Source organism: Lactuca serriola, chromosome 7, assembly GCF_051521515.1.
Source record: "Lactuca serriola cultivar US96UC23 chromosome 7, Lser_US96UC23_V15, whole genome shotgun sequence".
NCBI classification, from domain to species: domain Eukaryota; kingdom Viridiplantae; phylum Streptophyta; class Magnoliopsida; order Asterales; family Asteraceae; genus Lactuca; species Lactuca serriola.
The window spans coordinates 65,939,978-66,084,156 of record NC_136414.1 but is presented as its reverse complement, the minus strand read 5'-3'; the positions used below and the strand labels follow the sequence as shown (position 1 = coordinate 66,084,156).

Below are 144,179 nucleotides of genomic sequence, written 5' to 3'. Positions count from 1 at the left end.
CGGTTCCAACTCTAGGAACCCTCCGGTTCCAACTCTGTAAACATGCACAGCATAAATCACATAGAAATAATGCAGTACAACACATAACATACATAGCATACAAATACTCTATCACATAACTCTGATTACCTACTCAAGGTAAAGTATAGTGAGAAGACTCACCTGGCAAGCAGAAAGCAGATATCCCCACACTTAAATCTCGAACTCGCCACCGCCTAACACGTAAGGCAAATACTCTCATGAATATAACTCTCGAGACTAGAATCATTCCTCTCATGGCACCCTCTTAAGGGTAAAAGACTATTTTACCCCTCTCTTGGCCCAAAGGCCACATCGCTGACCAAACCCTAAAAGTCAACGGTCAACCCTTGGTCAAAATCAAAGTCCTCAGTCAAAGTCAACCCCTGACTGACCCTACTCGCCGAGTCAACCCTATGACTCGTCGAGTTCCCATAATCAGAACTTCACTCAATCCGCGACCTAACTCGCCGAGTCACCCCGAGACTCGCCGAGTCCAACAACTCTGAGTCCATTCGCACACAACTCACCGAGTCATCCCTTGACTCACCGATTCTCGACTCAACCAGGGAATATCGGGACCCTTCGACAAGACTCGCCGAGTCCAAGAACAGACTCGCCGAGTCTAAGGCTATCATCAACCTACTCGCCGAGTTGTTCATACAACTCGCCGAGTTCCAGGCCATCTTCATCCAACTCGCCGAGTTGTTCTTCCAACTCGCCGAGTCCCAGCTCATCTTCAAGCAACTCGTCGAGTACACCCATGTGACTCGCCGAGTACCACCGGTCTGAATCCATTCAGAAGCTTTCCAGGCCATGCAATTGCTCCAAAACATAGATCTAGCCTCCTACCACTCATCCATCACGTAAAGTGGCAAACTTTACGTGAATCCAAAGAAATCTAGGCCATTTGCACATTGGGCTAGGGTTTGGGACATGTAAGCTTCACTAAACACTCCAACACAGGGACTTTCATGCTCTCTGATTCTTCTCCCTTCCAGATCTGAGGTAGCAACCTCAGATCTAACCTCTAGACTTCCCATTACATCCATAGACAAGTTCCCACAAACCCCAAAATGAAGAAACAACATAACAACAGCCCAAGAACGAGATATTACCTCCAAGAGATGCCCCAACTGCAATGTAATTCGAATCCAAGCAAAGCCCCTTGCTCCAAGCCTTCAATCTCCCAAAATTCCTTCAACAATTACTTCTCCAAGATCCAATCCACTCAACAATGGTGCTTCTCCGCGATTTAGGGTTTTCTGGGGCTCAAGGGGTGATAAAGAGGCTGGGAGGAAAACATAATGTTCTTTATATAGGCCTCAACCTTGAGAATTAGGGTTTTCTCCAATCAGCGCCTACTCGCCGAGTCCTCCTCACCGACTCGCCGAGTCAGCTACATAACACGCGACCCAGTCGCGACTCTACTCGCCGAGTCCATCCATAGACTCGTCGAGTCACTTTTTCACAACTTACTCTTTTAGCCCTTCAACTCTACTCTTGATATTTCGGGATGTTACAATTCTCCCCCACTTAAATTAGGCTTCGTCCTCGAAGCCTACAACAACTCAACTCCAGAAATACTCCCACAACGTGCCATCTGGCCTTAATCGGACCAGGTCTCACAAGGCATACCGATCGAAACTCGAACACACTTTCCCTTTCCTTACGGTGTCCTGACCACCGTCTCGAACCGGGCACCGGCTGTACCCTCTGATAACCACACTCAACGATCCGAGAATTACCCATGAAGCATCACTGCCCCAAATCTCAACAATCACTCGACCCATAAGGGTTAGAAGCCATGAACCATCGGATCCCCGATCCGAATCCCACTCTATCCAATCCGTGACGACGGAAAGACCCATTCTCAATCTTAGAGCAACTCTCACGAGTTCCCTTCTTGCAACCGCATACGCATGCTGAACTAGATCTAGCACCCTCGGGTTAGGAAAACCCGTCACACTGACGACATCCCCAACATCCCTAGGAGGGACCACCACTACGCACACAACCCTTGATCAGAATTAACCTGGGAGTCCCAGATTCCATCCCTGCATCCATCCTGAGACTCTTGGCTCTACACCCGCGGAATCCCTTCCGCGTCCTCAGTAGACATCCCATCATGATGTCATTCCATACCACTGTCACAGACACAGTGTTCGACCACCATACTCCAAATCATCCATTCTCACTACTACTTTCACTTCCGCGAATCAACACTTTCCCCAGCAAATGAGGGTCTGACACATCCTCCCATACAACAGCTCAAAGGGTGGCATACCAATGCACTAATGATGGCTGTTGATATAGGATAACTCAACCAAAGATAAATACGTGTCGCAACTCCCTCCGAAATCTAATACACATGCCCGAAGCATGTCTTTGAGCGTCTGAATCGTTCGCTCTCTCTGAAGTGTCCTCAGACATCATCATGATAAGCTCTAGCTCATTTCTCATATCCCTCTTCGAGACTGAGCACCAGGTCAGCTTTTGACTTCACAGCTGAGCCTCCAAAGGTCACCCATATCATGATCCAAATATCCCACTAACTTCCTCCCTGTGACCACTATCCTGGCCTAGTGACACACAAGTCACGAAATTCTCTTTTCCTCATGCGAGAAAAATACAATCCAACCGAGGATTGTCTCAACTCTGATCTCTGGTTTCTGCTGTGCATATCCCTTGCGCATCTCACCACATTTCCTGACAGAGACGGAGACCCCAGTCTCGCCTCCGGTTCAACATCCAGGCTCCAAAAACTCAATACTAGGGCTACTCAAGCCCAAAACTCTTCCACATCATACACTGATCGGAGAACATTCCATCATCACACTCTCTTGCCATCTAGTGAGTACTACGGCTCCCCGCAGTATCACAACACCCTCTGACTAGTGAGTACTACGGCTTCCTGCAGTATCACAACACCCTCTGACTAGTGAGTACTACGGCTCCCCGCAGTATCACAACACCCTCTGACTAGTGAGTACTACGGCTCCCCGCAGTATCACAACACCCTCTGACCCCACTAGCTCGTGCTCCGCAGACTATCATAGGCGGCTACCCATACTCGACTTGAATATGCATCACAGACTCTGGAGGCAATCGACATAACAAATGCCCACCCTTGCGAAGATCCACTCTCTCAATAATCTCCCTGGATGCCCATACTCGAAGGGCTCCCACTAGATCCATAGATACCTGATATACCACAAGTCGTCTCAACTCAAGATTCACGAGTAACTCCGAAATAAGGTTATCATACCCGGATACCACGGAATACCCCAACAGAACATCACAAGATCCTGCCAAAAGCATCATATAGACACAATAATACATTTCCTCTGAACCCCATAAATAGATCTACATTTTTCCCACATTGCAACTTTGGTGCATCCAATTTCTCAATTGGAATACGAGAAAACGCTAACGCTACGAAGTACGCTGATAATTCTCCGAAACCCTTTTTCCCGCCGCTCAAAATCCAAACAAGGATACACATACCGACCCGGGAGTTGGCTGCCCAATCATTCTCTATCTACTTGCCCCAACACTGACCAATACCAGATTCCTGACCAATAAACACCTGTCGTGGAGACATTCATCCTTCTCAAACAAGTACTTCCCGCATTAACTCACTCTGACCCCTTTCCTCGATCACCGACATCTCTGGTCTCATGATTTCTTACCGCAGATCTCTATACTCCACTTATAACTGCTCTTGAAGAATCTCTACTTTCTTACATACGGCACCCGGTTCTCCCCCACTTAGGGTTTGAACCATCACCAAATAGCACACAACCAACCCATAACTATTTTCACCTGCAAAATCGCACATGCCCCCGGAAAGTGCTACACAACACCCGATAATCCCCCTTAAGGAAATCAATCGACCTCATATACTCTGAACCTCTGATGAACTCCTCAAGAACTTCTCGTCACGACTACCTCTAGTCGTTCCAAATCTCGTACCAATCTAGTACCAAACAACTCAACTACTCAATAACATCCCTGGCTCATAGACTGAACCACAAAATCATCGTACCCCTCACCTCAACTCATCAACCAACGCTCCAACACCGGGATCATCCCAAGAACAGGGACCCACTCCCATATTCAACACCCAACATAGATAGAAAACTCTCTGCACTGGTAAACTCGACTGAACTCCCCACTGATACCACTACAATACATCCTACTATACTCAAATAGGTGTAGTGTGTTCCTCGACTATCTCAGTCCCAACTGACTATCTGCTCATGATAAATCACTGCCTCGCGGCACACATGCTACCTGATACTCTGGTGAGAAATCATCATCAATGACGACCTGCAGGGTTTACCCCCAAACCCAAAACCACAACATCATGCTTCTCATATTTTGCACACGAACATAATCAATACCTCCCAGATCATAGAAGGTGACATCTCCTTTATCGACTGATCGCTCAACTCAGATCGAAATTCTCCCTTCTCACTGACTCTTTACTAAAATACTCTGAGGGGCTCTCGATCTCCCTCTCAAGGGACGCCTCTTCGAACTTAATCATGACCGGATAACCGGAGAACCACAAGCATCATTCACTACGAACCATGGTACTCATTCCATGACATCTCTTCTCAATATGCCCCGGTGTATGGTACCCTAACCATAACATCACTCCCCAATCCGCTCCGATGTATGATACCCGGACCATAACATCACTCCTCAATCCGCTCCGATGTATGGTACTCGAACCATAACATCACTCCTTAATTCGCTCCGATGTATGGTACTCGAACCATCATTCCCTAATCCGCTCTGATGTATGGTACCCGGACCATAACATCACTCCTCAATCCGCTCCGATGTATAGTACTCGAACCATAACATCACTCCCCAATCCGCTCTGATGTATGGTACCCGGACCATAACATCACTCCTTAATCTGCTCCTTAGAACCTTCAGAATACTCCCTGAATCAAGTATGGGTCCTCTGCTTTCAGTAGTATGGGCCCATACTACCTGCCACATCTACCCATACTTTCCACACGGACCATCCCAGAGCTCCTAAGTAGCTGCTCGACCTGCTCTTTCACCAATCCCATCGCGCGTGCTCGCTCCCCAACGAAATTCTCTACTCTACCAGCGCACTCATCTGGCTAGGGTTACTCCCTAGGCTCTTTCGTTGTCCTCCCACTTCTTTGCTATCAGCTGCTGAAGAGCTCCTAATGATGCCAGCCATCTACCTCCTGAATATCGTCATATTCACTTGGTAGCTGACTCCCATCATCGAGAGTTCCACGAAGCACAAAGCAAGCAGCATTCGAGCATCGAAGAATACATAGGACTCCCTCTCTATGATAACTCCACTTTCTCGGCTCATCCTCGGAAGTACCACCGAACTCTGTAACTCTTCCCCTCATGGGTTCTAACTGGATACTCTCACTCATCACATACTCAAAAGCATGACACATATAACAACGAGTCCTAGGCTAAGGCATCACAAATCAGGCCACTCTAGTCCTAAGATATGAAATACCTAGCCTGTCTCTAGCATGCAATAATATCTCATAAAGTGCATCATAAATATCTCATAACACAAAAGTAAGGGTATTTTGGGAAATCACTGTTCGGGCTCTGGCTGATTGTACACACTGCTCTTTCTTGCTTTCTCTTTGAACTCTTATTCACTTTTAGAAAATTATTTCTTTAAAAAAAAACTTTTCTTACTTCCTCAGTTTGAGTCCAGATTTACCCGAAGGCGCATCCGAATCCCTCAAACCAAGGCTCTGATACCAACTTGTAACACCGTAAATTTCAAAACAATTTTTCATTTAAAATAATCATTTTATTCTTAGAAACACTTGTTTAAAATCTCAATCATAATCGAATTACAAAACATAACTCCATTTTCACTTGCATAGAAAACCAGGATCCTCCAAAACATGACTCTTTCTCTGGTGTGTACAATCAAGCCGGTGCCGTCCCGTGATACTGAAAGAAACCTGAAAAACATCACACAAAACACTGTAAGCACGAAGCTTAGTGAGTTCCCCAAAATACCACACACATAACACATATTAGCCACTCGAGGCTATAACTCTATGGGTCCGTGCACCCAAACTCTGTGAACCCTCAGGTTCTAACTCTGTGAACCTTCCGGTTCTAACTCTAGGAACCCTTCGGTTCCAACTCTAGGAACCCTCCGGTTCCAACTCTGTAAACATGCACAGCATAAATCACATAGAAATAATGCAGTACAACACATAACATACATAGCATACAAATACTCTATCACATAACTCTGATTACCTACTCAAGGTAAAGTATAGTGAGAAGACTCACCTGGCAAGCAGAAAGCAGATATCCCCACACTTAAATCTCGAACTCGCCACCGCCTAACACGTAAGGCAAATACTCTCATGAATATAACTCTCGAGACTAGAATCATTCCTCTCATGGCACCCTCTTAAGGGTAAAAGACTATTTTACCCCTCTCTTGGCCCAAAGGCCACATCGCTGACCAAACCCTAAAAGTCAACGGTCAACCCTTGGTCAAAATCAAAGTCCTCAGTCAAAGTCAACCCCTGACTGACCCTACTCGCCGAGTCAACCCTATGACTCGTCGAGTTCCCATAATCAGAACTTCACTCAATCCGCGACCTAACTCGCCGAGTCACCCCGAGACTCGCTGAGTCCAACAACTCTGAGTCCATTCGCACACAACTCACCGAGTCATCCCTTGACTCACCGATTCTCGACTCAACCAGGGAATATCAGGACCCTTCGACAAGACTCGCCGAGTCCAAGAACAGACTCGCCGAGTCTAAGGCTATCATCAACCTACTCGCCGAGTTGTTCATACAACTCGCCGAGTTCCAGGCCATCTTCATCCAACTCGCCGAGTTGTTCTTCCAACTCGCCGAGTCCCAGCTCATCTTCAAGCAACTCGTCGAGTACACCCATGTGACTCGCCGAGTACCACCGGTCTGAATCCATTCAGAAGCTTTCCAGGCCATGCAATTGCTCCAAAACATAGATCTAGCCTCCTACCACTCATCCATCACGTAAAGTGGCAAACTTTACGTGAATCCAAAGAAATCTAGGCCATTTGCACATTGGGCTAGGGTTTGGGACATGTAAGCTTCACTAAACACTCCAACACAGGGACTTTCATGCTCTCTGATTCTTCTCCCTTCCAGATCTGAGGTAGCAACCTCAGATCTAACCTCTAGACTTCCCATTACATCCATAGACAAGTTCCCACAAACCCCAAAATGAAGAAACAACATAACAACAGCCCAAGAACGAGATATTACCTCCAAGAGATGCCCCAACTGCAATGTAATTCGAATCCAAGCAAAGCCCCTTGCTCCAAGCCTTCAATCTCCCAAAATTCCTTCAACAATTACTTCTCCAAGCTCCAATCCACTCAACAATGGTGCTTCTCCGCGATTTAGGGTTTTCTGGGGCTCAAGGGGTGATAAAGAGGCTGGGAGGAAAACATAATGTTCTTTATATAGGGCTCAACCTCGAGAATTAGGGTTTTCTCCAATCAGCGCCTACTCGCCGAGTCCTCCTCACCGACTCGCCGAGTCAGCTACATAACACGCGACCCAGTCGCGACTCTACTCGCCGAGTCCATCCATAGACTCGTCGAGTCACTTTTTCACAACTTACTCTTTTAGCCCTTTAACTCTACTCTTGATATTTCGGGATGTTACATGCTCTTGACAATTCCTCCCCACTCATTCTTAAACTCTTTGGACTTATTCTTGCTCCTTCTTGGGTTTTAGGGCACATGATCCTTGAGACTGAAGGCTAAATATTTAGCTTCCTCATAGGTATTGGGCTGATGTGAATACACCTCAATTATGATATGGGGAGCTAAGCCTTGGAGATATGCATTGATTTTTTGGATCTTCGAGTTGACCAACTCAGGGCATATGGTGACTAGGTACTCAAAGTATACCATATAGAAAGCCAAGCCTATCTCTTTGGTGCTCGGATGATTGAATTCATGTTCGGCTCGTGCCACGTCTCTACCAGAATGGAATTCCTTTATCATCTATTTCTTTAACAATTCCTAGGGATGTGTATAGGCTTTGTCTACTCCCAAAGCCTTAACATGAATACTCCACTAGAGGAGAGCTCTTCCCATGAACACACATGTTGTGAACTTAACTCTATGTTTACTAGCACACTTGCTATTTATCTCTTTTGTCCAGTGGGTCAAACTATCTACTCCCCTGTCTCCATAGAATGATCTTGACTTATTATTAAGAAACTCTTGGCAGGTTCTTGTCATTTGACTACCTTCCTTACTACTTCCCTCTTCCTTATTAGCTCTGAGATTCCCTAGTGCATCAGATACTTGATGTTGAACCATGGTCTGAATGATGGACGGGTCAATCAAGGTTAGTATTGTAGGGTTGTTGTCCTGAAATGACAGCAAGAAGGTTACTTGTTGTTCCTAATAGGGTTTACACTACTTTTTCTATTTATAGGGTACTATAGTTGCTTTCCTAGCAACCTATCTCTTTATTGGTTGTTTAAATAGAGAGTATACTTGTATCTTTTCTTTTATTGTCATTTTCCTTTCACGACATGCTATTTTTGCTTTCATAGCAACTTTTATTATGAATAAAGTTCCCGTATTATTGTTGCTTTCCTAGCAACTCTTATTATGGGAATCTCTTATTATTTCAAGGAAATCCTTCTTCCTTGCTCTTAATCTTCTAATTAGATTAAATTTCTAAGGGCTTTTAATATCTAGGGGATCAAAAGAATTTTTTTGGGGGATGAAAAGTGTCAAATTTGAAAATTTTGGACCTACGTGAAGGGCACTCGATGTGCAAAGCGCGCATCTGCATCAGATCTACATTAAAGTCGAATTTTGGCTTCATTTAACAATTTTCCAACATTCCCTTGGCCCTTGATTTGTCTCAACTGGGTCCCATACGCACGACACATACTTCGTGCGCCTGCCTTCAACCTTTGATTTCTTCATCTCCTCTGATCTCTCTACTTCCGGGTAACCTCTATGCCTAATCCTAGGTTAAATTTTGGACTAAATTTCGTGTTTTTTGAGGTTTTTATCAATTGATGAATTTGGGTTAGTTTTTGTTAAATAGATGAGCAATTAAGCATCTTATACTACCGATTTTACTTCTTATGTACTCAAGTTTGGATTTAATTCATCCATTGATCCTTATTTTGAATTTTTGGAATTCGAATTTTTTTAGATAAATCCATAAATTGGTGATGTTTTAGACGAAATGGGTTACCTATTTGAGTTCTAGAAGCCTAGTCAAACATCCCTATTTAGTTTCTTAGTTGAAAATTGGATGAAACAACAGGTTGCCATGCCTGCTGTTCTTCATGTTCTTTGAGCACGCCGCGCGGATGAATGTGTGCAGTGTGCACTCGCACGTAGCGTGCACCTTGCATGTCTGGTCCATTTCAACACTTTATGCATCACTTAATTAATCTAGCTTATTCCTAACTTTATTTTGTCTATTTTCCACAGATAAGGCAAGACGAGGTTGACAAGCTGCGGGTCAGTTACATCATAACTGGCATTCACATCCTTTCCTTCAATTCCCCGATGATATTTGTGACATCCCCATTTTCACGGATAGAAAAGACCGACTTTGTTTATGCTTTATAAAATCAAAGCACCTCTTTAATAAAAATGTTGCATAATTTGTTCCCAGTAAAACATGATAAATGCGTTATCAAAGAATTTCCGAAGAAAAATATTTTTATTCGTTTTAAAACATTTGGGATGCCATCGTCAATATAGAAACATAAGCATAAACAGAACTTACATTCATTATCACTAGTGATTTATATCTCCTTAATCTCTCAGTGTAATGTGACTTCATATCAACACCTGTGATATAAATAAACTGAGTGGGTCAGGTTGGGAAACTGGTGAGTACATAGGGTTTTCAACCCACAATAATATAATTATTATGTTTAAACATCAAACAATCAACCCAATTAACCATCCACATTATCTTCTTTACTCTTAAGGATCTACCCTAAGAATCAGCTATTCCTCGTTCATTTATCCCTAAGGATCATCCTAAGGAATTGGCACGAAGTCCATCGTTGCCACGGTTTACACAACAGACACTAAGTCTGCATAGTCGCCAGGGTTTAGGCACCAAGTCTGCATGGTCACCAGGGTTCAGGCATCAAGTCTGCATGATCGCCAAGGTTTAGGCACTAAGTTTGCATAGTCACTAGGGTTTAGGCAACAAGTCTGCATGATCGCTAAGGTTTATAGTACACCGGGTGAACACATCGTTCACAACACCTATAGGGTGCGAGCCTGCTAGTGTTCCACTGGACTGTCTAGAATAGTCTGTGGTTGTCATTCATACTCTGCTAGATGATGGGGCCATCATTTGGGAACAAGGCTTCTCACATCGTCCACCTCTCACCCTTATCTCATGGTCTATATTACCTCTCGGCTCATCATCCAACTCATATTTCATCTACCCATGTTTTACCCAACATATTATGTAGATATAAATACATATACAATTTAAATCATATAAAACTTGTATAAAATCGTTCATCCAACATAGATAGCAATTATACAGATAATATGCACACATAACATGTAGTTTATATAAAATACTTCATATCTATGTGTAAGATGAAAGGGACTATGCACTCACCTGAAAGGTGGTGACTCGACACTCGAACAACACTTCGTTATCTCAAAACAATTTTCCCTCGACAAAAACCTAGTATCAATATCACTAGGGTTTAGTCTGACATTAACCGCGACTAATTAATAGTCTAACTATTATTACTATTATATAAGCGTTAAATAATACTTATATAACCCATAATAATAGCCCAAGTACTTATTATAAGTTCCTAATAATGTTAAATCTATATTAAAAAATAGCATAGGCGTAGCTCACTTATAGCGGGTTTTATGGAAGGCTGGGCTTCGCTTGGAGCAGTGTTTCCGAACCGAAAGACCCTTTTTCTCGGGACTCCGAGAGCCTCGGGGTGCTATGGGGTTTACCTAGGCTTTGGGGAGGGGAGGGGGGTGGGGGGGGGGGTTGGAATGGGTTAGAGAGAGAAAGTATTTAGAGAGAGAAGTGGAAATGTGTGAAAAATACGGACAATCTCGCACCTATTTATAGGCTGGAGCTGCTGGGAAACGCGGTGCGCTCCTCGGACCTGCGTTGGGCGCTCCTCGGATGCATGGCCTTCAGTCAAGCTACGCGGCGCATTCGTCGGATAAGATCGGAAGTTGGCGGGCTTCGGATGGTGAGACGTGGCTCTCTCGGGTTCGCACAAAAAAGCTGTACGCGAGGCGTACATTTTTCCGATGCGGTGCGTACTTCAGACGCTGGGCGTCCCTTCTCTACGCAAGGTGTAGGCTCGCACACAGCTATGAGGTTTTCCACTCCAATTTCTAAAAATCGTAACTATCGCATACGAGCTCCGTTTTTGATATTCTTTATATCCACGTGTAGGCGGGAACGTACTCTACAACTTTCGTTTAGACTTCGTCGGCTAATTTTGACTCTATATTAAAAGTTATATTTTTAACAGGTTAGGACACGATTGGTCCGTTAAAAATTCATAACTTCTTCATTCGACGTCCGTTTTTTTTTCTGTCTTTTTATCGTTACGCTAATATTAACGAGATCTTCGATTCTCATTTAGGTTGTGTCGGCTAAAAACCACTCGATCTAATATTTGATCTTCGGGCTGTACACTGCTAAGCCGGAATCATAACTTCCTCATACGAAGTCAGATTTGGGTGTTCTTTTTATGGACGCTCTCGGTTTAACGAATTATACGACTTTCGTTTAGATCGCTAAGGCCAAAACTCGCTCTATCATAAATTCACTATTTACGCTTCTCGGTATCGTGCCGGTTCCGTCGCGAAACTTTGACGGGTCATAACTTCTTCGTTATAATTCGAATTTCAGCGTTCTTTATATGCACGGAATCCTTTTAACATATATTACAACTTGGTTAAGATTAATCCTTCTAAATAATCTTCCATCAAAAATTCATTTTTGATGCTTATTGTCTCTAAATTGACTAGCCCGGATCTACGGGCGTTATAATTATCTCCCCCTTAGGATGATTACGTCCTGGAATCATCAACGAAAAAGGGCTTGTATAAGGACTCCATACGTTATCTCTTCATCCTAGGTAATAATCGTAACTTCTTTGTTCCTTCGAATGAGTATCTAACTCTTAGACTTGTTGACTGCAGGTGGTGCTCGATCTTGCACTTGCTCCCTATCTCATGTTAGACTCCAAATTATGACCTTCAAGTCACAATCTTGATCCTCACTGGATACAAACTTAAGATAAGTTCTTTTATTACTACAATGGACCGATGTGTCATATTCTAATGACCTATCATCGTGTGATGCAATGTTTAGACTCAGGTCTCTTAGAGTCACATTCTAGAATGGAATATACCTTCCTTCATGTTCTAATGTGATATAATCACCTTTTAGCATGTAGTATTTCTAGCTACAAGTTTCTTACTTTAACAACGATCACAACTGATTTGATTATCTTTCACTTCAATCTTTTGGCTTAAGTCAGATGCTACATCAAACTTGGTTCTCTGGACCACGTAACATACTCAGTGTAGTCGGACTCAATTTGATATGTCCATTAGGATCAGAATAATAATCATCTTTTTAATCATTACCGAAATAATGGTAACGACATACTCGAATAAAACGAAATCAGTTACTAGCTTCTTGGTAACCTTGTGATTTTCCCTGGTCCAAGTGCGAGTCCTGTGCTTCCGGTAGTATAAGCCTTTACTACCATTCACACCTACTCATACTCGTCCCAAGTATTGTCTTGCAGTTTCCCAAGTCACCGTGCACGAATTTCACATAATCATTTAACACAACGGATAACATAACGAAGCTTTATATTATTTCTTGAAACGATTACATAGGTGTTCAAGTTCACCCTAAACTATGCCTCTAATAGGTTACATCATACGAACTACTCTCTTGGCTACTTTGTAACTCGATCTTCCGTTAGGAATTCCTCATCCTCGATTCCTCGCATATTTTTCTGCTTCATCGAGGATCATGTGAAATGCCCTTGGCCTTGGTGGTGTATCTGGCATTGTTGCCTCGTTTTTCTTCGGGAAGTCTTTATAAACATGCCCTTCTTTGTTACATATGTAGCACAACCTCTTGTTGGATGTACACTTGCTGGCATAATGCCCTGTCTTTCCACATTTGTAGCAAGTCACTTCCTCGCTACATTTCCCGAAGTGTTTCTTTTTACACTTATCGCACCACTTAGCTTCACCCCCTCCTCCTCCTTCAGACTTTGAGAATTTTCTGTCTTTGTTGGACTTTGTAGATCCCTCATGCTTCCTTTTCTCGCCAACTTCAACTTTCTCCATACTCTTTTCTCTTATCTGGGTCTCCACATTCTTAGCAGCCCAGATGGCGACTTTCAGAGTGGTTGCTTGTTTGACCATTGGACCAAAGTTTGCTGGTAATCCATGGGCAAACTTGTTGACCTTGGAGAGCTCAGTTGGAACTAGGTAAGGAACAAGCTTCATCTTCTCCATAAAACTTGCAGCATACTCAGTGACACTCGTATTTCCCTTCTTCAGATTCTGGAACTCATTGTTGATATCCAGGAGATCCTGCTCAGAGCAGTACCGTAGTTTTAGTTGCACAAGGAAATCTTCTCAACACATCTTTCTTGCTTCTCCCTTGGGCATCGTATTGGCCAGTAGCTTCCACCAGCTCAACACCCTAAACTTTAACATAGGAATCGCGAGAGCGGTCTTCTGTTTGTTGCTACACTGCAACTCTTAAACATTGTCTCCATCTCGGAGATCCAGTCCATAACTTCCATCGGTGATGGGCTTTCAGAAAGACTTGGGGGTTTGGATGCCATGAAATCTATGTACTTGCATCCACATCCGTCATTTCCTCCATCCTGATTGTTTCGTCTAACTATTGGTGGGTTGGCTAGACCAACCATCCCACTGTAGTTCCCTCCTTCTGACTGCCCATCATTGAGCTCGGGCTGTTCAATAGGCACCGTAAGTTGCTCTCGATTTTGTTGAAGTAAATGTCTTGTTTCCTCCATTTGACGATCCAACATCATTTGGATGATCGCTTGTAATCCGACCATGGTGATTGGCTCTGGAGCGACTACCATAACGGGTATTTGCTCAATCACTGGAGGTTAATTCGTGTTCCCATTTGCATTACCGGCTCCACTGCGGGTTCTTGTCATTTTGATCTTTACACCGAATAGGGTGAATTTAGATTTTTACTTAGGATAGACGTTTAAATCATCCTTATCCCTCCGAAACGTTTACATGTTAGTTCTAATATCGTAGTCGTACGTTTAGAATCGTAAACACGTAAGGTTTTCAGATCCTTTCAGAAATAGACCATAGATCCGAACAAATAGCAGCATATCAGACACAAACAAAACATTTTGTAGATAAAAGCATTTTAGGCACAATTCCTAAAATAAGCTAGTGCTCACACTTCACAATCATCGCTTAGCATTCTAAGTTTAAGTCTAGAAGTCCTACACATTCCTAGTTCTCTTAAACTAATGCTCTGATACCAACTGTGACATCCCCATTTTCACGGCCAGAAAAGACTTACTTTGTTTATGTTTTATAAAAATCAGAGTACCTCTTTTAATAAAAATGTTGTGGAATTTGTTCCCAGTAAAACATAATAAATGCGTTATCAAAGAATTTCTGAAGAAAAATATTTTTATTCATTTTAAAACATTTGGGATGTCATCGTCAATATAGAAACATAAGCATAAATAGAACTTACATTCATTATCACTAGTGATTTATATCTCCTTAATCTCTCAGTGTAATGTGACTTCATATCAACACTTGTGATATAAATAAACTGAGTGGGTCAGGTTGGGAAACCTGGTGAGTACATAGGGTTTTCAACCCACAATAATATAATTATTATGTTTAAACATCAAACAATCAACCCAATTACCCATCCACATTATCTTCTTTACTCTTAAGGATCTACCCTAAGAATCAACTATTCCTCGTTCATTTATTCCTAAGGATCATCCTATGGAATTGACACGAAGTCCATCGTTGCCACGGTTTACACAATAAACACGAAGTCTGCATAGTCGCCAGGGTTTAGGCACCAAGTCTGCATGTTCACCAGGGTTCAGGCATCAAGTCTGCATGATCGCCAAGGTTTAGGCACTAAGTCTGCATAGTCACCAGGGTTTAGGCATCAAGTCTGCATGATCGCCAAGGTTTAGAGTACATCGGGTGAACACATCGTTCACAACACCTACAGGGTGCGAGCCTGCTAGTGTTCCACTGGACTGTCTAGAATAGTCTGTGGTTGTCATCCATACTCTGCTAGATGACGGGGCCATCATTTGGGAACAAGGCTTCTCACATCGTCCACCTCTCACCTTTACCTCATGGTCTATATCACCTCTCGGCTCATCATCCAACTCATATTTCATCTACCCATGTTTTACCCAACATATTATGTAGATATAAATACATATACAGTTTAAATCATATTAAACTTGTATAAAATCGTTCATCCAGCATAGATAGCAATTATACAGATAATATGCACACATAACACGTAGTTTATATAAAATACTTCATATCTATGTGTAAGATGAAAGGGACTATGCACTCACCTGAAAGGTGGTGACTCGGTACTCGAACAACACTTTGTTATCTCAAAACAATTTTCCTTCGACAAAAACCTAGTATCAATATCACTAGGGTTTAGTCTGACATTAACCGCGACTAATTAATAGTCTAACTATTATTACTATTATATAAGCGTTAAACAATACTTATATAACCCATAATAATAGCCCAAATACTTATTATAAGTTCCTAATAACGTTACTATAATTAAATAAAAACTTTATTAAAAAATAGCGTAGGCGTAGCTTACTTACAGCGGGTTTTATGGAAAGTCGGGCTTCGCTTGGAGCAGCGTTTTTGAACCGAAAGACCCTTTTTCTCGGGACTCTGGGAGCCTTAGGGGTTCCTTCGGGTGCTAGGGGGTTTACCTAGGCTTTTTTTTTTGGGGGGGGGGGGGGCTGGAATGGGTTAGAGAGAGAAAGTATTTAGAGAGAGAAGTGGAAATGTGTGAAAAATCCGGACAATCTCGCACCTATTTATAGGCTGGAGCTGCTGGGAAACGCGGTGCGCTCCTCGGACCTGCGTTGGGTGCTCCTCGGACGCATGGCGTTCAGTCAAGCTACGCGGCGCATTTGTCGAATAAGATCAGCAGTTGGCGGGCTTCGGATGGTAAGACGTAGCTCTCTCGGGTTCGCACAAAACAGTTGTATGCGAGGCGTACATTTTTCCGACGCGGTGCGTACTTCGGACGCTGGGCGTCCCTTCTCTACGCAAGGCGTAGGCTCACACACAGCTATGAGGTTTTCCACTCCAATTTCTAAAAATCGTAACTCTCGCATACGAGCTTCGTTTTTGACATTCTTTATATCCACGTGTAGACGGGAACGTACTCTACAACTTTCGTTTAGACTCCGTCGGCTAATTTTGACTCTATTTAAAAAGTGATATTTTTAACAGGCCGGGACACGATTGGTCCGTTAAAAATTCATAACTTCTTCATCTGACGTCCGTTTTTGTCTGTCTTTTTATCGTTACGCTAATATTAACGAGATCTTCGATTCTCGTTTAGGTTGTGTCGGCTAAAAACCGCTCGATCTAATATTTGAACTTCGAGCTGTACACTGCTAAGCCGAAACTTCGAAAAATCATAAGTTTCTCATACGAAGTCAGATTTGGGCGTTCTTTTTATGGACGCTCTCGGTTTAACATATTATACGACATTTGTTTAGGTCACTAAGGCTAAAACTCGCTCTATCGTAAATTCACTATCTACGCTTCCCGGTATCGTGCCGGTTCCGTCGCGAAACTTCGACGGGTCATAACTTCTTCGTTATAATTCGGATTTCGGCGTTCTTTATATTTACGGAATCCTTGTAACATATACTAAAACTTGGTTAAGATTAATCCTTCTAAATAATCTTCCATCAAAAACTCATTTTTGATGCTTATTGTCTCTAAATTGACTAGCCCAGATCTACGGGCGTTACAATATTCCTGATCGGAGCTCTTTTGTTTCTCATCTGATCGCTCTTCTGTCCAAAGTTCAGTTTTCCTCAGGCTCTTTTCTGTAGGGATGCGGGCGAGTCCGGGTTGATAGCTCGCCTGGACCCATTCCTTACCCGTGTATTGCGGGATGATAGCGGCCTTGAGCTTTTTTCTGCCACGGATGGCAGCGAGTTGTTGGGTTCAGGAGGTGATTTACAAGGTGCTTTTTTTGGGAGTTCTTTTCGACACTTCGCTTCGACAAGGGGTCGACGAGTTGGATGGATAGATCAGTATTTTCTTTTCGCCTAAAATATGTATCCCGCTCCTACAGCCTGATCGAGCTGGGGAGGTGTGTAGGGATTTATACAGCTAAGGAGACTTTGAGTCCTAGTTTTTATGCCTATCTTGAAAGTTGTATCACTAATCCACCATATGTGTATGAGTATATGCAAGTCTCGGGTCACGCTAGAGGGACCTATGTTTCTAGGACGACTAAGTAGAGTGCCTTATGATATGCTATCTATCGATTGATCCACCGGTTGGTTGCTTCTACTATTTGTCACCGTGAGGAGCATGACAAGGTTCCTTCTGGTGACCTCTTTTATATGTGGTGCCTCACTCAAACTGAGGTGTGTCTTTATCTTCCCTTTGCCCTAGCTCTCTATTTGTCTAGTATAGCTCTAGGTTCTAAACCTTCGAGCAGGATCTGTGGGGGTCACTGGGTTACTAGGTTGGCCTTATCTTACGAGGTTGAAACTAGTTGGATGGTTCTTATTCTTATCCGGGAGATGGGTACTACCGCTCTTAGGAAGATGCATGCGTTGACTCAGGTTGGGCGGCAGTGGAGGATTCCAGATGACAATATGATGGAGCCGATCCAGCAGGTAGAGTCAGAGGACATCCCTTAACATGTATTCGTGAGGCGTCAAAGACATAGGTATGTGGAGCCGGACTAGCCGAAGACGACATTACGTGACGTGATGCATTGTCTACTTGCTACGCGGAAGGAGTGTCACTGGATCATGGCTTCGATTGCTGGGGTGATGTGGCATCTGGGGATGGACCATCCACCTGTCCCTCAGGCGGGTCCTTCTGTTCCACCCCCTGCGCAGCCAGGTCATGACGGTGCTGGTCCTTCAAGCACACACCATGGGGATTCCGATGATGATGGTAGCGACTAGGGCACGGAGGATGAGGAGGGTAAGTATGAGAGAAACGATGAGTAGGTTAAGGGTTTTGGGTTGATACATTGTATTTTGAGACTTATCTTTGTTTATTTTGTGGGTTGTATTTGATACACTTTATGTATGCTTTGGATTTGTGTTTTTATATATGGTTTCTATTTTATTGTTTATCCATCCCTAACTCAGTCGATGTATTGGTTAAGTCAAGACTAAACATAGTTGATGAGGCTACGTTTAGGAGTAACTCAACCTTTACATACCCAACCAACTTAGATAATTTATATATGATTTTTGATTTGTATTTCTTATTTGTGATAGGCAACTATTATTGTTTTATACTTTCTTATTTGTGATAGGCAACTATTATTTAGTATTTGAATATGATATTGGCAAGATATATACATACATACACAACACGTAACATGCAGGAATAAAGAGTACAAATAGTAATCACTACGAAACCCGTATTGCAAGTGGTTTGTCTCATGTGTAAAGAATATGTTCAATCATTAAAAATCGAACATGCATACATACACAATACGTATGAGTAAAGTTGTTTCCATACTCATCTTGACACGTCACAACAAATTCACATAAGCAAAATTGTGATACAATAGTAAGATCATTAATAGATCATATTCCCATCCTCACGCAATAGATAACCATATCGTATATGAGATAAAGACACATAGTTTTTCAAAATGACATTAATATGTTAGATTTGGACATAACAATGAAAGACTGAATATTAATAGATCATGCATTGTAAATTGATTAGACTGTGTTACGATACGAGTTATTCAAAGCAGAGTAGGTCATTGACTTTGTTACAACATCATGCGACTAAGGAATCATAATCGTGAAAGGCAAAAAAGTAATGCCACAATCTATTAAATATTCAAAACAGAATTAGATGCTATACAAGTTACATGGACTTATTTATGTTATAAAATCTGATTAAATTAATCGCAGCTGAAAACATTTTCTTAGAACCTAACAAGCTTAGAACCACTAATTTTTTAAATCATTCTCTTGAAAATTTAATTAGGATGGACGAAGTTGACATTAGGGCGGACGGACGGTCTAATGGCGGTACCACCAGCTACATGGCTCCGGCATTGCTTGGTACCGCCAAAAGTGAGATGTCACTAGCTAGGTAAGCCGTTAGAAGTGTGTCTCTTTCTACTTTCTCTATGTTGTTATCGTTTGTAAAACGTCCACCTTCCAAAAAGTATATTCTTTTAATCATTTTTCCGAGCTATATATAAATACAACATTCAACCACTTCAAAAAGCATATATTTTCTTCTATTTCACTATAATTTCAACCTCACCTTCTCTAATTCCAAACCATTTTCATTTGAAATGGATTTAAATCCTAGCCAATACCAATGATTCAAACAATTGTCCAAATAGGAAGAAGTCATGTTAGCGAAAGCTTACATTGAAACTTTGGATGATAATGACCAGAGAAATTGATACATCCTCGGCCGGTGGCGGAAACGTCGGACGGTGAGACGGTATCATGGATCAGAGTCATTTGCATACATAGAACCATACAACATAGCATAATGTATAAATTTATTAATGAAAATAGAGATTATAACATCCTTAATCACGGAGTACAAAAAAAATCTGAAATACTGAATATGCCTTAACAGTTAGACAACTATGAAAAGATGACAAAGTGATAAATAAAGTGTTATCCCATGATTGTTTTGAGGGGATGACTTTCAACCTTTTAATTTACTGAGAATACATGCGTTTTGAAAATAAGTCAAAATAATGTTTGTGAGTTTACATGCTTGTAAAGTTTTAACTAAAATATACTTTATAATCAAAAATATGTTTACTGAATGTATATGTTTATACTAAAGTATGTTTACTGAAAATGTACTTTTGTACCAAAAATATGTTTACTGATCGTGTACTTTTATAAAATAATATTTTTATTGAGAGTATATTTTTATACCAAAAGTATGTTTACTGAAAGTATAATTTTATACTAAAGTATGTTTACTGAAAGTATACTTATACCAAAATTATGTTTAATGAAAGTATACATTTTTACCAAAATAGGTTTACAAAAAGTGTACTTTTATACCAAATATATGTTTACTGAAACTATACTTTTATATCAAAAGTATGTTTATACAATATATAGCTGCTTTTCCATCTTATATAAAAATGTACATTTTATAACCAAAAAGTATGTATATCGTATACAAGTGTTTACATGACTTATAAAAAATATACTTTTTATAATCAAAAAGTATGTGTATATCGTATATAAGTGCTTACCTAACTTATATAAAAACATATTTTTTATAACCAAAAAGTTTGTGTATATCGTATATAAGTGCTTACTTGAATTATATAAAAATATACTTTTATAGTCAAAAAGTATGTGTATATCGTATATAAGTGTTTACGTGACTTATATAAAAAAGTACTTTTTATACCCAAAAAGTATGTGTATATCGTACTACTTACATGAATTGTATAAAAATGTACTTGTAAACCCTACATGTATGTGTTTTGGCTACATATAAGTATTATTTCAACTTATATGAATGCTTTTAAAATGTACTCAGTGTTACATGAGTCCTTATAACCAAGCTATATGACACATTCCTACCTCTGCTTGGTGTTATTGGTGCACCGTAACAAGTTCTCCCGACTCTTTATCGACGTCGTAACAAGTGGACAATTATCATCCGATGTGACTCATCCATCAATGTTGTAGCTAGCAACCACCAGTGGGGGTGTCAAATCATATAGATCTATACATAACGTTACTCGCTCGCTTCAGATTAGCGGTTATATGTAACATCCATAAAATTTAAGCCAATTTAAAACTTTTTCAACCAATCAAAAACTATCGATTATTACAAAATTGTTTTCAAAATAGTTTCATATTAGAGTATCCCATAAACCATAAGTTCCAAAAACACAAGGATGCATACGGTTACGCCTTCGCCTTGTTAAAACATCTAGAGCACCTGAAACAATAAACTGAAACCGTAAGCACGGATCTTAGTGAGTTCCCCTAAAATACTAACACACACAAAATAACATATATCACAAACAACATACTATGGGTCCAATCAACCATCGGGTTGGAATACCCCAGGCCCCTCAACCATCGGGTTGGAATGCCAACATATTATGGGTCCAATCATCCTCAGGATGGTATACCCGTAACCTCTCAACCATCAGGTTGGAATGCCACCATACTATGAGTCCAATCATCCTCAGGATGGAATACTCTCGGCCCACAACCATCGGGTTGGAATTCCCCGGTCTATTGGCTTACTCACAAAGCAGTAAAGCCTCAACCACCAATCACATATGCTCATATAACATATAATCAGATAACAGTCTACAACCAGTCAACAGATCCAACAAATCACTAAGCATAGTAACATCCTATTTACCAGGATACCGATCTAACAGATCATAACATCATAATAACATCCTATCTACTAGGATACCGATCTAACAGATCATAACAACGTAATAACATCCTATCTAGTAGGATACCGATCTAACAGATCATACAGTACTCGAGCATATAACATATCAGGATAACAATCCAAAGGGCCAACCTTGGTGCCTTAGACCCTTGAGTATAGTGAGGAAAACTCACCTCACACTGCTGAAGTCCTGCGGACGAAAACCCTAGCTGCTGGATGACAGATTCCCGAACTATCAACATCAAAACAACACCCAATTAATAATTAGGTCCCAAGCCCAAGTCCCAACTCACACTCCAAAGGCCCAAAAGTCAACCAATGAACTAAAGCCCAATATATGGCCCAATTTTCTAAATTGGACCCAAACCTCTACATGGTCTTAACTTAAGACCCAACCATTTATTCTAGTCCAAACACTTGGCATTCTGATAGTCTACTATCTCATAATCATCAAGGCCCAATTATGGCCCATCTATGGCCCAATTTTCCAAATTAGGCCCAAACCTTTCCAATGGGCCTTATCCTTAAGCCCAATCCAAATGTTCTAGTCCATATACTTGTTAATAGTTTTCCCATTAAGAGTCCAGACATCTAGGCCCAACAGAAAGGCCGAACTCAAAACCCAACACAATTAGGGTTTTCATATGAAATGACGATTAGGGTTAATTAGAAACACTTAACTCATTAAGGACTTAATCCATTAAGTCCATCAATCTACTAGGTAAATCATATGGTATGATCGATTGTAGTTCATAATTCAATTCCAATGGCCCAAAAAGCGGGGCTTGATAAGCCCAAACCAACAAATCCAAAATTAGGGTTTTCTAAACCCTAATTAGGGTTTCGAACCCAATCGCGTGCCTATTAGTCAAATGGTTAGGTTTTTAGGTCAATTAGGGCTTCATTAGGTCAATTAGGGTTAAATAAGTCGGGCAACATCCACTACCACCTTGCGTAGTGGTGGTCAACGACGGCTCATGGAAGAGGCTACCACCTTGTAGTGGTGGTTATGATATTAGCCTAAATATGTCCAAGCATCTAAACTAACAATCCAAACACACAATGCACACTGCCACCCAACACAACGGCTGGTGGCGGCAGCCACCACCCTACGGTGGTGGTTATGAATTTCATTGATTATTCTAGTCATTAATTACAATTATACAACACAATATCCCAAAATAAACACACACAATAAGATACACATGCACCCTCAGCCACCCTTGTGGCGGCAGGCGGTGGTAGAGAGTAGCAGCCACCACCTCACGAAGTTGGTGGTGGCTTTTCTCATGAAATCCGGCCAAGATAACCACACCCACGATACACACTAACAACAAAACACACACACACACGCATGCCTAGAACAGTAACACCACCACCCACCTAGTGGCATATGAAGACGACAGTGGGCTGAGCCTGCAAACGGCAGCGGCTGACGGCGCTGCAACTGTGGATGGTAGAGAAGATACGTGACCCAACACGAGCAACAACAACCTCCACGACTGAATCAACGACGGCGACGATCTTAGTCTTCGTCGGCAGTACCCGCGACCGCAAAAACTATGAGTCGGAAAGGAAACGAAGGCAATCGGCCCAAGACCACAGCGAACAACAAAAAAACTAACCGCCGGTGTTAGCGGCGGCTTCGTCTTCAAGGATTGGGCACATCGGCGACAACAACACACATAACTTCGTTTGCTGGTGGTCCTCGTTGTCGTTGGCAGCAAGAGCTTCAACGGTGTTTTGCGACTTCGACCGTAGCGGGTAGCGGCGCCGGAGATCATAGGAAGGAGGGTGGCGGCTGGTGTAGGATATTAGGGTTAGGGTTAGGGACACGAGGTGTCGAGTTTATAAGTCCCGATCAATTAAAACTTTGATGCATACTGACACTTTTAGACCCCCCTTCTCTTTTTTTCTTTCAAATTAAATCCAAATGTTACTAAATGGCCCCTCCTCTACAAAACCTTTTCAACTTAGTTCCAGAATTTACTCTTTAGCCCCTGCTTCCACAAATCCTTTCATATTAAATCCAAATGATACCAAACACCCCCTGACTTCTAAATATCTTTACAAAATAAATCCCAGAATTACACTTTAACTCCCCCCCCCCCCCCCCCCCCCCCCCCCGAAGATTCAAATCTTGTCATTTGGCTCCCTGAAACCAACACCCCGCTAATTATTATTTGATTTTTGCTATAATAATATAAAATAACAATAAAAATGACATCTCAGGGTTCCGAGTTTATTATTTAATTACTCTATTTTAAACGGGATGTTACATTATAGGTCAAATGTCTTTGTTAAAACTTTACGTTTAGTTGATGAATGGGTCATCATGTAATCCCCTAAGTTTAAATAGATCTAAAAGTGTGAGTGTGTGCCTTAAATTGGACTATCAAAGTTACTAGGCAAAGAGTTTGACCAAATACGGTTACAAAGTTTCTAACAAAATTTCGGCAATATAACAACTACAAAATGAGTAAAACAAGGTTTTAACCGATGTAAAACAAACATACCGGATGTATACTAAGTTAAAATAGATGTCAATATTAGTTAAAATAAACATTTGTTTATAAAATGGATAAATAATAATTTATAATTATATAAATAATAAAGAAAGATTTTACTTTTATATAAATAATGAATAATAGTTATAATGCAAGTATTCTTCCCCGAAAACATTTAAAAAGTTTGAAAAATAGGGGGTTGTGAAACTCATTTTCGTAGCATGCTTTAACATTTTGGTTTTCGTTGGATTATCATATCTCATCGAAAAACAAATTGGTCGATGTTCCGTCAACGAAAGGTTGAAAAATAACTCAAGAAGGGTTGGATGTAGATCAAAATTTTCTGAAAATAATTGCTGGAAAAGTCACCGTAAAACTTTTTCGGTCCCTGGAATCAGTTCCGACGATGGCCAATGTTAGTTTTGGTTGCTATGGGAGCTGGTTTTTGCAGAGTAAGGGTGGTTGTAACTATGGGGTGGTCGTCAGAGGCAGATATGTAGGCTGGAGGTGCACCGGTGGCTGAGCGACGATGGGCGACAGTCTGCGGTGGTGCTCGACTGGAAGGTTCGTTTACGGTAAATCTAGTAATGTGTTGTTTCGTTCTTATCCATAGCGGTGTCGGGTTTTTTCGGGTAATATGAGTTAGCTCCAAAATCAAATACTAGATTGATTGGTGTTTATGGGAAAATTGTTCAAGATCAAAAACTCACATTTTAAAATTGTAACATCCTACATATCAAGGCAAAACAATTCATTTTAAAACCATTCCAAAATCCATAAGTTTCACAGAAACATAGTTTCCAAAAGCATAATCATGAATCAGGGTATCCAAAATCATAAATCACATAAAATCCATGATGATGTGCACGATTAAGTCTTCGCTTTTCTCATGTCCTCTAAAGTACCTGAAACCATAAAAATCAAATTGTATGCCAAAGCTTAGTGAGTTCCCCAAAATACTCGACACCACCAAATAGATAACGTCGTGCATACATGAGCCTTCAGCATAATTGGACCACATCACAGAGCCTACAACCTATCTGGACTGCTTACCGTGCCTTCGGCCAGACAGGACCGCCTCAGAGGGCAAACAGCCTATCCGGACCACCCTGGGTATCTTGGTCTTCATCACAAAGCAGGACTGCCTTAACCCAACCACAATATGTTGACATATGCAATAATAATAATCAATAACCAACAATCATAGGTAATCATACCAATCTACCAGTCAATCATATAACAAGCATAACACCATCCTATACACCATGATACATAACATAGTGGGCCAACATTAGTGCCTTCGACCCAAAAGTACAATGAGGAAACTCACATCACAATTTGAAAAATAGTTGAACTGATCACTACTCCAAATAATGACTCTATAGGTCATCTATACAATAAAGAGGGACCCAATTTCATTCTACTATTCAAATTACCCGAAATGACCTAAAGTCAAACTTGGTCAAAGTCAAAGGTCATCGGTCAAAGTCAAAAGTTAACCTCCAGCTGGTCACCATGTTGTGGCCGTCTTTGGCCATGATGTGGCTGCTAAACGACGAAGCAAACGGGTTCCTACGCAGTCGCCAACACCTTGGAAATTTAAGTCCACGCCATGGGGACTAGTCTGGACATCTTAATCCCTTAAGCCATTTTCCTATAACTTCAAGAGCTCCAAAGCTTAGATTTGGTCATTTTTATAGTCTTGAAGAATAACATTTCCATCTTTATCCATTAAGACACCTCAATAAGTTAAGATCCCAATCCCTAATTCCTTAAAGGTGACTAAGCACAAAAAGTCACCCATTAAGCACCCAATCTCTAAAGTTGCTCACACAAAGTTTCCAGAATGGTTTCCTACACCTAATAAGCCATAAAAATCATAGCTTTATGGACATGCATGTCCCTTCCATTTTAGGTCAAAAACATGGTGAAAAGGAACTCAAGCTTGAGCATGGGACCGAAACTCCATAGATTCTTAGATCTGGAACTTACGACACTACAATGTCCACTTAGATCTATAATGTTGACTAATTTATGAGATCCAACCTTTAAAATTCTCATACTATGAAGATTTAGGGACAAAAGAGCTAGATCAAGAGATAAATAACATAAAGATTAGATCTTGGGAACTTAAAAGAAGCATGCTCAAGGTAGATGGGAAGATTTGTGTGCTGAGACCAAGCTCTAAGATGCATTCTTCTTCTTCAAAATACCACCAAAACACATAAAAGCTCAAAGATTAGCAATGGAGGTTAGGGTTTCCTCTTGGAAGCTAAAGGAGAGTGAATGGGGCCGAGGGTGGGAAACCCTAGCCATCACATTCCCTTAAATTAGGGCTTAAACCCCGGATTAGGGTTTGTAATTAAACAATAGCCATGCCGTTGTGGTGCTAACTTAGAATCCACGAAAAGTCTTTCCTTGGCCATGTCGTGGGACTCCATCACCACGCCATGGCCACCAGAGTTCCAATCACCCAAATTATTAAATTTCTTAAAATGAACATACCTGAAACTTGGTGTTATAATTCTCCCCCAATAGAATCAGAATTCGTCCTCAAAGTCCTGAGCTGCTAATAACTTTGGGTAGTTCTCCCACATCTCTGCCTCGGGTTCCTAAGTCCACTCGAAGCCCTTCTTATACTGCCATTGATCCTTGACTAAATGTACCACTTTTTTGTACAAGGTCTTCGTATTCCCATCCAAAATTGCCACTGATCTATCAACATAGTTCAGGCGCTCATCAACCTGAATATCTTCCAAAGGAACCACTACTGCATCGTCCACCAAGAACTTTTGCAACTGAGATATGTGGAAAGTGTTGTGAATTTGGCTAAGCTCATCATGTAAGTTTATCTGGTAAACCACCTTGCCTACCCTGGTCACTACCCGAAAACTGTCCAATAAATCGGGGAGCAAACTTCCCACTCTTCCTGAAGCGTATAACACCCTTCCAGGGATATACCTTTAGTAGTACCATATCACTGACCTGGAATTCCAACTCCGATCGATGTCTGTCAGCATAACTCTTTTGTTGACTCTGAACAATCTGTAACCTTTGTCTGATCTTTTGAATAAGCTATGTCGTTTTCAGACCACCTTGGTACACCCCATGACTCTATGACCGACTTATCCCCAACAAACCGATGTGCGACACCTCCTCCCATAGAGGAGCTTAAATGACACCACACCAATACTCGAATGACAGCTGTTTTTATACAAAAACTCAGCCAGGGGAACATAGGAGACCCAACTCCCACCAAAATCTATGACACAAGCTCTCATCATATCCTCGAGTGCTTGGATGGTCAGCTTACTCTGGCCGCCAGTCTACGGATGATAGGTGGTGATGAAGTGCAATCTCGTACCTAGTTCCACGTGGAACCTATGCTAAAATCATGAGGTGAATCGAACATATTGATCAGATACAATGTGGATTGGAACACCATGTCGAGTGACGATCTCACACACATATAGATCAGCCAATTTCTCGGCTGAGGAACTCTCCTGAATAGCTAGAAAGTGGAACCTCTTGGTCTGACGATCCACAATAGCCCATATCACATCAAATTGTTTAGCCGTGCTGGGTAACTTGGTGATAAAATCTATGGTGATTTGTTACCATTTCCACATGGGAACCTCCAAAGGCTGTAACTTGCCATACAACGTCTAGTGCTCGACCTTGTCCATCCAATAGGTCAAACACCTCTATCTACCTCTTCATGCACGACCACCAATAAATAAGTCTAAAATCCTGATACATTTTCGTGGCTCCAAGGTGTATCATAAACCTGGACTTACATGCCTTCTTTAACACGTTCTGCCTGACCCTACCAAAATCTGGAACCCAAACCCAACCATACTAGGTCAACAATCGTGATGATCAATGCTAAACCTATTGATCTAATCTCTGATTCTTTCATACTTCTATTTCTCCTTCTTGATTCCCTCAACTCGAGCCTCCATGATCAAATCTAAAAGTGGCAATCAATAGAAATCCTCATGCATAATCTTCCAATAGAAGTACTATCCGTCTTGCAACTAAAAGCATCAACGACCATATTTTCTTTCTCGGGACGATAAAGAATCTCACAATCATAATCCTTGACTACGTCAACCCATCTACGTAGTCTCATATTCAGATTCGGTTGATCCATGAGATATCTTAGACTCTTGTGATCCATGTAGATGGTTCACCAAATCTTGAGGGAAAACACCACGACCCCCTAACTGCAAATCATGCGTCGGATACCGAACCTCATGTAGCTTCAGCTGTCTAGAAGCATATGTCATAACCTTCCCTCGATGTATGTGTACTTCCCCCAAATTGGTGATAGAAGCATCACAATATACAAAAAACCTCCGTGCCTTCCGGAAGGGTCAACACCAGGGCCTCACATAATCTCTATCTCAGCGTCTTGAACGCAGCCTGCTGCTCATCCACCTAACAGAAATCCACGCCCTTCCTCGTCAAATGAGTGAAATGTAGAACAACCTTGGAGAAATCCCAAATTAACCTCCGATAATAACTTGCCAATCCCAGAACACTCCTGATCTCTAATGGTGACTTCGGGACCTCCCACTACATAACTGCATCTATCTTGGCCGGGTCGACCAGAATCCCGTCCTGGCTAATGAACTGTCCCATGAACCGGATCTCCCGTAACCAAAACTCACACTTCGAGAAATTGACATAAAGCCTCTACCTCCTCAAAACTCATAGTAGTTATTGAAGGTGATCTTTATGTTTCTCCATGGTCTTAGAATAAACTAGGATATCATCAATAAAAACAATGACTGAACGATCGAACATCGGCTTGCATACTGGATTCATCAAATCCATAAATGTTGTCGATGCGTTAATTAGCCCAAACGGCATCATCATGAACCGGTAATGACCAAAACAAGTTCAGAACATTCTCTTCTCCATGTTCTCCTCTCTGACTCTTATCCGATGATACCCTAACCTCAGATCCATCTTGGAGAACCAAGATGCACCCGACAACTGATCGAAGAGATCATCAACCCATGGAAGTGGGTAATGATTTTTCACCAGAAACTTGTTCAGCTCCCGAAAATTAATGCACATTCGGCGAACCATCCTTCTTCTTCACGAAAAAATGGTGCTCCCCATGTCGAACTGCTCATTCAGATAAATTGCTTGCCTAACAGCTCCTAGAGCTGAGAGGACACTCCCGCATCTCATGCAGTGCTAAGCAATATGTTGCCTTAGCAATTGGGGCCGCTCCAAGAACCAAATCAATCCTAAACTCAACCTGCCTTGTAGGAGGTACACTGAGTAATTCCTCTAGGAATAGATCTTGAAACTCACTGACTACATGCACATCAGAAACTGAAACACTCCCTTCATCCCAAGTGTCAACCACGTAAGCGAGATAACCTTAACATCCATGTTGAATATATTGTCGAGCCCTGAAAACTGACAAACTAGCCGGACCAACCCTAGTACCCTCGCCATAAATAGTTAGTTCTCCCCCGCTTAAGGTTCGAACTACTACACATTGTTCCTCATAATCAATCATGGAACCAAATCTGCTCAACCAGTCCATCCCTACTATCACACACATCCTGCATAGGAACAATAATTAAGTCGATCAGGTAAGATACCATTAATATCTCTAAAATAATCCTGAAAAACGCTTGATGCAGAAACCCCTTGTTCATTAGCGATGGAAACTCGCAACGGACACTCCAATTCTTTGGGATTCATATCAAAACTCCCACTGAAGGACCGAGACACAAAATACGGACTCGCACCCGAGTCAAAAAGCATAAGAGCAGGAAAGGAATTCATTAAGAAGGTAACTAACAGAAATACAATCATAAGCATACAATAAAATAACTTGAAAAAATAATAAATGAAAGCATACCATTAATGAAGTCAGGTGCCGCCCTGGCCTCCTCTGCTGTGAGCTAGAACGAATTACCCCTGGCCTTCAGGGCCTCAACTCTCCCTTATCGTCTATCTGTAATACTCAAAGTAGTCGGGGCTGGTGCGTGAACGGGCCTAGCAGCAAGCAAAGGATATTGGACCTTCACATGGCCCACCAGATGACAATGATAACAAATCTTGGTACCCACAAGTGGAGGCTGATAACGACAATCCCTCGTAAAATGCCCTTCCTTTATACGTTGATCGGCTTACACCCTCATGTGTCTTGCCACAAGTGTAACCTCTTTGATCTCCAGACCGTGAATCAGCTGGCTTGCACTGCTTTGCTGCTGGTTGTGGCTGAACCGGAGCTTGCCTATGCTCCCTCATCTGGATCTCGATCACAATCTACCGCCTTCGTGCGGCATCCTGAATACCAGAGAGGGTACGGTATCACTGGGTAGGAATAAACTCCCAAATCCCAATCTTCAGCATGCTCAAGTATCACAAAATCTAGCCCTTCTCCAAAGCAAAATACTCAAGATAGAAAAGAGCTGTCTCAGTGAACATCTAGGTGATTTCTGTCACCGACTCTGTTGTCTGCCTCAACGACGGACAATCTTGAGCTAACCTGTCCCTTTACACCCGTGAAACATACTCAGTGCAAACCATCTTCGAGGACTACTCCCAAGTAATAGCATTCATATGCTCAAGAGTACAACAACTGGTCACCAGCTTCCACCAGTCCTTCGTGCCTAGACAAAGAAGGTTCAGGGCACACTTGAACTTCCATTCCTCCGGATAGGAACAAGCTAAGAAACAACCCTCCATGTCATAAATCCACCTCATAGACACAATCAGATCCTTGATCCCGTCGAACTCCGGGGGCTTCATATTGCTGAAGTCTCGATACCGAAACGACCCTCTCCCCTGAACCCCCGCAGTAACAACATTTGTAGTAGCTACAGAAGCAACAGCCTCGGTCACGATGACGTATCGCTTATAAAAAACTCAATAATCATGGTCTTAATAGACCCAAAAACCTCCGGGATGTCCTTCCTAACAGCCATGGTCACTTGAGTGGTGATCATATCACGGATCTCCTCATCTGTCAATCCTGGCCTCACCGGGCCGCCAGCTCCTGATCTAGAACCTACAGTGATCGCCATAATGAAAACAACTGGAACACATCAGAAAAGCCACAATTCACACTATTACAATTATTATAGAAGAACTAAACGCTTGGGGTTCGTGACTTCGTCGCTAAGCGTACGAGTCTTGTGCTTCCAGTAGTACGGGACCATACTACCCTCAATACCTACCCATATTTATCTTAAGGGGTCATCACGGACCACCCTGCCACACGGCCGAACATCTAGGATACACATATATCGTAGACATACTCTCTCAAGATTGGCTAATTTGACCTTACACTGGCCTTCTATAATCTATACTCACTCATGAAACTTCCACTAACCCTGCAACCGCTCGTGTGTGCTAATCATACATAACACTGGATTTGATAGACAGTCGAATACATCATTCTACCCTAAACCTACAACCATACAAGGAATAGGAAATAGGCTAAATGAAACATTCTCATGCTATAAAATCTTAGTTTTGTACAACTATGATGCATATAATAAGCAATGAAAATAATAATTTCAGTTCCATATAGCATAACAAGATATCATCCTAGGATGTCTGTCATCATACATTAGGCAATTGTATCATGCAATTCTTGAAGTTCCCTAGCCTACAAACTAGCATGAAGTTCTATTATAATCATCATAAGAACATAACAGTGTGGGTATCTTGGGAAATACTTTCTTGATCCAGTTGATCGTACACATCACATCCTTCCTTGGTTACTTTTGAAAATAATTTGAAAACTATTATAAATCCTTAGTTTGATTCTGGAATCACATGAATGTTCATCCAATTCTCTCAAACTAGGGATCTGATACCAACTTGTAACATCCCACAAATCAAGGGAAAATTTTCATTATTAAAACCATTCCAAAATCCATAAGTTTCACAAAAACATAGTTTCTGAAAACACAATCATGAATCAGAGTATCCCAAATAATAAATCACATAAAATACAGAGTGATGTGCACGATCAAGCCTTCACCTTGCCCCTGTCCTCTGAAGTACATGAAACCATAAAATTAAACTATTAGTTAAATCTTAGTGAGTTCCCCCGAAATACCCCACACCGTCAAACAAATAACAACATGCATGCAAGAGACTTCAGCATGACTGGACCGCCTCGCAGGGCCTACATCCTATATGGACCGCTCTTCGGGCCTTCGGCCTGATTGGACCACCCCGCAGGGCCTACAGCCTATCTGGAAAACCCTGGGTATCTAAGCGTTCAACACAAAGCACAGACACCTCAACCCAACCACAATATGTCGACATATGCATTAATAATCAATAACCAACAAGAACACGTAATCATACCAATCTACTAGTCTAACATATAACCAAAATAACATCATCGTATATACCAGGATACATAATCTAGTGGGTCGACATTAATGTATTCGACCCAAAAGTATAGTGAGGAAACTCACCTCATAGTCTAAAATAGTTAAACTGATCAATGCTTCAGATGCTGACTCAATAGGTCACCTATACAATAAACAGGGACCCAATCTCAATCTATTATTTACATTACTCCAAATGACCTAAAGTCAAACCTATTCAAAGTCAACAATCCTCGGTCAAAGTCAAAAGTCAACCTCTAACTAGTCGCCATGTCGTGGCCATCTTTGGCCATGTCGTAATTCCTTAAAGTCAACCTCCAAACCCTAATTCCTTAAAGGTGACTAAATACAAAAAGTCACTCATGAAGCATCCAATCTCTAGAGTTGCTCATCCGAAGTTTCTAGAGTGGTTTCCTATACCTAATAACCCATAAAAATCATAGCTTTATGGATATGCATGTCCAATGCATGTCCCTTCCATTTTAGGTCAAAAATATGGCAAAAAGGAAGACAAGCTTGAGCATGGAACCAAAACTCCAAAGATCCTATGATCTAGAAATTATGACACTACAATGACCACATGGATCCATAAATTTGCCAAAATTTGAGACCCAACCTTCCAAATTCTCATACTATGAATATTTAAGGACAAAAGAGCTGGATCTAGTGATAAATAGCAAATAGATTAGATATTGTGGAATTAATAGAGTCTAGAAATGTGATTAAGGTAGATGGGAAGATTTACTTACTGAGACAAAGCTCAAAGATACATTCTTATTCTTCTTCAGAATACCACTAAAACACATAAAACCTTAAAGATTTGCAATGGAGGCTAAGGTTTCCTCTTAAAAGCTGAAGGAGAGTGAATGAGGCTGAGGGCGGGCAAACCTAGCCATCATATTCCATTAAATAGGGTCTCAGACCCTAGATTAAGGTTTTTCATTAAACAACGGCCATGCCATGGTGAATATATGCCACATTCTGGCGCTAACTTAGAGTCCACAGAAAGTGTTGCCTTGGCCACGTCGTGGAACTCCACCACCACGTCGTGGCTATCAGAGATCCAATCATCTAAATTATTAAACTACTTAAAATGAACATAACCGAAACTTAGTGTTACAAAAATACACTACACAACGTTTGATGTGACGTTTCAGGTCGTGAGTTGTTGTTTGACTGTTCATTTTATTTAAATGGTCGTAACTTTTGCATACGGACTTTGTTTTCGTCATTATTTTTATCCACGAAATAGTATTCTCATGATCTATATAACTAGTGTGTTATTTGTAAATAATAATATTTAATATATAAATCTTATTTCAATGCAACAATCCATTACTTATATATAATGAATAGCATTTGTTTGTTAACGATCTATATCCATTGAACACTTAAGTGGAATTCTACATGCAATTTGGAGTATACAAAATTTCAATTGCATCAAGATGAGTTGAATATATGACAATATGTCGATTACATTGAGTGGTCATGGTGGTTTGGATGAAGAACATTAACCTAATTTTCCTCGTTGTCACATTCTCCCCCGCTAAAGAAATTTTCTCCTGAAATTTAGCTTGTAGTCGAGGTCTCGATGCATATTTAGGGTATTTACGTATCAATTGATCCACATTACTAAGTAAATTTTGGTCACCGTATAGAGTTCCATCATACCTTTACTATGGGAATGCGGCATTGTTTTAGTTATTTGATCTTTCGATCCATGATTTTCACTGGTTCCTCGCGAAGGGGAGTTTGATGTTGACTTGGGTCTCATTGATAGGAACAGAAAGAGTCTCATCAGACAAACACTTATGGACGTTAGACACATGGAAGACATTATGTACATTTTTGAGAACTTGAGGCAACTTGAGTTTATATGCAATAGGACCAATTCTTGCAAGAATTTTGAGAGGTCCTATGTATCGAGGATGTTTCTTGATTCGCTTTCCAAACCGAATTATACCCTTCCAATGAGATACTTTCAACATTACTTGGTCTCCAACTTGGAATTATAGAGGCTTAAGTGTCATGTCAGCATAACTCTTTTGATAATCATGTGTAGCCTTTTAGTCGATTCTTGATTTGCACAATATTTTATGTAGTCTCATGGATTATTTTTGGACCAGTAAGCAGCACATCTCTTGCTTGCTTCTTGGCTAGCTGAGTATCTTCGACTTTAGCTGTCACACCCCTAAACCGGAATGACGGAAATGTTCGGGGGTGGAGGACGTCATGTCAAGTATCACAAGATATGTATATGGTAAGCAAGTAATGAACAACCATTTCATTTAGAAAGAAAGTGTTTATAATGTATGTGTTCACAAAACATAGAAGTCATAAACAAATAACAAAACAAGACTTGAAGCTATAATGCTCCATCTTCTGAAGTCCCAGCACGAGCACCTGTCTAATTCTCCTGAGAATACAAGTTATTTGAAAGAGTTGATCAGCAATTAAGTTGGTGAGTTCATAAGATTTTAGTGATATGAGTAAGCTGTAAAGTGTGGTTGAAAATGTATATGTAAAGTGATGTGAGCTGTAAGTTCTGTTTTGAAAAGTTTTGCCTGTTCCTCTAGAAATCCTATATTTCCTACTTTAATGGAAGTTAAGTAAAATGACACTACAAGCCTTTCTATGCGTACTAAGTGGGTACAAGTTATATATACTTGGAGTAAATAAACAATCGATTGTGCGCATCTGCCTTCAACTCACAACCCAACGGGGAACAGTAAGTAAGGCGGATAGCACACATTCCATTGGTTGTTAGATCGTTGTCATATATAACCTTGGTGTATTCACTTGTTACTCATGGAGTTATTTGTAATGGTTCCTTTATATCTAATGGATAGTTCTTTTAAGAAAACCTATATTTCTTACAGTAAAATATTGACTACGGTGATTACTTTTATAATAGTTTTGTTTATACTGCTATATATAACCTGATATCGGGTAGATAGTTAATTGGGGGAATCTGCTCTAAGCCCACATCCAACGAGAACAGGACGTCGGGGGAAATCACACATTTAGCTATCTGTCGGATATTAGTTTTATATATAAACATGGTGTATAAACTAAGGTGTTATAGATTCGTGTAGATAATAGATTGGGTGACCTCGGTGTAAGCCCACATCCAACGGGAACAGGACATACAGCGAAGAGCACACATCCTATTAGCTGTCGGAATCTACTTAGCATATATGTATCCTATAGTGTATACATTAAGGAATCATAACGTTATCATTATGGTCCTAACTTTTAAAAGTAGCCTTCTACCAAGACTCGACTGTTTTGAAAGTAGTCTTCTACCAAGACTCGACTGGTTTGAAAGTAGTCTTCTACCAAGACTCGACTGTACAACTATTATTAATTAAATCTAATTTACCTTATCGATTATGTGAATAAGACACATGGTAAAGGTATTAATAATATTGTAACTGGAATTTTATATCCTTCTGTAATTGTCGTGATGATAGTGTAAGTACTATAGTATTTGTAATAAGTGACTACTTTTAGTACTATTGTGCCTTATTTGATGGTTAAGGCATAATGTGATGGCTAGATCCTATGCTAGACGCTCCCTTGTCAAGAGATTCTAGGAACTACACGCGACCCCTGCATGAGTGCAAGCCGCGAACATCCACTTACTATGACCATGTATACCTAATATAACTATCACAATGCGTTGTGATTCATTGGTATAGTTAGATCCTGAAAACGTTCCATGCTATAGCAACTTATTATGTTCTGTTCTGTTATCTTGTATTGCTATCGTATTTATGTAAATGTATTCTATGTAAGCGTATTGTACTTGTATAGACTTGTGAACTGAACTGACTCTTTGTGTGCTTCATTGTATTAGAAGTAATGAATGGCATTCTCCTAAACTATTCCTATAATAGTTTACTAATGTTCTAACTAACTGTTACTGAAAAGACTCATTTATCTACCAAGTTATGCTTATACTTTAAAAACGGAGTTTTGTACAACTATAAAGTAACACAACCTTTAAATGAGTTTTGAAATGTATTGACAACTTATAAATGACATAAGTAACATTTTGAAAGATGTTTATAACAAACATTTACATAATTATCATTGTGTTCAACTTGTATCCCCCCCACCCCCCTTAAAGCAGTTAAAATAGTTTAAAAGATTCATTACGGGGTATGAACTCACCTGATGTGGGTGATTCAAACGGGTATGCGCGTACGGATGAGAAGTTCCACGAATGAAGTCCCGAGACACAATAAGTCCTAAATGATATATAAGGACACATATTAACATGAATATAGTGTTTATAAACAACTATATGAAAGATAACACCTTCCGGGACTAGGAAACACCTTGGCTAGATGTTGGAATCACATGTGATTCAACAAAGGGAAGTGAAATGGCACTAATTTGTGTTTACGGTTTTTTGACCAACTCCACTTGAGTTTACGGTTGTTCACCCATGAGTTTACGGCCGTAAACTCATGGTACTTTAACCATTTTGTGATTTGAAGTCGTAGAAGTCCTTTTGAAGCACTAACTTCAAGTCTTAGCCTTAGGAAGTGATTAGGGCAACATATCACCCCTTTAAAGGGTTTACGGTTTTTGGACCATATGTCCTTGGGTTTACGGTAGTAAACCCATATGTTTTATGGTCAAATGAAGTTTTCAAGTCCTAAACACTTCTAGGTAAAGGTCTAGGCTAGTTTCTAAGCTTAAGGAATGAGTTTGGGGCATCAAAACATGCCTAAGAGGTGTTTACGGTTTTAGGAGCTCCCCAAACAGTAAAAAAATATATATGGGACATTTTTGTGGTTTTCATGTGCTAAACACATCAAAGGAAGGTTCTATGTTTGCTTCTAAGGTTTGGCAAGAGTTTAGGGGCACTTTTGCACACTTTAAGCACCCTTTTTAGGGTTTACGATCCAAGGGGATCCTTGGACTGTAAACACCTTATCCTTGTGATATTTGGGTGTTTTCTTGATGTTCTTAAGGTTTAAACATGTTAAGGGTTGTTTCTATGCTTGTTTCCAAGGTCTAAAGGGATAAAGGGCACATTTAAGCCCCACTTTTAGTGTTCACGATCCAAGAAAATCCTGGGCCGTGAACACCTTGTTCTTGGGGTATTTTGATGATTTCTTGATGTTTAACACTTGACCTAATCATAAAAGGGCTAGAAACACTTACTAGTTGAAGATCTTGAAGAAAAACGGGATGATACTTGAGAGAGAAATGGCTTTATTCTTTGGAATTGTGAAAAAGTGATTAAAATTTCTAAGTCTCACTTATATAGTCTTTTGGGTTTACGGTCCTAATACCATTTTGGACCATAAACTCAAAACTCTTGAAGTTTTGGGCATGTTTTGCTAGGTAATAAACCCTAGGGTATCCTCTCTCCTGATATCTCTTGATGTACTAAATTTAAAACACTCAAACAACTTCCAACAAGTTTGAAAGTTAGCAGAAATAGTTTTGACTCAAATTGAAGTGGATGGTTGAATAGGATGGAAAGTTTTGGGTTGTCACATCATCCCCCCTTTAGAATGAATTTCGTCCCGAAATTAGCTCTCTTAACGTTACTACTGGGGTTGAGCTCTTCTGCTTTGTAGAATACTCACTCATAGACCTGGCAACCTTGCCCTGGTGTTCTTGATAGGATTCATACTTGGTCCATCTATCATTACCTCGTGTATACAAGTCATATATGATTAAGATTAGTAGGACTGTCGGATGTGCGACTCTGCCCCAGGTCCACAACCCACGGGGAACAGGAGATAGGGCGGAAACACACATACTAGATCTGCGTAATCACTCTCATATACCACCCTTGCATATACATTCAAAAATAATAGGCGGGCTGTATTCGTCCATAGCCTCTATGCTCGAACATTGGTCTGTTGGACGAGTGTATTTCGTGACGATCTACGGACGTCTGACGATAAGGCTTCGGAGGACAAAGTACTCTTCGCAGGAGTACTTCGGGGGTTTAGAATGCGAAAGATATAGTTTAGGTTTAGGTCGGACCTTCGATACAAATGATGAAAGTTTCGAGAACTTGCCGATCGAGGCAATAGAACATATGAACTCGGTATGGTGAGGACCACTCCAACTTCATAACGAAAGAAAACAACGGACTCTATACCGAACAAAGTTTTGGTCAAATGAAAGAAACGTATGATAACGACGATGTATCCCTGGTATGATTGGTACTGTACTACGAGTATGTTCAACAATGTACTCCTTGTAACTGATCTCTAGTTTACTGTTTTTCTATTTTGAAATTAGCACTCCTATGTATTGTACCGCTATGTGCGCATACATACAAATAAAAGTGCTTTACTTACTAAAAGGATACTTTTATACCATGATCCCCCATGGTACCACTACCATTGCCCATCATATACAAGTCGTGAATACTTAAGATGAGCCAGGCAGTCGATTGAGCATCTCTGCCTCAAATCCTCAACCTATTAAGGAAAGGGGACCTAAGCGGAGTCACTCACTCTAAGTCTGCAACATCTTATTTGCGCACAACTCTGATGCATATGGTGAGTCATAATAGCTTCTCTAAGGGATCTTTTAATTCTCTTGAATATTACGACCTATTTCAACATGTGAGTTGTTATAGTTACTTTTAAGTGTCATCCCCAAATTTTTAATCTCATATGAGTACAATTAAATTTTAATGTAAGTACCATTTTGAAAACGTACCACTACTCGACGACGACTCCGGGGTAGATTCTCCTGCGGTGATCATCAGAATACGTCCCTCCGCTCCTGAGTTCTTCATTATTGGGCAGTCCCTCTGATTGTGTCCATTCTCACCATAGCCATAACAGGCTTGGTTTTCTTCAGCTCTGAGGACTTGGGAGATCGGTTGAGCCGGTGCCCTATAGTAACGGACTGTGTGTCCTTTTCTGTGGCAGTTTAGACACTGCATTTCCCAGCACACTCCAGTGTGGTGAAAGTTGCATTTCCCATACTTCGGAAGGTTTCCAGCTTAACGACTGGCAGGTGCTGAAACAGTAGGCGTCGTTGCGGTGTACATAGTACTCGCTTGTTGCTCTTGCGGGGTGTCTTGTGTTGTTTGCTTCTTCCTTCTCTTGTTCTCCGGCTCTTGATTATAGTCCTCTTCCCTTGATGACTCGGGAATAGGGACTTTTACACTGTGGCGGACTCCATGATCGATGAGTCGCTGAGCCAAGCGTTTAGCACTAGCGAATGTGGCTGGGTTAGAAGACAGCACATTTCCTTGGGTTGGAGCAGTTAGACCCCAAATGTATCTTTCTATCTTCTTGCTCTCCGTGGTAATCATCTCGGGGCATAGAGCTACTAGTTCACTGAACCGGTCCGTGTAGGTCACTATGTCTGAGCCGACCATAGTGAGATCCCATAGCTCTTGTTCCAGCTTTTGAATCTCGCCTAACGGGCAATATTCTTCCCGCATTAACTCTTTTAGGTTTTCCCAACCTATTGAGTTTGCCACTGATAGGGTCAGTGACATGGCTGTTCCACCATGTTAGGGCCTTGTCATCGAAGATGCAGGCAGCAAACTTCACTTTGCTTCCTTCTGGGCATAAACAAATTTTGAAAACCGACTCTGTTTTCTCGAACCATTGCAGGAGGGCAATGACTCTTTCAGTCCCTTTAAAGGACAACGGTTGGCATCTGGTGAAGTCCTTGTAGGAGAACTCTCTCTGGCGCACAGGGACTTCAACTTGAGTAGAATCAGTAGGCGCTTCACCTCTACCTGTACTGGTGGGGTGATATTGTGCCATGGCTGTTGCCACAGCCGCGACCACTGCAGCGTTCAGAGTTGCTGCATCGATTTGTGGAGAAGGTGTGGGAGTTATCGGAGTAGTGTGTCTGGGTGATCTGCGAGGAGGCATCTTTGCTAAAAGAAAACAAAGATGAGACGGAATAAGTCTATAGCAACGGACACAAGCCGAAAACTGAAAAGACAAGGTTATCCTAGTTCTGGGCGTATCGGGTCCTGACTTCCACAGGGTTCTAGGAACAATTCATAAATGAGTCTATACCAAATAAACTCTATGAATTTGAAATAACTATCCTCGAATGAATATCTGTTTCCTGAATAACTGTTACCAGCTGCATGTAAGAAAATAATTCTTACACATGAAATGTGAGCAGTGTTTCCACTTGCTCGATAATTTAACCTAGTTAATATTTATTAGTGTGACGCGTAAGTCGTTTTGGTTACTTCGGTTGATCTTTCCTTGAATTTGTCCTTGTTCCTCCTAAACTCTTCTGCTGTCCACTACGAGGAAGTGGTTACGTTTATCTGGGCTTGTCGTGCGAGAATGAAAGTGACTAAAGAACCTATGAGCTTTAAGGTAACTTTATGGGGTGATCCTTACGGAATCCTCCTATAATTGTACAAGATACATCAGTTTGCATTGTATATAATTGAAGATCAAATAGACCTTCGAACATTTGATCCCACCTCAACATTACTTCCTTAAAAGGAATGGATAGTGAAGCGTCGGTCACAGATTCTATGTCTACAAGATCTTGATTATATATAAAACTTTATGAATATACCCTGTAAGATTATAGACCTATTCGCAAGGGTCTTTTAAGTTATCACATAAGTTATTTATCTGGACTAAAATACTCCTATAGTATCCTAACGTAATGTACTTGGTATGTTCTAAACTTGTTATCGCGCTATCGTATCATATAATACTCCCATAGTACTCTAACTCTAACTGAACTTGTTATGCCGTTCTCTTGGCTGGTGTTTCGGTAAGTTTTAACTCTGTTGCAACACCACATCATTTCCAAACACATGTCGGTCACATCTCGAATGAATATAGTTGATCAGGCTATATTGATCCTAGCTATGATTACATAACTGTTCAGGTTGACGACAGTGCCCGACCTTTAAATACTTTTAGTTCTGTTCACCTCGTGACCCTAGTTCTATTATGTACATGTATGAGCAAGTAGGTATATTTTTATAACTTGAAGTTATACTCTAAAATATATCATTATACAGAGCACTTAAGCCCCATTGTATTTATAGTTGTATATCTTTTATCGGTTGATATACTTAGTTCACTATAAACAATGCTCTGATACCAATCTGTCACACCCCTAAACCGGAATGGCGGAAACGTTTGGGGGTGGAGGACGTCATGTCAAGTATCACGAGATATGTATATGGTAAGCAAGTAATGAACAACCATTTCATTTAGAAAGAAAGTGTTTACAATGTATGTGTTCACAAAACATAGAAGTCATAAACAAATAACAAAACAAGACTTGAAGCTATAATGCTCCATCTTTTGAAGTCCCAGCACGAGCACATGTCTAATAGTCTCCTGAGAATACAAGTTATTTGAAAGAGTTGATCAGCAATTAAGCTGGTGAGTTCATAAGATTTTATTGATATGAGTAAGCTGTAAAGTGTGGTTGAAAATGTATATGTAAAATGATGTGAGCTGTAAGTTCTGTTTTGAAAAGTTTTGCCTGTTCCTCTAGAAATCCTATATTTCCTACTTTAATGGAAGTTAAGTAAAATGACACTACAAGCCTTTCTATGCGTACTAAGTGGGTACAAGTTATATATACTTAGAGTAAATAAACAATCGATTGTGCGCATCTGCCCTCAACTCACAACCCAACGGGGAATAGTAAGTAAGGCAGATAGCACACATTCCATTGGTTGTTAGATCGTTGTCATATATAACCTTGGTGTATTCACTTGTTACTCATGGAGTTATTTGTAATGGTTCCTTTATATCTAATGGATAGTTCTTTTAAGAAAACCTATATTTCTTATAGTAAAATATTGACTACGGTGATTACTTTTATAATAGCTTTGTTTATACTGCTATATATAACCTGATATTGGGTAGATAGTTAATTGGGGGAATCTGCTCTAAGCCCACATCCAACGAGAACAGGGCGTCGAGGGAAAACACACATTTAGCTATCTATCGGATATTAGTTTTGTATATAAACATGGTGTATAAACTAAGGTGTTATAGAGTTAACTCACTTAAAGTCCTTAAAACTGTACTGGCTTAATAAAATGGATTAAGACCTTAACTGGGAAATCACTAGTTTTGTATCCCAAAAGTACTGACTTTGTAAAGTAAGTTTTATACTAGAATAACTGTGTGTTGACTTTGTGTCCTATGACCTGATCCATACCTGGCACCCTTATGATGACTTAATGTATACTGAGATTCGTGTATATATATATATATATATATATATATATATATATATATATATATATATATATATAGATTCGTGTAGATAATAGATTGGGTGACCTCGGTGTAACCCCACATCCAACGGGAACAGGACGTACAACGAAGAGCACACATCCTATTAGCTGTCGGAATCTACTTAGCATATATCTATCCTATAGTGTATACATTAAAGAATCATAACGTTAGCCTTATGGTCCTAACTTTTAAAAGTAGCCTTCTACCAAGACTCGACTGTTTTGAAAGTAGTCTTCTACCAAGACTCGACTGGTTTGAAAGTAGTCTTCTACCAAGACTCGACTGGTTTGAAAGTAGTCTTCTACCAAGACTCGACTGTACGACTATTATTAATTAAATCTAATTTACCTTATCGATTATGTGAATAAGACACATGGTAAAGGTATTAATAATATTGTAACTGGAATTTTATATCCTTCTGTAATTGTCGTGATGAAAGTGTAAGTACTGTAGTATTTGTAATAAGTGACTACTTTTAGTACTATTGTGCCTTATTTGACGGTTAAGGCATAATGTGATGGCTAGATCCTATGCTAGACGCTCCCTTGTCAAGAGATTCTAGGAACTACACGCGACCCCTGCATGAGTGCAAGCCGCGAACATCCACTTACTATGATCATGTATACCCAATATAACTATCACAATGCGTTGTGATTCATTGGTATAGTTAGATCCTGAAAACGTTCCATGCTATAGCACCTTATTATGTTCTGTTCTGTTATCTTTTATTGCTATCGTATTTATGTAAATGTATTCTATGTAAGCGTATTGTACTTGTATAGACTTGTGAACTGAACTAACTCTTTGTGTGCTTTATTGTACTATAAGTAATGAATGACATTCTCCTAAACTATTCCTATAATAGTTTATTAATGTTCTAACTGTACTGTTACTGAAAAGACTCATTTATCTACCAAGTTATGCTTATACTTTAAAAACGGAGTTTTGTACAACTATAAAATAACACAACCTTTAAACGAGTTTTGAAATGTATTGACAACTTATAAATGACATAAGTAAGACTTTGAAAGATGTTTATAACAAACATTTACACAATTATCATTGTGTTCAACTTGTATCCCCCCCCCTTAAAACAGTTAAAATAGTTTAAAAGATTCATTACGGGGTATGAACTCACCTGATGTGGGTGATTCAAACGGCTATGCGCGTAAGGATGAGAAGTTCCACGAATGAAGTCCCGAGACACAATAAGTCCCAAATGATATATAAGGACACATGTTGACATGAATATAGTGATTATTAACAACTATATGAAAGATAACACCTTCCGGGACTAGGAAACACCTTGGCTAGATGTTGGAATCACATGTGATTCAACAAAGGGAAGTGAAATGGCACTAATTTGTGTTTACGGTTTTTTTACCAACTCCACTTGAGTTTACGGTTGTAAACCCATGAGTTTAAGGCCTTAAACTCATGGTACTTTGACCATTTTGTGATTTGAAGTCCTAGAAGTCCTTTTGAAGCATCCTAACTTCAAGTCTTAGCCTTAGGAAGTGATTAGGGCAACATATCACCCCTTTAAAGGGTTTACGATTTTTGGACCATATGTCCTTGGGTTTACGGTAGTAAACCCATATGGTTTATGGTCAAATGAAGTTTTCAAGTCCTAAACACTTCTAGGTAAAGGTCTAGGCTAGTTTCTAAGCTTAAGGAATGAGTTTGGGGCATCAAAATATGCCTAAGAGGTGTTTACGGTTTTGGGAGCTCCCCAAACCGTAAACACATATATATGGGACATTTTTGTGGTTTTCATGTGCTAAACACATCAAAGGAAAGTTCTATGTTTTCTTCTAAGGTTTGGCAAGAGTTTAGGGGCACTTTGGCACACTTTAAGCACCCTTTTTAGTGTTTACGGTCCAAGGGGATCCTTGGACCGTAAACGCCTTATCCTTGTGATATTTGGGTGTTTTCTTGATGCTCTTAAGGTTTAAACATGTTAAGGGTTGTTTCTATGCTTGTTTCCAAGGTCTAAAGGGACAAATGGCACATTTAAGCCCCACTTTTAGTGTCACGGTCCAAGAAAATCTTGGGCCGTGAACACCTTGTTCTTGGGGTATTTTGATGATTTCTTGATGTTTAACACTTGATCTAATCATAAAAGGGCTAGAAACACTTACTAGTTGAAGATCTTGAAGAAAAACGAGATGATACTTGAGAGAGAAATGGCTTTAGTCTTTGGAATTGTGAAAAAGTGATTAAAATTTCTAAGTCTCACTTATATAGTCTTTTGGGTTTACGGTCCTAATACCATTTTGGACCGTAAACTCAAAACTCTTGTAGTTTTGGGTATGTTTTGCTAGGTAATAAACCCTAGGGTATCCTCTCTCCTGATATCTCTTGATGTACTAACTTTAAAACACTCAAACAACTTCCAAAAAGTTTGAAAGTTAGCAGAAATAGTTTTGACTCAAATTGAAGTGGATGGTTGAATAGGATGGAAAGTTTTGGGTTATCACATTAGCCAAACATATCGGCGATCGACGTTTATGTTTATAAGGGCCTCAAACAACGTAACTTTAATGCTAGTGTGATGACCATTGTTGTAGGGAAACTCAATGAAAGGTAAATGAATATCCTGTACATTTCTGAAATCTATCACACAAGACGCATAGCATGTCTTCTAGTGTTTGGATAGCCCTTTCACTTTGACCATCAAATTGTAGATGATATCTGGTCCTCATATCTAGTCACGTTCCCAAGGACATTTTTAATGATTGCCAAAATATCGGGGTAAATCTACTATCTTTATTAGATATTATAAATACAGGTACCCTGTGTAGTTTGATAATTTCTTTCAGATAAGTCAGAGTAATTTTTTCCATGTTTTTCGTTTCTTTGATTTGCAGGAAGTGGGCGGACTTGGTCAATCTGTGGATAATTACCCAAATAGTTTCGTAACCACTAGATGTCTTAGGCAGTTTCGTTATGAAGTCCATTGATATTTTTTCCCACTCCTACTCGGGTATTTCTGGTTGTTGTAGTAATCCCGAGGGCTTTTGTTATTTTGTCTTAAATATAGAACACGTCAGGCATTTTCCCACATAAGTGGAAATCTCAGCTATCATGTTAGGCCACAAATATTGTTTCTTCAAATCTGGATACATTTTGCTAGAGCCTGGATTGACAAAATACCTTGAGTTTTGAGATTCATCCAAGACTAAGCTTTTGATGTCACTAAACATTGTTGTCCAAGTTTGCTTGATGTTGTTTCATGTTCCATCATCCCTAAGCTCAAATTTCATGTCTATTCTTCTCAAGGATTTATTTATGATGTGTTCTTATTTTTGAGCTTCAAGCTGTGCATCTCGGATTTGAGTGGAGATGTTTGATTTGATGATCATTATCGGTGCCCATAATCGGCAAGGTTTTATGAGCTCTTTTATGCTGAAGACGTTTGCTACAATGCTTGCCTTGCTAGGATGATAATAAATTTTACATTTGTAATTATTTAGCAACTCTACATTTCTTCGTTGTCTCATGTTGAGTTCTCTTGATCAAAGATGTGCTTGGAGGCTTTTATGATCAATAAATATCGTACACTTCATATCGTATATGTTGTGTCTTAAAATCTTCAAGGAAAAGACTATAGCTCCCAACTCTAGGTCATGGGTAGTGTAGTTTTTTTTGTGCACTTTGAGTTACCGAGAAAAATAAGTAATGACCCTTTTCTCATTGCATTAAGACGTACTCCAATCCTTGATGTGATGTGTTGTATTATAGGACGAAGTCCTCTGTTCCTTAAAGAGGAAATATGATTGGTGCATTACACAGCCCCTGTTTCAACCTATGAAACACAAAATCTTGTTTATCTTTCCAGTTAAACTTTATGTCTTTTTGTGTCAATGCGGTTAGGGTTTTGGCTATCTAGGGGATGTTTTCTATGATTGTATGATAGTAGCCAGCAAGGCCTAAGAATTAGCACACGTTTGTTGGTATATTGTTGTTTCCCAATTCTTTTTTTCTTTTTTTAGGGATTGGCATACATTTCCTTATTGTTGAGCACATGTTCGAGAAAGTGTACTTCTCGTGTCCATAATTCTCATTTAGAGAATTTGGCATATGGTTTCTTTTCCCGTAGTAGTTCTGGGATTAGTTGTGAGTGTTGTCCGTGTTCTTTCTTGGTTCGTAAGTATATCAATATGGCATTTATGAATACAATCACGAATTAGTCCAAGTATGGTTTGGAGACATGGTTCATAAGATCCATGAACACTGACGAGGTATTGATTGTCACACCCCAAAACCAAGAACGACGGAAACGTTCTGGGGCGGAGGACGTCATGTAAAGTATCACAACAATGCAAAGTAGTAAACAAGCAACAACATCATCCATTGCATTAATAGTATAATTCTTAAATACAAGTGTATTCTTTCATAGAATATGACAACATAATGAATAATCAAAATAAAAGACGAGTCTTGACTGCTCCATCTTCACAACACCTGGTCGTCGTACCTGTCTATTGGTGACCTGAGAATACAAGTTATTTTGAAAACGAGTATCAGCAATAAAGCTGGTGAATTCATAAGTATTTAATGTCATTGATTAGTAAAACTTGTGAAGAAAAGACTTGTAAATGTTTGAAGGATAAGTTTGTATTTTAACAATGTAAAGTTTTGTATATGTTTGAAAACTCCTAGAAAAAAATCTATATTTTCTACTAGTATAAAAAGTAGTCTTCTACCAAGACTCGACTGTTTTGTGTGTTTGTCTCTTTGTAAAAATGAAAGCTTTTCCCAAGTATGACTATCATTACCAAAATATAGTTTTATATTACCCTTTATGTGAGAAGATCACAATTTGAATATAATGGGAAAATGTATATGTGTACTACAGTATTATTTGTATTAATTACTGAAGTCATAGCTACCTTAAAACCAATGGTTTAATTTAAGGTAAAATGTGATATGATTGTTACCATGCTAATCTGACTATAGCACGACGATGACAGACGTCGGAAGAAATGACATTTGACACCCGTGGACTTGCAAGTCCCACTGTAGCGAACAACAAAGGTGTAGGATAGTCAATCCAGTATAGATCTATACGCAAACTCGCGCTCTCCCTCCAGGAGATTCTGGTTACAAAACGTGACATAACGAAATGGTCGATGTGTCATGAAGTAGTATCTCACATTATGTTATCTCTGAACCTTGTTATAGTATACTTGTTATAGTAATAGTATTCTATGTATAGTATTCTCTGAATAGTATCCTCTGTTATAGTATTCTCTGTATAGTATTCTCTGTTATAGTATTCTCTGTTATAGTATTCTCTTCATATAGTATGTAATGTATTAGTATTGTATCTCTTCATATGTAATTTATTACTATAGACTCATGAATGAACTGACTCTTGTGTGATTCCTTGTACTTGGAATAGTAAGTAGTATCTCCTAACTATACCTATTATAACTACTAGTAATGTATGTATATAACCGAAGTATGCCTTTGCTACCCAAAGGTACTGAACTAACTGATGGAACTTTTATGTCTATATATATGTATACATGATATATAAATAATATTTAGACGACATTCGGACGAATAACCGATGCCCTAAGGCCACATCCCAACGAGGAAAAGGAAATAAAGCAAGCTAGCCGTCCTAAGTCCTTTAAACATTACTTATATAACTATACATATATAGGCATGCATTTGACAATATAAAAATATAAAAGAAGTTTTGTAAAACCTTTGAAAAGTTTAATAACTAAGAAATGATGACTTGATGTCAGTTTGTAAAATGATTTGAAAGCAGTTTGATTGATAAGAATAAATTTAAGTATAAGAAAACCTTTGTTTGAAACACAATGGTAACAAAGTTTGAAAGGAAACATACAGTATGTAAGACAGTTTGATAAAGAGTTTTAACATGTAAAAAACGGTTGAGAAAGTCATTTGAAGTAATATGATTGGTAAAACAGCTAAAAGTGTAGTAAATCCATTTGTATGCTAATTATTAATCACATGTGATTGATGTACTAACTAGAATGATTCAACTTGTATCCCCCCATAAAAGCATTTATAAACATTTAAAAACATTGAAAAGGTTAATTTAGGGGTATGAACTTACTTGCAGTGAGTGGATCGTATGGAAGTGTCGGACAAGTGCTTGGTGTCAAGTGAAGACTTAAACACACACAATGATCCTAATAACATATAAAGACATATGTGTATATACAATTAGTGATTATAACACTAATAGACAAGTATAAACATCCTAATGCGTGGAAAACACTTTGGTCAAAGTGTTAAGAGGCTATTGGGTTGCAACAAAGGAGTATAAGGCTTCGTATTTGAGTTTATGGTCCATAGACCATACTTATTGGAGTTTACGGCCCAGGGGAGTTTACTCCTGGCCGTAAGCTCTCTAATGGGTCTCCATTTGAGGTTTAAAGGCAAGGTTTCTTAAATGGTTAAGTGTTCCAAGGCTTAAGTAAGAGGCTAGGTGAGTTTAAGGTCTAAGAATGACCCTATCTTGTGTTTAAGGCCTGGGGACCACTTCCCCATGAGTTTACGGCCGTAAACTCATGGTAGGAAGTACCGTATCATTTCTTGAAGTCCCTAGTTCAATGGTGGTTGGTTCTATGCTAAGTTCTAGTTAATTGGAAGGAGGAAAGGGCATCATTGCACCCTTATAGGGAGTTTACGACCTTGGGAGATCCTTGGCCATAAAATCTCATTCAACCATTGATTCTTGATGATTCTAGGGTCTAAACATGTTAAACCTAGTGTACAACGAGTTAGAACAAGAGTACTTACGATCTAGGAGCTTGAATGGTCGTTTTTAGCCAAGAACACTAGTGTGTGTTCTTGGTGAAACTTGAAGATCTACAAAATGGAATGATTTCACAGATTAAATCATGTAAGATCACTAGTTCATGTAAGATATCAACTAGGTAGGACAATAAACTTATGAGTTTTGAAGATCAGGGACGAAGATCCGATGATACTTGAGAGAAAACTGAAGTTCTTGGGTTTGAGAATTGAGAAAATGGCTAGAAATGATCAAAATTCATATATATATATATATATATATATATATATATATATATATATATATATATATATATATATATATTGTAACGCCCGCAGATCCGGGCTAGTCAATTTAGAGGCAATAGGGGTCGAAAACGACTTTTTGACAAAAAGATTATTTAGAATAAATAATCTTAACCAATTTGTAGAATATGTCACAAGGTTTCCGTACATATAAAGAACGTTGAAATCCGAGTTATAACGAAGAAGTTATGAGCCGTCGAAGTTTCGCGTCGGAACCGGCACGACGCCGGGAAGCGTAAATAGTAAATTTATGATATATAGAGATTTAGCCTTAGCGCTCTAAACAAAAGTCGTAGAATATGTTAAACTAAGAACATCGATAAAAAGAACGCCCAAATCTGACTTCGTATGAAGAAGTTATGATTTTTCGAAGTTTCGGATTAGCGGTGTACAGCCCGAAATTCGAATTTTAGATCGATTGATTTTTAGCCGACACAACCTAAACAAGAATCGAAGATCTCGTTATTAGTAGCGTAACGATAAAAATACAGACGAAAATGGACATCGAATAAAGAAGTTATGAGATTTTAACGGACCAATCCTGTCCTGGCCTATTAAAAATATAACTTTAAAAATAAAGTCAAAATTAACCAACGGAGTCTAAACGAAAGTTGTAGAGTATGTCTCCACCTACGCGTGGATATAAATAACGTCAAAAACGGAGTTCGTATGAGCGAGTTACAAATTATAGTAGTATATTTACGTATTAAAATAAAGTATAAATCATGTATACGTACACATATATATACATATGTATATATCATTAGAAAGGTATCGACGATGCGGTTATTATAAAACTAATGTTGAGTTCTTTCGACATTAGTTTAGTACAAAGATCATTAAATCCATTTAAAATAGTATTATAGAGGGGTGTTTAGTTGTTTATATAACTAAAAGGTCATTAAGTAATTATGGAGGGTAGTTTTTGAAAATTCAATTAGTATAAATAAGAGCATTGGGCTCTCATATTTCTTGCACCATTCTCTTGATTCAAGAGTCTTTCTCTCCTTATCCCCCGAGCATTTCGGTCCCTCGTGATTCGACTTCTCTTTCTGTAGTTTTAGTATAGTAAGGTGAGCGCTGAAGCGCTGCACGAATCTTCCTTAGAAAGATTCAGCGACGAAGTTCTGCCCCTGCAGAGCCCGACTCCTAGCTAAAATCCCCTTGAAAGTAAGTTATGTTTACCCTATTTTAAATATAGTTTATATTTAAAATTAGTATTGTTATTATAAATTTATAATAAATATTTGGGCTATTATTATGACTTATATAAGTGTCGTTATAATATCTTTTAACTACTCGCGGTACGGGGAATCTGGTTTAAAGGGCCGCATAGGGTTGTTGGATTTCAGAAGTGCTATACGCCAAAATGGTCCTGCCCTCCGGTGTTTTATGTCTGGCCCCTGTCTGTACATAGTAGTTGGAAAGTATTGTTTAAACGCTTATATAATAATAATAATAATAATAATAATAATAATAATAAGACTAATAATTAGTCACGGTAATATTAGACTAAAATCTAGTGGTGATAATACTAGGTTTCGTCAAAGGAAATTATTTTAAAGTAAACGAAGCGTTGTCCGAGTACCGAGTCACCACCTTCTCAGGTGAGTGCATAGTTACTTTCAGCTTACACATAGATATGAAGTATTTTATATAAATTACGTGTTGTGTGTGTATATTATCTGTATACCTGCTATCTATGCTGGATGAACGTTTTATACATGTTTTCAATGATTTAAACTGTATATGTATTTTATATCTACAAAATGTGTTGGGTAAAACATGGGTAGATGTATTAGTTGCTGTGTGATAAAATGAAATAATGAGATGCCTCGTTATAGATGTTCTTGATGATCTAGTCATCTAGCGGAGTATAGATGACGACCACGGACTATTCTAGACAGTCCAGTGGAACACTAACAGGCTCGCAACCTGTAGGTGTTTATTCGAACTTTGTGTTTAACCGAATTGTGTGTTTATTCGAACTGTGTGTTTATTCGAACTGTGTGAACTGTGTGCTCACCAGATATACTCCATCCCAATGATAGTCCTTTGACTAGGTCCCTTGTGTTAGATGTTTTAGGGACGTAATGTGAGGATAACGGGAATGGGTAATTGGGTTGATTGTTTGATGTTTAAAAATAATAATTATATTATTGTGGGTTGAAAACCCTATGTGCTCACCAGGTTTCCCAACCTGACCCACTCAGTTTATTTTTATCACAGGTGTTGATATGAAGTCACAATACACTGAGAGATTTAAAGAGATGTAGATCACTAGTGTAAATAATTGTAAGTTCTGTTTATGCTTATGTTTCTGTATTAACGATGACATCCCAAACGTTTTAAAATGAAATAAATACGTTTCATCGAAAATGTTTTAATAACGTATTTACCATGTTTTTCTGGGAACAAATTCCGCAACATTTTTATAAAATGAAGTACTCTGATTTTTATAAAGCATAAACAAAATCGGTCTTTTCTGGCCGTGAAAATGGGGATGTCACAGTTGGTATCAGAGCATTAGTTTAAGCGAACTAGGAATATGGATTTATTTCTAGACTTAAACTTAGAATGCTAAGCGATGATTGTGAGGTGTGAGCACTAGCTTATTTTAGGAATTGTGCCTAAAATGCTTTTATGTGCTAAATACTTGTGCCTGATATGCTGTTAGTTGTTCGGATCTATGGTCTGTTGCCGACCGGATCTGGAAACCTTATGTGTTTAGGATTCTAAACGTACGACTACGATATTAGAACTAGCATATAAACGTTTCGGAGTGATAAGGATGATTTAACCGTCAATCCTATGTAAAGATCTGGATTCACCTTATTCGGTGTATAGATCAAGATGGCAAGAACCCGTAGTGGAAACGTGAATGCAAATGGGAACGGACACCAACCCCCCGTGATCGAGCAAATACCAGTTGTGGAAGCCGCTGCCGGACCAATAACGATGGCCGGAGTGCAAGCGATGATCCAGGCAATGTTGGATCGTCAAATGGAGGAAACTAGACGTTTGCTCCAGCAAAATCGTGAGGAAGCCACTATTCAGATCGAACAGCCCGAGTTGAACGAAGGGCAGACTGAGGAAGGAAACTACAGTGGGACTGTTGGTCAAGTCAACCCACCAATAGTTCGACAAAACAACCAAGATGACAAAGTCGAGAGGAATGGATGCAAGTACAAGGATTTTCTGACTTGCAAGCCATCGACTTTCACTGGAAAGGAGGATCCGATCGGGGTCATGGATTGGATCTCGGAGATGGCGTTAGCCTTCATGACATGCGGTTGCAGAGGGAAGCTACAGACCACATTTGCAGTGCGTCAGTTTCGAGGAAGTGTTGTACGTTGGTGGAATACCTTGGGGAAGACTCTGAGCCCTAATGAGCCCCTGCAACTGACATGGGCAGAATTTTTGGTGCAATTCAAACGAAAGTACTGCTCAGCTCAAAACCTGCTTGAGCTAGAGAACCAGTTTCTAACCCTGAAGAAGGGAAGCATGTCAATCGATGAATACACGAACAACTTCACAGAAAAGATGGAGTTCGCCTTGCGTCTTGTTCCGGATGAGCTGACGAAAATTGACAAGTACGCAAAGGGACTTCCATGGGAGTACGCGGTGCCAGTGCGTCAGGCTCCTACTCTGGAGGCAGCTATCTGGGCTGCCAAGTCTGTGGAAGATATGATTAAGGGAAGAGCTGCCAACAAGATTGAGGTTGGCGAAAAGAGGAAGTTTGAGGAATCTACGAGGCCCAATAAGAAGATCAAGTCTGGTTCAAAGGAGTCTAGCGGAGGAGGAAACAAAGTGAAATGGTGCGAGAAGTGCAAAAAGAATCACTTTGGGAAATGTAGCGAAGAAGTGACTTGCTACAAGTGTGGGAAGACCGGACATTACGCCAACGAGTGCAAAAGGGTGTGTTATGAATGCCGTGAAGAAGGGCATGTTGCTAAGGATTGCCCGAAAAAGAAAGAGGCGGAAAAACCAAACATTCCGCCAAAACCGAAGGCAAGAGCATTCCATATGATCCTAGACGAAGCAGATGACAATGCGAGGATTCAGGAATGACGGCTTGACATCCAAGGATCGAGTTATAATGTAGCCATAGAATCATATGATGTAGCCTGTTAGAGGCATAGTCTAGGGTGAACTTGAACACCTATGTAATCGTTTCAAGAAATAATATGAAACCTTTGTTTTGTTATCTGATGTGTTAAGTTGTTTTTTTTCGTGTATGGTGACTTGGAGAGACTGCGGGACAATACTTGGGACGAGTATGAGTAGGTGTGAATGGTAGTAGAGGCCTATACTACCGGAAGCACAGGACTCACACTTGGATCAGGGAAAGTCACAAGGTTACCAAGAAGCTAGTAACTGATTCTGTTTTTTTTTTTTCAAGTATGTCATTACCATCGTTTCGATAATGACTAAAAAGATTGTTGATTTCCGACCCTAGTGGTCATACCGAATTGAGTCTGACTACGATGAGTATGTTGCATGGTTCAGAGAACCAAGTTTGATGTAGCGTCCGACTTAAACCAAACGATTGAAATCAAAGCAATCAATAGAAGTATCGCGTTCGTTGTTAAAGAAGTTGGTAGCCAGAAACGCTACATGTTAAAGTGTGATTATATCACATTAGAACATGAAGGAAGGCATAGTCTATTTTAGAATTTAACTCTAAGAGACCTAAGTCTAAATGTGCATCACATGATGATAGGTCATAATTTGAAGTCTAGCCCGAGGTAGAGAGCAGGTGCACGATCGAGTACTGCTTATAGTCAATGAGTCTAAGAGATAGACTTGAAGGAATATAGAAGTTATAATTATTAACTAGGATGAAAAGATGACGTATGGAGTCATTATACGAGCCCTGTTTCGTTGATGATTCCGGGACGTAATCATCCTAAGGGGGAGATAATTGTAACGCCCGCAGATCCGGGCTAGTCAATTTAGAGGCAATAGGGGTCGAAAACGACTTTTTGACAAAAAGATTATTTAGAATAAATAATCTTAACCAATTTGTAGAATATGTCACAAGGTTTCCGTACATATAAAGAACGTTGAAATCCGAGTTATAACGAAGAAGTTATGACCCGTCGAAGTTTCGCGTCGGAACCGGCACGGCGCCGGGAAGCGTAAATAGTAAATTTATGATATATAGAGATTTAGCCTTAGCGCTCTAAACAAAAGTCGTAGAATATGTTAAACTAAGAACATCGATAAAAAGAACGCCCAAATATGACTTCGTATGAAGAAGTTATGATTTTTCGAAGTTTCGGATTAGCGGTGTACAACCCGAAATTCGAATTTTAGATCGATTGATTTTTAGCCGACACAACCTAAACAAGAATCGAAGATCTCGTTATTAGTAGCGTAACGATAAAAATACAGACGAAAATGGACATCGAATAAAGAAGTTATGAGATTTTAACGGACCAATCCTGTCCTGGCCTGTTAAAAATATAACTTTAAAAATAAAGTCAAAATTAACCAACGGAGTCTAAACGAAAGTTGTAGAGTATGTCTCCACCTACGCGTGGATATAAATAACGTCAAAAACGGAGTTCGTATGAGCGAGTTACAAATTATAGTAGTATATTTACGTATTAAAATAAAGTATAAATCATGTATACGTACACATATATATACATATGTATATATCATTAGAAAGGTATCGACGATGCGGTTATTATAAAACTAATGTTGAGTTCTTTCGACATTAGTTTAGTACAAAGATCATTAAATCCATTTAAAATAGTATTATAGAGGGGTGTTTAGTTGTTTATATAACTAAAAGGTCATTAAGTAATTATGGAGGGTAGTTTTTGAAAATTCAATTAGTATAAATAAGAGCCTTGGGCTCTCATATTTCTTGCACCATTCTCTTGATTCAAGAGTCTTTCTCTCCTTATCCCCCGAGCATTTCGGTCCCTCGTGATTCGACTTCTCTTTCTGTAGTTTTAGTATAGTAAGGTGAGCGCTGAAGCGCTGCACGAATCTTCCTTAGAAAGATTCAGCGACGAAGTTCTGCCCCTGCAGAGCCCGACTCCTAGCTAAAATCCCCTTGAAAGTAAGTTATGTTTACCCTATTTTAAATATAGTTTATATTTAAAATTAGTATTGTTATTATAAATTTATAATAAATATTTGGGCTATTATTATGACTTATATAAGTGTCGTTATAATATCTTTTAACTACTCGCGGTACGGGGAATCTGGTTTAAAGGGCCGCATAGGGTTGTTGGATTTCAGAAGTGCTATACGCCAAAATGGTCCTGCCCTCCGGTGTTTTATGTCTGGCCCCTGTCTGTACATAGTAGTTGGAAAGTATTGTTTAAACGCTTATATAATAATAATAATAATAATAATAATAATAATAAGACTAATAATTAGTCACGGTAATATTAGACTAAAATCTAGTGGTGATAATACTAGGTTTCGTCAAAGGAAATTATTTTAAAGTAAACGAAGCGTTGTCCGAGTACCGAGTCACCACCTTCTCAGGTGAGTGCATAGTTACTTTCAGCTTACACATAGATATGAAGTATTTTATATAAATTACGTGTTGTGTGTGTATATTATCTGTATACCTGCTATCTATGCTGGATGAACGTTTTATACATGTTTTCAATGATTTAAACTGTATATGTATTTTATATCTACAAAATGTGTTGGGTAAAACATGGGTAGATGTATTAGTTGCTGTGTGATAAAATGAAATAATGAGATGCCTCGTTATAGATGTTCTTGATGATCTAGTCATCTAGCGGAGTATAGATGACGACCACGGACTATTCTAGACAGTCCAGTGGAACACTAACAGGCTCGCAACCTGTAGGTGTTTATTCGAACTTTGTGTTTAACCGAACTGTGTGTTTATTCGAACTGTGTGTTTATTCGAACTGTGTGAACTGTGTGCTCACCAGATATACTCCATCCCAATGATAGTCCTTTGACTAGGTCCCTTGTGTTAGATGTTTTAGGGACGTAATGTGAGGATAACGGGAATGGGTAATTGGGTTGATTGTTTGATGTTTAAAAATAATAATTATATTATTGTGGGTTGAAAACCCTATGTGCTCACCAGGTTTCCCAACCTGACCCACTCAGTTTATTTTTATCACAGGTGTTGATATGAAGTCACAATACACTGAGAGATTTAAAGAGATGTAGATCACTAGTGTAAATAATTGTAAGTTCTGTTTATGCTTATGTTTCTGTATTAACGATGACATCCCAAACGTTTTAAAATGAAATAAATACGTTTCATCGAAAATGTTTTAATAACGTATTTACCATGTTTTTCTGGGAACAAATTCCGCAACATTTTTATAAAATGAAGTACTCTGATTTTTATAAAGCATAAACAAAATCGGTCTTTCCTGGCCGTGAAAATGGGGATGTCACAGTTGGTATCAGAGCATTAGTTTAAGCGAACTAGGAATATGGATTTATTTCTAGACTTAAACTTAGAATGCTAAGCGATGATTGTGAGGTGTGAGCACTAGCTTATTTTAGGAATTGTGCCTAAAATGCTTTTATGTGCTAAATACTTGTGCCTGATATGCTGTTAGTTGTTCGGATCTATGGTCTGTTGCCGACCGGATCTGGAAACCTTATGTGTTTAGGATTCTAAACGTACGACTACGATATTAGAACTAGCATATAAACGTTTCGGAGTGATAAGGATGATTTAACCGTCAATCCTAAGTAAAGATCTGGATTCACCTTATTCGGTGTATAGATCAAGATGGCAAGAACCCGTAGTGGAAACGTGAATGCAAATGGGAACGGACACCAACCCCCCGTGATCGAGCAAATACCAGTTGTGGAAGCCGCTGCCGGACCAATAACGATGGCCGGAGTGCAAGCGATGATCCAGGCAATGTTGGATCGTCAAATGGAGGAAACTAGACGTTTGCTCCAGCAAAATCGTGAGGAAGCCACTATTCAGATCGAACAGCCCGAGTTGAACGAAGGGCAGACTGAGGAAGGAAACTACAGTGGGACTGTTGGTCAAGTCAACCCACCAATAGTTCGACAAAACAACCAAGATGACAAAGTCGAGAGGAATGGATGCAAGTACAAGGATTTTCTGACTTGCAAGCCATCGACTTTCACTGGAAAGGAGGATCCGATCGGGGTCATGGATTGGATCTCGGAGATGGCGTTAGCCTTCATGACATGCGGTTGCAGAGGGAAGCTACAGACCACATTTGCAGTGCGTCAGTTTCGAGGAAGTGTTGTACGTTGGTGGAATACCTTGGGGAAGACTCTGAGCCCTAATGAGCCCCTGCAACTGACATGGGCAGAATTTTTGGTGCAATTCAAACGAAAGTACTGCTCAGCTCAAAACCTGCTTGAGCTAGAGAACCAGTTTCTAACCCTGAAGAAGGGAAGCATGTCAATCGATGAATACACAAACAACTTCATAGAAAAGATGGAGTTTGCCTTGCGTCTTGTTCCGGATGAGCTGACGAAAATTGACAAGTACGCAAAGGGACTTCCATGGGAGTACGCGGTGCCAGTGCGTCAGGCTCCTACTCTGGAGGCAGCTATCTGGGCTGCCAAGTCTGTGGAAGATATGATTAAGGGAAGAGTTGCCAACAAGATTGAGGTTGGCGAAAAGAGGAAGTTTGAGGAATCTACGAGGCCCAATAAGAAGATCAAGTCTGGTTCAAAGGAGTCTAGCGGAGGAGGAAACAAAGTGAAATGGTGCGAGAAGTGCAAAAAGAATCACTTTGGGAAATGTAGCGAAGAAGTGACTTGCTACAAGTGTGGGAAGACCGGACATTACGCCAACGAGTGCAAAAGGGTGTGTTATGAATGCCGTGAAGAAGGGCATGTTGCTAAGGATTGCCCGAAAAAGAAAGAGGCGGAAAAACCAAACATTCCGCCAAAACCGAAGGCAAGAGCATTCCATATGATCCTAGACGAAGCAGATGACAATGCGAGGATTCAGGAATGACGGCTTGACATCCAAGGATCGAGTTATAATGTAGCCATAGAATCATATGATGTAGCCTGTTAGAGGCATAGTCTAGGGTGAACTTGAACACCTATGTAATCGTTTCAAGAAATAATATGAAACCTTTGTTTTGTTATCTGATGTGTTAAGTTGTTTTTTTTCGTGTATGGTGACTTGGAGAGACTGCGGGACAATACTTGGGACGAGTATGAGTAGGTGTGAATGGTAGTAGAGGCCTATACTACCGGAAGCACAGGACTCACACTTGGATCAGGGAAAGTCACAAGGTTACCAAGAAGCTAGTAACTGATTCTGTTTTTTTTTTTCAAGTATGTCATTACCATCGTTTCGATAATGACTAAAAAGATTGTTGATTTCCGACCCTAGTGGTCATACCGAATTGAGTCTGACTACGATGAGTATGTTGCATGGTTCAGAGAACCAAGTTTGATGTAGCGTCCGACTTAAACCAAACGATTGAAATCAAAGCAATCAATAGAAGTATCGCGTTCGTTGTTAAAGAAGTTGGTAGCCAGAAACGCTACATGTTAAAGTGTGATTATATCACATTAGAACATGAAGGAAGGCATAGTCTATTTTAGAATTTAACTCTAAGAGACCTAAGTCTAAATGTGCATCACATGATGATAGGTCATAATTTGAAGTCTAGCCCGAGGTAGAGAGCAGGTGCACGATCGAGTACTGCTTATAGTCAATGAGTCTAAGAGATAGACTTGAAGGAATATAGAAGTTATAATTATTAACTAGGATGAAAAGATGACGTATGGAGTCATTATACGAGCCCTGTTTCGTTGATGATTCCGGGACGTAATCATCCTAAGGGGGAGATAATTGTAACGCCCGCAGATCCGGGCTAGTCAATTTAGAGGCAATAGGGGTCGAAAACGACTTTTTGACAAAAAGATTATTTAGAATAAATAATCTTAACCAATTTGTAGAATATGTCACAAGGTTTCCGTACATATAAAGAACGTTGAAATCCGAGTTATAACGAAGAAGTTATGACCCGTCGAAGTTTCGCGTCGGAACCGGCACGGCGCCGGGAAGCGTAAATAGTAAATTTATGATATATAGAGATTTAGCCTTAGCGCTCTAAACAAAAGTCATAGAATATGTTAAACTAAGAACATCGATAAAAAGAACGCCCAAATATGACTTCGTATGAAGAAGTTATGATTTTTCGAAGTTTCGGATTAGAGGTGTACAACCCGAAATTCGAATTTTAGATCGATTGATTTTTAGCCGACACAACCTAAACAAGAATCGAAGATCTCGTTATTAGTAGCGTAACGATAAAAATACAGACGAAAATGGACATCGAATAAAGAAGTTATGAGATTTTAACGGACCAATCCTGTCCTGGCCTGTTAAAAATATAACTTTAAAAATAAAGTCAAAATTAACCAACGGAGTCTAAACGAAAGTTGTAGAGTATGTCTCCACCTACGCGTGGATATAAATAACGTCAAAAACGGAGTTCGTATGAGCGAGTTACAAATTATAGTAGTATATTTACGTATTAAAATAAAGTATAAATCATGTATACGTACACATATATATACATATGTATATATCATTAGAAAGGTATCGACGATGCGGTTATTATAAAACTAATGTTGAGTTCTTTCGACATTAGTTTAGTACAAAGATCATTAAATCCATTTAAAATAGTATTATAGAGGGGTGTTTAGTTGTTTATATAACTAAAAGGTCATTAAGTAATTATGGAGGGTAGTTTTTGAAAATTCAATTAGTATAAATAAGAGCCTTGGGCTCTCATATTTCTTGCACCATTCTCTTGATTCAAGAGTCTTTCTCTCCTTATCCCCCGAGCATTTCGGTCCCTCGTGATTCGACTTCTCTTTCTGTAGTTTTAGTATAGTAAGGTGAGCGCTGAAGCGCTGCACGAATCTTCCTTAGAAAGATTCAGCGACGAAGTTCTGCCCCTGCAGAGCCCGACTCCTAGCTAAAATCCCCTTGAAAGTAAGTTATGTTTACCCTATTTTAAATATAGTTTATATTTAAAATTAGTATTGTTATTATAAATTTATAATAAATATTTGGGCTATTATTATGACTTATATAAGTGTCGTTATAATATCTTTTAACTACTCGCGGTACGGGGAATCTGGTTTAAAGGGCCGCATAGGGTTGTTGGATTTCAGAAGTGCTATACGCCAAAATGGTCCTGCCCTCCGGTGTTTTATGTCTGGCCCCTGTCTGTACATAGTAGTTGGAAAGTATTGTTTAAACGCTTATATAATAATAATAATAATAATAATAATAATAATAAGACTAATAATTAGTCACGGTAATATTAGACTAAAATCTAGTGGTGATAATACTAGGTTTCGTCAAAGGAAATTATTTTAAAGTAAACGAAGCGTTGTCCGAGTACCGAGTCACCACCTTCTCAGGTGAGTGCATAGTTACTTTCAGCTTACACATAGATATGAAGTATTTTATATAAATTACGTGTTGTGTGTGTATATTATCTGTATACCTGCTATCTATGCTGGATGAACGTTTTATACATGTTTTCAATGATTTAAACTGTATATGTATTTTATATCTACAAAATGTGTTGGGTAAAACATGGGTAGATGTATTAGTTGCTGTGTGATAAAATGAAATAATGAGATGCCTCGTTATAGATGTTCTTGATGATCTAGTCATCTAGCGGAGTATAGATGACGACCACGGACTATTCTAGACAGTCCAGTGGAACACTAACAGGCTCGCAACCTGTAGGTGTTTATTCGAACTTTGTGTTTAACCGAACTGTGTGTTTATTCGAACTGTGTGTTTATTCGAACTGTGTGAACTGTGTGCTCACCAGATATACTCCATCCCAATGATAGTCCTTTGACTAGGTCCCTTGTGTTAGATGTTTTAGGGACGTAATGTGAGGATAACGGGAATGGGTAATTGGGTTGATTGTTTGATGTTTAAAAATAATAATTATATTATTGTGGGTTGAAAACCCTATGTGCTCACCAGGTTTCCCAACCTGACCCACTCAGTTTATTTTTATCACAGGTGTTGATATGAAGTCACAATACACTGAGAGATTTAAAGAGATGTAGATCACTAGTGTAAATAATTGTAAGTTCTGTTTATGCTTATGTTTCTGTATTAACGATGACATCCCAAACGTTTTAAAATGAAATAAATACGTTTCATCGAAAATGTTTTAATAACGTATTTACCATGTTTTTCTGGGAACAAATTCCGCAACATTTTTATAAAATGAAGTACTCTGATTTTTATAAAGCATAAACAAAATCGGTCTATATATATATATATATATATATATATATATATATATATATATATATATATATATATATATGTGTGTGTGTGTGGGAGTTCACGGCCCTCTTGAGTTTACGGTCGTAAACTCCATCTTATGGAGTTTAGGGCATAAATTTCAATGCTAAGGCTTTACTAGTTACTTTCCAACACTAATTCATTAAGTGTACAAGGCTCAGAACTCTCAAACAGACTCCAAATTGCTAAATGATAGCAGGAATGAGTTTAACTTTCAATGAAGTATTTGACTGTACGGGATAGAAAATTTCGGGTTGTCACATTGATCAATTCGAAAGGCATGACTAGGAACTCGAATGACCATACTGAGCCCTAATTTTTATCTTTGGAATGTCTCCTTCTTGGTCCCTGAGATGACGGTACTCTGATCGGAGATCTATCTTGGAGTAGTATGTGGATCCTTGAGGTTTATCGAACATATAATCGATTCTTGGGAGTGGGTAACAGTTTTTGATCATTAGTTTCTTTAATTCCTAATAATCAATGCATGTTTGAAAGGATCCATCATTCTTCTTAACACCAGCTCCCCAAAGGTGGGAAGCTTGGTATGATAAATCCATGGTCAAGAATCTCCTGAAAATATCTCCTGATTCTGAAGGCTCACTTAGACTATCAACCACATTTATGGGTTGGTCGAGTGCCTTTATGGGAGATGGTTGTACATGAGTAATTGCCTCTACAGTGGAGTCTTTTCTTTTCTTGGAAGCGCCCTCACCCTTCGTTACTACATTTGAAGGTGTGTTCTTAATAGCCAAGGATTTGACCCTTTTTAGCTTGGGCTGTGGGGCTTGAACCTGGGTTAGCTGTGGGGGGCTTGGCGGGGTAGAGTGGTATGGGTGTCAATACCACTCGTAGCCATGATATGATCAGCTACATGAAGGTTAGTATGTCCAATAGACTCTAGAATATGCATTGGAAGATGTTTAATGTGACTGAAGAGTGATTGGTTTTTAGAATGATTATACCTTTTTAGATCTCTATAGGAGAAGAGGTTGGTGTCGTTGTCAAGGCTGAGTTGTGCATGTTTTTGTAAATCAATCAAGTACAAGGACCAATAGCTTATGGAGGTGAGCTCCATCGTTCCTTCATTCAGGGCCCCCTTGCTAACATACTAAAGGAAATCATCCTAAAGGATGCGTCCGTAGTTCACTGCGTTTCCCATGAAGAAGCTCTGCACAATGTCGAGGAGTGGCTTACCCATGTTATCCATTCCACTAGTTCTTCCAGACAAACATTGAATAACATAGTGACAAACATATTGCCAAACAACTGGTAACTTTCCTTTCATGAATTCATCGATCCCCTTCAGCTTTGATTGGTACCCCATTTGGTACAAAGTAGCAAAGATGTCGTTGTTGCTAGGAGTATAAAACTCTGTGGATGGTGGAATTCGAAGTTTAATGGCCTCTAAGAACATTTCTTTGGTTAGAACAACCAAGGAATGATCATTAATCAATCTGAGATGGACTTCATGCAATTAGTCCAAAGGTTTGAATGCAGAAAAGGCACATTTGAACAAAATCGCTTGGGGTAATGCTTCCGTGAATGAGTCGAAAGCACCAAATAGTGGATGAGTTGGAAGATATTTGATCATGAGCTTGATGGAGTCAATGTAACTATCATGATCATCAAATATTCCCCTGTAATTGCTTGCAGCAATGGAAGGAGTGATGTTCTTGATGGTTGAGCCTGAACCAGTTGGTCTCACAGAGATGGAAGGCTTGTATTACATCTTAGAAGCACCTGATTTCACAATGGTTATGAAAAATGATTTGAAGAACTTGTTGGAAAGGGGTTTTGCAAGAAGATCAAGAGAATGAAGATCGCCATGAGAGTTTAGAAAGTGTAAGATTTCTTGGGGAAGAAAAGGGGTTTTTATACGTCCGGATTTCAAAATTGATTAACATCAAGCTAATGACAGTTGGTAAAAACCTTTGGGTTTTTACCTTTCGTGATTTAATTTAAATCAAAAGTGTTTACCAAAAAAAAGAGGGCATTAAATGTTGTTCTAGGGGCATAATGATGCGTCAGACCATCGTGGGGTGAAAACAATTTCATGCGTTGAGTAAAAAGGGGGAGTGAAATGGATGTGACGGCAACAGTTTCTTGATGGGATTGGTGAGTAAAAGGTTTTTCAAAAAATATTTCTTTTAAGGAAAATCAAGTTGTTTATCCTTTTAACCAAAAATAGGCCTTGTTGAGAAAAGTCTTTTGAAGAGAAATCGTTTTTCATGTGCGAAAAATTAAATGAAGAAGAATAAAACATTTTTCTTTTGAAATATTTGATGTTTCAGATTCATTAAATAGCACACAATGAACTTTGATAGGTCTGATGAAATATGAATTTGGATTGTTGAGTGAGTCTGCGGGAAGAGGATACTGAAGAGCACCTCGATCACAAGGTTAGAAATACAAATAATAAAGAGACCCAAGGAGTACATAGATCATAAATGATCTTCGTTATATAGAGAATACTGAGGACCAACTTATGAAGTATGTACTACATCAGCTATTCTAGAAATAGATAAGGTAAGTAAAATTCTTCAAGAGTTTTTTTTTAATTAATTTTTTGATTATTTTTTAAAAGAAAAGAATCATATTTAATTACACCCAAAGATTATGAGATCTTCGGTTGTTATCCTTTCAAGAAGAAATGAGGGTCTGGATTCATCATTCCTAACATTTCTAAAAAGCCAATAAGTTTTGTGGAGTCAAGTGCTTTTGTGAAGACATTATCTATTTCCTCGTGAGATGGAACAAAAATTAGTTCAATATTACCTTTAAGGATATGATCCTTGATGAAGTGATACCGTAGTTAGATGTGTTTCATCTTTGAGTGATAAATAGGATTGTGTGAAATGGGTATTGCACTCTTTGAATCATAACAGATAAGTACTCACAGCATCCTATACCCGTAATCCTTGAGCTATGTTTTCATCCAGAGGACTTGAGAGCAGCAGCTGGTTGCGGCAACATATTCAGCCTCTGCGGTGGAAAGTGAGACACAATTTTGTTTCCTTCAGGACCAACTCACTAATCTTCCACTTAGAAATTGACATCCTACTGAGGTGCTTTTTCAATCGAGTCTGCACCCTACATGGTATGCATTAGTGAAAGCTTGTAGAATGAAGTCATTTCCTGCTGGATACCAGAGACCTAAGGCCTTAATCCCTTTGAGATATCTGAATATCTACTTGACTGCAATCAAGTGTGATACTTTGGGATCAGCCTAGTATATAGCACATAAACCTGTGGCGAAGACTATATCTGGTCTACTTGCAGTGAGGTACATCAATGAACCAATCATTCCTTGGTATATCTTTTGATAAACCGACTCTCTGGTAAGGTTAACTGAGATCTTGTAACCGAAGGCCATAGGGACCTTTGCCAAGGAGCAGTTGTCCATTGAGAATTTCTTCAACAGTTCAGTAGTATACTTTTCTTGATGCATGAAAATTCATTGAGGGGCCTGCTTGACCAGAAGACCTAGAAAGAAATTGATCTCTCTATTCACGCTTATTTGGAATTTTTTGGTCATAGGCTTAGCAAAGTCATCCACCATTCCTTGATCAATTAAACTGAAGATAATATCATCCACGTAGATTTCCACAAGCATTAAGTGCTTTTCATTTACTTGTCTGAAAAGGGTAGGGTCTATTACACCTTGTTTGTACCCAGAGTTGACAACAAACACCGAAAAAAGTTTCATACCAAGCTCTTGGTGCCTATATTAAATCGTAGACAACTTTCTCTAGCTTATAGCAATGGTTGGGAAAATTTAAGTTTTCGAAGCCTAGAGGTTGTTGTAAGTACATCTCTTCTTTCAATTCACCGTTAAGGAGCGCACTTTTTACGTCCATTTGATGAACTTCGATGTTTTTATATGCTGCATACACGAGAAAGTTATGCATGGCTTCCAGTCTTGCCAACAGAGCATATGTTTCATCATAGTGAGCTCCTTCTAGTTGACTATACCCTTTGGCTATAAATCGGGCTTTGTTGCGGATCACAACACCAAATTCATCTAGTTTGTTCTTGTAGACCCATCGGGTTCCAACTACAATATGTATTTTAGGCTTCGGCACAAGTTTCCAAACCTTGTTTCTTTCAAACTCTGCCTGTTCCTCTTGCATTGCAACAATCTAATCAGGCTGTAGAAGTACCACTTTCGTGGTTTTGGGCTTGATTGATGACATAAAAGTTGCATAGTGACAATGGTTTGTTAAATCTGAAGAAGAACGAGTTTGGATAACAGAAGATGGATTTCCGATGATTTAGCCAGGTTGGTGATCTTTCATCCAGATATGTAGGCGAGATTGGTGATGTTTAACAGTTGCATTAGAGAGAATGTCCTCTATTTCACAGGAGGCTTCAGGTCTCTTTGTTGAAGGTTATTCCCCCTCGGTTTGTGAGCATCTCGCAGATGAGTCTTGAAATGTTGGGATTATTTCAACAGCTGAAGATGAAGGTTTCCCAGGAACCGATGATGGTTCCCCCGGAACCAATTAATGATTTACTTTTCTTGGATCCCTTTCAGTATCAATGTTTTCCACTTCTTTGTCGGCGGAATGTTCAGAGACAGTTGATTGATTGGTCACTTGGTAGACGGGTACCGGAGCAACATCTTCAAGTACTAGAACCTCGATGGTTGCAATTTCCAAGGGATTTGAGCTTTTCGCCTCAACCGACGAGGTGGAAGTATTCAATGAAGTTCCTTCAGAAATGGTTAGTCCAGATACCTCCGAGTGTTGTTGTTGTGCTAACGAGAACACCGGTATCTCTGAAAGATGTGTACTTTCTGGGAGATCAAAGAGATCATCATAGTTAACTTCAACTATGTTTAAGGGTCCGAACGAAGGTGGAATGTCTTCCTCCATGATGAACTTTGTTTCTTTACTGGAAGGAATGTTGCGGACATAGTAGTAATCGAATTTGACATTGAAGCTTTCAACTATTAGTCTTGTTCTCCTGATAAGAACACGATATCCAACCTTGTTTGTTGAGTAACCCAAAAAGACGCCTTCATCAGATTTCAGTGCAAATTTGTTGAGATCATCCTTGTTATTGACCACAAAACACCTGCAACCAAAAATATGAGAGAAACGTACAATGGGTTTTCTGTTGTTTAGACCTTCATATGGTGTTTTGTTGAGACGTTTGCAATTGATACTTAGATGTTGAGCAAAACATGTTGTTGCCACTACTTTGGCCCTAAAATAGAGCGGCAAGTTAGCAAAGTTGAGCATTGATCTAGCAGCTTCAACCAACGTTCGGTTCCTCCTCATTACTCCATTCTACTGCGGTATGTATGGTAACGAGAAGTTGTGGCTGATTCCTTTAGATACTAAAAAGCTATTTAGAAGCTGATTAGTGAACTCGGTGCCATTGTCATTTCTTATCCTTCTAACTAGAAGCTAGATTTGTAGCTCTATCTCTTTGATGAATTGATTAGAATCTGTGATGAGTCTGATTTTAGTCTTAGAAAGAAGACCCAAGTAAAACGAGTGTATTCATCAAGTATAACCAGAATGTATTTTTTATGATGAAGACTGGCTACAGTTGAAGGACTGCAGAGGTCTATGTGAAGGAGATCCAGAGGTTCAACAATTAAAGAATCAATTATCAGAGGATGAATTCATTTGGTTTGTTTACCACACTCACACGCTGGACACAAAGAATCATTGTTGATTTTCAAAATTTGAAGTCCTCGAACCAGCTGTCCAGTCACTAAATTGTTGATGTATCTAAAGTTGAGATGTGCAAGCTTCCAATGCCACAACCAACTGACCTCAGAAACTGCCTTTGACAAGAAGCATAATTGTGGTTTTTTGATGATTAGAGGAACGTCTAGTGGATACATTATTCCTTCGACTTTGGAATTAATCAAACACTTCTCTCTATCATTTGTCATGATGTAACAGTGCTCATTGTCAAACTCTACCCGATGACCTGCTTTACACAATTGACCAACACTGATCAAATTGTGTTTTAAACCCTCTACATAAGCTACTCGTTGAATGGAGAAGCTTCCCGCAGTTAACACACGATATCCCCTTATTATCCCATTTATAGTATTCCCGAAGGTGACGTTTCTGCCACCAATGACTGGCCTGAAGTCACGAAGGTAGTCTAACCTTCCTGTCATGTTTAAGGACACGCATTGTCACTCAACCATTCTTCTTCATGGACCTCCTCGCACATAGCCTGCATAATCAGTTGATTAATCTGGGCACCAGAACTAGTTTGGGGCCCGTAGTAACATGGGAAACATTCCTGTCAATTGTATGCTTGCAGGTGGTGACTTGATATGCTTTTTTGTGGGAATGATGAAGAGATTTTTCCCTCTATATTTGTTTGTGTCCATGATGTTTCACGTTCTTTTAGACATTTTGAGTTGGGATGTGATATGTCTTTATTACTAGTGGTTACAAGACAAAAGTGAGTTTCTTTTCATTGACCCATATAATGTACTTGGTCAAAGGTTTGGAGGGTGATGTTTTTTCCTTTCCCTGATCCTTAGCTTGTGCCTTAGTGAAGAGTCTGCCATATTTCAAGATGAATTGCTAAGGGACCTATTGTAGGTTTTGACTTCCTGATGGGTTGATGGGTTTTTGAAAAGTGTGAAGTGTGAGAAATACCCTACATTTAATATTCTTTTAAGGAAGTTTGTGACAAAGAGTTGACCTTGTTTTGGGTGGGTACAATGTTGTTGGTTTCAAAAGATTTAGCCACTGTACATGCTTTTTGACAAGATCCATCGACTATAGTGTTATTTTGAAAAGATTTTGAAGTGGTGGATTTGTCCAAATTCCTTTTGTTTGAAAATTTGGCCTGAGTTTTGAAAGATTTAATTTTTGACTCATCTTCCAGCCTTTCAAGTCAGGATCCGACTTCATTTTTCAGAGCCACTTTTGCCTCAAGTTTTGGTGTGACAACATTGGAAGCATTTACTTGGGGCCTTTTAAGGTTCTTTGATCTATACATTGACCTAAGTGTTAAATCATCGGAACTATAGAGTTCATGATTTTGGGAGCACTGTCCAAACTCAAAGGTTTTAATGTCAAGTTCATATGGGAGAGACCGAAGAGTCGATGTGGACTTGACTGGGGTCTGCGGGCTGACATTTGTTAATAATGTGGATTGAAGTACCTCAGAGTAAGTCAAAGGTAAGTCCTTGTAGCGACTTGTCTTAGAGGGATGAGTTGGTCCATATAAAATTATTTTTTCATTAACAACAGAGGTTTAGAAAGATTCAGATCTTTCCACAACAATATCCTCGTCCACTTCGGAACTAGATTGGGAATCAAGACTAATAGTACCGATGATAGGCAAAAAACTTTTTGAGTTTACCAAGGATTCAAGATGTATCTCCTTGATCAAACAATTGTTATATAGGTCATGGAGTCTACCGAAGTGACATCAAATGTCTTCGGGAAAGGTCTTATCATTGATTGGGTAATGAAAGGCCCGGTCTCGTGGGACGTATGGATGTTCGACATCAAACCAAGGAGGGGATTTCTCTTCGGTAGAGTAGCCATTTGACCATCCCCAATTATATGTGTTATCAATAGTCCCATTATTAACTAAATTTTCAATGGCCTCACTTTCATTAAACAACTTTTCAAATAATTGATTCAGACGTACAATTTCCTTGCGGATTAAATCCTGTTGATTGAATGCAATTTCTAACTGAGTCTCACTAAGTAACCTGTCATCCTTTTTCTAACAAGTCTCTTTCTAACATTGTGGCCTGAAGCTTCTTGTCTTCTAGTCTTCCTATCAAGTGATACAACTCTTGGGTCGATATGTTCTTTTCATCCAAGGCTTTGTTTTAGTCTGTAAGGACGACAACACAAGCTTCATTAAGTCTTTCTAGGTGAGATTCACAATCATGCAGGCTATGGTTATTAGACTGAATCATAAGTTTTACCTATTCAACAATGCTGAGGGTCCCTACCTTTGCCATGCAGTAGTAGTTTTTCTTCCGGTTAGTTGAACCATCTTCTTCACTTGCTGCAACCATGCATATCTTTCCTTTCTTCCTTTTGTTGTCAAGGTCCTCATCTTCATCACCCGAAGACCAAACCTAATGATCCCCACGAACTTGAGCTACACATGCTTTTGCTTTTTCCTTCTCCTTATCTTCCATCTCTGAGCCATTCTAAGATAGAATGCTTTGTCTTTCACAACATTTGCTTTTCGATCTCTTGCAAAGTTATTTTCCTTGTGACATTTGTGACAGACAAGAATTCCATCTTTGTTAGTATGTGGAATTTCTTTGTGATTAGAAATCATCTGAGGAGTGTTCTCAGGCTAAGGTTGGTGATGAGGATTTCTGGGATATCATTGATTACTGTTCCGAGGGTTGTAATTTCTGTTGAAAGATGGTTTGGTGAATCGTTAATTTTTGCGAAAAGTGGGTGGTGGGAGGCGATTTAACTGTTGATTGACGAGGGCTATTGTAACACTCATAAAATATAGTCCCAAAAATTTCTTTTTTAAATCATAAATAAAATATAGTTATTAAAATCATCTCATCAAAACATAAGTTATAGTATCTCAAAACATCATAAACGATATATCCATATCAAAACATATGTCAAATATATCAAAGTAAACATCCCAGTCTAAACATCATGGTTTGTGCAATGCAGTCATCCCGAGCTCTTCCCTTTGCTACCGAAAGTACCTGAAACCAAAAATGAAAACCGTAAGCACGATGCTTAGTGAATTTCCCCCAAACTACCACATACCATACACATAACATGCAACTAGGAGATACATGCCCCGCTCACACTCAAGGAGATTCAGGCCCCGCCCACACTCGGATAACGGGCCCCACCCGATGATATACGTTCCCCACCGACACTTAGTGAGATAGGGCCCCGCCCACACTCAACTATCTAGGAGATATGGGCCACACCCATACTCGTCTAACTAGGAGTTACGGGCCCCGCCCACACTCAGATAATAATGAAATTCAGGCCCTGCCCATACTCAGCTAACTAAGAACCACATACAAGTGTCACACAAACAACAAGTATAACCAAATATACCAATCCATTCCATATCTATACTCAAGTAATGCTAAGATACGGGCCCTGCCCACCCTTAGCTACTAATCAGTACACATAATATACATGGGCCGACATTGGTGCCTTCGACCCATTCAATACAGGAGGAAAATCACCTCAAATGTCGGATGATAGATGAAACGTCTCTGCCCCGAAATCATCTCTACTCACTCCCTGAACAAAAACAACCCCTTAGATACCATTTCACACTCATAACCCCTTTAGGGTCAACTATGGTTGAAATCAATGTCAATGTTGAAGTCAAAGTTAACGCTCTGAGTTGACTCAACTCATCAAGTTTACCCTTCAGCTCGCCGAGTTCCCATGAATCACATAATCACGAAATCGCGATCCAACTCGTCGAGTTTTCCTCCAACTCCCCGAGTTCTTCCTTTTAACAGAATCGAGATACTTCGACCCAACTCGTCGATTTCCTCTATGAACTTGTCGAGTTCTTCAGTCTGTTAGCCTTTCTTAATGCATTAAGCCCTTATTCTTTCAATCTACACTCTATACTCCAGATCTAGACTGAAAATGATTCTAGAAGGGCAATGTTTCCAACTTTACCCATTAATACCTTACCTAAATCGATTAAGCTCAAACCCTAACCCAAAAAGGCCAAAGTCTTAATCCAAACACCACCAAAACTACAAGATAGATCATGAGGTCATAGATCTGGACTCTAGGGACAAGAAGGTCACGTAAAGTCCCAACTTTCCCTACATACATGGCCATTAGAAGCTCCAAAAGGACAAAGTGATGGTCTAAAGGTTGCATGGGACTTCCATAGCCATAAAGTTGGCACCTTTATGCCATGAAATCCCCTTAAGACCTTAGATCTCAAGTGTAAACCCGTTGGGGACGTCCGACTCCCAAGGACCATGATATTTGGACCAAAACCAATCAAAATAACCCTAAAAGAAGATCCAAACAACTACAAAGAAACGTTCAAGATTTATACCAACAAAATGTCATGGATGAGACAAGGATTATGGATCTATAAGTTCCTTCTTGTGTCCTCAAGCTTTTCTTCTTCCAGTGGCTTCCAATACACACTAAAAACACTTAGAATGGCTCACAATCACTCACAATAGCTTTAGGGTTTTGAGATTTAGGGTTTTGGACTTAGAGGATGGAAATGAGGCCAACATGAAAGGTATAAGGTGTTTAAATAGGGTGGAAACCCCAGAAATTAGGGTTTCATATCTGCCAGCCTACTAGTCGAGTTGAGGCCTCCCAACTCGTCGAGTAGGTTACTTAAAATACGTGAACCTTATGATCTCTACTCGAAGAGTTTAGGGCTCCCAACTCGTTGAGTTACTCTATGAAATGGAAAAAATTATAAGTTAAATACATACCATGAACCAGACGTTACAGCTATATTTTGGAAATCTTCATCATCATCTAGTTCTACAACTGCCTCATTTGACTGTAGTGAATTGTCATATGGATGTTGATATGATGACTCTTCGGGATATGGATACTGCAATACTTTGATGGCATACTGAGGAGCTTGAGTCATTAAAGCAAGTGATCCACCCATATAAGGACATTCTTTCATGACTGTGGATTCTTGAGCCTAAAGTTCACCATAGAGTTTGAATAGAGAAAAAGTATGGACCTTCCTATCTCCTTGAACTATCATTTTTTGCAGTCGTCCAATGTCTTCCTAATTTGTTGAGAAACTGCAGATTGGTTTCATGGTTACTTCTGGCGCTACCAACATTTTAGAGTTTAGTGATTATGATGTTAAATCTCTTAAAGAAGCCATCTGGACTTTCACCAGGTAGTGCACCGAAGTTGGTGAACTCGCTGAGAACGGTGGTAAGCTTCTTGTCTTGTGCTTGTTCAGAACATTGGTAGAGATTTTTGAGTACCTCCCAAATTTCTTTGGTGGATTTACAGTTGATGATGATGTCAAAGTTGTCTGGAGGAACTCCACATGAAATTTTATAGAAGACAATTGCGTCTTTGTCCATATTATAGAGATCATCGTTAGTGGGTCTGTTCATGGCCGCCGAACCACCTACGAGTCTTGCTTGAGCACCATTAGCAGCAATGGGAGTGATAATGGGGACATGAGGTCGTTCCTCTACAAATCTCCAAACATCTCTTCCTAGTCTCCTTAAATAACTTTCCATTCTTTGGGACCAGTGATGATATTCACTTGCAAACAGTATTAGAGCTCTATTAGAACCTCCAAAACTGTTTGAAATGTTTAAAGAATAAGCTTGTGAAATTTTCCTTGTTTTAATAAGCGTTAGTGGTATAGAAGGCCTTTTAAATCAGAGGTTATTTTAAGAAAAAGCTTCTATTTTATGAAAGGAGTTAACAGGCAACCACTCTAGTTCTGGTACCAATTGTTGAGAGAAGAACTTAATAACGAGATAATATATTACTGAAATGTAAGTTAATCTCAATGGATCTTTGTTACCTCAACAATAAAAGTTAGATTGCGGAAAAGTAAGCAATGTAAATAGCAACAAGTTATATCAATAAGCATAAACAAGTAGACACTTAGTTGAATCATAACATGGTTTGCATTGAAACACAAGTTAGTAAATGATGAACAACTTAAGTGAAAAGGGACTCAGATAAAGTATCACTCACATAACTTTTGATAATATTGAGATGAATATATCTTGTACTGATAAGATTTGAATTGGTGCATAAACATGAAGAGGAACACTCTATTTATAGAGGTCCAAAAGTTACAAGGCAATATTAAACTGTTACAAAGCAACTGACTTTAGTGACTTTGAATGGTACACCGGATAATGCAAGGCTTACACCCATACTCAGTTAAAGTAACTTGTTATAGTCTTCATGTTCAAAAGATATCTTCGGGTCTTTTCTTCTGGTCTTTGGATTTCATTGATGGTTAACAATGACATTCTCCTCTCCAGATCACAAAAGATTTTGGTCTTCGGGTCCTTCTTTGTGACAACCCGAAATTTCTATCTTGTACAACCATTCAATTCAATCAAGTTAGACTTGTTTCTGCTATCTTTTAGCATTTTTAAGGTTCTGTTTGAGTGTTCCAAGCCTAGTACATTCAAGGATTAAGTGTTAGGAAGTATCTACGAAAGTTCAGTGAGCAACATTCAATCCGAAAAACTCCAACATATGGAGTTTACGACCGTAAACTAGAGATTACGACCGTAATATCTTAGCTGGCCGTGAACAGGACCCTTATGAAGGATATCCCTTCATTATTCTTCATTTCTTACACTTTCAACTCAAGAACTCTCAATTATCTCTCAAGTATCATTGAGATCACTTCTATTTCCCTACAAATTTGTTAGTGATTCTTCCAATTATTAGTTGATACCTTTCATAATCTAGTAAAGTCCCTTGATTTCATCCGTGAAATGACCTCTTTTGGGTTAGATCTTCAAGAACACCAAGAACACACACTAGGTCTTTGGGCTGTGAACACCCCTTCAAGCTTCAAAACGTAAGTATCCTTTCCATATACTAGTTTCCCATTAGAAACTCTTGAATTACACCCTTGAAATCAAGCTCTTAAGCTTGATCATCAAGAGTTTACGGCCATAGCATCTCCTTTGGCCGTAAACCCTTCTCAAGAACATCAATGGTCGTGAACATCTTAGGCCGTAAACCCTAGCTTCTTCTTGAGTTGGCTGTAAACTCCCATGGCCGTAAACACCAAGGCCGTGAACACACTTGTGTGGCCGTAAACCCCTTTAGTACAATCATATGTGATTGTAACACTTCATTCCAAGTGTTTCTTAGTCCCTAAGGTGGTTCCCTTTCATGATTAGTTGTTATATACACTAATTATAGACATATATGTGTCATTATATGCTTAATAGGATCCGTTTGTGCTCGAGACTTCACTTGACACTTAACAGCCTATATCGATCTTACATTCGAATCACTCACTACAGGCGAGTTCATACCCCTTAACTTATATTTTAAATGATTTTAAATGCTTTTACCGGGGGGGGGGGGGGGGATACACGTTGAAAACGTTATAGTTATTGTATCAATCACATGTGATTAATAACTATCAAACAAGTGGATTTCTTATACTTCAAAACTGTGTTATCAAGGAAACTATTTCAAAACCTTTTATAAACTGACATCAAGTCATCTATAACCATTCAAATGGTTAAAATTCCTTATTATGTTTAAAACTCTTTTATATGCTAAACTCTTTATCAAACCCTTTTAAACTTATATATTGTCAAAATCATGTCTATATAGATATAGTTATATAAGTAAGGTTGAGAGGTCTTAGGACAGATAACTCACTTTATTTCCTGTTCCTTTTTTGGTTGTGGACTTAGGGTATCCAGTTGTTTGTCCGAGTGTCGTTTGAATCTTAGTTATATATATTATGTATATGTGTATAGATATAAAAGTTCTTACATCAGTTCAACACCTTTGGGTAACAAAGGTGTATAAACATACTCAGTCACTCAAATAACATTACTAGTAAACTATAATAGGTATAGTTTAGAGGATTACTACTCACTATTTATAGTACAATGAAACATACAAGAGTCAGTTCATACATGAGTCAGTCCAAACTTACTATAATGAGAAACAGAAAGACCATACTATAATGAGAAACAAAAAGAACATACTATAATGAGTAACAAAGAGAACATACACTACACTATACAAAGAGAACATACACTACACTATACAAAGAGAACATACAATACACTAGAACAGAGAGAACACACTATACAAATACAAGAACACTATAACATTAATGTGAGCCTCTACTTCATGGAATGACAATATACTGCTGTGTCACATATTGTAACCAAGGTCTCCTGGAGGGAGAGCGTGAATTTGTGTATAGATCTATATGGGATTGACCATCCTACACCTTGCTCCTAGCTACAGTGGGATCTGTAGGTCTACGGGTGACGAATGTCATACCATTTCGATGTCTTCAAACATCGTGTTTCAGTCAATCAAGTATGGTTACAACTATATCACATTTTACCTTAATGAAAACAATTTTTTTAAGGTAGTTAGTACAACGGTAGTTGCTATATACAATATTACAAGTACATCTTTATTATTTTCCCATTACATTCAAATTGTGATCTTCTCACATAAACGGTAATGTAAACTATATTTTTGGTAAATGATAGTCAGTCTTTGGGAAAACACTCACTTTTACAAAGGGACAAACATACATAATAGTCGTGTCTTGGTAGAAGATTACAATTCAGTTAAAGTAGAAAATATAGGATTTTCTAGGAGATACAAATATTTTACAAACAAACATTTAAAAGCACTTTCATTAAACATATAGAACAACTGACCACTAAATACTTATGAACTCACCAGCTTAAATGCTGATCTACTCTTTCAAAATAACTTGTATTCTCAGGTCACTAGTAGACAGGTACAATGGACTAGGTTTTGAGAAGATGGAGCACATTCAAGACTCGTCTTTTATTTTGATTCATATTTTGGTGTCTTTCAAACTATACACAGAACACACTTCTATTAAATTATACTATTAATGCAATGGATGATGTTGTTGCTTGTTTACTATTATGCATTGATATGATACTATACATGACGTGCTCCGCCTCCCGAACGTTTCCGCCGTTCTAGTTTGAGGGTTCGACATTCTTAGCTGCCGAGGGTCACTTTCTTGTATCAACAAGTGGTTAAATAAAAAAATGCAAAATGTCCATATAGCATAATTGATTATTGTTATTTACTCGATTTGGTCCTTAAAGTATTTTTTTTTGCAATAAACCATTAAACTTATAACTTACTTGTCTATTAAGTCACTTTTGTTAGTTTTTAACAGATTCCCCGCTAACTAGTTACTCTAAATTAGATGAATGGTCTTTATGGTTTCAATTTCTTTCGTGGTTGGTCCCTTACCAACCCCGTTCATCACCAATATCACCACCATTCACCTTCGACCAAAATCGAAAATCTTCACCATATTTGAAAACTAATATCATTTCATTTAACCTTAATCCTTTTTCACAACATCATTGAAATAAAAATCCATACTCATAATCTTCGATCGAAAGCCAATTCCATCATTTGAAATCGAAAATCCAAATCCTACATTATCTTCAAAGAGAAATAATGTAATCACCATTCGAAAAACCGAAAATTCAATTATCTGCTTCAAAAATTAGTGCATCCAAATAATCCTTCACCTTTTTTTAAACCTTCACAAACTAAACCAACAATGAGACTAACCATCATCACCATCGAACTCAAAACAAAAACCCATAACCCTTTTCGATCCATCATTCCTTCGATGAATCAACGACCTTTGAAAATCTAATCAGTGAAAAAAAATTTCAATTCGAAAACAATCACCATTGTATACCAATTCAATACATTGCTATTGTTGTATTGTCGATCAAATGATAGAAAAGGAAACGAGCTTGAGGGATAGGGATGATCACATCACGAGAAAGGGAGGTATCGACAAATTTTTTTGTGTGCTTCACATCCGCTTCTTTTCCTTCTTGTGGCCTAAACTTGCGATCAAGACTCCTACCAATTGTTGTGTGTCATGCGTCGCTCATCAGGAAGGAGAAAACAGAGAAGAACGAGAGAGAAAGAGTAATGCATCGATCTCAATGCGAAGGGAGGTTAGGTCGACGCGAATTGGAGTTTGACCGTTAAGCTAAACTCTAAATCAAAAAACCGTGGGGGTTTGCCGAGGTGAACGGTGGTGGTTGTGTGAATGGTGGTGGCGTCGGTGATGAATGGTGCTGATGAGGGACTAACCACGAAAAAAGTTTGAAACCATAAGGATCATTCGTATAATTTTATTTAAATAGTTAACAGGGAATGTGTTAAAAACCAACGAAAATGACTTAATAAACATGTAAGTTGTAACTTTAATGGTCTATTGTGATTTAATGATATTTTCCCAACGAAAATATGAATTTGATGGTTAATCGTTGATTTTTTTTTTTTTAATTTTAAATTTTAAAATTACACCGTTTTAAATAGAATTTGGCCTATTCTTTGTTTATGACATGGAATGCTATCTAATATATGTACGGCTTTGGAGCATCAAAACAACATAGATTGAGAAGTTGAGGCGTTACATGTTTACATTCAACTATAGTTACCACAAGGCCACAAGTTACATTAAATAGTAATATTATACTTTATTTATTTTGATTTTGGTTATATTTCATTTTCAACTAATTAAATGAGTACAAATCTAAAAACATGTCAAATGAGTTGAAAGTGTCAAAATGTTTCAAATCATTACAACATTTTACATAATTTATTCTAAAATATTATATTATTATTATAGAAATATAGCTTAACTAATCTAATCATATTTAAGAAATTCTTTTTTTATGAAATGATTAATTAAAATGTGCAACACTTTTTTGTGGGTTAACCCAAAGAGTACTATATAAAATCATGAGTAAATTACACGAATAGTTCCTATGATTTGGGGTAATTTGCGCGTTTGGTCTCTAACTTATTTTTTTAACTCGGAAAGTCCCTACTGTTTGTTTTTGTTACGCGCTTGGTACCTTCTATTTTGTCACGCGCTTGGTCTCTATCTTACCTAAAAAGACTATAATTTGAATAGGAAAAAATGATGAGATAGGTAGGGTAAGGTGAGGGGAGTGGGTTGAGAGTATATTTATTTAAATAAATTAAAAAATCAAGGACAAAATAATCTTTTTAGGTAAAACAGGGACCACGCGTGTAACAAAAATAAACAGTAAGGACCTTCCGAGTTAAGACCAAACGCTCAAATTACCCTAAACCATAGGGACCATTCGTGTAATTTACTCTAAAATCATCTATTTTGATTGAAATCTCATTTAACTGATAACTAATCTGTCCATTTTACGCTTGCAACCCTGATAATATCGTGTACAAATATAAAACTAACCCTACTTTCTATGTTCACCCATTGTTACCGGTTTGTATCCCAGACACAATTCACTAGAAATAGAAGCCCTGCACAACACATCATCGGTTTCCCCCATATTCAGCAATCTTTTTACACTTCCCATAAGCAAAGAACAAACACACCGCCTGGCCCCCACCAATCGCCACCTCAACCCGTCTTTAAAACCCGCTTCAAATACCAAAACTCAAAACCCACAATCCAAGTATGAAATCTTGAATGGGTATCCATTCAAGATCAACTTTCCCCTTCATCCCACCTTTTCATGTACAACCGAAAGAAAAAGAACTCTGAAAACTTCATCTTTTTGGTTCATTTTTCAACCTCCAGCTGTCAACTACTCACAAGTTCCCAGAACAGAAAGATAGTCATTAAAGAAGGTTTTTGGAGATGGGTTCTTTGTTAGTTGACATGGGTGTGTGTTTTTTGGCGTTCTTCTTGTTCATTTGTGTGGATTCAAAAGGTGAGAATGGACGAGTGGTGATTGATGGTAAAAGTAGGATTGCAGAGACAGATAATGATTTTGTATGTGCAACAATGGATTGGTGGCCACCTGAGAAGTGTGATTATGGTACTTGCAGCTGGGATCATGCCTCTCTCCTCAATGTGGTATTCATCTTTTCATCCATTAGCTTATATAGTACAATTTGAAAATAAATGTTTGCGTAGCTTATTTTCAAATTGTAGTCGTTAGTCAATAGTCAAATAAACTTTTGTTAGCGGGTTCTTATAACATGATTGTAATGGATTTAAACGGGATAATTATATCATATTGATATCGGATAAGCTAATAGATATTATTAGATAACATAGTATGATTCAATACCCGTTTATCATATACAATTCAATGGATAAAGTGACCATTTTTTTTTAATATTATTAGTTGTCGTAAAATTTTATGGTATTGATCCTTTTTATTTCGACTAACAAAATAATTGTTTTTTCTTTTTAAACTGTAAATCTAATTTACTTATATTCTATTCGTAATCCAACCTATGTCCGGCTTGAATCCCCCAATTTCATTGAGCATGACACACACCATACCGATAATTGTTTAGATTAAAAAATAGTTAGATGGATATAGAGATAAAATCGTACTCCTATTTAATTCTATACATAGACAAGTAAATAAATCCAAATAAGCATCTTTAATTTTTTCTATTTTTTATTTTTGAAAAAATATCAATGGTTATAACTATTGTTTTACAAGGAAAAAAATGGTTACCGTATCTAGAAAATTCAATCATGAATGATGTATATGGGATTAAAAGTCAAAAGACCTTTAAATGGAGTTAAGTTCAATTTCATGGTTCAGGACTTCAGGTTCAATATTATGGTGGCCCGCCTTTAAAAGAAATAAGGTTATTTTGTCGAAATTTGAAAGTTATGGACTGTTTGTGAAAAAAGTCCTATACAAACTATATTTGTCTTCTTTAAAATCTTTACTCCACTAGTTAAATTGAAAATAAAGTAAAAATGCGTCACTATTGATTACAATTTGCTTGACGTGATAGTGTCATTGTTGCATATGTTAACGTTTTCATTTTGTCTTTGAAATAAAAGGAGATGTTGATTGTGGGTTTACTTGATGTCATCAAAAAAGTTAGGCCTTACGTCTCTAAAGAATCTAACCATCTGTTCTTTAAAAAAATAAATCTAATCATAATATTCGTTAAAGTAGAAAAATAAACATAACACCATTCTAACAAGGACGAACTTGTCAACTTACATATATGTCTTTGGAATATATATATATATATATATATATATATATATATATATATATATATATATATATATATATATATATATATATATATATATATATATATATATATATATATATATTCAAATCAATCTAAAGCTGTTTGTGTTATATAATTATATGCAGGATCTTCACAACAAAATCTTGAAGAATGCCATTAAAGGTGAAAAGAACCAACAAGTTTTCTTTACTCTTTATAGCTTTTTTTTACAGATTGCAAAAATAAATGCAACACACTTATATTTTTTCACCATATTTTTTCTCTAACAAGGTATCATTTTTTACCACTTTATTTAAAATCTACCTAAATACAAAGTTTGTTAAATTAAATGGTTAATTAGAAAAACGCATAGTTAATGAATTGGATAACATCGCATTCGTTATAATATTGTATAAAATTAATTGTGTTTCTTTAAAAATTATGTAGCTTTTTCTCCATTAAAGATCAGATTAGGAGGCACTTTGCAAGATGATGTTATCTACCAAACCAAAAATCACCATCATGAACCCTGCAAACCCTTCGTCAAGAACACCACAGCATTATTTGGTTTCACCCAGGGATGTTTGCCTCTATCCAGATGGGATGAACTTAATAGATTCTTACAAGATACCGGGTAATCAAATTAAAAAAAATGTTTTGTTTTTTAAGTTTTCATGTTTTCAGGGGTATAATTGTCTTTTACATTCAGGGCCGTGTATACTTTTGGACTAAATGCTCTCACAGGTAAGACGGTGCTAACTAACGGTTCCACTATCGGAGCTTGGGACCCGACCAATGCCGAAGCGCTAATACGTTACACGGTTCAAAAGAACTACACAATCAATGGTTGGGAGCTCGGTATGTGAACCCACAAGCAGTAACAAATTAAGGATGAGTATAGTTCAGTTCGGTTTAGTTTAGCTTTTTGACTAAAGTCAAAACCAAACAAAATTATTTGGATTCTAACCTTAAAGAATACAACTTTGTTTGGTTGGGTTTTTTTTTTCTTTTCAAAACTATATAAATAGCAATCGAGTAAGTGAATAAATTTTGAAGCTACATGAAAGCGTGAAGAACATATTTATTGAACTCCACAATATATGATAATAAAAAAAACATATGAACCAAAGGTTTTGTGTATCCGAAGTTCTTGAAAAGGTATCTCATGGCCACAATAGGTTGAAGGTTAAGTTTCCCTTAGGACTAAGATGTAGATTTATGAGTACATTTGGGGGTGTACGAGTTAGCCATTTAAAAAATATAATAAAAAAGACATCAACATCATATTAAGATATGGTCCGGCTCGGTTTCTGGTTATGTTTTATTTTATTATTTGGTTGGGTTGCGGTTTTTTGTAACATGTTCAACTTGCAGGGAATGAGTTGAGTGGAAATGGCATTGGAACAAGTATATCATCATCTCAATATGCCAATGACACAATAACCCTAAGCAACATCGTGAACCGTATTTACAAGGGTATCAAACCGAAGCCACTTATCATTGCACCCGGGGGATTTTATGATCCAAAATGGTTCAAGGAATTCCTAGCCGATACATCCAAGACACTCAACGTGATCTCTCACCACATCTACAATCTCGGCCCTGGTAACTTTCAAATTCTTAAACAAAATTTTTTTGTTGGCACAACTGAGTTGGCCCACTTCAAGAAGTGGGCCAACTAGATGGCTAAATAAAAGTCCAATGTCCACAACCAACTATAATCTATGAAATTAAAACTCTACATTAAAACCGTAAAGACTTGAAGCTTTGACTATTTATATAAACATACCACTATCCAAAGTCGAACTAAATTAAGATTTGCAGTTAAGGGTTTGGGGTTGGCAAACTAGATGGCAGGTGTAAGAGCCCAATGCCTAGTCTAAATCCACAGTGATTACACGAATAGTCCCTATGGTTTCAGGTAATTTGCGTGTTTGATCCCTAACAAAAAAGGGACCTTCCGAAATAAAAGATAAGTTAGCTAGGGTTCAAGCTCACAAATTACCCCAAACCATAGGGACCATTCGTGTAATTTACTCAAATTAAAACTCTCACACTGAAACTGAACCATTTTGACTATTTTTGCAACGGCTACTCTTGTGCTACTTGAAGATTGCGAGATTTGCATTTGCAAACATTAGTTCGGATAACTCAAACAGAAATTAGGGTTTAGGGTGTATGAGTTAGGAATCCGGATCACAAAAGTTCAAATTTTTACGCCATGATTCTTGCAGGTGTCGATAAAAACCTAACTGCAAAGATTCTTGATCCGTCTTATCTTGACAACGCGCATGATACGTTCAAGCAACTTGAATCGACTCTCAATACTTCCAAAAGTTCAGCAGCTGCTTGGGTTAGTGAGGCTGGTGGAGCTTATAATAGTGGTCAAGATCTTGTTACGAACGCATTTGTGTTCAGTTTCTGGTAAGCTAATTTGTACAAGTATAAATGCATAAGGTAAAACATACTAATAATGAATAACGTACGACTATTCTTTTCCCATAATATTAGGTACTTGGATCAGCTGGGGATGTCATCAGTTTATGATACAAAAACATATTGCAGACAAAGTTTGATAGGAGGAAACTATGGCTTACTTAATACCACTACCTTTGAGCCAAATCCAGACTACTACAGGTTCATAAATCATAACAAATACTAGTATTTAACTTTGACTTTTAAAGTCAAACACTTTAAAAGGTCACAATTATAAAGGGATTCGTTTTTTTTTTTTTTTTTTTTTTTTCTAGTGCACTTCTTTGGCATCGATTAATGGGGAGAAAGGTTTTATCTACAAGATTTGTCGGGACAAAGAAGATACGTGCTTATTCACATTGTGCCAAAGAATCAGTAAGCTTTTTTTTTTTTTTTTTTTTTTAATTTTATTTTATTTTTATGAATGGATGTGTGGATAAATGAAGTTTAAAAAATATTTGAGAAACTGGGAAATGGAAGGAAAACGTAAAAGTGTTCAAATCAAAATAGCAATGTCATTAGATACAAAGAAATTTTCAATGCTATAATTAGGTATATTTTTTTTTTGTCCAAAATGCAATGTCTTTAATGTGAAAAAAAAGAGTATATACAATGCTGTAATTCAGTAGATTTTTAGATTTTTGAATATACAATGATTTATTAGTGAAAGCCTCATTTCCCAACATCAATATTAAATTATTCTTTTTGTATTATGTCAAAAGAAGTATTCGTACATTGCTTATCAGACTTATGACAATTTGATTGGTATTGCAGAAGGGAATATTGATCCTGTTAATGAATTTGGACAATAGCACTATTGTTGATGTAAAATTATCAGTTAACAGTACTTGGAGGCTACACAAACACAGGTCTCATGTTCATCATGATCATAAAATGAAGCATACTCGTTTAAAATCAGCACATACAAAGATACGTAAGACAAGAATAAGGACACGTGAAGAATATCATTTGACACCAAAAGATGGAAATTTGCACAGTAAAGTAATGATGTTGAATGGAAAAGAACTAAGGGTAAATTCGTCTGATGAAATACCTTCTTTGAAGCCTTTGTTTATGAATTATTCGGAGCCGATAATTGTTGCTCCTTATTCTATTGTATTTGTACATCTCCCACATTTTACTTTGTATGCTTGCAATAGTTAGTTATGGGATACATGGGTGGGGAATTGGTTCCAATCTGGTTATAGAATTTATAGAAGATTGATGATATAAGTGAATAATACATACATGTTTCTAGAATTATTTTTATTTAGGGGTTTTTTTTTTCTCCAGTAAGTCATATGTTTGTCTTAATACATTGACGTTTGTTTCTTTGTTATTTTTCTACACCGAACAAAGTTTGTGAATGAGACTATATGACCATTTTTTTATCCTTACATTAGAACAATTATAGTGTTCAATCAATTTAACGTGATAAAAGTTCTAAGAAAAATGATTGAAAATAGATAAAAGATTGTTGTTATATTATCACAAAATTATAAAAAATAAACTATTTGTATATAATAATTCGATTTAGTTATGATTTTATTGAAACAACATTTATTAAATAAAAAATTAAAATTATATAGATTCAATATATAAAGACTAAATTTTATTTTTGTAATTAGTTAATTTCGTTTTATATAAAACATGATATTACAATGGGAATAGGCCGTCGCCTCCGTATGCTATCTACTCCATATATGACCCTTCGTAGTCTATCTGAAGCGATTTTCTCTATCCACGTGAGTCTATGATAGTGTGGTGTAAGATTGTATCAGTATTTGCAGCTTAATCTTTATAAAAAGCATCAGCTCAAAGAGGAACTTACCTTTATGGGGAATGGTATCACCAACTAGCATCCTTAACCAATCAGGGGTGGTTGTCTTGAAGTAATCGCGACGACAAAGATAGTAGGCTCCAGTAGACAGCTCAAATTCAGATAGATCTCCTCCAATAACTTCTTCCTCTTTCTTGTAATTTTTGTAGTATTCAGGCTCTACTTCACCATCATCTATGTGTTGGTTAATTGATTCAAATAATCACTGTCATGTGTCTTTAATTACTGCATTAGTAGAGTCTTAAAAGTTGTTTTTTAGTTACAAAAGTCAAGAGTCTTAGTCTGTCTTTTTATCTTTTCTTTCAGTTCATGTTTTTGTTTCCTATTTAAGCTCTGTAATTTCTCAGTTTTAAATGGTAGTGAAATATTATCTATTTTTCCTCTTCTTCTATTTACATACAACAGTGGTATCAGAGCTCTTCTAGGTTTTGATCTGCTTCTTTCTTTATCAAGCAAAAGAAAGGAGTAATTGAGTGAAACACCTAAGAGAGATAGCAATGGCAAGCAACAACAACAGTTCTGCAACTCAGCCTCTGATTCCAGTCTTCAAAGGAGAAAAGTATCATTTGTGGAGTCTAAAAATGAAGACTTTGTTCAAATCCTAGGAGCTTTGGGAATTGGTGGAGAATGGATACACAGAGCCAACTCCAGCACCGGCTCAACCAGATCAACCGTTGCGGGACACTCGTAAGAAGGATGCAAAGGCTCTTCTATATATTCAATCGGCGTTGGATGATGAAATATTTCCTCATATTGCTGCAACATCAACATCCACGGAGGCATGGGAAATTTTGAAGCAAGAATATATGGGTGATAAAAAAGTAATCACTGTGAAACTTCAATCACTTCGTCGTGAATTTGAAACTTTGGTTATGAAAGAAAAGGAATCTGTGCAAGTATTTCTTTCTAGAGTATCTGGACTTGTCAGTCACATGAAAACTTATGGTGAAAATGTTAGTGAAGAAACAATAGTAAGCAAAGTCCTACGAAGCCTGACCAAGGAATTTAATCATGTTGTTGTCGCGATTGAAGAATCTAAGGACCTATCAACTTACACGTTTGATGAGTTGATGAGTTCTTTGATTGCACACGAAGAAAGGTTAAACAGAGGCAGCGAAAAAGGTGATGAGAAAGCATTCCAAGTAAGAGGCAATTCTTTTAAAGGCAGGCCAGAAAAATCTGGTGGTTCTTCCGGTGGTCGTGGGCAAGGAAGAGGCACTTTTCGAGGTCGTGGTCGTGGAAGAGGAAGAGGAAACTTTGCAGATCAACGTTACCAAAAGAGCAACCTGCAATGTCGGTATTGTAATAGGTTTGGACATGTTGAAGCAGATTGTTGGACCAGGCAAAAAGATGAAAATAAAGCTAACTTTACTGAAAAGGTGGAAGAAGAAGGTAGGCTATTTATGACTATGTCTACAACTACTAATGTTTTAGATCGTGTGTGGTATATAGACAGTGGATGCTCGAATCACATGTTTGGTTCAAGATCTTCATTTCGAGATCTTGATGAAACAAAGAAAAGTGAAGTCCGACTTGGGAATGACCGAAAGATTGAAGTTAAAGGCGAAGGTACAATTACTATTGAAACCATGCAAGGTAATACTAAAGTTCTTCATGATGTTCAATTTGTACCAAGTTTAGCATACAACTTACTGAGTGTTGGACAGCTAATGAGAAGTGGACATCGTGTAGTATTTGATGATGACACGTGTTCCATAATTAACAAGAAATCTGGGCAGCCTATGGCAATTGTCCAAATGACTCAAAATCAAGTGTTCCCTCTCGATGTTACAAAAGATTATAAAGCCTTAACAGTTAGTTGTGATAATGAGGCCAGGCTTTGGCATCTACGATATGGGCATTTGAATGTAAATGGGCTGAGATTGCTAAGCAGAAAGGAGATGGTTTTCGGGCTGCCAAATATTGGTGAAGTTGGTTTTTGTGAGGGGTGTGTTTATGGAAAACAAAGCAGAAAGTCGTTTCCCATTGCAAGTTCTTGGAGAGCTTCAAATTGCCTAGAACTTGTACATGCTGACTTGTGTGGTCCTATGAAAGTTGAGACATTTAGCGGAAGTCGGTATTTTTTCTTGCTTACTGATGATTTCAGTCGTATGAGTTGGGTTTATTTCCTAAAACTCAAGTCAGAAGCCTTTGAGTGTTTCAAGAATTTCAAAGCACCTGTGGAGAAACAGAGTGGCAGGAACATCAAGACTCTCAGAACTGATCGTGGTGGCGAGTTTTTATCTAATGAGTTTAATGATTTTTGTGATAAAAATGGCATTTACAGGCAATTAATAGCACCTGAAACACCCCAACAAAACAGGGTAGCAGAGAGGAAAAATAAAACAATAGAAGAAATGGAAAGAAGAATGCTGAAAGCGAAGGGACTGTCTGATCAGTTTTGGGGAGAGGCTGTTGCAACTGCCGTGTATATTCTAAATATCTCTCCAACTAGAGCTGTTATGAATCGCACACCATATGAAGCTTGGACAGGTAGAAAACCCACAGTAAGCCACTTAAAAGTCTTTGGTTGTGTAGCATATGCTTTGGTAAATTCTCGTTCAAAACTTGATGAAAAATCTCTAAAATGTATTTTCATTGGGTATAGTCCTTAATCCAAAGCATATCGTTTATATAACCCTCTTAGTGGCAAAGTGATAATAAACAGGAATGTTGAGTTTAATGAAGAAGCAAGGTGGATACCTAATACCCAAAAAGAAAGAGATCAGGTTATAAACTTTGAAGATGTACCATCCACAAGTTCAGGAGATAATGCAGAAATACCCCAGGGTGATCAAGGTTCTTCAAGTTCATATTCTTCAAGTTCAGATTCAGATAATGACAATTCATCAAATAATCCACCACCGAGAGACACTTATGATGATACACCGAAGAAGTTCAAATTCGTGGCTGATGTTTACAACTCCTGTACATTTGCCTTGTATGCAACAGATCCAACCGATTATGAAGAAGTTGTTCAGCAACTTGAGTGGCAGAAAGCTATGAAAGAAGAAATACAAGCCATTGAAAGAAACTCAACATGGGAGTTGGTTGATGTTCCAAAAGACAAGAATGTTGTAGGACTTAAATGGGTATATCGAACAAAGTATAATGCTGATGGAAGTCTTCAAAAACATAAAGCTCATCTTGTTGCGAAAGGGTATTCATAAGAATACGGTATAGACTATGAGGAAACATTTTCCCCTGTGGCTAGATTCGAGACAGTTAGAATAATTATAGCATTGGCTGCACAATTTCAACTACCTGTTTTTCAATTTGATGTGAAGTCCGCCTTCTTGAATGGTGAGTTAAGTGAAGAAGTGTATGTAGCTCAACCTCAAGGATTTGTTGTTAAAGATGCTGAAAATAAAGCCTACAAGTTGTGAAAGGCTTTGTACAGTTTGAAGCAGGCTCCACGTGCGTGGTACAGTAAGATTGATTCTTTCTTTCAAGAAAACGGATTCAAAAGAAGTGAGAATGAACCCACTCTTTACCTTAAGCAACAAGGTAATCGAGAATTCTTGTTAGTCTGTCTTTACGTGGATGATATCATCTATATGGGAACATCTAAGTCCTTAATTGATGATTTTAAATCTTGCATGATGAGCACATTTGAGATGATAGATTTAGGGTTGTTAAAATATTTTCTTGGGCTTGAAGTGCTGCAAAGAAAAGATGGAATTTTTGTATGTCAAAAGAAGTATGCTACGGACCTGCTCAAAAAGTTCAATGTGACTGGTGGTAAAGTATCAACAACACCAATGAACATCAATGAGAAGCTACAACATGAAGATGGATCCAATAAAACAAACTCAAGTGTGTTTAGAAGTCTAGTTGGTGGTCTGAACTACCTGACACATAGTAGACCGGACATTTCTTTTCCTGTTAGCGTAGTATCAAGGTTTCTTCACAACCCTACAAAATTGCATCTTGGTGCAGCCAAGAGGATTCTTCATTATGTAGCAGGTACCAAGAATTATAGCATCTGGTATTCAAGAGTTTCTGAATTTAGGCTGGTTGGCTTTAGCGATAGTGATTGGGCTGGGTGCGTAGATGATCGCAAAAGCACATCAGGCAATGTTTTCAGCTTTGGTTCCGGAGCTGTAACATGGAGTTCTAAGAAGCAAGATACAGTGGTTCTATCGTCATCAGAAGCTGAGTACATAGCAACAAACGCAGCAGCTCGACAAGCCTTATGGCTGCGAAAAGTTCTTGTTGATTTGTGTGTTGAGTAAGAAGATGCAACAGAGGTATTTTGTGACAACAGATCAACCATTGCAATGGCCAAGAACCCTGCTTTTCATGCTCATACGAAGCATATAGATGTGCATTACCATTTTATTCGCAAATTGATCACTGATGGAAAGATTAAACTGAGTTTTTGTGGAACAAATGAGCAGACAGCAGATATATTCACTAAATCTCTTCCTCAAGCCAAACATGAGTTCTTTAGAATGCAGCTCGGAGTATGCAACTTTGAATCAAGGGGAAGTGTTGGTTAATTGATTCAAATAACCACTGCCATGTGTCTTTAATTACTGCATTAGTAGAGTCTTAAAAGTTGTTTTTCAGTTACAAAAGTCAAGAGTCTTAGTCTGTCTTTTTATCTTTCTTTCAGTTCATGTTTTTGTTTCCTATTTAAGCTCTGTAATTTCTCAGTTTTAAATGGCAGTGAAATATTATCTATTTTTCCTCTTCTTCTATTTACATACAACACTATGACCACAAGGCTGGCACCACATCTGCTTACCATCCATCCATCCCCCACAATGATGGACACATTGATCTCATTATACCATATTCATACAGCACCTGGTCAAACAAATTGCAGAAATATCAAATTATTAATATATTAATCAGTTTTCTGGTGGTAAAACGTGGTTTTTTGTGTGCTAATCATGCATGCGGAGAGAGAGAACGATACCTTTATATGCCAACCGTATCTCATGACATCACTACTTGTGAGGTCCATCTTAGTATCGTGATATGCTTTGATCCATTTCATATGTCCCAAATCTGCTTCATCAAGCTTTGCTAACGGAACCAATTTGAAAAAGCCTTGAATTTCAAACAAGTTTTTACATAATAGATATTCAAATTTTCGCAATGTAAACCGACCTGATTCAAATGTTATTTTCTCCAATGAAGAACACCAAGATGTATACAACTCTTCTAGCATACTTGGGAGACATAGGAGGGACTTTATATCTTGACAATTACTCACATTGAGTACCCGGAGCATTTTATGATTAGTGTAATTGGTCAAGTGCATTAATGGATTGCTGCCAAAATTTATGTGATTATAATAGGATGGCAGGTGTTTACTTAAAAACCATGGATCATCATGGCTTATATCAAAGTTGCTATAACTGAGAAACAAAATCATTAACGAATTTGGCAAGGGGAGCAACAACGGTTTTGCATTCCTCCATCGGTACATAGAGTTTTTAGCCTTTACAGTTGATTTGCACATTTCTTATTCGATGCAGCCTTCCCAAGATGATGAAACCCTCCACATTTCAGTAGAGAAAGCTTCTTAAGACCTCTGATTCTCTTACAAACATGAGTCAAACCGAGACTGATATAGTGCGAGAGAATCAAAGTCTCGAGATTAGGAAGTCGGGAAAGATGGCGGATACTGACAAGATCAACCGACCGTTCAAGATTTAGGTTCTTCAGCGAATTAAGAACCCATTCCAAGAATACCAAGATTGATTAATCGTACATTAACACATAAACTGTCAGGAAGTTGGGTGCGTTTGGTTGTGGAAATTTTCCTAGAAAATTTTCCAAGAAAAAATTGAAATTTTGAAAATGCGTTTGGTTCATTCAGTTTTTCAAGGTTTTCTAAGAAATGAAAATTTTCATTTTTCCAAATTGTATGTAGATTAGAAAAGTGATTTTTACAAATTTTCAAAGTTTTCCAAATTTCTAAGATGGAAAATAAAAACTCCATCGGTTCTAACCAAACGCATTTTCTAAAATTTTCATTGAAAACTAAAAATGAATACTCAACTCTATTTTATGAATACATTTTCTAAGAAAATGAAAACAGTTTTCCACAACCAAATGCACCCTAAGGTTTTTTTTATTGTAGAAAATTCTGTAGTTTTTCAGAAAAGTTAAATTTAAAAAAAAAATGTTTGGTTTGATAATTTTTCTAATATTTTTCTAGGAAATGAAATATTTCCTTTTTCCGAAAGTACAAAGAACTTCAAAAATGATAATTGTTTTCTAAACTTTTCCATTTACAAAAGTTTTCTAAATTAAATATAAACACACAAACACCTATACCTAACTCCACACTTACCCCATACCTACCCCATCCCCAAAGACCGTCCACACCCACTCTACCCACCTACCCCCACAACCATCCCTCACATCTAGTGATACTTGCCCCATCCCCATAACTTTACCCATGCTACATACCCCACCCACGCACCCCTACCTACCCATCCAACCTTACTTACTCTCAACACCCACCTTACCTACCTACCTCACCCTAACCTTACTTGCCCCACACACCTAACCCACCCTAACCCTACTTAAAATAACATAAAAATAATTTCAATAGTTTTTCTTGTCCAAAAACAATTTAAAGTAACAAAAACTGGAAATTGAAAGTTGATAGAAAAAACACAACCAAACACGTTTTCTAATTTTCTGAAATGGAAAATAAAACTCAAAAGTTTTAACCAAACATGTTTTTTTAATTTTTCAATAAAAACTGAAAATGAAAACTCTACTCCTTTTTTTTTAAACTTTTCCAAGAAAACTGAAAACACTTTTCCACAACCAAACACAAACTAAAAGGCCAAGTGCCAAACAGGACATCAAATTCCTACCATGGGTGGTTCGAACTTCTTCAACCAGCCATTGCTCATATCTATAGCCACCATGTTGCCCCCCATAAGCCGGAGGGTATTCTTTTCATTTGATACTCACTCCAGTACAACATCTTAATTCTGGAAAATTCTTGTAGGACCCCTTGACTTCCACATGTTTTATCTTGAGAAATTTTAGTTTGTCCGTTTTTGCAAGTGAAGTTGTTTTAAGGGTTGTTGGCTGCAAATTTAGCACTAAATTAATTAGTACATATACCTCATCTATACATAAAATGCGGGTAAAATTAACAGTAAATGCAACAAAAATATCAAGAGTACCGCACTCATTCACGTCTTTAGCTTACATTTGATGTCATCCCTTCCTCAAGCTTTTGCATGTTAAGTGCTAGACCTTCAAATGTTTTTGAATCGTAACGTGGAAAGACATGAAATGAGACAAGGCAAGTTAACATAGGAAGTTCATGTGAAAAGGTAAGAAAGTAAGTTTAAAGATACAGATTATTAAGAAGCATCATACCTCTCCTTTTGTCAACAAACGATAAGATTCATCATTTTGTGAGACTCTACTACGTGCTGCGGGATCGCTGGACTCTTGAAGGACTATGTTTCTTTCCATCTCTTGAAGCAGTTGATACATCATCAGTTTTTTCCTTGGTGAGATGGTAAGAAGGCATCTATTAATGAGGTTCCTGATCCTAGCCTTTGCATTCCAGTCACGCTCCAATATCTTTACCACATAACCCTCATATTCACCGACAAAGAAAAAAGTAGTATGCAGAAACAACTCTTTGTTACTGGCATGTGGTAACGAGTCAAAGCTCTTTTGAAGTATACCTTGGATTTTACAATGAAGATCTCCTTTTAATGAATTCAGTGAATCCAATTTACTTCTCCAAACCTCTATCATGTTATTTTTTTCCTTTGGCTCTTCAACATCAAAAAATAGAGAAGAACCCAATACTTTAAGAGCTAGTGGGTTTCCAGCACAATATTGTGCTAACTGTATGGTGAGATCCTTAAAACCTTCCATAGGAATTTTGGATCCAAATGCAGGGCCGGTCTATTGATTTTCAATGCCCCGGGGCGAGATTCTAAATTATGCCTTCATTTAATTAAAAAAATAGCAAAAATGAAATAAATTTTATAGTCAAACCAAAACAAGGTTACACAAACAAAAGCATACATAAAATTTATCAAAAACGATGCCTCCTTGCATTTTTTAAAGCAAAAACATCTATTATTTTATCATAATCAAGACTTCGTAGGAATTGACTTTCAATACTCAAAATTGCTAATCTATTTAATCTTTCTTGAGTCATGGTACTTCGAAGATATGATTTCAATAACTTCAATTTCAAAAAACTTCTTTCCGCGGAAGCAACCGTGACCAGTACTGTCAATAAAATCCAATATGCTACCAACACATTGGGAAACATGTCCATTTCCTTTGCAAACTCCATAATCTGAATGGTTGTCCAAGGAAGTTCACCTTTGTATGCTTCATCTGGCAACATTTCCTGCAAAACTTGTAACTCAATAAATAAATCTTTTCCATCAATATCAAGGTCCTCACCATTTGTCAAACTAGTTTCAAGTTTCTTACAACATTTTTTTAATTCATCATCAAATAAAGATTTTAACTTTAAAGCATCAAACAAAAATCCAAAAATAGATTCAAAATGTTGCATTTGCTCAAATCTACTTCTCAATTGAGTTAGAGTCATATCTACTATAACAATAAAATAATAAGTTCTAAAATTTTCTTGAGATGATGGTTGTTCTCTTTCGGTATTTGGAACTTCATCAAATTGTTTTTCTACTATAAACACGTTTGATAGAAAATTTTGGTTCAACTCCAATATTTTTTGCTATTTCTTTAGCCTCATTAATAGCAAAGTCAAACTCATTTTCCCTATATTTTTCAAAATAATGAACTAATCTCTCTAAGTTTTTTATTGCAACATCAAGAATGATATCTTTGGATTGTAATTTTTTTACTTACCAAATTAATTCTATATAAAATTTCATGTCATAACACTAAACTTAAAATAAATTCAAAATTAGAAAATTCACCATTTAGTAGTGATTCCGCATCTCTACAAAACTTACCATCATCACTCACTTGAGCTAATTTTGTTAATGCTTCTTTTATTTGAAAAAGTTGAGTTTTTATTGCTTTAACACTTTCAATATGACTTTCCCAACGAGTAGTAGATAATGATCTTAGGGTTAATTCATCAACATGATCAAGTAAAACACTCCATCTATGTGTGGAGCTAGAAAAAACATTATATATTGTTTGACACGTACCAAAAAAAGTTTTAGCTTTATGATAAAAATTTGCCATATCACACAAAACTAAGTTTAAACTATGACATCCACAAGGCATATAAAAAGCTCTTGAGTCTTTTTTGTACACCTTGATGTTTGCCTTTCATATTTGCTCCATTATCATATCCTTGTCCTCGGATACAATTTATATCCAAGTCAAGAGATTTTAAAGCATTTTCTAAAACATTAAAAAGTCCTAAACCAGATGTATCTTCTACAATTAAAAACTCTAAAAAAATTCTTCAACTTTTATTGGAACACTTGCAACATCAACACATCTAATAATCAAAGTCATTTGTTCTTTACGACTTGCATCCGGAGTGCAATCTAGAATTATCGGAAAATATTTTGAATTTTTTATTTTTCTAATAATTGTACTTTTTACTTCGGATGCCAACATTTCAATTAATTCATTTTGAATTTTATGACTAAGGTAATAAAAATGACTTTTTTTTATCTTGAATAAGATGAAAATTGTGTTTCATTACAGGATCAAACTCAACAATCATTTGAAATACACCTAAAAAGTTACCATTAGATTTCTCATATATTTTTTCATTAGTTCCATGAAAAGCCAAGTTATATTCAGCTAAACATTTCACAACAACACTGATTCTTATCAAAACTTCTTTCCAATGTTGAGTATCTTTTTTTATTCTTTCTTGTAAATCTTTATCAATTATTTCATTTTTCCTTCACCTATGTCGTGTTTGCGTCCAAGTTTTTAAATTAATCATGTGTTAAGAACTATGTTCATGTTCATTCAATTTTTCACTAAGATGTTTCCGATCATTAATTCCTTCGGTTGCCAAATTACTTCTAGATCAAGCTGTTTTAAATAACTTACAACAAAAACAAAACATTTTATCAAGTTCTTTCGAATACACCAACCACTTTCTATCATAAGAGTCACCATTCGTTAATTTACGAACATAAAATTCACAAGAAAAATGTCTACCTTGTGCATCGTTTGGAAAAAAAAATTATTTTCAATTTCCCTAATATGCCATTTTTCTACAAGCAAATCTTTCATTTTTAAATCTAACTTATCCCATACTCTTGGATCAAAAATATTAATATCACTAGATTTATCAACAAATCATTATTTTCAAGATCATTAGAATTTTCAATAGGTTTGTTAGAAGTTTCAATTGGACCTTTAAAATTATCAACAAAATCATTAGTTTTAACATCATTAGAATTTTCATCATTATTTTCACTTCTAACAAAATACTTATTTAAAGATCCTTGTAATTTATTAGTAAGATCTTGTTCTCTTTGTTTTTGTTTTCTATTTTGAGCACCAAATGGTTGTTTTCTAAGAAACGTATTTAAACTTCACAAAAAAAATTATAAGTCAAAAATGTAGTAACAACAAAGAAGGATACAACCTGAAGTTACTTAGCAATCCGTATCCACAACTTGAAGTTATCAATCCCGCAATCCGTATCCACAACCTAAACAAAAAAAGAAATAGTATCCTTTAGATTTTCAGAAATTAATCTAACAGCATATTATTCAAAAATAAAAAACACATAACTTTTTCAACATCATAATTTACATATCAATATTTAATTTCTGATTATATACAACACATTATTTAGAATTCAGAAAACCATATCACTATTCAAAAAAAATACACCGGTTTTTTAATATAAGAATTTCGAAATCATCATTTACATATCAGACTTTCAAAAATCAAAATTAAAAAAAAAAAAAAACTAATCACTTTAGCTAACTATATACATGCAGTCATTCAGAATCAGAAAAATCAAAATATGAATTCACATATCAGATTTCAGATTATATAAAAACAATCAAAGTTATTTTGATCATAAATCAGAATAGTTACAAGAAACAGAAGAAAAGAATTACCTAGAAAACTAATAAAGCTTAGACTGCTTAGTGTAGTTCAGGATCAACAAGATTGGCAGACTGCAACCTTGATCGAAATTTCACTTCTCTGGGCAGTAAGCTATATAAGAAAACTAAAATTTCATAAATTTTAACCAGTCACTATTAGATTTTCGAAACTTTAAGTAGGTTATGCAAGAAATTTGAAATGATAGATAAAACTTACTGGATTACAGGATTAGGAATTTAGGAGGACAAATTCAATCAATCACAATTTGGCACCTTTGAATCTTCACTTTAACACAACAGATTTACTGCAATAGATAAACTGTTACAACTTTAGAGTAGTAGAGGTCGATTCAGAAAGAAATAACATAGGAGAAGCTAACAAGAGAAAGGGCGAGAGAAGGCTGAAACCTAAAAGCTGAAGCGGACGAGAGAGACAGAGAGCGATGACTGATGAGCGATCGATAGAGCCATAAAGTGATAGACGAGATGATTTTAAATTCTAATTGAGTAGTCAACGATCCATCTCCATTCTTCAGAAGGGACGCCCGGCGCCTCGTGTTCTTCATCTGTAGTTGGCGTGTGTTTTATATTGAAGAAGAATTGAAGAGTCACCATGCATCAATTGACAGTTGACGCTAATTAGGTCTCCATCGGCTGCTGCCTGCCTATCCCTTATGTCTTCACATGGTTTTACTGGACTAACCAACTAGATGTGGCCTAATATACAATAATACTATAATAGGCTTTAAAAAATTGATGTCCCACTACAACTTGATGCCTTGGGCCCGTGGCCCAGCTCGCCCTGGGCTTGGGCCGACACTGTCCAAATGCATGCCAACTCAAAAGCTCTAATGAGTCATCATCATTCAAGAATTCAAGTTTGCGCACCTCACACCTCCAAGATGGGGACCTGAACTATGCACGTATATCTAAAAGCCTAGTTGTTATTATGATCTTGATTTGGGTATGAGAAACCCTTGTTCCAAGCAAAGCGTCTAATTGGTCATGTTCATCAATATCATCAAGAAGGCATCCTCAACCTTCCTTGTACCCTCAGATACATCGGATATGCTTTCAATATTCCCCCTAGAATGTCTTTTAGAAATTGTTTATGTAGCCCAAGCAAATCATCAGACTGTTTAGAGTGCTTTCCGATCTCTTCAAGGTAATTGTTGTTTCTAAATTTTTGTTTGTTTGAGTTGTAAATGAATTGAGCCAGAGTCGTCTTGCCACTACCTCCCATGCCACAGATTGCTAGAATGTTATTACCAGATTGCTCATTTTCCAACCAAGAGTTGATAAATTTAGCTCGAGTGTCCATTCCAATCAGATGAGCTGGAGTACTAACTAGTTTCAAAATCTATTTTACAATAAATAGTATCAACCACTTTTGCAATAAAGTCTGTTTCAGACCTGCAACAATAGAAAAAGAAAAGAAACACATTCAGAGCTTGGCATTTAATATTCTTAACCACTTTAGCAAATTTAAATATTCTCCCTGTAACCATTATCAACCTGAAAAATATGATGAAATGTGATGTACATAGTAAGTGTATATGCAATCTGATTGAATTAAGTTTTCAATAATGTGAAGGCCAACTAGATACACCCGAATTGAATGAATCAAGGTAGAATACATGTAGGGCCAAAGTCAAACCCCAATACCTGCTATGCTATCAATTTTAATTTTATCATCACTTCTCACTCACTATTTCACATCATATATACATACATGATACATGAATATATGCATATTGTAGATTTGTAGTAAATCATTCATAATTAAGGAGGAAAAAGGCATAATGTCTATACATAACCGAAAAACTATCTATCCGATCAATTAAGCTTGCAATCTTCATTATGTCGACAAGGAGGGATCGACATGGTAAAAAACCGGTAAAACAGAATGATTAAAGCTCTGCCTTTGCTCAAGGATCAACAACAACTCGTCAAGGCACCATCTGGAATTCACATACTTCTCTGACAATACAACTATAGAATCCCTAGATTCTTTGATTGCTTTATTGATTTCCGGCTTCAGTTCTTGACCCCTGTCGCTATTATCATTATCCCTAAAAGTGCGAACTACTGCTTGCTCTAAAGCTGCGTATAGATGATCCGTAAATGAATTACGGGTATCTTCACCTCTAAAGACTAAAAAAACGTCATGGCAACTGGCATGATTTAGCAGAGAAGTAGAAGATGAAGTAGCCACCATTGAAATTAGTAAGATGAGACTTGAGAGGTTATTAAACAAAGGGAATTATAAAAACATCAAAGTCAAAATCTCCGGTCTCCGGAGAATTTCATAGTTGTTAGGTGACGTTGGATTGTTTTTACGGTGTGATTAGATAAAACTACAAAATTGGTCGTGTATTTAAAAAATACAAAACTGAAAATTTGGTCATTGTGGTATTCAAAAATCTTTGGATAAGGTCCAAAAAGTTTTCAACTTGCATGGAATGTCCAAAATCAAAGTTTTTATTGGTTTTTGGTCTTTTATACATTTGAAAAGTTGATTTTACCCTTTTCATTTTTTTTCTATTTTCTTTAATTATTTTAGTATTTAAAAAATTAAAAATTAAAAGTTAAATGTCTCTCTCTCTCTCTCTCTCTCTCTCTCTCTCTCTCTCTCTCTCTCTCTCTCTCTCTCTCTCCTGTTAGGCTGTTACATTACATACATTTCTCTTTCTTATTTCAGAAAAAGAAAGTACCACCACCGGTCAACCTTGAGGAGACGCCACCATTCTCACTAGAACAGCTGCGACCTTCATAACACTTGTAACATCCTGTTTATTAAATAAATAAATAGATAAAAAAAATTGATGAATGAATAGTCGCCCTAAATCTATATTATTTAGTGGGGGATGGTTTTGGGGAGCCGAATGTTATAAATTGGATTATTCAAGGGTTAAAAGGGTAAATTCGGGACTTATTCTGTAAGTATTATTGAAGGCAGGGACTAAATGGTAACTTCTGGGACTTCATTGAAGATATTTTGGAGGCTAAGGGGTTGTTGGGTGTAACGCCCGGGTTTCAGGGCTAAGCATTTTTGTCAATGTAATAGTCTAGGTCAACTCTTGTAACTCTTTTTGAAGAAATAAAGATGAAATATTTGAGTATTATGTGAATTATGTGTGTTTATGTGTTTATTATTTAATTATAAGTGTATAATTAATAAAGAATAAAAATAAGCGTCAAAATTAAAGTATGAGATAAGCCCGATGTCTCTACATAAAGTTGTAGAATATGTCTCAAGGTTTCTGTACATATAAAGAACGCCGAAATCCGAGTTATAACGAAGAAGTTATGGCCCGTCGAAGTTTTACGGCAAAACCGGCACGACATCGGGAAGCGTAAATAGTGAATTTACGATAGAGTGAGATTTAGCCTTATCAATCTACACGAAAGTTGTAGAATATGTTAAACTAAGAACGTCGATAAAAAGAACGCCCAAATCTGACTTCGTATGAGGAAGTTATGATTTTTCTAAGATTCGGCTTAGCAGTGCACGGCCCGAAACTCGAATTTTTGTTCGAGCGGTTTTTGGCTTACGCGACCTAAATGAGAGTTGAAGATCTCATTAATAGGAACTCAACGGTAAAAAGATGGACGAAAACGGAGTTCGTATGAAGGAGTTATGAATTCTTCGCGGTCATTTAACAGTCTAAACGCCTCTTACTGTTAAATTTGAGATCGGTCAAGAATTAGCCGACGGAGTCTAAATGAAAGTTGTAGATCTTGTTTTTACCTACGCGTGGAAAAAAAGAACGTCGAAAACGGAGCTCGTATGCGAAAGTTACGGGGTTTAGAAGTTGGCAGAGTGCTGCTGCAAAAGGGGTGACGTGGCTGAATATGGGCCAAGGCTTTCTCCCCAAGGAAAGCCATCAGATGATGACACGTGGCACTGACTCGGCGAGTCAGTGAACCGACTCGGCGAGTCAGTGAACCGACTCGGCGAGTCCGTCAGGATTTCACCCTATAAATAGAAGTGCCGGGTTCTCTTATTTCTCACACCTTTCCCCACTTCTTTCTCTCTCTACACTCTCTCTCTAAGCCTCCTTAAGCCCCCTAAAGCCTAGGTAAACCCCCTAGCACCCGAAGGAAGCCCCGAGGCTCCCGGAGTCCCGAGAAAAGAGCCTTTCGGCTCGGGAACGCTGCTCCAGCGAAGCTCGGTTTTCGAGAAAACTCGCTGTAAGTGAGCTACGCCTAACCTATCTTTAGTTTAGCTTACGTTTTAATATAGTAATGTTATTAGGACCTTATAATAAGTACTTGGGCTATTATTATGGGTTATATAAGTATCGTTTAACGCTTATATAATAATAATAATAGCTAGACTATTAATTAATCGCGGTTATCGTTAGACTAAACCCTAGTGGTGTTGGTACTAGGTTTTATCGAAGGAATATCGTTTTGAGAGTATCGAAGCGCTGTCCGAGTGCTGAGTCACCACCTTTCAGGTGAGTGCATAGTTACTTTCAGCTTACATATAGATATGAAGTATTTTATAAATTACGTGCTATGTGTGCATATTATCTGATTACTTGCTATCTATGCTGGATGAACGTTGTTATACATGTTTTCAATGATTTAAACTGTATATGTATTTTATATCTACGAAAATGTTGGGGTAAAACATGGGTAGATGTAATAGGTGATGTGTGATAAAATGATGAGAGGCCTCGATGTTGATGTTGTTGTTTCTGTCATCTAGCGGAGTATGGATGACGACCACGGACTCTTCTAGACAGTCCAGTGGAACACTAGCAGGCTCGCAACCTGTAGGTGTTTGTGAACGACGTGTTCACCGGTGTACTCCATCCCCCACAGGGTTGCCTTTAGGACATTTATTGCTGAGGAATCCCCTTAGCAGTAGTGTCCGTCCCGATGATGATCCTTAGGCTAGGTCCCTTATGATAGGTGTTTAGGGACGTAAAGTGAGGATAACGGGAACGGGTAATTGGGTTATTGTTGATTGATGAAATTAATAAACTTATTTATTGTGGGTTGAAAACCCTATGTGCTCACCAGGCTCCCAAGCCTGACCCACTCAGTTTTATGTATTACAGGTAGTGGCGCATGAGCATAGGTGTGATGTTTTGGACGAGGGATTACGGATATAGGCCTGTAGATATGAAATAATGTAGTAAGGCTTATATTGTACTGTTTATGCTTTTGATCTGTACGAACATGACATCCCAAGTCTTTTAATGAAATACATTTCTATGGAAATGCTTTTGATAAATCTTTATCATATATTTGTTTTGGGACAAATTCCGCAACACTTTCATTTAAAATGTAACTCTGATTTTTAAACAAAGCATAAACAAACCGGTCTTTTCTGGCCGTGATTTTGGGGATGTCACAGTTGGTATCAGAGCATTAGTTTAAGCGAACTAGGAATTTGTAGGATTTCTAGACTTAAACTTAGAATGCTAAGCGATGATTGTGAGGTGTGAGCACTAGCCTATTTTAGGAATTGTGCCTAAAATGCTTTTATGTGCTAAATGCTTTGTGCATAATATGCTGTTAATTGTTCGGATCTATGGTCTGTTGCCGACCGGATCTGGAAACCTTATGTGTTTAGGATTCTAAACGTACGACTACGATATTAGAACTAACATGTAAACGTTTCGGAGTGATAAGGACGATTTAAACGTCTATCCTAAATAAAGATCTAAATTCACCTTATTCGGTGTATAGATCAAGATGGCAAGGACCCGTAGCGGAAAGGTGAACGCGAATGGAGATAGGAACCAACCCCCAGTGGTTCAACAAATACCTGTTGTAGAAGAAGTTGCACCTGAGCCAGTCACGATGGCCGGAGTGCAAGCGATGATCCAGGCTATGTTGGATCGTCAAACGGAGGAAACCAGACGTTTGCTCCAGCAAAATCGAGAGGAAGAGACTATTCAGATCGAACAACCCGAGTTGAACGAAGGGCAGACTGAGGAGGGAAAATATAGTGGGACTGTTGGTCAAGCCAACCCACCGATAGTTAGGCAAAACCACCAGGAGGGAGGAAATGACGGACGTGGATGCAAATACAAGGATTTCATGGCATCCAAGCCACCGAGTCTATCTGGAAGCCCGACGCCGGTGGAAGTCATGAATTGGATCTCTGAGATGGAGACAATGTTTGAGAGTTGCGAGTGTAGCAATAGGCAGAAGACCGCTCTTGCGGTTCCTTTGTTGAAATCTGGAGTACTAAGCTGGTGGAAGCTACTAGCTGACTCAATGCCCAAAGGGGAAGCAAGCAAGATGTCGTGGGAGGATTTTCTGGTACATTTGAAGATGCAATACTGCTCTGAGCAGGATCTTCTGGAAATCAACAACGAATTCCAAAATCTGAAGAAGGGAAGAATGAGCATTACGGAATACGCTGCAAGCTTTACTGAGAAAATGAAGCTTGTTCCTCACCTCGTCCCAACTGAACTCTCCAAGGTTAACAAATTTGCCCTCGGATTACCAGTGGACTTCGGTCCAATGGTCAAACAATCTACCACTCTGAAAGCCGCCATCTGGGCTGCTAAGAATGTGGAGACCCAGATACGAGAGAAGGGTCTGGAGAGAGCGGAAGTGGGAGAGAAAAGGAAGTTTGACGGATCCTCAAGGTCCGGTAAGAAAGGTAGATTCTCGAAGTTTGGTTCGAGAGGAGGAGGATCAGAAGCGAAGTGGTGTGACAAGTGCAAGAAGAAGCACTCTGGGAAGTGTGAAGGAGGGGTCACTTGTTACAAATGTGGAAAGCCTGGGCACTATGCCAATGAATGCACGTTCACTAAGAAGGTCTGTTATGAGTGCAACGAGGAGGGGCACATTTCAAGGGATTGCCCGAAGAAGAAGGAGACAGGAAGACCCAACATACCACCGAAGCCGAAGGCGAGAGCCTTCCAGATGACGCTCGAGGCTGCAAAGGAGGCAGCATACGTCGCTTCAGGTACCTTTCTTGTAAATGGTTTGCCTGCAAATATACTATTTGATTCCGGAGCCAACTACTCCTTTGTGTCGCATAAATTTGGTGGGAAATTAGCATTGCCTGTAGAAAAACTAGATAATGCCCTGATTGTAGAAGTTGCCAGTGGCAAATTCGTACCTGTTAGTAATCGTATTAGGAACATCGTCATTGACCTAAACGGAAACGAATTCGATGAAGAGCTATTAACCATAGAGTTAAACGGTTTCGACATCGTTTTGGGTATGGATTGGCTTAGCGCCAACGATGCTGAGATTCAATGTCGAAAGAAGATAGTAAAGGTAAACCCACCCGGAAAGGAATCATTTATGGTGTACGGGGACAAACGCAGAGTGAATTCTGGAATCATCTCCCTGATGAAAGCCAGGAAATGTTTGTCCAAAGGATGCGCATCGTACTTGGCATTCGTAATCGATGCTAAGAAAGAAAAGAAAGAGGTGCAGAATATACCGGTTGTGTGTGATTATCCGGAAGTCTTTCCCGAAGATCTTCCCGGATTACCACCTGATAGACAAGTGGAGTTCCGTATAGACTTGTTACCAGGAACAACACCAATAGCAAAAGCACCTTACCAATTAGCACCGACGGAGATGAAGGAGCTCATGACGCAACTTCAGGAGCTATTAGACAACGGTTTTATTCGACCTAGTTCATCACCCTGGGGAGCTCCGGTGTTATTCGTGAAGAAGAAGGACGGAAGTATGAGAATGTGTATAGACTACCGAGAGCTGAATAAGGCAACGGTGAAGAACAAGTATCCATTGCCAAGGATTGATGAGCTATTCGATCAGCTGCAAGGTTCGAGCTACTTCTCAAAGATCGATCCTAGGTCAGGATATCATCAGCTAAAGGTGAGAAAGCAGGATATTGAGAAGACTGCATTCAGAACGAGATATGGACACTACGAGTTCTTGGTTATGTCATTCGGGCTAACCAATGCTCCCGCAGTATTCATGGATTTGATGAATAGGGTTTGTAAACCATTCCTCGATAAATCCGTGATAGTGTTCATCGACGACATTCTCATCTACTCAAAAAGCCAAGAGGAGCATGGAAAGCATCTACGGGAAGTATTAGAAGTATTGAAGAAGGAGAAGCTTTTTGCAAAGTTCTCCAAATGCGACTTTTGGATACGGGAAGTCCAATTCTTGGGTTATGTTGTTAACCAGGAGGGAATAATGGTTGACCCCGCAAAGATCGAGGCTGTAATGAAGTGGGAACGCCCAAAGAGTCCCACGGAAATTCGAAGCTTTCTAGGATTAGCCGGATATTATCGACGATTTATCCAAGGCTTTTCTTCGATAGCTGCTCCATTAACAGCTTTGACTCATAAAGGAGCTACGTATACGTGGAGTGAGAAACACGATGAGGCATTCGAGAAGCTAAAGAAGAAGTTATGTGAAGCACCGATACTTTCTCTACCCGATGGAGTCGAAGATTTCGTGGTTTATAGTGACGCTTCTGGAGTCGGGTTGGGTTGTGTTCTGACCCAAAGAGAAAAGGTGATAGCATACGCATCTCGACAATTGAAAGAGCACGAAAAGAACTACCCCACTCATGATCTGGAGTTGGCAGCGGTAGTTTTTGCCTTAAAGATATGGAGGCATTACCTCTACGGCACGAAGTGCAATCTCTTCACTGATCATAAGAGTCTCCGGTATCTCTTTAATCAGAAGGAGTTGAACATGAGGCAACGACGCTGGCTAGAACTTCTCAAGGACTACGACTGTGAGATACTTTACCACCCAGGTAAAGCAAATATTGTTGCTGATGCTCTCAGTCGGAAAGTCAATCTGGAAAGGAAAAGGCCAAGAGCGTTAAGAATTGAAGTCGTCTCGACGATTGTGGAAAGTATCAGGAAAGCTCAAGAAGAAGCTTTAGAGAAAAATGACCGAAAGGAAGAACGCTTGGGAAGAACGTTAGTGTTCGGTACAAATAGTCGAGGACTGAAGGTATTCCAAAATCGAATCTGGGTACCTAAGACGGGAGGAATAAGAGATCTTCTGATGGAAGAAGCACACAAGACCATGTACTCGATTCATCCCGGTAGCACTAAAATGTATAGGGACCTAAAACCCTACTACTGGTGGCCGACGATGAAGCTCGATGTTGCGAAGTATGTGGCCGAGTGCGTAACATGTGCGAGGGTTAAGGCACAACATCAGAAACCGTATGGGAGTTTGGAACCTTTACCTGTACCCATGGGTAAATGGGAAGACATCACCATGGATTTTGTGACTAAACTGCCCAGGACGAAGAACGGTCACGACATGATTTGGGTAGTCGTGGATCGTTTCACCAAGAGTGCACACTTCATAGCAACCAACGAGAAGTGGTCTATGGATAAGCTCGCAAATGCTTACGTGAAGGAAATTGTAAGACTTCACGGTGTCCCTCTTACGATTGTATCAGATCGTGATAGTCGTTTCACGTCAAGGTTTTGGAGGAGTCTACAAGAGGAGTTAGGTACAAAGTTGTGTTTGAGTACTGCTTATCATCCGCAAACTGATGGTCAGAGCGAAAGAACGATTCAGACGCTGGAAGATATGCTGAGAGCATGTACCCCCGAATTCCAAGGGAATTAGGACGAGCACTTACCTCTGGTAGAATTCTCCTACAACAATAGTTTTCACTCGAGCATCAAGATGGCACCTTACCAAGCCTTGTATGGACAAAAGTGTCGTACGCCGTCTTGTTGGCTTGAAGCCGGAGAGAAGCAGTTTATGGGCCCCGAGATAGTCCATGAGACTGCTGAGAAGTTGAAGGTGATTAGGGAAAGAATGTTAGCAGCTCAGGATCGTCAGAAGAGCTATGCTGACAAGAAAAGACGACCGATAACCTTCGAAGTTGGGGATTCCGTTTTGCTTAAAGTCTCACCGTGGAAGGGACTTATAAGATTCGGGAAACGAGGAAAGTTGAGTCCAAGGTTTATTGGACCGTTCAAAGTTCTTCAGAAGATAGGGAACCAAGCTTACAAGTTGGAATTGCCCGAAGAACTCAATGGTATTCATAACACTTTCCATGTGTGTTATTTGAGGAAATTCACGGGAGATGTTCCCGACATAATTCCAATCTCAGAGTTAAGGATGGATGACAATAAAAGGCTGATCGAAGAGCCTGAGGCAATTGTTGACCGTAAGACTAAGAAGTTACGACGCAAGATGGTCGACTTAGTGCTAGTCCGATGGAAACATTCGAATGGGCCGAACCTCACTTGGGAAACAGAGGATGACATGATGAGTCGCTATCCACATCTGTTTGCTGATGCATGATTCCGGGACGGAATCATCCTAAGGGGGAGAGAATTGTAACGCCCGGGTTTCAGGGCTAAGCATTTTTGTCAATGTAATAGTCTAGGTCAACTCTTGTAACTCTTTTTGAAGAAATAAAGATGAAATATTTGAGTATTATGTGAATTATGTGTGTTTATGTGTTTATTATTTAATTATAAGTGTATAATTAATAAAGAATAAAAATAAGCGTCAAAATTAAAGTATGAGATAAGCCCGATGTCTCTACATAAAGTTGTAGAATATGTCTCAAGGTTTCTGTACATATAAAGAACGCCGAAATCCGAGTTATAACGAAGAAGTTATGGCCCGTCGAAGTTTTACGGCAAAACCGGCACGACACCGGGAAGCGTAAATAGTGAATTTACGATAGAGTGAGATTTAGCCTTATCAATCTACACGAAAGTTGTAGAATATGTTAAACTAAGAACGTCGATAAAAAGAACGCCCAAATCTGACTTCGTATGAGGAAGTTATGATTTTTCTAAGATTCGGCTTAGCAGTGCACGGCCCGAAACTCGAATTTTTGTTCGAGCGGTTTTTGGCTTACGCGACCTAAATGAGAGTTGAAGATCTCATTAATAGGAACTCAACGGTAAAAAGATGGACGAAAACGGAGTTCGTATGAAGGAGTTATGAATTCTTCGCGGTCATTTAACAGTCTAAACGCCTCTTACTGTTAAATTTGAGATCGGTCGAGAATTAGCCGACGGAGTCTAAATGAAAGTTGTAGATCTTGTTTTTACCTACGCGTGGAAAAAAAGAACGTCGAAAACGGAGCTCGTATGCGAAAGTTACGGGGTTTAGAAGTTGGCAGAGTGCTGCTGCAAAAGGGGTGACGTGGCTGAATATGGGCCAAGGCTTTCTCCCCAAGGAAAGCCATCAGATGATGACACGTGGCACTGACTCGGCGAGTCAGTGAACCGACTCGGCGAGTCCGTCAGGATTTCACCCTATAAATAGAAGTGTCGGGTTCTCTCATTTCTCACACCTTTCCCCACTTCTTTCTCTCTCTACACACTCTCTCTCTAAGCCTCCTTAAGCCCCCTAAAGCATAGGTAAACCCCCTAGCACCCGAAGGAAGCCCCGAGGCTCCCGGAGTCCCGAGAAAAGAGCCTTTCGGCTCGGGAACGCTGCTCCAGCGAAGCCCGGTTTTCGAGAAAACTCGCTGTAAGTGAGCTACGCCTAACCTATCTTTAGTTTAGCTTACGTTTTAATATAGTAATGTTATTAGGACCTTATAATAAGTACTTGGGCTATTATTATGGGTTATATAAGTATCTTTTAACTCTTATATAATAATAATAATAGCTAGACTATTAATTAATCGCGGTTATCGTTAGACTAAACCCTAGTGGTGTTGGTACTAGGTTTTATCGAAGGAATATCGTTTTGAGAGTATCGAAGCGCTGTCCGAGTGCTGAGTCACCACCTTTCAGGTGAGTGCATAGTTACTTTCAGCTTACATATAGATATGAAGTATTTTATAAATTACGTGCTATGTGTGCATATTATCTGATTACTTGCTATCTATGCTGGATGAACGTTGTTATACATGTTTTCAATGATTTAAACTGTATATGTATTTTATATCTACGAAAATGTTGGGGTAAAACATGGGTAGATGTAATAGGTGATGTGTGATAAAATGATGAGAGGCCTCGATGTTGATGTTGTTGTTTCTGTCATCTAGCGGAGTATGGATGACGACCACGGACTCTTCTAGACAGTCCAGTGGAACACTAGCAGGCTCGCAACCTGTAGGTGTTTGTGAACGACGTGTTCACCGGTGTACTCCATCCCCCACAGGGTTGCCTTTAGGACATTTATTGCTGAGGAATCCCCTTAGCAGTAGTGTCCGTCCCGATGATGATCCTTAGGCTAGGTCCCTTATGATAGGTGTTTAGGGACGTAAAGTGAGGATAACGGGAACGGGTAATTGGGTTATTGTTGATTGATGAAATTAATAAACTTATTTATTGTGGGTTGAAAACCCTATGTGCTCACCAGGCTCCCAAGCCTGACCCACTTAGTTTTATGTATTACAGGTAGTGGCGCATGAGCATAGGTGTGATGTTTTGGACGAGGGATTACGGATATAGGCCTGTAGATATGAAATAATGTAGTAAGGCTTATATTGTACTGTTTATGCTTTTGATCTGTACGAACATGACAACCCAAGTCTTTTAATGAAATACATTTCTATGGAAATGCTTTTGATAAATCTTTATCATATAGTTGTTTTGGGACAAATTCCGCAACACTTTCATTTAAAATGTAACTCTGGTTTTTAAACAAAGCATAAAGAAACCGGTCTTTTCTGGCCGTGATTTTGGGGATGTCACATTGGGTAAATTTTGGATGGGAGTTGAAAGGAATTTCCGAAGTTAGGGTAGGAATGGTAAATTCTGGACTTTACTTGGAAAGAATAATAGAGAGAGGGACCATTCCTGTCATTATGGAAGGAAGTTTGAAGGGAGGGGGTATATAGTCGTTCACACAGCCGGTTATCAAACCCTAACCCTAATCCAAACCTCAGTCGCCACCCTCTCCACCTTCACCCTTCCGGCCGCCTCCCTTGCCTGTTGAAGTTGGAGGACTACCGAGATGCCACCGTCCATAGTACCTGCCGCCGATGAAGCTGAGAACGCCAATGATCGACATCGTGACTATGCGCCGCCATGCTCTTCTTCTTCTATTCCGTCTGGTTCGCTATCACCTACGACTGATGTTCCGTTGCCATCGACAACATAGGCGTCACTATTGTTGCCGACGTTGTACGCCACAGGTGTGATGTGTATGCTTCTCCTACCGTTGCGTATATCGTGTATAGTGTGTGTTTGATGGCAGGCAACCGCGAAGAACCACCATGGCCGCCAGCCATGGTGGCTACCGTTTCTGGCACTTCGTTGCCACCACCAGCCACCGTGGGGGTGGCTCTGTGCGTGTTATGGTGTTTGGATGTGTGTGTTGTGATGGTTTAGGGCTACATGAGCTTTTCTTAGCCGGAGATCTGAAGAAAGACCCAACTGCCACTACCGTGAGGTGGTGACTGGCACTCTCTACCGCCGACTGCCACTACAAGGCGGCTGTGTTTGTGTGTTTGTATTAGTGTGTGTATGTTATTTGGGGGTTTTTCTTTGTAAAAGTTCGATTTGGTGCGAGAATAATGAAAGGAAACTCATAACCACCACTGTGAGGTGGTGACTGCACCTCCCGCCGCCGCTAACCACCGTGTTGGGTGGCGGTGTGCTTTCTTTGTGTTTAGATCTCATTCGGTACGTTTAGACAAGAATAGACTAGAACCCTAACCACCACCGTGAGGTGGTGGCCGCCGCCGTGTGCCACCGTTGACCACCACTACCCGAGGTGGTAGTGGGTGGTGCCCGACTTAGGAAAACCCTAATTGTCCTAATGAAACCCTAATGGGCCTAAGGACTTAGTTTTGGGCCTATTGGGCTGTGATTGGGTTGGAAACCCTAATTAGGGTTTAGAAAACCCTAATATTGGATATTTGGGTTTGGACTTATCGGGACCCGCATTTTGGACCATTGGAGTGAAGATATGACTCAAGTCCGAATTCATTATATGTTTGGACTTAATGGATTAAGTCCTTAATGGGTTAAGTAGGAACACTTAACCCTAATCGTCATTTTATGTGAAAAAACCCTAATTGGGTTTTGGGTTCTTATTGGGCCATTTAAATGACTAAGCCATAAGTTGTCACACCCCCAAACCTGAACGGCGGAAACGTTCGGGGGCGGATGACTTCATGTGGTAACGTAACAAATGAATACATAGTAAAGAAAGCAATACAACCATCATATATATAATTGAAAGTTTACATTTGTCAAAAGTTACATGTTCAAAACTCAATTACAATATGATGTCAAAATACGAGATTAAACTGGCGCCGCAGCATCCCTTCATCAAAAGCGAAATGAATACCTGAAATTTACTGATTTCCTGGGACATACAAGTAATTTTGAAAGAGTAGATCAACATTTAAGCTGGTGAATTTCATAAGTATTTAAGTGACAACGTTTGAATGAAATGAAATGTTTTATCTTTGTTTGTTTGTGTTTAGAAAATCCTATATTTTCTACTAGTATAAAAGTAGCCTTCACTCAAGACCAATGTTTGTTTCCAAAATGTATGTAAATGTAAAATAACCAATGAGTTTGAAAACCTTGTAAATCAATGCATTTTTAATACCCCTTGTGAGTTTTATAACCATACTATTGACTCTGAATGCCTATACACAACGTTCTTCAGGCGTTGGAATGTTATGACGTTTGTCACCCCAAACGGTGGACTGCAGCTAACAGTCAGGGCGCGGGTTGTCAAGCCCGTATAGATCTAGACACAAACACCATGCTCCCCCTCCAAGGGATTCTGGTATATAATACAGGACTTGAAATGTGTACTCGAACGTACATGAAGTTAGTGTCTCACAAATCCGTGGTATAAAAACAGATCTACTTGTTAAAATGTTACGTTTGTTCTTGTATACGAAAGTAAACTTCTTGAAATGTATGCTTCTAGTATATAAGAGTTAGAAATCTGTTCGTAAAACTATACCTATTATAGTTTTCAAAAAGTGTGTCTTGTTTGTTTAGAAATACTTAGAAAAAGAATCACTTGTTTATGAAAACATAGATTTTTGGTGTAGAGTCTAAGATAGACAAGAATAATCTAAGAACAGTTTAGTTTATACATGCATTACAACAAATTTATATTTTAAAAGATAGAATGCTATTGTAACATATGTTATATATATATATATATAAAAGTTCCTTAAAGGTTTATAAATCGCATGTGATTTGAAATTATAACAGCATATAAAAGAGTTTCATTATGTAACACACGATAATACTCGTGTGTTTTACTTGTAATCCCCCCCTTGAAAGCATATAAAAGTATTTAGAGTAATTAAAATGGTTGATTAAGGGGTATGAAACTCACTTGAAAGTTTTGGAGATAGCGAGATGGAAAACCGGGCAGAGTTTCGTCTCGGGAAACGGATTTTCCTCGGGATTCTCGGGAATCTCGGGAGTAAAATCGACCATCGGGACTTGAGCCAAAAAGACTAGAGCTTCGGGTTTGAACGGACACGGAAAACGAGGCAAAGTAGAGAGAGAGAGGAGAGAAATGAGCCCTTTCTTTGGAAACCCTCGCATCCTATTTATAGTAAGGCTGGTCTGCCTCGGTACACGGGGCGTACGCTCGTACGCAGCGCGTACGCGTACGTCATGCATGACCGAAGCCTCGACTGCCTCGGCTTCGGATGGGACGGGTTGCTGGGTACGCGGGTCGGATGGGACGGCGGGTCGGACGGGTCGGGGCTTCGGACGGGTCAGGCGGGTCGGTTTCTTCGGATAGCGCGACGTGGACGATCAGAGGCCAATCCTCTCGGTTACGCAGGGCGTACAGGAGTACGCAGCGCGTACCTCGGATGAGGACGCTGACTCCCCTTCGGATAATATCCGAATTTTGATTAAAATAAATAATTAATTTATTTAATAAACTTCAAAAATTCATATCTTCTTCATACGAACTCCGTTTTCGATGGTCTTTATATCCTCGCGTAGGTGAGACTACGCTCTACAACTTTCGTTTAGACTCCGTCGGCAAATTCCGAAATTATTTTTTTTATTATTTATTAAAAACCCATCGTGTTTAAGGAATTTCTTTGAAAATTCATAACTTCTTTATCTGATGTCGGTTTTTGCCAGACTTTTTACCGCTGGAATACCATTGTCGAGACCTTCGATTCTCGTTTAGGTCATTCCGGCCAAAAGTCGCTCGATTTCCGATTCGAGTTTTTAGCTGTCTGTTGCTAAGCCGAACTTGGAAAAATCATAACTTAGCTATATGAAGTCAGATTTGGGCGTTCTTTTCACGTACGATCATGGTTCAAAGACATTTAATCATAGAAGGAAATTAAATACAACTTATTTATACATTTTATTATGAAAGTAAATTTTATTACTCATAAGTGGTTACAATACTTGACCCATTTTGGTCGTTACAAAGAGTTGAAATATCGGGTTGTCACATAAGTGGGCCATAAGGATTAATATTTATTAGGCCATCAGAATGCCAATTGTTTGGTCTAGAATAATTGGTTGGGCCTTAAAATAAGTCCATGTAGAGTTTTGGGCCCAATTTGGAAAATCGGGCCATATGTTAGGCTTTGGCCTATTACTTGGCTTTTGGGCCTTTGGATTGTGATTTGGACCTTGGGCTTGGAACCCAATTATTAATTGGGTATTGTTTGTTTTTGGAAGTTCGGGAACCTGTCAACCAGCAGCTAGGGTTTATCCGCAGGACTTCAGCAGTGCCAGGTGAGTCTCCTCACCATACTAATGGGTCTAAGGCACCAAGGCCGACCCATTTTATTCTATGTAGTACACTAGTTGAAGTTATATTATGTGGCATGTTAGCTGGTTATGTGCTAGGAAGTATGTTAGTGGTATATGTGTTATGCTTGTATGGAAGACCATGGGAGAGCCTATGACACTTGGATGTAAGACCATGTGGAGAGCCCATGGCTTTCCTACTCTATTGTAGTGTTTATTATATATTCACTACTGATATGTTTGGTATGAATGTATATGTGGTATGCTAGTGATCATGTGTTATGCTAATTGCCTTTATGATAATTGCATGGAAGACCATGGGCTCCCATGGCAATCAGATGTAAGACCACGGGAGAGCCCATTGCACTTAGGTGTAAGTGATGGGTTTGAGCCATAAGAACATTCCTATGTGCACATACAAACCCTAATGCTTGGATCTAGGTTTCTCTAATTGAACATGCAACTATCCAAGACTTTGATTGATAGATCTAATGAAAAACATTCATATAAAACAGATAAGAAACATTACCTTTGGTTACTTGCTTGAATCTTCTTGTCCTTGGAGCTTAGAGTCACAATTGTCACTCCTCTAATGGCTTACAAACACCAACTAGCAAGAGGATGATATGTGAGAGAGGGAAGAGGGCAAGAAGTCGGCCAGGGTTCTTTCAAAGGCAAGAGTGCCAATTTTCATGACCCCATGGGTCTATTTATACTTGTAAGGCTCCTAGGGTTTCACCCTTAAACCCTAATTGGATAACTTAAGCCCTAAGAAATCCAAACTCCATATGATAAGCCTTAGACGATTTCTAGGCTTATCCTAACCCTAAAATCGTCCACCTCATTATCCATAAGGGATTATAGCCCAAAGTACAACTATCATACAATTGACAGTTTATGCCATTTTATTTAATTAATCTCTTTAAGCCACCAAATTAATTCCTAATTAATTTATGACTTATATTAATCAAATAACAATATTATTATTCTTTATATTATTCTCATAATATATTAATAATATTTCTTCTCTCATTACAAATCATCCTGTCAAGTTGCTATGGTGAAGGCAACCCAAAAGGACCATGCACAATCGGGTCAAATACTTGCCCAATATAGTTGCAGCCTTAGACACTATTCCAACAGTCTCCCACTTGGATAAGTCTAGTAACTATATACACAAGTATAATTTGATTAGCAATCGTAGCTCTCAAAGACGCTGTCAAACTCTGATCTTATTAGTCCTGTCCTTTAGATAAGGGATCGTACAGTCCTCTGTTTAAGTATCATGCGAACAATTCTTATGGAATTAATTTGTCCAACTGTTGGTTTCTCAATCTCAGATTTATTCGACATAGAACTTAATTGAACACATCAATTTAGTTCTGACCGGGCCCGACACATAAGTCAAATCAAATCATCGAGCGGCCGAGATATCGCTTTTACCCTCTTAGGATAAAAGTAACAGATAAACTTCGACTTATATGCATTTACTTATTCATTAATCAATTATACACAACAATGCGTTTTATAACATCAAGTTACTGATGTGGTTTTGCATTATCAATGTACAACCAATTAACAAATAACAAACCATATATCTAGGTTTTAAGACCATATGATATTATCGTCTTGCGATCACCCTCTTTATCACATTCCATAAGGTGATTCCAGCAAGCGCGAGTTTGTTCCAATGCTCAAAACTAGTTCATAAGCACTCATGAACGTTGTAGCAATCTTTTGCTATGTCTAATACCATTTAGACAATCTACACACCAATTCATGACAATCTTCATTCATACCTACTTCCAACATATGAACGATTGTGGACATTTTGAATAATTCGATTATTCTTAATAAACTCAATTATTCTGGAAGTCAAAACATGCAAAGTGAAACAATAGCTAAACAATTAACATAAGACAGTAACATTACTCATAAATAATACTCCTTTATTTAATCGTCAAATGTTAATTACATTTATCTATTACACGTTTCTAATACTATCTAATCTAAACTAATATCATCCTTCAACCCAATACTCCTAGCATGCTGCAAGTGCTTAACCCTGCTCAGTCCTTTCGTAAGCGGATCTGCTGGGTTATCTTCTGATGATATCCTCTTAACCACGAGTTGTCCTTCTTCTACTCGATGTCTAATAAAGTGATATTTCCTGTCGATATGACGAGATCTACCATGATCCCTTGGTTCCTTGGTCAAGGCAACCGCTCCTTCATTATCCCTAAAAATTTCCATAGGCTCCTTTATGGCAGGTACAATTCCAAGGTCACCGATGAAGTTCTTCAACCATATTGCCTCCTTCGACGCTTCGCTCGCTGCAATGTACTCTGATTCGCATGTTGAATCAGCTACAGTTTCCTGCTTGGAACTTTTCCAAGTTGCTGCTCCTCCATTCAGGGTAAAGACCCAGCCCGACTGCGAACGGTAGTTGTCCCTGTCGGTCTGAAAACTGGCGTCACTATACCCTCGCACCTTCAAGTCATCACTCCCTCCGAGGACTAAAAACCATTCCTTCGTCCTCCGAAGGTACTTAAGGATATTCTTGACCGCAATCCAATGAGCTCTGCCAGGGTTCCCTTGATATCTACTAACCATGCTCAAAGCAAAGGCTACATCAGGGCGAGTACAAGTCATAGCATACATGATTGAGCCAACTGCGGAAGCGTATGGGACTCGGCTCATTTCTGCTATCTCGGCTTCGGTACTCGGACTTTGAGTCTTACTCAACTTGACATTACTTTGTATAGGTAATTCTCCCTTCTTCGAATTTTCCATACCAAAACGTTTTAGTACTTTATCTAAGTAAGTGTTCTGAATAAGTCCTATTAGTCTCTTACTTCGTTCTCTCACTATCCTTATTCCCAAAATATAGGAAGCCTCTCTGAGGTCCTTCATAGCGAAGCACTTCCCGAGCCAGGACTTAACATCCTACAGTGTCGGGACGTCGTTTCCTATGAGTAGTATGTCATCGACATATAGGACGAGGAAGCTTACTATACTCCCACTGGATTTGACATATACACATGATTCATCTTCGCTTCGTACAAATCCAAACTCTTTGACTTTCTCATCGAAGCAAAGATTCCATCTGCGAGACGCTTGCTTAAGTCCATAAATGGACTTCTCAAGCTTACACACTCTATTTGGATGCTTCGGATCAACAAAACCCTCTGGCTGAGCCATGTAAACATCCTCAGCCAACTTCCCATTAAGGAAAGCGGTCTTGACATCCATTTGCCAAATCTCATAATCATGAAATGCGGCAATTGCTAGCATCACTCTAATAGATTTTATCTTCGCAACTGGTGAGAAGGTCTCATCATACTCAACTCCGGGAGTTTGAGTAAAGCCCTTCGCAACCAATCGCGCCTTATACGTGTCTACGTTTCCATCCACATCGGTCTTCTTCTTGAAGATCCATTTGCACCCAACGGTCTTACGTCCGGGCACATTATCAACCAAATTCCAAACTTGGTTGTCATACATGGATTGTATCTCGCTGTCCATTGCCTCCTTCCATTTTGCAGACTCCGGGCCTGCCATGGCTTCCTTATAGCTATTAGGTTCATGAAGATTTATTAGTGTACCATCACTAATATACGTGTCCCCTTCGGTAGTAATATGAAAACCATAAAACTGGGGTTGAACTCTAACTCTTTCGGAACGTCTAAGAGGTAAGGACTCGTCAATCGGTTCAACCGGAGTTTCCTCCTCGGGTTGAGTGCCAGCAGTTAAGGTTCCTTCATCACTCGTCTCTTGAATCTCTTCAAGTTCGATTTTCCTCCCACTGTCTCATTGGCCTATGAGTTCTCGCTCTCGGAAAACTCCTCTCCTTGCAACGAAGACAACATTTTCCTTCGGTCTATAGAAGAGATATCCAAAAGATTTATGCGGGTAGCCGATGAAAATACATCGCTCACTTCGAGGTTCGAGCTTGTCATGAGTATCTCGTCTTACGAAAGCCTCGCAACCCCAAACCTTGATATGTGCCAATGAGGGAGCTTTCCCTGTCCACATCTCGTGAGGTGTTTTGGCAACCTTCTTAGTAGGGACTCGATTAAGGATATGGGCGGCAGTCTCTAAGGCATACCCCCAAAAAGAGATAGGTAGTGAAGCATGACTCATCATAGAGCGGACCATGTCTAATAAGGTTCGATTACGCCTTTCTGCCACACCATTCAACTGTGGTGTCCTAGGTGGCGTCAATTGTGAAACTATTCCACACTCTTTGAGATAGTCGTGGAATTCAAGACTTAGGTACTCTCCTCCTTGATCAGATTGAAGCATCTTGATTTTCCTGCCCAATTGATTCTCCACTTCATTCTTGAACTCTTTGAACTTTTCAAACGTTTCTGACTTTTGCTTGATTAAGTAGATATACCCATACCTACTATAGTTATCGATAAAAGTCACATAGAAGCGGTTCCCATCCTTTGTGGTTGATCTAAAGGGTCCACATACATCGGTATGTATTAGGTCCAATAAACCCTCACCCCTTTCACATGTGCTAGTGAAGGGTGACTTGGTCATCTTTCCAATTAAACAAGACTCGCATGTGTCATCTTCCCTAAGGTCGAACGACTCCAACACTCCATCCTTTTGGAGTTGGGCTATGCGCTTCTTGTTGACATGTCCAAGACGACAATGCCACAAGGATGCCTTATCCATACTATTGGAAGAATCCATGCACAAAACATCATTTCCTAGGTTATCTACAATCATAACAGTTTCATGAATTCCATGACATGGAATTGCTTCAAAATATAAGCATAAATTGAACCATTCTCATTATTAAAAGAAAATCCAAATCCTTGTCTAAACAAACCATGAAACGAAATGATGTTTCTTTCCATTTCTGGCGAGTAGCAACAATTATTTAAATCTAAACAAAAACCATTACTAAGCACTAAAGAATACACTCCAATCATGGTCACAGGCGACAATCTTTTGTTCCCCATGATTAGATTTATTCTTCCATGCTCCACATCCCTATTTCTTCTTAGTCCCTACAATTCAGAACAAATGTGGTAACCACACCCGGTATCAAGAACCCAAGGAATAGCATGAGATGAATCATTAGATTTAATTGTATAAATACCTGCGAAAGACGGCTTGATCTTTCCTTCCTTGATAGCTTGCAGGTATTTTGGGCAGCTTCTCTTCCAATGCCCTATTTTGTGGCAATGGTGGCACTCTGCCTCCTTTGGGTTAGGGCAGGGTTTAGCAGGATCAACTTTGGTCCCACTAGAAGAGGCACCATCTTGGGACTTAACCTTGCGATGGTTGTTAGACGAAGCCTTCCTCTTATTTCCTCTTCCTTGCCCAATAGCCAAAACAGGAGCAACGGGTGGATTGGGAGTTGGTGCAACAGACTTGTCCTTGAGGTTGCTCTCAGAAATCCTTAGGAGACCTTGGAGCTTACTTAGGGTGACCTCTTCCTTGTTCATGTGGTAGGTCATCCTAAATTGATTGTAACACGGAGGTAAGGAATGAAGCACCATGTCGATTGCCAAATCTTCCCCAAAGTCGACATTCAACTTGCGAAGGCGATCGATATACCTTTTCATCTTTTGCAGGTGCACGGTTAGAGATTCTCCATGTCCCATTTTAGCAGAGATCATGTTAATGAAGATCTCGTAACGTTCCTGCCTCGCGTTTTGATGGTATCTCTCCAATAAGTCTTGGTGCATCTCGTACGGATACATGTCCTCATAGGACTTTTGGAATTCATAGTTCATAGTGGCTATCATGATGCAATGAACCTTCGTCGCATCACATTCATGAGTCTCAAAAGCAGTCATTTCAGCCGGAGTAATGATTTCTGGATTGATCTTCTCGAGCTTCTCATCAAGGACATACTCCTTGTCTTCGTAGCGAGGAATCGTGCGAATGTATCTTATCCATTCGCTAAAGTTCGTTCCATCGAAAGTTACCTTTTGGCAAAGGCTTATCAATGTGAATGAACTAGCAGCAGCGTTGTTTGCGTTCGACGTCTACAAATAGAAAGGACAAAGATAGATTAGAATTTGAATCCCTAATCATCACCCAATAAGAAAAATTAGGGCTAGGATCCAACAACAATATTTACATATTAGAAAAGGGATGCCGTAATCCAACATGCAAACAATTTGAAGGTAAGTGAATGACGATTCACTAATTCTCCACCATAACATTAAGTTCTAAATGTATTGAGAATTCCTAGGTTTCGATGAGATTCATTGAACTTTTCAATGGCATGTTTAAATCTCGATATGCCCCTCTCGTTTGTGACTGGGATACCGAAGATCACAAAGTGGGTGTGAATAACCATGCAAATCTACACGGCGCCTTCATTGTAACAATCACCTATTCGATGTGTCGATAAACCACACACGCTCCATCGAACTATGATAAACAATGAATCACCCTTTGCCACCTTTTCCTAGAACCAATTAGTGTGCCGGTGAACCACACACGCTCCACTAACTTCTTAGCAAGGGTGCAAAGTGTAATTTCATGGGATTGCATCAATTTACTTTTCCTAAAGTAACTAGGATTGGGAATTTTTGAAAAAAAACATGTAGTTACTTTGTATTTCTATATTATACTTTTAACGAGGAGATGAGGTTACCCTATCCTACCCGTTCGGCTAACGACCCTCCACCGATCAAGCAAGCAGTGGGTGTGAGTGTACACCCATTAAGCGCCATTTTATAGGCCGCAACCTTATACCCACCTTATAGACCGGCTTCGTGAATGAGGGCTACTAACGGTAAGACTAGCATTTTAATTATACATATATATATATATATATATATATATATATATATATTAATCTTGTAATATTATATTAATATAGGGTTGAATTTTAAACTTGTAAAATTCTAGGGTTTGAAATTTAAATAGTCTAAATTAAACTTTTAATCACAAATCATAAATTTCAAAACTTGAGGACAAGTTTTAAACTTTTCAAAACCTAAGGGATCAAATAACAAATAATTCAAATTAACTATTTAATCTCATAATTATCTTTATTTGATTTATTTAAGTGTTTCTTGCAAAATAATTTACCAAATTAGTTAAAATAATCAATCAATTATCACATAAGGAAATTATTATTCAATTAATTGATAAATATCTTTAGTTAGGTCAAGGATATACTCAAATATATGTTAAAATCGGATTTATATTGACCCATTAAGATAATGGCAAGTTTCCATAAGATAAATAGCAAGAAATCCCGAAACTAGCTCTTTCTGACGCTCAGACTCGCCGAGTACCAGAATGGACTCGCCGAGTCGAGCCTACTTAGGGATGTCAACGGGGGCAAACGGGACAGGGATTGCATCCCCCGCCCCCGCCCCCAAAATTTTCTCGTTCCCCCGCCCCCGCCCCCGCCCCCGAAATCTCCATCCTTTTCACCCCCGCCCCCGCCCCCGAATTCCCCTTCTGACCCCCAACCCCCGCCCCCATTTCCCCGCCCCCGATTGATTTTAGGCTACCTTATTTGGGTTAAAAGAAGTTCTTGTTTGGTCTAAAAGAAACTATTTTTTGGGTAACAAATAGATATTTATAACATAATTTTACATGCTACAAACAACTTAAAAACATGTTTTTTTGTTGAATTTTTGTACGTAAAAATCATTTTATTTTTCATTATATTTATATAATTAATATATGTCAACTTATATAACTTATTAACGGGCCCCCACGGGGGTTTCGGGATGGGACTACCAACCCCGCCCCCGCCCCCGCCCCCGAAATTAAAACGGGGGTTAATCTTGCCCCCGCCCCCACCCCCGTCCCCGTTTATTTTCAACAATTGCCCCCATACGGGACGGGGCCCCCACGGGATCAGGGTCCCACGGGACTTTTTGACATCCCTAAGCCTACTCGCCGAGTCCACTATGGAACTCGCCGAGTTCATCAGGCAGCAAGACAAAAATCGAATTTTGCAATCAACAATCAAGCAACCAATGCATCAGTTCAATAGAAACCAATCAATGCTTTGATACCACTGATGGGTTTGAGCCATAAGAACATTCCTATGTGCAGATACAAACCCTAATGCTTGGATCTAGGTTTCTCTAATTGAACATGCAACTATCCAAGACTTTGATTGATAGATCTAATGAAAAGCGTTCATATAAAACAGATAAGAAACATTACCTTTGGTTACTTGCTTGAATCTTCTTGTCCTTGGATCTTAGAGTCACAATTGTCACTCCTCTAATGGCTTACAAAAACCAACTAGCAAGAGGATGATATGTGAGAGAGGGAAGAGGGCAAGAAATCGGCCACGGTTCTTTCAAAGGCAAGAGTGCCGATTTTCATGACCCCATGGGTCTATTTATACTTGTGAGGCTCCTAGGGTTTCACCCTTAAACCCTAATTGGATAAGTTAAGCCCTAAGCAATCCAAACTCCTTATGATAAGCCTTGGACGATTTCTAGGCTTATCCTAACCCTAAAATCATCCACCTCATTATCCATAAGGGATTATAGCCCAAAGTACAACTATCATACAATTGACAGTTTATGCCCTTTTATTTAATTAATCTCTTTAAGCCACCAAATTAATTCCTAATTAATTTATGACTTATATTAATCAAATAACAATATCATTATTCTTTATATTATTCTCATAATATATTAATATTATTTCTTCTCTCATTACAAATCATCCTGTCAAGTTGCTATGGTGAAAGCAACCCAAAAGGATCGTGCACAATCGGGTCAAATACTTGTCCAATATAGCTGCAGCCTTAGACACTATTCCAACAGTAAGACCATGTGGGGAGCCCATGGAATCCTAGAGTAAGACCCTAGAGACGAGCCCACGACATCCTTATATGTTTATATGCATGGTTGTGTGATTGATATGGATATGTGATTGATATGGTTTATGTAGCTGTTATAGCTGATATAGATTATGTGGTTATGTAGATTATGTAGGGTATGCTCTGGGGAACTCACTAAGCTACGTGCTTACATTTTTGTTTATGGTTTCAGGTATCATTGTTTTGGAAAGGAAGGGCTCAGCTTTATCGTAGCACACAAACCCGTGTTTTCCGCATTATGTGATTTTGGGATGAACTCTGATAAATGCTTTTAATTTGAAATTTTTTGGAATGCTTGGATTTAAAGATATCTGTGTTTGACTATAATAAAAATGAAAATTTTACCCCTGATTTTTAGGTCGTTACAACACTCCTAGCAACACAATGAAACAGGAAATTACGGTTGACAAAAGGGCTACGGGTATCTGGTTGTGGAACAACAACAGGTGGCATCGGAGCTGGAACTGGATCTTGTTTTTTCGATGGATCCTGCTTTGGTGGATCAGGTTTTGAGGATCGGCTTTTAGGGGATCGGGTTTGGGAGGATCCACTTTAGGCTTTTCAACCGGTGTCGGCGCCGACATTGAAACTACAACCGGAGGGGGCTTGGGTTCTATTTTTTTCTCAATCATCGTCGGCTTCTCAAGTTCTGTGGGTTTCGGTTTATCGACAGGATTAAGTTTAGATGGTGTTTCCGGTTTGTTCTCGACAATCTCAATGCTCTGGATTGCCTTCCCACCTTTGCAACAAAGCTTGTCTCAAATCTTCTCAGGATTGCAGCATACGACTGTGAGCATAACCTTATTTTTGTCCTCATCAAAACACTTAATCTCTTATTTATGTCATCCCAAAACAAGGTAAAAAAGTTTAGTTCTCATCTTTATAGTAAACATAACCCAACTTGTACATTACGCCTCTTAAGTTGTAATCAAACAAGATTATCAAGATCATCTTTGACGTAGAAAATCTTGTGAGACACCAAAATATAGGAAGTAATTGAACATGATGTTGTTTATACTTAAGGAGATGCAGGGTGGATTTAACTCACAAGGGAATTTACAGAGGAATTTCTTGACCATCTTGTAGCAGCAGGGGCATTTAAGATCAACATTCAGTATCATGACTGTAATCTGTTACAGATTATGATGATTTCATTCACGTCGTTGATCGAGATTCTAATTGATGGGATTAAAACACTTTTTAATCAATGAAGATCGATTAGATCTTGAACAAGTGTATGAATATAAAACAGTAAAAACGCAATAATAAGAACAAACAGTTTGAATCAAACGAGTCGAATGATTAAATAAAATCCTTAGAAGAGCTCGATTAAGAACATCAACTGTAAAGGATTAGAAGATTACAAGAACGATTACAGAAAAATATAATACTCTTGATCAATCGCTATTTCGATAATCTCTAGAATCTTAACCTAATATGCATGCAAGCATTAAACTTATATACAATACATAAAAGGCTCTCGGTTGGACAGGCCCAAACCGGAGAATACAAGGCTAATCAACGAGCCCAAAAGACGCAACATCAAAACTATCTTTAGCCCAACAATCTCCCCCTTTGCGTCAATTTGGAGCGAGACCTTTACTTCCTACTTGGGCCGGCAGCTGAAGCTGGTACCTTCTTCTTCACGGTGCTAAACAGACACTTGGTTATGGAGAGGATGGTCTGTCTAAACCGGATGTACCAATTGATCATGTCATTGAAGTACTTGATATCATCGGCCGAATTGTCTTTACACTGCTTGATGATGAATAAGATGTGCTCCAAGCAAATTGTGGTGTAAAGATGTTTGTCAGCCAAAGCGAAGAGACATTTCTGTCCTTCGGCTCTAGTGAACATCACAGAGTTTCGCCTCGAATCTATCTTGCCCATTTGCATTTGATTTAGATCACTGGCCGATCCCACAGGTTTGACTTTCGGTTTCTTCTTAAAAACTGTGGCGACCTCCTGATCCATTAGGGCCACCTCCATGATATAGCATGCCAGCATCCTTTTGACATGGTCTATGCTGGGACCATATTCAGATTCATTTGTCAGCAGGATATTGTACAAGACTATCCAATCATGAGGGTTCAGATTGGGCAGATCCGCCAGGGAGATCATGTGGGCAGTTCTTGCAGATCCTCGGATGAGCTTGAACTTGACGTTTGTGAATCTCCCCACGGCATAAGGCTTCAGCACCCGAACACTGACGATCTTCTGGGCACTCCATGTAAGGTACTGAGGGCGAGCGGCCTCCAGGTAGAAGTCAATGAGCTCCCTGTCAAGCTCATCGTTCGGATGCGGGACTTCGAAAATGTTAGAGAAGGCGTGGAAGATGAACGCCTTTCGAGTCAGCGGCATATCAAACTGCGAATCTACAGAGTTGTTGCAGTCGAATGATATCACCGGCTCGAGCCATAGTATGCTTGGAGTCTCTATGGCCTCTTTTATCATGCGATCCCTGGTCCAGGCAGGGAAGAGCAACTTTCGGCTCTCAAGGAGATCGTGGGCTTCTTTTTGCTTTCGTTCGGCTTCTTCAGCCTCACGCGCCACACGACTGGCATCATCATCAGCATTGCGACTGTTCTTTCTTTTTAACATGTCCGCAATTGTCTCCTTGTCTTCATCTTCATCTTCATCTCCATCCTCTGCTATGTTTTTTCCCTTGTTCTTCACACCCGAACCCGAGGCATGACCAGTTGGGGGTGGTTCGGTTGTGTGATTCGCTTTGGAGGACGGAGGTGGTTTCGATCCTTGCTTCTCTTCTCCCACTTCAAAGAATACCCGGTCGACGGCCTTGTCGTAGTAAGCCGTTGCATAAACCTGAGATAGGGCAACCATCGGCACCGTTTCAATTCTCGACAGTGCAGGAGCCAGCTGGGAATACTTGAGGCATTCGATGACCGGCGACATGTAGGGATCATACGCCAGTGGGTTCAGATCAATGACTAGGCATTGCTGGGGTCGGATGGGAAGAATTTGAGAAGTTGCATGAACAGATGAAGATTCAGCCATTGTTGCAGGTTTGGAGAAGAAGAAGAACGGGAGAGTATTTGGGAGTATTTTTGCTTTGGGAATTATGGGGGCAGTAAAGAGGTAAAAGGTGGTGTTGATGGCTTTTTATAGTTGGTGAGGAGAGAGAAAAATCGTTTCAAATCTCTTATGGAAATATGGAACGGGTTTTGGAGTGACTGATTGATGACAGTTGGGACGTGCGATGATCACGTAGGAGAGAGAGTGTCAGATTCCTAGGATTACGCCGCCCAATAAGCGCCGGTTCAGAGAAAGAAACCGTTTCCATTTCCACACGCGCCTGTAACTCCAGAAGTATGACGCTTCAATATTGCACACGCGTCCTCAAGTGTCAGGAAAAGCGCGGCCGTTTCAAATTCACGCGCCCTCCTTTTTACCGTCGTTTGAATTTCTATCCATTTAACTCCCGCCGAGTCAGCAACTTTTTGTCTTTTCCTCTTTTAAACGACTGTTTTCAATTAATGACCCATGTGGCTAATTTTTGGCCACAAGTTCATTAGTAACCCTTCAGTAATAATCCAGCCTGTAAAATAATTAGTAACGGAATTTTTGAAAATCTAGGATTTTCGTGCAAAGAGTGTAAAAGAAAAAGAAATAAAGCAACTCTTTTTAGGATAATCTGTGATGTCCATAAGGACACGAAACTGATGATCCCGGGCACGAATCTCTTCCTTCAAGGTCAGGAAGGACCTCAAAGTGTTAGTGTGGAATCCCGTTGAATGACGATCAAACATTTATTAAGAAATGTTGAAAGGCTTCTTTTAATTAGGCTAATTAAGGGTGGTTTCGCTTTGATTCAACAATTCAATTCTTGATATAAGAACGAATGTGAACAAAGTACTTGTGAGACCGGTGTAGTCTGTTGAACAAGTAGGTTTGAGTTGATTTTGTAGTGGCTTGGATTAATATGAAATCTCAGATAAAATAAATTTAAAAATAGATTCCTTGGGAAGAAATGTTATGGTGTGTAACAATTTCATTGGAATCATGCAAAGAAAAAAATTGAGATTCCACGAAGGTACATTCGTCAATTCATTGGTGAAAACTTGATCAAATTAATTTGTCACCGTCAATTCGTTGGTGTTGAATTTTGGGTTTCACTTAGCTTGTAGTAGCACGAAACTAAGATCATAAACACAGATGTTGTGTAACCATAAACCTCAGTGGTAGTTTCTGAGAGTCTCAAGGGTTACAGTGATGAAACGAATGTAATGGAGAAGTGTAATAGGGATGGTGTAAGAAAACATAGTACCTCTGCTGCGAAAATAAGGACCAAGCAGGAGACTCTTAACTCATGAGAGAAGAGTGTGAGGTAGCTCACGATTAGAATAAATGAGTTAGCCTTATTGGGAAGACAAGGTTTGTGTATACCAGGTCATGAAGGCTATTATTCAAAATCTTATGAGGCTTGGGACACATACAGCAGCATGCTTCTAGGAACACTTAAGTAATTTATCAAATATATCCCCATGAGCGAACGAGCACACAAAGAAAAATAAAATATTTTTGGAGTATTTGAATTTTATAAAGATAAAATAGAGAAAATTGTGAATAAAAAAAAATTTAGAGTTAAAATAAAATAAAGACTTAAAAAAAACTCTGAGAAAAAAAAAGAAAAACCGAACCCGAACGTTCGGTTAGTTTCGGTTCTAGAAATTTTGGAAAACCGAACCCGAACCTTCGGTTGGTTTCGGTTCCGAAAAATTTTGAAAAACCGAACCCGAACCTTCGGTTGGTTTCGGTTCCACAAAATTTTGAAAAACCGAACCCGAACCTTCGGTTGGTTTCGGTTCCACAAAATTTTGAAAAACCGAACCCGAACCTTCGGTAGGTTTCGGTTTTGGAAAATTTTGAGAAACTAAGGATTTTAGATATACAAGATATAAATTCTTTTAACATAAGGAAAAACAAAATTTTACAAGAAATATACAACTTAGAAAAACTACCTTTGAAGAAATGAGCGAGCCAGATGATGGAACCGAACCCGAACGTTCGGTTGGATTCACTGCTTACGTTTGAGGTTGAGAGGTAGTGTGAGGTACTGACTCTGATTCCATCATACCTAGCCCTTGCAATATTTTATTGAATGATGCTTCAGGAAGAGCTTTGGTAAAGACATCAGCCAGTTGATCAGTGGTTCTTACAAAGTGAACTTCGACATTTCCATCTTCCACGTGATCTTTGATGAAGTGATACCTCAGTGCTATGTGTTTGGTTTTAGAGTGCTGCACTGGGTTATGACAGATCCTAATTGCACTTTCAGAGTCACAATATAGTGGGATCTTCTTCATATTGAGTCCATAGTCTCGGAGTTGACTCTGGATCCAAATCACTTGTGATGTGCAGGATGCAGCGGCAATGTATTCCGCTTCGGCAGTAGACAGCGACACACATGTTTGTTTCTTGGATTGCCAGCTGACCAATTTTCCATCAAGAAATTGACAGCCACTGGTTGTGCTTTTACGGTCGAGTCCACATCCTCCAAGGTCGGCATCAGAATAGGCTTGAACAAAGAAGCCTGAATTGGATGGATACCACAGACCTAAGGAGGTGGTTCGCTTGAGATAGCGTAGGATGTTCTTTACTGCCAGCATGTGAGGTTCGCGTGGGTTAGCCTGAAATCGGGCACAATAACACACAGAAAACATGATATCAGTCCTGCTAGCAGTTAGATACATCAGTGAGCCTATCATTTGTCGATAGAGCGTGATGTCGACAGCCGGTTTGTCTAGAGAAGGGGTAAGCTTGGTGCCGAAAGCCATTGGGACTTTGACTTTTGAGTCTCCCATCATGCCAAACTTTGCTAGGAGAGTCTTTGTGTAAGCTTCCTGATTAATAAAGATGCCTTCGGTTCCCTGTCTTATGTTTAAACCAAGGAAAAAGTTAATAGGACCCATTGAGCTCATTTCAAACTTAGTTTCCATCAACTTTCGGAATTCAGCCGTTAAGCTGGGATTCGTGGAGCCAAAGATGATGTCATCAACGTAAATTTGAACTATCATAAGGTGGTTACCTTCCTTTTTGCGAAAGAAGGTTGGGTCAACCGAACCTTGTTTAAATTTAGACATCTTTAAAAATTTAGTAAGCGTTTCATACCAGGCTCTCGGAGCTTGTTTGAGACCGTACACAGCTTTATCCAGAATGTAGCAATGATTTGGATGCTTTTTGTTCACGAACCCAGGAGGTTGCTCCACATACACAGTTTCTTCGAGTTCTCCATTGAGAAATGCACACTTGACGTCCATTTGGAAAACCTCAAAGTTTTTGTGAGCAGCATAGGCCAGAAATATTCTAACATATTCTAGTCTAGCTACTGGAGCGAACGTTTCTTCGTAATCTATTCCTTCCTCCTGACAGTATCCCTTGACTACCAGACGAGCCTTGTTCCTTATGACATTACCTTCCTTGTCCATTTTGTTTCTAAAAACCCATTTAAGACCAACAACCGAAGCATCTGGAGGAGTTGGAATGAGGCGCCAGACTTTGTTCCTTTCAAATTCGTTCAGTTCGTCTTGCATTGCTTGAACCCAATCAAAGTGATCGAGGGCAGTGTTCACTGTCTTCGATTCAACTTTTGATACGAATGAGTTAAACATACAAAACTCTACCTTTGAGAATAAGGATGTCTGTTTTTCCTTCAGTTGAGATCGGGTCAAAACCTTCTCAGATACATCACCAACTACTTGAGAGATAGGATGATCTCTGGTCCATTTGGTAAGAGGAGGGTAATTCGGATCGAAGGTTGGATCTAGTTCAGCGTTGATCATCTCTTCGGGCTCGGATTGGCTATCGTCATCAAGCGTCATATCATCATGCTCCCCCTCAAATAATGAGTCTTGAGAAACATGAGGCTCAGGGTTTTGTTGTGGTGCTGGATTTTCAGGCGTTGAAGCACCTTCGTTTGGAGGGGCATCTTCGGTTGGAGAGGCACCTTCGGTTGGTGAAGGACCTTCGGTTGAAGTAGTAGAGCTTGGCTCCCCCTGGACTTGTGAGCTTGGCTCCCCCTCGACATGAGAACTTGGCTCCCCCTCGACTGAAGCAGTGTTGGTTGGAGATTCATCAGTGAGCGATTCTCCTTCATGCATTCTTTTCGCAGCATCTTCGACAATTTGCTTCATATGATCAATTTTGTTGTCAGCTGCACCTGCTTCTAAGAGAGAAGCTTTTTCCGGTTCGTCAAAGAGTTCCAGAAATTTCTCGTACAAATTGGCGATTGAGACTGTGACTTGGCCAGTTTGAGGAAATATTTCCCCGGCAGTGTCATCTATGGCCTGTAGCTTCTTGACATAGTTATCGTCGAAGGTCACATAATATGTCTCTTCAATCCTTCTTGATCGTTTGTTTAGGACCCTGTACGCCTTGGATGTGAGTGAGTAACCCAGAAAGATTCCCTCGTCAGCTTTGACATCAAACTTTTTGCGGTGTTCTTTGGAGTTAAAGATGAAACACCTTGAGCCAAACACATGGAAAAATTTCACGTTGGGTTTTCTGGTATTTATTATCTCATATGGTGTGAGCTTGAATCGCTTATTGAGATAGGATCTGTTATGTGTATAACAAGCAGCAGAAATAGCGTCAGCCCAAAAATAAAGAGGTAAGGAAGCGAAACTTAACATAGTTCGGGCAGCTTCACATAAGGATCGGTTTCGTCTTTCGACTATTCCGTTCTGTTGTGGTGTGTAAGGAGCTGAGAAATTATGACTAATTCCCTTTTCTGCAAGAAACTCTTCACACTCCTTGTTCTTGAATTCGAGACCATTGTCGCTCCTGATGTTTCGAACTACCTTCTTGAGCTGAACTTCAATCTGCTTGATAAACACTTTCAGCTTTTGAGTCGCTTCAGATTTGAGCTTTAGAAAGAACACCCATGTAAATCGTGAGAAATCATCAACGATGACAAGAATATACTTGCTACCACCGATGCTTTTGATAGATGAAGGACCACACAAATCGATATGAAGTAATTCGAGTGGTTCAACAACTTTTGTGTTAATTACGGATGGGTGACTTTGACGACTCTGCTTTCCCATTTCGCATGCAGCACACAGATGCTCTCTGTCAAACTTGAGCAATGGAAGGCCCCTAACATGACCTCCAGTGACAAGTCGGTTGATATCTTTGAAATTGAGATGAGAGAGTCTTCGGTGCCACAACCAGCTTTCGTCGGATTGAGCTTTTGATAGCAGACATATGGCTGGGTTTCCTTTGATGGGTTTCATGTTCAGAGGAAACATTTCACCCTTTCGCTCTGACTTCAGAATGACTTTCTTTGTCTTTTTCTCTATGATTTCAGAACCTTCATCATCGAATGAAACTCTGAGACCTGTACCTCCAACAAGCTGAGATACACTGATGAGGTTGTGTTGAAGTCCTTCCACATAAGCCACCTTCCTTATTGTAAAGTCACCATTCGTTATCATCCCGTATCCCCTTATGGTGCCGAAAGAGTTATTTCCAAACTTAACGTTGCCACCGTTTGCAAGAGATCTGTATTCCCTGAGCTCCTCTTTCCTCCCTGTCATGTGACGCGAGCAGCCACTGTCGATGTACCATTCTTCATCAAACTGCTCGTCACTCATAACCTGCAAAAATTAAGCAGATTTAGGAACCCAAAGTTTCTTGGGTCCATGTGAGCTTTTCATGGGAACGGGAATAGTAAGAGAGATGTCAACTAGATATGTTCGTTTTATTAGAGTTGTTTCATCTTTCTTTTTAATGGTAAAGACTTTTATTTTGTTAGGATTGGGTTTGTTTGTTTTGGAATCAGGTTTGGATTCATCGACCTTCTGCTTTCCCTTCTGTTCAGCTGATGAATGAGGTTTTTGAGAACCAACGGAATTAGCGTTAGAGCGTGATGGAGATGAATGGGTGGAAGTAGAAGAACGAGAAGAATTAGGAAGAGAGGATTTGGATTTGGATGGAGATGTCTTCCTTGCTGATGACTCTAGGTGACCCTTTTGCTTTTGATCGTTGGTGGGGTTAACCTTTGAGTCTTGTTCTCTTTTGATTTCGGAGCCGAACCTCTGTGTTCGGTTGGAGTTGTTCTTGGAACCGAACCTTTGGTTTCGGTCGAAGTCCTTTTTAGAACCGAGCCCTTGCTTTCGGTTGGTGTTTTCTTGCGAACCGAACCTTGGCTTTCGGTTGGTATTTTCTTGCGAACCGAACCTTGGCTTTCGGTTGTTGGAACTTTCAGGCTTTCTTACAGGATTGTTTTCATACTTCAGATTCTTTTCCTTGTGTGAATAGTATGCATTCTGGGAGTGCCAGAATTGTTTCCTTTCATAAAGGTTTTTCCTGTATCTTTGGTTCCTCTCTATCTTCTTATCCCTCATCTGCTTAGGTTGATGATGAACGTTCGCTCTTGTTTTTGTTGTCACCTTGACTGGTTCCTTTTGAACTTCAGGAGTTTTTCTTTGAGCAGAGGGAGCAGATGGAATATCTGAAGAAGATTCAGTTTGCCCTGAGGAAGTGGAAGGAGTATCTGATGAAGTTTCACTTCGAGCTGTTGGTGTTGAAGGAATGTCTTCTTTTGCTGAACGATCATCCTCTTGAGGAATTTCTTTCGTACCACTGGTGCTTGGTTCATTGAAATTATCGGGCTTGTTCAAGGGTTCAGGTATGTATCTCCCTTTTCTCATCCAGGAGGTTCTTTCAGATAGGCCAACGGTTTCGTTTCCATTATCAATAGGAGCTTCCCAGAAGTACTCATCACAGCCATCAGCATTGTCTTCGTTAACAATAGCTGTGAGTTCAGCTGTTTGATGTTCGGTTACTCCAGTCACCTTGTATACCTGATTTGGAGTGGTCCTGACCTTTTGATACACAACAGCCTTTTCTACTAATTTCGGGGACTTTTGTTGGGACAGTCTAGCGAATTCCACAGAGTTTTCAGAAATAAGATTTTTGTGGTTTTCAGTTTCGCTTTTAACAAATTCTGAGCAGTCAACCGTATCCTCTACAGAAATTTCACTCATGTTTTCGTCCTCGTTAAGCTCAGATGCATTTTCAACATCGATTTTGTTTTCTGAGCTTACATTGGCGTTTAGAGAGTCAAATTTTTGCATAGTTTCGGTTCTCAGTTTAAGTCTGTCATTTTCGTCCAAAAGATTTTTGAGCATGTCCTTGTGGTCTTTGGATTTAATGAAGGACTCAATTTTGTCCAGTCCATACATGTAGGTCGGATTGACATCATCAGACGATATCACACTCTCACAATTGTAGGCTTCGGCATCGATTTCATCCTCCTTAAATTCTAGGAAGGGTAAAATCATGCGATGGATCTTTTGGCCTATCTCACAATCCAAGTGAAGTTGAGTAATATTGGAATATAAACGTTTAGCTATTAAACAAAAAACATTTCATTGTTTTAACAATTTCAAATTGTCTCTCTGCAAATAAATGTTTTCGTCTTTAACTTTAACTAATTCCGACTCTTTTAACTCAATCCACATTCGCCGCTCCTCACTCTTTGACGCCACCCTGCTTAATTGATCAGTCAGGTTAGAATTGGTGACTCGAGTTTGAGTTAAGCTACTATCTAAATGAGAAATTCTTGTATTAACATTTTTTAGTTCTTTCTCATATGAGGATGATGGTACTTTAGATGAAATAAAAACAGATTGTACCTTCTTTATCAGTTCATCGAGCTCATTGAACTGCTGGCTGAGTGGTTTGGCCGTAAAGCACATATCCTCCTGCACCTTCGGTCCATTGCTTCCTCCATCGGTATTGTATCCCCTCATTTGAGATACATCAGTCACCATGAAGCATTTTCCACCACTGCTTTCCTCCTTAGCCACATACGCCTTTCCATGAGTAGGTTTCCTCACTTCTTCGTCTTCTGAGTCAGTAGACCAAACTTCAGTGCTACCGAACTCATCGTCATTAACCGAACCCTGCACAATAAGAGCATTAATAGAAGGGTTAGCGGTAGACTTCTTCTTTCTCAACTCATCCAATCTCTTCTGCAGCACGGCTTCCTCATCATTTCCATCGTCCTTTTCAGCCATCTTTTTAAGAACACAGTCCTTAGCATAGTGGTTCTTGCCACCACAATAGAAACAGCTTACTCCGGAATCGCCATCTGCTTTCGGTTCCTTCTTGGGCTCCTCAGCTTTCGGTTCATTGTGCGCTTTTTCAGAGCTGTAACTCCCCTGCCAGTTTTGGTTTTTGTTGCTGGGGAATCTCTTCTTTATGAACCTCTTAGGATTGGACACCATCATGGCATAATCCTCAGTTGTGAGGTCATATTCTTCCAAGTTGAGCTCTTCATCCTCCATCACAGCTTTACTTTTAGATAGGAGGGCCAACGAACCAAGACTGGAGACAACATTCTTCTCTTGAACCACAATCTTCTCTTGGGACTTTAGAATACCCACCAGTTTCGCCAAAGAATATGATTTAAACTGTTCATGGGCTTTGACTGTGGAAACAACTGCTCTCCATTCAGATCGCAGTCCGTTCAAGAAAGTAACCTTTTGTTCGATGAGCTTCCTTTCGATGTCGTGTTTGATCATCTTGCTGAGAAGATGATTGAAGCGATCAAACGTCTGGGTCACAGTTTCTTCGGCCCCTTGCCTGAATTCACCAAATTCAGATAGAAGCAAGGTTTGGATAGAATGTTCAAGATCTTCGTCTGTGGAATACAGTTCGCGAAGTCTATCCCACACTTCCTTTGCCGTAGTGCATGAGCTGACCAGTTTGAATGTGTCGGACTGAAGGGCGAATCTGATCAACCTTAGCGCCTTAATATTGCACTTGAGTTTGTCTTTTTCATCTTGCGCAATATTCGTCACGTCCTTAAGCAGATCATTGTACTCTTTTTGTGTCTTAATGATTCTGGACGTCGTAGAATGAGAAAACGGTCCATTGATGATGGCTTCCCATATAAGATAACCATTGTCCTCCGATCCAATCACATAATCTTCGAAATGATGCGCCCATACTTCATAGTCATGGGTGTACAGGATTGGAATCTTTTTCGTCGAACCGATGCTGTTGGAAATATTAATAGGGTTTGATTGCGTTGCGTCCATAATGATCGTAAAAACCTGTTCAAAGATCAGACTTGTAATAAAGCAGATTAGGGCAAAACAATAAATATTAAGATACGTCAATTAAGATGACGGCTCAATAAATATCAATGATTGCGGAAAAACCCTAATGGAAATCTTTTTCACAGAAAAGATGTGTATCGATTACACAGCCTCCTGCTCTGATACCAATTGATGGGATTAAAACACTTTTTAATCAATGAAGATCGATTAGATCTTGAACAAGTGTATGAATATAAAACAGTAAAAACGCAATAATAAGAACAAACAGTTTGAATCAAACGAGTCGAATGATTAAATAAAATCCTTAGAAGAGCTCGATTAAGAACATCAACTGTAAAGGATTAGAAGATTACAAGAACGATTACAGAAAAATATAATACTCTTGATCAATCGCTATTTCGATAATCTCTAGAATCTTAACCTAATATGCATGCAAGCATTAAACTTATATACAATACATAAAAGGCTCTCGGTTGGACAGGCCCAAACCGGAGAATACAAGGCTAATCAACGAGCCCAAAAGACGCAACATCAAAACCATCTTTAGCCCAACAATCTCCCCCTTTGCGTCAATTTGGAGCGAGACCTTTACTTCCTACTTGGGCCGGTGGGGGTGGGGGTTGAATTTTTTTTTTTAAATCAAAATAGCATTAACATACTTATAGAAAAAAGAAAAAAGAAATCAAAAGGTTATAACCGTATTTTTAAGTTTTTTTGTACCAAAAACCCAGAAAACCCTTAATTTTGGACCTTTCATGCAAGTTGAAAACTTTTTACTTTTTGGACCGTATCCAAAGTTTTTTGAATACTACAGGAACCAAATTTGTAGTTTTGTCTTAGAAAAATTGTGGATAATGTGTTGCTAAGTTGTATGAAAGGTCCAAAATCAAAAAATATTCGTAATTTTGGTACTTGAAAAAGTTGAAAACACTATTTTGCCATTTTAATTTTTTTATATTATTTATATTTATTTTATGCTCTTTTAATTCACAAAAAATGGCCTCTCTCTCTCTCTCTCTCTCTCTCTCTCTCCCTCCAAAACATAAATCGACTTTAAGCCACCTTTGAAATTGCACCAGGAGATCAAAAACACCACCTCTGAAATTCCTTGCATCTTCGATCCCATAGCATTCTGTTGTCTTGGTGACGTTTTTAATTAGGTTTAGACTCAGCTTCACCTTCTTCTTCTTTTGTCCTATTTCTTGCTACACACACCATTGTTTTTCTTCCCAACTGAAAACCTGAACAACCCCCAATTTTTTCACATCTTCCTCCCTATCTAGTAAAAAAACCCAAAATTCTCATCAAAATCAAGTTTAGATTAAAAAATGCAGAAAGCCCTGGATCTAGAAATCAAATTCCATCATGTATTCATTTTTGAGTTGAATCGGTTGTAAATTTGGTTTGTTCATTGTGGGTTAGAGGACTCTATCACCAATGTGTTTAAAGGGATGAACACACACAATAAAGAGTTTATATGGATAAACACACACACATACACACATCGATTTCAGATTCGATGGAGAAAAGAATATGGGTTTTTAGGGATGAGCATACACACAAAATCCTTTTTATAGACATCATTTCTAGAAATCATATTTCAGATATGTGAGCGTGACCGTTTATCAGAGATGATTATTTAAGGGTTTATAAAAATCACCCATGATGTTGATGCCTCCAAGGTGTTGCCTACACGTGTTACTCCTACCCCTCACTCTTCAATCTACTTCAAGTGGTAGCAAACGAAACCAAAATTAAATTACTTTTTGTTTCTTTTGAAATCGATCAGAAAAGGAACAAGAAGACGGAAATAGTGGTGTAAGATCTATTGGAGTATATAGCTTAAGAAAAATTAAAAAACACACACTCACATAGTGAAAAAATGGAAATGGTGGTGTAAACCCGGTTAAAATCAATATCACATTCGAAGAAGACGAAAAACTCAATGGAAACGGTGAATGAAGAAGGAGAATACATCAAATTTTGAATCGTCTGAGATGGAGAGATCAGATCTAGGGTTAGCAAATTTAGGTGTAACAGCCCGGATTCTCAGGTATTATTCATTTACTTATTTTGATAATTTGTGAGGAGACTCGGCGAGTTGGAGCCTAGACTCACCGAGTATGATCGCGGATTTGGACGCGGGTTCGCGTCTGGACTCGGCGAGTCCGCGCTGTTTAATGAAACCCTAATTTCCCGGCCTTGAGACCTATTTAAAGGACCTTAAACCCCTTCATTGCGGCTACCTTCGACCTTGAGAGCACCAGAGCAGCTAAGGGTTCTTGTGAGTGAGATAAGAGGCCATTATTCACCATTTTTGTGTGTATTTGCAAGAAAGGAGGAGGAAGGCCAAACTAGGAGAGTTGGAGAGCTTGGATCTACTCCCATTTTAGCAGAAGAGGCTATTTGAGGTAACATTAAACAGCGTTCATGGATCTCATGAACCGAGTGTGCAGGCCGATGCTGGATCGGTCGGTGATTGTATTTATCGACGACATTCTGGTATATTTGAGATCTAGAGAGCATCATGAAGAGCATTTGAGAGAGGTTCTCGGAGTTCTGAGATCGGAGATGCTTTATGCCAAATTCTCCAAGTGTGATTTCTGGTTGCGGGAGGTCCAGTTCTTGGGACATCTCGTTAACCAGGAAGGGATATTGGTAGATCCGGCCAAGGTTGAGGCGGTGATGAGTTGGGAGGTGCCAAGGTCACTCTCCGAGATCAGGAGTTTCCTAGGGTTGGCAGGGTATTATCGGAGATTTATCAAGGATTTCTCTAAGATCGCAGTGCCACTCACCAGGTTGACCCGGAAGGGTGTTGCTTTTTCATGGGGCCCCGAGCAGCAGGCCTCCTTTGAGACACTTCGCCAAAGGTTGTGCGAAGCCCCGGTGTTAGCCCTCCCGAAAGGGATAGAGGACTTTGTGGTATACCGTGATGCATCGATTTTGGGGTTGGGAGCGGTGCTGATGCAGATAGGGCATGTGATAGCATATGCATCGAGGCAGCTGAAGCCTCATGAGACGAGATATCCCACCCATGATCTAGAGTTGGGGGCAGTGGTGTTTGCCCTCAAGATTTGGCGTCACTACTTGTATGGGGTTCGGTGTACAATATACACGGACCATAAGAGTTTGAAGTATTTGATGGATCAGCCCAACTTAAATATGCGTCAGAGAAGGTGGTTGGATGTGGTCAAGGATTATGATTGTGAGATCCTGTACCACCCAGGCAAGGCTAATGTGGTAGCCGTTGCGGGATGTATGTTTGAGATTGACCGTGATAGCTCCAGTGTTGGACGCCTTTCGTGGGGCACAGGCCGAGGCTGTGCAACTTGAGATGCAGAAGAGGGAACGGGTTGTTGGTTTGATGTCAGAGTTCGTTACCGATGGTCGGGGGCTTATGACATTTCAGGGGCGTATCTAGGTACCGTTTGTGGGAGGAACACGTACCATTTTGATGGAGGAGGCTCATCGGTCGAAATTCTCGATCCATCCGAGGGTCACTAAGATGTATTTGGATCTGAGAAAGGAGTATTGGTGGCCCTGTATGAAGAGGGATGTCGCGTGGTTTGTTGAGAGGTGCTTGACCTGCTGTAGGGTTAAGGCCGAGCACCAGAGGCCGCATGGTAAGTTGCAGCCATTGTAGGTTCCCGGTGATGGGGTGCCGATCTCGATTGTTTCAGACCGTGATGTGCGCTTCACTTCCAGATTCTGGAAGAAGTTTCATGTGGAGTTGGGTACTAGACTGCATTTTAGTACCGCATATCATCCCCAGACAGACGGTCAGAGTGAGCGGACGATTCAGACGCTCGAGGACATGCTCTGGGCATGTGTGTTGGATTTCGGGGGTAACTGGGATGCATATTTGCCCTTGGCAGAGTTTTCCTACAACAACAGACATCATTCGAGCATTGGTATGCCACCCTTTGAGCTGTTGTATGGGAGGAGGTGTCGGACCCCCATTTGTTGGGGAGAGGTTGGACAGCGGGTAATGGGCAGTACAGAGATCGTGCTTCAAACGTCAAAGCAGATCCAGCAGGTCAGACAGAGGTTGTTGACCACTCAGAGCCAACAGAAGAGTTATGCAGACAGACGCTGGTCCGAGCTTGAGTTCCAGGTCGGCGACCTTGTACTCCTGAAGGTCTCTCCTTGGAAAGGAGTGATTCGATTCAGGAAGAGGGGCAAGTTGGGGCCTCGATATATTGGTCCTTTCCGAGTGATCGCGAGGGTAGGCCGGGTAGCCTATCGTTTGGATTTGCCAGTAGAGTTGGGGCAGATTCACGACACTTTCCATGTGTCACAGCTGAGGAGGTGTATAGCCGATGAGTTGGCAGTGGTTCCATTAGAGGATATTCAGGTGGATGCGAGCCTGAATTATGCTGAGAGACCAGTGGCCATCAGAGATCGGAAAATCAAGGTCCTGAGGAACAAGGAGGTACCCCTGGTTTTGGTTCAGTGGCAGCATCGGAAGGGGTCCGAGATGACTTGGGAACCGGAGCATGAGATGCATGAGCAGAATCCAGAGTTATTTTCAGAGCGAGACTTCGAGGGCGAAGTCTAATTCTAGTGGGGGAGAATTGTAATAGCCCGGATTCCCAGGTATTATTCATTTATTTATTTTGATAATTTGTGAGGAGACTCGGCGAGTTGGAGCCTAGACTCGCCGAGTATGATCGCGGATTTGGACGCGGGTTCGCGTCTGGACTCGGCGAGTCCAAGGAATGGACTCGGCGAGTCCGCGCTGTTTAATGAAACCCTAATTTCCCGGCCTTGAGCCCTATTTAAAGGACCTTAAACCCCTTCATTGCGGCTACCTTCGACCTTGAGAGCACCAGAGCAGTTGAGGGTTCTTGTGAGTGAGATAAGAGGCCATTATTCACCATTTTTGTGTGTATTTGCAAGAAAGGAGGAGGAAGGCCAAACTAGGAGAGTTGGGGAGCTTGGATCTACTCCCATTTCGGCAGAAGAGGCTATTTGAGGTAACATTCATATCTTATACTCGTGTTTTTCTTGATATGGTCAAATCTAGGGTTTCTTCATGCCTTGTTTGCCTTGTGTTTGGAGTGTGAGAGGTCCCTTGGGGAAATGGTACCTAGATCTGGACCTTAGTAGGTCCAGAGAGTCCCAAATGCCATGCTTTATGCCTTTCCTTTTGAGTTGGAGACTTAGGTTACCATTTTAGATGTCATTTCATCAAAAGAAGCCTTGTAGGCGTTGCATGGTAGCCAAGATTGTGACTTTACGTGATGAATGTGCTTGGGAGGGCTAGATCTATGAGTTGTTGGAGCGGATCTGACCTCAGAAGCGAGATTGAGTCGATGCATGGCAAGGACTCGCTGAGTCCGAAGAACAGACTCGACGAGTAGCATGAAGATTGTCCTAACCACTCAGTGAGTGGTCTTGCCGAGTTAAGGGTTGACTCAGTGAGTCAGGGAGAGTTAGAGAGGGTTGACAGGTGGACTGAGTCGAGCTGGAACTCGCCGAGTTGTTCTTGAGACTCGGCGAGTTGAGTCGTGGTGGCCCCGCGATTCATGCCAGGTGGAACTCGTCGAGTCAGGGAAGTACTCGACGTGTCAAAAGAGGATCCTAGGGAGTCAGTGAACACGTATAGACTCGCCGAGTCGCTCTAGTGCACTCGCCGAGTCCGGTCAGAGTTGACCGTTGACGGTTGACCAGAGTTGACCAGTGTTGACTTGATAGGGGTAGTCAACCTTAGTTGAGAAAGTGTTAATTAGAGATATATTGTGCTATAGGAGGATTATAGCTCGGAGGATCGAGCGCGAGTGATTTCTGGGATTTGCGAGTTATCGAGATACGCGAGGTGAGTCTTCTCACTATACTTTACATTGAGTAGGTAATCAGAGTTTTGTGACAGAGTATTTGTATGCTATATGTATGTTATGTGTTGTACTGCATTATTTCTTTGTGATTTATGTTGTGCATGTTTATAGAGTTGGAACCGGAAGGTTCCCAGAGTTAGAACCAGTAGGTTCACAGAGTAGGGTCTACGGACCCACAGAGTTATAGCCTCGAGTGGCTAATATGTGTTATGTGTGGTATTTTGGGGAACTCACTAAGCTTCGTGCTTACAGTGTTAGTGTTGTTTGTTTCAGGTACTAATGATGACCGTGGGAAGGCGCCGACTTGATCTGTACACACGCATGGGATTTTATGATATGTGATCTTGGGATTTTTGTATGATATGGATTGGAGTCTTAAAACATTGATGTTTTTATGAAAATTAAATGAAAATGTTTTTATATTATGCGAAAAATTATTTTGAAATTCACGGTGTTACATTAGGTTCTTTTTCACTGTGTATGTTTAATTTTCTTTTTGTGTATAAAGAAATTTATGATTTTGTTAGTGTGTGTTCTTGATGAAATGAATTTTGAAAGTACAGATAGAAGGTGAAGTTCTCTGATGAAATACATGCTGAGAGAGAGAGAGATAGAGAGAGAGAGAGAGAGAGAGTTGGGTTGGGATGGGTTAGGTTTTTTTTGTCATTTAAATACTAAAAATAACAAAAGAAAATAAAAAAAAGAAACGAAAAAGGTAAAATTGACATTTCAAATGTATTAGGGACCAATATCACAAAAAAAAATTGACATTTCACATATAACACTAACAACTCCAAATAAAATCAATCATAAAGAAATTTCTACAAACAAATATTGTTTCTCTTTTGATAAGTCCTTAAACCAATATTGCCTGCTCATACCATAAATTCCAAGATACCATTTTTACAAGACTGAAGGATCACACTGATTGAATAATTAACCCATCTCAACCATGAGACAAATTTACGATGAAGGCCCTGCATTAGAACAAAATATAAATGAACACAAATAATAAAAAAAATTCAGAATGATTACAATCAACAAACGAAAAGTGGTTTTAAAATTACCAATCAGATACCTGATACAAAAGAATTGACTTTATGGTTTCAAGGTCGCATATTTTACCTTTAGACCAAGTATTCAAAATTGTAAATACCCATTAATTTGGGATGAAAGAGAAAATTTTAGATGCTTATAGATAATATAAATATACCTTTAATGTGTTATTGTAGTCCGATACTCCAATCTTACCATGGAGAAGCCATAAAAGCCAATCGAATTGATGCATTAATTAGACTTGCAAACTCTTTTTTGGACTGGTTGAGTTTGAGGTCCACCAAGAAATGAACTTGTATAAGGTTGAAGAACTTGAGCATATTGTATGGGTTGAAGGGGAAATGGATTATACAATAAGTAAAGCATCCGGAAAACTCTCATTGTAGAGTAAAGGTCTTGCTAAAGCATTTCATGTTTCTATCTCTCCAGATATCAAGAAAATTGATGCAGTTTGATTGATTATTAGGGTAATAATTAAAATCTACTCGAATACAAAAAAAATAGTACCTGTTTTTTACAACTCCAATCACGAGTTGATAATTGGTAAACAATATTTATAGATTTAAGTTCAACACAACTCTTTCCTTCATTTTTACTTGACATCACACTTAAAGATGGAATTTTCACCATAAAACTTATTACATCTTATTCAAGAGAACAAACAGATAAACAACAAAGTCTTGATAACTCAACTAACTCTATCAAAGATCCTACATGCTTAAAAATTATTTTCATAAAAGAAAGCAATAAAAATGTAGGTACCTCATGTGTACCATTCATGGATAACATCGATAGGGTGAAGATCAAAAAATGTATAACATTAGTTTGAACAATTCAACCATGGAATTCGATACAACAAACAAGCATTTGATTCAATACCTCTCTGATTTTAGGATTTGAGGGGAAGAGGGAGTAGTTGCTATTCCATAAAATATGAGCCAACAATCAAGATAGACGGACTGGGAGCTAATATGACCCATCTCTATCTTCATATAACCCAAAAATATGTTTTAATTTCTTCAAATATCTCCATTGCTTCAGAGAAAGCCTATTCAAAAATCAAAAGATTAACTTAGAAAGTTGTGCGTCTTATAAACAAACCAAAATTATTTTCAAGGCTCAAGAAACCGACAAAAAGACACCACAACTGCTCACAACTTAGGAAGCCCATATTATAGGGTTTTCCTTATACGTGCAATTTTATGTACATATCACACAAGTCATGCAGGCTATCAAAATTAAATACTTATTGCCAAAATAATTTTATTTTTCGTTATATTATTTGTATAATAAAGCCAAGAATATAAATGCAAAACCGTATGAACATTTTTAAAGTTTATCCATTAAACTCCATATCTAGATATCCATCATTCTTTTTTCTTTTTCTTCAATGAAATCATTAATCATTAATAGTCACTAATGGAGTGATTAAGAGAAATGTCCCCTTAATCAGTCATCACACGAACCTACGAACCTAATTTACTCATATTAATCAAAAAATTTAACCCAAATCAGCAAGAAATTAGAAGAAGAATTACCAGTAATAGGAACTCTGTAACTACCTTCACCACTGATACCATCATGGTTAAGACACCATTGCATAACCTAACTTCATACTTCGTACTTCATTCTCATGTTAGGGTAACAAAACCCTCATTTGTGACCTGTCCCATCACTCCTCATACCCTTGGTTGTAGTGTTGTTTCTATCATCAGTTGTAAGTTGATGTTAGGTTTAAACAACTTCCAAAAACAACGTGGATGGAGGCACAACCAATCAAGAAACTAAAAAATCAATAGAATGATAGATGTGGAGTTGCAATCGTATATAAATGTGAAATCATACCTAATAAAACCCTAGAATTTGGGGATACTTACGCAATTTTAGGCTAACAGTTTGGGTTTCTTTGTATTTGAAATATGAATTTGAATGACTAAAATGACTAAAAGTTATCTATAATCCGTTTTTTATAACTGATGTAGAAAATGAGCGGGAAATCATTTGACGAGTCTTTAGAAAAGTGCCACGTGGCAAGTTAATGATGTAAAAAAGATATGTGGCACTTTAAGGAGTCTTTTATTAGAATAGAGGATTTTAATTAGTAATTATTTAAGATATTTTGTTAAGTTTGAAGTTTCTTTCTAAAAAGACAAAAGTGCAAGAATGATCCATGTGTTATGTTGAAAATTGTTATTTTGGTCTAAAAATGTTTGGACTAGCATCACTTATCTAAAACTTTCATTTTGTTGCGGGTTCGGTCTATTTTCTTTTGAAAATATCCAAAATGATGAATTTTCCTTTTACAATTTCATTTCTATTTTCCTTTTATTAGAATAATTAAAAAAGAAAGAAAAATACAAATATTTACCTCAGCCACCCACCGACCCACCTCTCTCTCTCTCTCTCTCTCTCTCTCTCTCTCTCTCTCTCTCTCTCTCTCTCTCTCTCTCTCCAAACACACAAATCCACCTTTAAGAACATGAAGAATGCCTGCTACTCCCATCCATTCTATGGTTCGGTCACCACCATAACCACCAACAATAACCAATTTTGCCTAGAAAAATCAATCCTTTAGACATTAACCATCATATTTATCTTCAACCCACCACGAAAAATCACCACCATTGAGAACCTATCATCACCAACTGCATTGTTCTTCCATTTATCTTCTGATCAAATTGTAACTCAGAAAAAACATTAAGAAATAAGAAGATTGGAGAATGGGGGACTGTGATTGAATGGAGAAGTGTTGTCTACGATCGAACAAAAATCGATTTATTTGTCCTCTTGAGTGTGACCTGTAATCGAATTTGAAGAAGGAAAGACGAAGACGCAGACGACATTAATAGAGGTGGTCGGAGGATCGTTGGCTTCAGATCTTATGTAAGTTGACGATGACAGGGGCAGATCTAGACCAGATGCATTGAATACGTCACCTGCAGTAACATTGCATATCTAGTTCACCAATAGAAGTGATTTCAAAAATCGATTTCATTTCTTCTCAGCCTACGGTAACATTGCGGAGGTGTTGTTCTGTGACGGTGAAGGGCGGTGAAGATTGTGGTTTTCGCTGATGGAGAATGTTCAGGGACTATGATCGAAACCACCTCAATGCTCTTCAACTTCATCTCCTTTGCAGGTCCAACCTGTCACACCCCCGACCGGTGGCGAAAATGTCGGACTGTGCGACGTAGGGACAATTGGATCGAGTCATAAAAAATATAACACAAACGATACTTTTATTTATTATAAATTGTTTGGGATTACATTGTTTGATAGATCAAG

At 39.0% G+C, this 144,179-nt stretch overlaps 1 protein-coding gene, 3 long non-coding RNA genes and 1 pseudogene across 4 annotated transcripts; 4 read left to right on the top strand and 1 right to left on the bottom strand.

Annotated features, from left to right (window-relative positions):
- The first annotated feature begins 51,030 nt into the window (after positions 1 to 51,030).
- Positions 51,031 to 52,458, top strand: LOC145061062 (uncharacterized). Its single transcript, XR_013687098.1, has 3 exons — positions 51,031 to 51,208; positions 51,577 to 51,645; positions 52,268 to 52,458. It is a non-coding gene; the product is annotated as an uncharacterized LOC145061062 (long non-coding RNA).
- A 3,483-nt stretch (positions 52,459 to 55,941) lies between these two features.
- LOC145061350 (uncharacterized) lies at positions 55,942 to 57,281 on the top strand. Its single transcript, XR_013687184.1, has 3 exons — positions 55,942 to 56,114; positions 56,480 to 56,548; positions 57,171 to 57,281. It is a non-coding gene; the product is annotated as an uncharacterized LOC145061350 (long non-coding RNA).
- A 3,562-nt stretch (positions 57,282 to 60,843) lies between these two features.
- On the top strand, positions 60,844 to 62,183 carry LOC145061351 (uncharacterized). Its single transcript, XR_013687185.1, has 3 exons — positions 60,844 to 61,016; positions 61,382 to 61,450; positions 62,073 to 62,183. It is a non-coding gene; the product is annotated as an uncharacterized LOC145061351 (long non-coding RNA).
- A 17,279-nt stretch (positions 62,184 to 79,462) lies between these two features.
- On the top strand, positions 79,463 to 84,829 carry LOC145061016 (heparanase-like protein 3). The gene is made up of 9 exons (XM_079008379.1): positions 79,463 to 79,958; positions 81,241 to 81,277; positions 81,542 to 81,728; positions 81,804 to 81,952; positions 82,469 to 82,699; positions 83,329 to 83,518; positions 83,606 to 83,731; positions 83,845 to 83,944; positions 84,344 to 84,829. Exons 1-9 carry the CDS (start codon positions 79,740 to 79,742, stop codon positions 84,731 to 84,733), a joined length of 1,629 nt encoding a protein of 542 aa, XP_078864505.1. The 5' UTR covers positions 79,463 to 79,739; the 3' UTR covers positions 84,734 to 84,829.
- Positions 84,830 to 90,155: 5,326 nt separating this feature from the next.
- On the bottom strand, positions 90,156 to 98,666 carry LOC145064056 (disease resistance protein RPV1-like; annotated as a pseudogene).
- Positions 98,667 to 144,179: the final 45,513 nt, after the last annotated feature.

Excerpts from the sequence above, each read along its gene's own strand:
- LOC145061016 (XM_079008379.1), top strand. The coding sequence starts at position 79,740 with ATGGGTTCTTTGTTAGTTGACATGGGTGTGTGTTTTTTGGCGTTCTTC. Across the intron at positions 81,953-82,468 it reads AATCAATGGTTGGGAGCTCG|GGAATGAGTTGAGTGGAAAT; the intron begins GTATGTGAACCC and ends TTCAACTTGCAG. Across the intron at positions 83,732-83,844 it reads CCAAATCCAGACTACTACAG|TGCACTTCTTTGGCATCGAT; the intron begins GTTCATAAATCA and ends TTTTTTTTCTAG.